The 144,179-nt window shown below is 38.9% G+C and overlaps 1 long non-coding RNA gene across 1 annotated transcript, besides 5 other annotated features; it reads right to left on the reverse strand.

Moving 5' to 3' along the window:
- Nucleotides 1-3,691: 3,691 nt before the first annotated feature.
- LOC101927394 (uncharacterized) lies at nt 3,692-67,194 on the reverse strand. The gene is made up of 4 exons (NR_110131.1): nt 66,764-67,194; nt 43,113-43,189; nt 6,197-6,353; nt 3,692-5,709 (listed from the first exon to the last, which is right to left on the reverse strand). It is a non-coding gene; the product is annotated as an uncharacterized LOC101927394 (long non-coding RNA).
- Nucleotides 71,075-71,576: an enhancer, noted in NCBI's record as "H3K4me1 hESC enhancer chr3:8061875-8062376 (GRCh37/hg19 assembly coordinates)". NCBI's record gives its function as "activates a minimal SCP1, AML or CMV promoter by ChIP-STARR-seq in naive H9 embryonic stem cells {active_cell/tissue: H9 hESC(naive)}" and the evidence as "EXISTENCE:reporter gene assay evidence [ECO:0000049][PMID:30033119]".
- Nucleotides 91,211-91,422: a silencer, noted in NCBI's record as "fragment chr3:8082011-8082222 (GRCh37/hg19 assembly coordinates)". NCBI's record gives its function as "represses an EF-1alpha promoter that drives an FKBP-Casp9 reporter gene in an ReSE screen in phorbol 12-myristate 13-acetate-treated (for megakaryocytic differentiation) K562 erythroleukemia cells {active_cell/tissue: K562(+PMA)}" and the evidence as "EXISTENCE:reporter gene assay evidence [ECO:0000049][PMID:32094911]".
- Nucleotides 91,211-92,687: a biological region, named in NCBI's record as "MED14-independent group 3 enhancer GRCh37_chr3:8082288-8083487".
- Nucleotides 91,353-91,939: an enhancer, noted in NCBI's record as "H3K27ac-H3K4me1 hESC enhancer chr3:8082153-8082739 (GRCh37/hg19 assembly coordinates)". NCBI's record gives its function as "activates a minimal SCP1, AML or CMV promoter by ChIP-STARR-seq in naive H9 embryonic stem cells {active_cell/tissue: H9 hESC(naive)}" and the evidence as "EXISTENCE:reporter gene assay evidence [ECO:0000049][PMID:30033119]".
- Nucleotides 91,488-92,687: an enhancer, noted in NCBI's record as "MED14-independent group 3 enhancer chr3:8082288-8083487 (GRCh37/hg19 assembly coordinates)". NCBI's record gives its function as "activates an origin of replication core promoter dependent on BRD2, BRD4, P300/CBP and CDK7 cofactors, and independent of MED14, by STARR-seq in HCT116 cells {active_cell/tissue: HCT116}" and the evidence as "EXISTENCE:reporter gene assay evidence [ECO:0000049][PMID:35650434]".

The raw sequence follows: 144,179 nt of genomic DNA on the forward strand, positions 1-144,179 counted from the left end.
CAAATCAATAGCTAGAAATATGTAGTGAAACTATAGAACACTAAAGAAAATGATCTTAAAAGCAGCTAAAACATATTCATTTATGAAAGGAGTAATAATTAGAAGATTTCTTTAAAGTAACAATGGAAATCAGAAAACGTTCATAATAATGAGACAGCCAGGTGGGAAGGGGGTCCCCAGAGAAACTCCAGCCGGCCTGCACACTTGGAGGAATACGCACCGAGCCACAGAAATTCCGGCCCTTTGCAACAGGAAGGAGCCTGACCCCTCCTCTTCCTGGGTGGAACTTGGGATTCAATCTTCAAGGAGTGAAGCATGTACTGGTACTAGCAGGGCTTTCACTCTGCTGAGAGTCCGTTTCCCCTTTTCTTCCTTTTCAACCCAATAAAAGCCTGCCTTACCCTTCAAGTTGTCTGCAAGCCTAATTTTTCATGGCTGTGTGATAAGGACCCTCATCTCTAGCCGAACTAAGGAAAAAGGCCCACAACAATAACAAATAAAATGTTCAAATAATATGCTCCAAGGTGAAAATAGCTGTCAATTAGAATAGAAATGTCTCTGGCAAACATCTCTTAAGGCCAAGTGATATTTCCAGTTAAACAAAAATAGAGTTCAGCACAAAAAATCTTCTTTAAACAATCTTCTAAAATATGTAATTGAAGGAATTTAGACATTCAGAATTTAAACATTCTAAGGTTTCAATATTGCTCAGGAGGAGAGTCAAGTTTTGATGGACTTCGGGCTTCAAAAAAATTAAGAATACATAGGGAAATGTCAAGTTTGAGACTAAATGGATTATGTAATTTTCAAAATAGTAGAGAAAGAAATGGAATTTTCAAAAATAAAAGATGAAGCAAGGAAGGAGCCAGAAAAGCTTCTAAAAACTAATACAAAAAGCAAAAACATTAAATGAGACAACAGAAATAAAGTTTAAAACAACAGTAATCACAACTAAGACTGATCAGTCATTTGAACGGCAGATAGATTTAAATTCTGCTTTATGCCATGAAGGAACACGCTAAAACTTAGGAAAATCAAAAGGCTGATAGGAAAAAGATGGAAAGCACGTACTAAAAACTAGCTAAAAAAACAATTGGGGAGTTTGTATTTATATCAGCCAAAATAGCATTTAGGTAAAAAATAATAGGGACAAGGAAGATCACATAATCACAGAGTTTCATTTAGCAAGATGATACATTAATTCTAAACTTGATTATAATTAAGAAGAAATCGACAATTTACCAACATACCCTTAGGCTTTCACGTAGCTCTCAGTAATTGAGAGATAAAGCTGACAAAAAGAATTAAAGATAAACAACTTATTTGCATTATGCAAATTTTGTGTAACTATTAATGAATTCATACTAATCTGAAGCCCACCAATAAAACATTTACTAAGATTAACTACGATAACGAGTTTTAACAAATAATCAAAATATAAATTGTATTCTTGAATCTCAGTATAATTAAATTCAAAATCTGTAAGAAAGCATCTAGAACTATCCTTATATGGGAAAGTCTAGAACAAGTAGGTAATGAGTAGTGGCCATTTACTTCATTTTAAAAATTATTTTCTCTCCCATTTTAAAATTGATGTAAAATTTAAATTTTGCAGGGGTAAGAAAGGAGACCGAAACTATGGGAAGATAATTGAGTCCCAGAATCTGACGGATGGGGTCAAAGGCAGGAGAGAAGGAAGGGACAGAGGAATTAGGAGATTTGATTGGTATGAAGATTCAAATCATTTTTGGGGGTGAGTTAAGTAGACACCTGAAGCGGGATGACCATAACCAGGTGGGTCTGTGGAGGTTAGGGGTGAGCGGGCAGGATGAACTGGAAGAGTCAGCAGGCACTGAATGAGGGTCATGGATATTAGCTGACAGGTTGGGCATTCTGCTGAGTGCTGTGGTTTCAGATGACAGGTGGAGACTCTAATGTTATTTGGTTTTGGAGGAGCAACACCTTGAGTTCTACAGAGAATGGGTGACTAATACCAGCCAAGAAGCATGACCTCATTCATCCCTTTTCCCTCTGGAAGGGCGTCTATGGTAGGATTGTGTTTGTTCTGCTCTAGTTCTTAAACTCCATAACCATCATTTCAACAGAGCCAGGCCCAAACCATGAAAATCAAGTTTTATTTAGAATATTAATAACAAAGGAGGAATTTCTGGTTCCTCCTCACCAAGTCCCCAGGCATAGTGATACACATTCACCCAGACTCTAGCGCATATTCACCCAGAGTACAATTAGAAAACAACTGTGAAACAATTCTTACTAGATATAATACACAAAAGACTTGGCTACCAAGATCTTTTAAAAACACTGATTAGGTATCAGCTTAGAATACTTCCCTACACAGTTCCCTAGATGCTCAATAATAGATTGGGGCTAGCAATAAAAGATAAAATATTTTTGCTCTCTCTGGTCTAATTATTATGCGAGTATTTTAAACCATTCTCCCTTACTCTGTCCACAGAAATCTGTCCTCCACTAACTTCTATATATCGCTACTAGTTTAGACCCTTAAGATACCTTTAATAAGCCTCACCCCTCTCTGAAATAACAGTCTTGCCAACATTAGAAAATTTGTGTGTGTAAAAACTGGGGGACGAAAAGGATTATAATTGACTTAAGTTGATACGGAAGGGTAGAGGATTACTAGGAAAGTTATATTTTTAGAACATGATTTCCCGTTATGTTTGTGCAGGTTATTTTTACCAAAAATAAATAAATAAATAAATAAATAAATAAATAAATAAATAAATAAACAAACAAGGCAGGTGTTACCAGTATGGTACAGACTAGAAGTTCCTTCACTGAAGTTCTCCATGCAGTTATGAGTCCATGTGGCTGTCTTGTCTCAAGCTTAGCCTGCACCAGTCTGAACACAAGTCCTGCTTCTTGCCTTCCTGAAGCCCAGGCACACTGTGGAGGAGCCACTGCCCAACTCTGCTGGGTGAGCTGGTCCTCCAAAGCTAGCCCAGTGGCACTGAGTACTCTAGGTCCACTCATGCAAATGTCTCTCGATGAAGTCTCTAATTCCCTGTTTGTGTCTCATTTACTATTTCTTCTCCTCTGACACTTCTCCATTAGTCTACACATATACCTGAGACTACTATTCACTACTTTTGATTTTGGACAAGTTCCATAACCTCACTAAGCTATTATCAGGAATTGCATAGATCAAAATGAGATAAGCCAGATCTTTAAAACTGAGTCTGTAAGGGGGAAAGCCTGGGAAATCAGTGCCTTTTAACTAGCAGGTGGTTCTAATGATGGAGCAAGTTTGGAAAACACTTTCATTAATGTCACAATGCTTTGTTAATATGTAGCTGAATCACCTGAATGCATTTTAAACAGGCAGCTTCCCCTGGTCTCTCCAGACCCACCTGAGACCCACTAACCAACTAAAGCAGACTCTCTTCATGTTTGCATATTCTGATGCAAGACACCTGCAGAAAGCACTTTGTGGAAGCCTGACTGAAAACTGATAGTGTGCTCCTTGTCCATCAGCATCAACATCACCTGGAAGTGTTTCAGAACTACAGAAAATCCTAGGCCCTACCTCTTCTGAATCAATGTGCATGTTAGCAAGACTCCATCCCCCTGCCCCAGGCAATTCTTATGCATGTTACCTTCAAGAATGGGTTTTAGTTAGGGTTCTCCCCAGAGACAGAACCTACAGATGTCTAGAGAGACATATGAAAAAGGATTTATTAGAGGCAATTTTCTTACTTACTCATGGAGGCTGAGAAATCCCACAACAGACCTTCTGTATGCTGGACAATCCGGAAAGCCTGTAGCGTGGCTCAGTCTGAGTTTGAAGGCCTCAGAACCAGGGCATTCTATGGTGTAATTCTCAGTCCAAAGCTGAAGGTCAGAGAGCCCGGTGGCGCATTGGTGTGAGTCCTGGAGCCCAAAGGCTGGAGAACCTGGAGTTCTGATGTCTGTCTACAGGCAGGTCTCTTCTCCAGGGAGACTGCCCTTTATCTGCCTTTTTGTTCTATCTGGGGCCCCCAGCCAATTGGAATAGTGCCTGCCCATATGGAGGGCAGATCTTCTTCATTTAGTCCCAGTTTCCCTCAGAGGCACCCTCACGGACACACCTGGGGCAGCCCAATTATTCTAATCAAACGCCAAGCCACCTGGGTTTCCCTTTCAGCAGAAAAGGGAAGGGCTCAGTATCTACTGAAGCATGGAGAGTAAATAATGCTTTCCCAGGTAAGTATCCCTTAATACAGTCAAGTTCACACCCAAAACTAACCATCACAGAAGCAGTGACTTAAGCCCAACAGTGAATCTCAGAATTAAGATTCTAAAAATGATTCTGTTCTCAAATGCTCTTGGGCTAATTTAAAATGTAACTTAACCTATTTATTATCTATCTCTAGATTTTAAAAAATAGTGCACAGGGAACTTTAACAGGTAAGTAGTCATCTGTCTTTAGAGCTGAGGTCTGTGTGGCCAGGTGATCTGTGTCTGTTCCACGTTTCCATTTGGAATGCCAAGAGCTCTGCCTACCAGCTGGTTTGGGATGTCTATGGCATGAATCATCAGCCATTTGGACCTTGACAATAAAAGGTTTTTAAAGGGAAATTGCTCCCCATCTTAGGCCTCAGTTTCTCTATTTGTAAAGGAAGATTACCATGCCCACTTCATAGGTTTGCAGAGAAGATCCAAATGATGTATGTAAAATGCAAGCTCAGCATGAAGCATGAGGCCATGTTTTATTTGTGAAAGGGAATGTGTAACCATGGAGGCAGGAAGTAGTGGTGAATGTCTCTGGAGCTATATTTTAAGCCCTCACTGGAAGGCTCACTCTACCTTGCTATTGTCAGAGAAGGAATAAACAACAATTGTATCACATTGGTATCACATCTGGAGAAATGCATGGGAGGACAAAAGGCAGGTAGGTATAAATGTGAAAATCATTTTCCCAGAGAAGCCAATTTTTATTTGCAGCTTCTTTGGCCTCTCAATTTATTGTTCTACTTCCAAACCCAGAAGGGTCCTCACATTTACCAACAACCTGGAATAATAAGGTTCTGACCCAAATTTTAACAATTGAGGATTTTTGAATCATAAATGAATATACCAGCAGGACTGTTTAGGATCCTTTTCTCTGTTTCCTTGCAATGTTATTCACTCCTATGTTAATTTATACCTGCATTCCTCAAGTATTTGCTATGTCTCAGGTACTATGCTAAGCTTTGGATATGCATGACTTTATTTAACCCTTATTATAACTCTATGAATGAGGAACTCATGCCTTTTCTGTAGAGAAGGAAACTGAACCACAATTAAGTTATAAATATGACGAGTCCACTCAGCTAGTAAGCGACAAAGACAGCCATTAAACCCAAGCAGCTTGATTCAGACTCGATGTCCTTTGCTTTTGGAGCAGCTACTGTGTGCCTGGCACTGGGGCTACAAAAATGAGATACATACAGTTTTTGCTCTCAAAGACTAATGGCCTAATAGAAGACTGCAAATTCTAATGCAAGGAGGGTAACCCCATCACAAGACTTGCCCATCGTAAACATTGCTAACGGATCCTCACAGTCTTTCCCACTGAATCTGGACTTGTCACGTAGGGTTCCAGGAAATCACTGCAATTGCTTGAAGTTGGCATTTCAGATGACGCTTTTTTCCCGTTCTTGCTACAGTGGAAATCTAAAATTATTAATCTTTATTGCCTCTTGCCTTGGCCTGTGATAGAAGCAAAGGAGAGTATTGATATGTTTTGCAATTAACAATATTAGGTATTAAGGATCTGTCGCAAACAAGCACAAGCCTAGGAAATGACAGTATCACGATAGTCAAATAGCCAAGAATATTGCTCTAATTTGTACAATTTGTCAAGAAAGATAAGCCTTTTACCTTACCCAAATCATGCCATGTCTCCTAAATCTCATAGCTCATATAAGTAATTTGCTTGAATTTTATCTTTTCAGGAATTAAAAAAAGGTTAAAAATGGAGTTTAAAAAAGATATAACTGCATTTACTATCAGATAGGGTGGGCTGACAATGCAGAAATCTACCTTAGCAAACCTAATATTATTCACGTTTCTCCAGTTAATTGAAAATGCACAGGTGGGCTAGGCTAAAATTAGCATAAGAGAAAAACATTATTTCTGTTTATATAATTTGCATTCCTTTGTATCAGTGAAATGACATATCAGACAAGAGGCTTACCTGCTGCAGTGCAATCTTTAATCCCCATCATGTATTAATCATTCCTCTGCAATATAATAAAGCTGCTTCTGTCATGATGGCATTGAATGTAAACAGTCCCAATTACTGGTAATTCTCAACTGTTTTGCAGAAAGAACAATGTGGTATGATCCATGGGCTTTGTAAGGAAACAAAATAATAAAGTTAACTGAGTTTTTCATCTTAGTTGAAACTTTTCTGCAGACTTCCCAGGTCCTGTGCTTACTTTCTTGAATTATTTCTAAAAACTGAAGCAACGTACAAGCAGACCCTTGGGAACAAAACATCTTTCCATTTATAAGTTTCAGGAAAATTTTAATAGGCTGAAAGCGAGGAAGCAAGTTGTGCTGCTAATTTCCCGCAGGCATTTCCCAAGTTTTTACCCATCACACCATAAGACCTTTGAGTAAAATGGTTCTGTTTGAACCAGAATATTGTTGTTACTCTTGTTCCACATAAGAGAGAAATAAAAATTTCCAGCAGTGAAAGCAAATTACAAGACAAGGAATGAATGTCACATCTGTCTAGCATTATGATGCACTTTCTTTAAGCTTTACCAGCATTTAAACCTTCTGACACTCTCAGAAAGTAAGTGATCACTAGTATTTCTAATGGTTTTGAGAGAAAGCTCTTCAAAGGAAGATGATTCCTCGGATGTTAGAGAAAGGCTATCATCCAGTTTGGAGGGCTGAGATGATGGTGACAAAACCAGTCACTCTTCACTACTTTCTCACCAGAGGCAGACATTACTAAATAATTTCAATGCTTTTTCACACTGAGCCCCATTTAACCTTCTCACCTTAATCCTTTGAGAAGCCACTAACAACGAATTGAAATTGAAGCACATAATGAAAGACGTTGTCATTTCTTCTTTCAGATTCAAACACCTAACTAGAGACTGTTTGAACCACTTCTTCATCAGGAAGGTACTCAGGAGATAAAAAGGAGCAGGAAATATTTGATGGGATTCCCTAAGCCTTCTCTTTCCTCTTCTACCTGTCCACCCACCCATCTTCTCTTTAAGAAATAATAAAAGTAGTTGTAGAAATTCAAGGTAGGGAGTCTCACATAGATGACTCCCTCATCCCTGGGGAACTAGAATGTCGTTTTATGCAGAATGGTTGCTCATATGCATAGAGAGCTTTGTAGGCCTTGGTAAAAAATAAAATGAGAAACCATTAAAGGATATCATCCAGAGAGAAGCTTAATCATCTCTAAGCTAAAAAAAAAAAAAATCACTGTGGCTCCTATGTGAATAAAAGTTGGAGAAGAGCAGAATAAATACTGGGGTAACCAGTTGGGGGTTGCTGTAGTCTGTGGAAAAGACGACTGTCCTTAATCAGGTTGGCCTGCCATAACAAAACACTATAGAATGGGTGTCTTTAAAAGCAGACATTTATTTCTCAGAGTTCTGGAGGCTGGAAGCCCAAGGGTGCCAGGCTGGTCAGGTTCTGGTGAGGGTTCCCTTCCTGACTTGCATTCGGCCACCTTCTTGCTGTGTCCTCACATAGAGGATGGAGAGCTCTGGTATATCTTTTTCTGTTTATTAGGACGTTAATCCAGTCATGGTGACTCCACCCTTGTGACCTCAAATAAATCTAATTATCTCCCAAAGGTCCCATTTCCCCCTGAAAAAACCCCATCTCTCCCTGTCAGATTGGAAGTTAGGGCTTCAACATAGAAATTTGGACTGGGAAGAAGGAACACGAAAATTTAGTACATAACAATGATGGTAGTGTGGAATAGGTGAGAACAGTGGGGTGGAAAATTATTCATAAAGCAGAATTCACAGGACCTGGTGAATTGATTGAATTAGGGAGGTAAGGAAAAAGGGGCATCAAGGATAATGCCAAAATTTCTAGCTTGAGTAAATGGGTAGGTGATGATGTCATTAACAGAAAAGAAGAAACAAATTTAGTGATTATGCAACTTATTCCAAAGAAAATTAATCTGATCTTATATATGAAATACTTTAAAAGATCTAGAGTGATGCTACTCAATGTAATAGTCTATCCTGAAGATAAATATTAATGCTAATAATAATAATCATAGTTAATTTTATTGTTTTGTGTCTACCAAGTATAATGCTAGGCTTTGTATATTTATTAGTTCATTTTCCATTTCATAAATAGCTCTATGACATGGATATTATCATCCTCATTTTACAGATGAGTTAACAGAAACACAGAACAATTAATTTTCTCTGTTTGGTAATACTAATGTTTGCCAACATTCATTTCTCTTCTAATCAGGGACAAAGAGGACTACAATCCCCTGCCCACTTGAAGTGGAGTGTAGCCTCATGATGTGCTTCGGCCAGTGGAATGTGAGTGGACGAGAACTATCGCTTTCAAGTGTAAGTATTTAAGAGCCTTTGTTTGATTTTCTGTGCCCCCTCTTCCTCTGCTGAGCTGTCCAAAGAAGCCAGGAGTTCAGGTAGTATAGCTGTATGTTAATAGAGCTCCTATAGGATCTGTCAGTGATGACAATTACATCGGGCATGGAACATGAGCAAGAAACAAAACATGGTTGCGTTAAGATGCTAGGATTTGGGAGGGATTCCCTATTACAGCATAACAGCTTCTTCTGTCTTACACGAATTCACTGTTAGTAAAAGACTGAGTCAGTCTTGGAAAACAGACCCTTTAACCACAACAGAGTGTTTATAAAAGACGGAAATTATCTCAAAAAGGTGGCAGCTTAATATCAGATCAGAGACTTGGCAAGTGGGGTGAAGGGAAGGCAGTGTTGAAAGTCTGTGGCCTGTACAGACCTTTCCCTATGGGAGGTGTCCTCTTTTGCACTTTTTTTTTCCACTTGCATTGGACCTCTTGCCCTATCGACAAAACAAATCTGCTTATTGGTATAAATTCAAGTGTTTCAAATAAGCCTGTGAAGAACATCAGTGGTTCCAGTCACCTCTCTAGGTCTTGCCCAAGGGAAGAAGCTTAGTCATTGAATGATCAATTGGCCGAATATACCAAATTTCCTCATTGTAATGTTGTAAAAATTTAAAAAGACTTAACCATCTTAACAGAAATGTTCATCTTTGGGTATCAAATATAATATTCAGAAAAATATACATTTTATTGCTTGGCACTAAATTCTCAGTATTAATATGGACATTTTTCTTTAATCTTGATTTATTTTATGTTATATTTTGGGTAATTCTGATTTCTTTTATTTACTTTTGAGTTTAAATTAAAGCTTACAATTGGCTTTTGACAAATTGGCTATCAGTGAACTAGCCTTAGGAAACGAACATTTGGAAAATTAATTTTCAGGAAGTTGTCCACTTCCACTGTCCCAAAGAAAGTTCCAGGTCTCAGAAATAAAGGCAATTTTATGAATTTAGCTGAAGCTGCAGTGACAAAGAGACATGTTGAAATGGGAAAGGTTCCCTTGTCCCCCTCTCAGGGCAACGCGACGGGAAGTGGCTCGCTTCTTACATGCCCCACTGCTCAAACCTCCAGGGAAGCATTCAGACAGGAAGGTTGTGGGGCTCCAACCCCACGGCAATGACTAGGGATGAATGTTTACAGCTGAAGCCCCAGTGGGCTGTGTTACAGGGTACTCTTTTAGTTTACCCTTCCATAGGCAGATTGCGCTAGTCAGCTCAATTAGACCTTCTGCCTTATCGCAAGGACAGAGGGCTGTCTGTATCCCGGGGTTTCTTGCCTTGGTGTACCAGAAGAATCGGATCACACGTGGGCTTGGAGAATGAGTGCAAGGTTTTATTGACTGTAAGTAGCTCTCAACAGATGTGGGAGCCAGAAGGGAAATGGAGTGGGAAGGTGGTTTTCCCCTGGAGTCAGACCACTCAGTGGCCCAGGCTCTCGTCTGACTGCCCCGGCCAAAGTCCACATCGTTCCGCCAGTCGATGGCCTGCTGGCATGCCGTCTTCTGTCCTGTGCTCTTCTGCCAGCGCGTTCCCCTTGACGTCCTCTCAATATTCAGCCACTTGTGTCTTCTTCCACCGATGTGTTCCTCTCGACGTCCAGCGACTTGTGGGTCTGCCTGCTAGGGACTCGGAGTTTTTATCGGCACAATAGGCTCAGGATGGGAGCATGGCAGGCCAGGGTAGTCTTGGGAAATGCAACATTTGGGCATGAAGGCAGGAGTGCCCATCCTCACCTGGGTCTGTGGGCACAGGCAGGGTGTGGAGCCCTCGCCAGGGATCACGCCCTTCCCTTCCCAGCACTTCCCTTCCCTGCTTTGGTATCAATGTCACATGGACAAAATAGATGTTTTGTTTTATTTGCTTTTGTCTCCTGAAATTCTCCATTTTCTGATAATGGAGTCTTCAGTGGTTTGGAAAGGAATAACTTTTCCCACCATGAGCCACAGGGGTTGACTTGAGACATCAAGTCAATCAACTATTACATTTCTCATTTCAAATCCTGTATTCACTATTTATTTGTAAATGACAAAATCTCCATTTAAAAGAGCTATAGCAGAAAGGATATTTGCTGACTTATAAACCTGGGAAGTCCAGAGGAGCTTCTGGGTTTAGATATGGCTGGATCAGAGAGCTCAGATGATCCTTTCTCTGCCTGTCCTCCTTCTGAAACATGAACCATGAATCTGGAAGTATCAATAACAAGCATAGTACCTGGGAACTCTCAGGTGCCACCATTCCTTCTACGTGGTTCTAGCCTGCCTGAGAGAGATGCTAACAAGGCTCACAAAAAAAAAAAAAAAAAAAAAAAAGATCAGAGAATTTAGAGAAGAAATACCACAAAAATGAGTATTCTAAGCCTCACACCCTCACTTGTAAACCTGGAGGAAAACACAACAAAACAACAACAAATCCTTAAATACGAGAGGACAGAGCTCTTTGCAAAACAAGTGACAAGCAAAATAAAAGCCTTGCTTATAAAAAAGAAAGGCAGTTTTTATAGGCGTGACTGGGATAAAATGCTTATCCTCCAGTAAATCTTCTAATGATGGGGACATCTCTGCCTCATTTGACCACTGGTCAAATTTCTCTCCACTTCTGATACCCTATGTTCCTTTCTTCATTTCTAGTTTATCTGTTTATTCAAACTCTTCAAGAAACAATAGAGCTTCCCCTGTATAGTTAGTGTGCTGTAAATAAGTAAGTTGGGATTATTTCAACAAACTTCAAGCAACTAGAAATAAACTAAAAATCAAGATATTTATGGAACACCTAGTGAGTACCAGGCAATATGCTAGGTGTGGAGGAAAAAATAGTGAACAAGATGGAGAAGATGGAAAAGTTCCATATTCTGAGGAATGTACAGCAATATTGAGAAAGAACTCCAAACGCAATGAGAGGGTATTGAAGAGCATAAGGTAGGAGCATCAAATGTTATTGGGGGGAATCAGAGAAGGCTTCCCAGAGGAAGTAACAGCTGGAAAGATGGCAGGGAGTTAGCCAGGGAAAACGAATTTCAGGAAGTTGGAGCAGAGTGATGCAGACAGAGGGTGCAGCATGCACCAGATTCAACGGCAAGAGAGCTTGGTGCTGTTGAAAAATTGAGCAATCGGAGCTTCAAAAGTGAGGAGGAGGAATGGTAAGAAATGTAGCTGGAGAGAAGTCTGATGCTAAACTCTGAGGGATTTTGAAAGTAACAAGAAAACTTTAGACTTTATTCCTGCCCTGCTGGAATGGTATTGAAGGATTTTAAGCAAGGGAGCAACATATTCAGAGGGTGCCTTTCAAAGATCACCATGTTACTGGGCGGGAAGTGGGTCAGACAAGGGCAAGGGCTGAGGGAGATCCAGTTATCACAAACATGGGTTTGCAGTGGCATGTTGAAAGCATGCAGCTCTTTCAAATATTGTTGTAAAATGTAATGCAAAGTTTGCATTTTGACATACTATGTATACTACCGTGTTGTAGTGCTTTAAAAATATTCCCAATTATTCACTGGTGCTAACCCCATTAATTGAGTAGCAAATAGACATTTTATTCTTGTTGAAAGAACCCTAATTTTGTTAAAGATGACAATGTGATATGAGCCCCAAATACAGGGTCATCAGTGTCCTAAGCCCATTGAGGCAATTTTGATTTCTTTCTTTTTTTTTTTTTTTTTTTTTTTGAAAATTCTGACTTCTGATGTGTAATGGTCCCTACAACTAAGAATGAAATATGATCTAATTCTGGAAACTGAAAGTAAAATGGAATTTTTATGGAGAGTATTCTGGAAAGTTTTGCTTTCCTTAAAAAGGGGATGGAGACAGCAAGCACTATTCAACAACCTGTTCTCTTCTTTCCACTTTGTACACAGACTTGGGCCCTGAAAGTATAAAAGTCATAGAATAAAAGGACAAAAAACAGGGCAAAAGCTGATATGCTAAGGATGTTAAAGGTTGGCTGCTGAGAATGAAAAGATGGAATCTAGGTCCCTAAAACCACCAATTACCTAATTCTGGAGATATCGTGTGGTCAAATTAAGCCCCTATTTGTTTAAACCATTGTTTTATTTACTTGCAGCCAAATGCATTTCTACTTGACATGCTAACCTTCGGGTGGAACAGATATTCCCCTGAAACAGATTTTATTTATCCTGAGATTTCACATATCACCAGGCACACCAGGCCAGACCCCCCCAGGGAGCATATGCACCTGAGTTGGAGAAATATCCACCATTTTCAAATAATTTCATTCTTGATTTACAATCCAAGATTCTTTTTCTTTGCTTAGTTTCAACCTAGGAGCAGTTTAAACTCTAAAGACCAAGAAGGACAAGTGAAAGTCCTTTCATCCTGTGTGTCTGGGTTTACCTTGGCCCTCTGGTAGGGAATGACAGTGACATTTTCTTAAACACAAAGCCCTTTTAAATTGCAGATGAAAGTAGTACATCAGTACAAAGAATATTTACTGTTCTTGGAGAGCTTTTCCATTTGTTTCCTTCTGGACTAATGTACTTTTTTTCAAGAGCCCCTGAGTGGTCTGATCCTTTCAGTTTTCAATGTAAGTTAGGCAGGGAAAGATGAAAAGAGGGATGGCTTTGCGATGTAGCTTCTCTCAAAAAGTTGACAGTGGAACAGTACACTTTCAATTGCTGGATGGGCCCCAAGCTCTAAGGAAGGCTGGGTCTTTTTCTGCACTTCTCTTGTTTGAACATCCTCCCACAGTCTAACAGTCCCATAGGCAAGTGCCAGTTGGACTGCACAAGCATTATTCTTTCCTAGCTGTTTATGAGCAAATGCAGGCTTTCCCCAGACTCTAGGCAGTGAATGTATTTCTCTGTATTTAAAGACAGAAGCACGGCCATCAGGAGAAAGGGACTATTTTTGTGATAAATGCAGAAATGCCGTGGCTTTGCATGATTTATTGTAGATGAGTGTGAGAGGGAATATAAAAACTATTCCATTAATTTCATTTCCATTTTAGTGGTTATGTGGGCTTAGCTGCTTTGAAAATTATCTTCTTCTTCTCTCTGGAGGGAGATTTGCAAAACTACAGAATGGCTGGCTGTGATTTGGCATAAGCAATGGAATCATCTTAGGAAGCTAGTTCTCCTGGCTCTCCCAGCCCCAACCTCCATTAATGATTTTTGGGCAATGAAAGAAAGTTGTCTGGAGCCTTCTTTAATTCTACATATCCCCAGTCTAATAACAGTGTCATTGTGTCTTCCCACTAATTATACCTAGGCTATCACTTCATTCATTCATATGTAAGTCCATCTGTTCCTTGAAAGGGCTCAGTAATGTCTATCCTTGGAAATACTAATATTCTGGTTATGCTTTTTTATCAAGAATGTTCTTTTTACTGCCTTCATTGCATTTTCAAAACCTAGATTTCTAAACTGGATATTTAGAAGGAATCATTTTAAATTCATATGGATTCTGCCAATTCCCAAAGATATCTTCAAGCTGGAAATTTCTTATCACAAGTTCTAGCTTCGTTTTAGCTTAACTGGCAGAAAAGCATTTTGTACTAAGCAAATAGGTGATGATATTAGCTTAAATGTATTGAGTTCTCAATACAAGCCCAGGACAGTTCCAGCTGAAATATCATCTCATTTCAGCATCTGCACAACCCACTGTGGTAGAGTATATAAGTAATTAGTAACTAAGAATTTAATTGTCTAAAATCGTACATCAGGTACATGGTAGTGCCTGGATGTGCACCCAAGCGTTCAGATCCAGAGTCCAGACTCTTAACTGCGCTACTTAGCTGCTACAAATTAATGTCTTCAAGGAAAGCTATGCATTGAGATTTATCAATTGTCAGTCCTATATTTTCTGTGGCTATTTTGAAGAACAGATGAATTTCATAGTAGTGTGAATATTTTTGGCGGTCAACCCAGCATCATGTTTCTTCCCTCCTTCCTTCCAAAACAATTATTTTTGTTCAAGTATTCATTCTGTTCTCATAATTAACTCCATCTTCACCTCCAGAAGTGGTCCTTCATTAGTCTAAGCCAGATGTGGTACCCCGATCTTTCTGGATGGTGATTGGATATCAAGCTTGAGCCGATCTACTCTAGAAATTCTCCTGGTCATTATCATTGGTTCCAGGATAAGCTCAATATGAGTCAGTTCAGTAGGACTGAAGGGAAAAATATTTATCCTAGAGTGAGGGAAATGGATTATCTCCCTCCCACTATAACCACGCAGTCACTTGCCCCACATGCTGCTGGCAGCCATCGTGCGACTACCAGGAGAGCCAAGCAGATACAAAGTTGATAGAGGAAAGAGTTAAGTGGACAGGAGAGAAACCTCCAAATCCCTGATCGCCAGAGCTTGATCACATACCTCTTTATGGGAAATACATTTTCTTTGTATTTGAGTTAATTTAAGCCACAGTTTATTTATCGCCAAATGCATCCTTAAGGAATGTGGGCATCCACTCACTTGGTATGAGTTCAGGGGCTCTGAGTGGAAGACTGCATCTGGGTATCTCACCTGGCTACAGAACCTCACATTCCCTATAACTACAGTCATTCCTTAAGGATCTTCTGATGCACTGACTGTTAACTAGGCCAACATAATACCTTATTGAGGGGAATATTTAAGAACATCAGATTCACAGACTAGTTCATATTAACCTGGCCCTGTTTGGTGTCCCACCTTCTGAAGTCTCCATTGTACATTTTCTTCCCCTAACTACTGCCACCCTTTTTTTCCTTCAGGTCTTCTAATTTACCATGTTCTCCTCTGCCTCAAGCTCTCAGCTGCTATCATCCCTCCCTGCCATAAACACACACACACACACACACACACACACACAGAGAGAGAGAGAGAGAGAGAGAGAGGAGAGAGCAAGAGACCTTTGGCTGGTCTCAGCTTTCTGAGCTCAGCTCTGTTAACATTTCTTCAGGGAAACCATCTCCAGTCTTTCTAAGCAAATCACATCCCCCCATGAAGCATTTCATGGACACCATCATGGCAGAGACTGAGAGATGTCTCTTTATTTCTATTCTTTCTTTCTTCTTTAGAAGCAGAACCCTAGATTTTTAGCCGGGCACAAAATTGGGCCAGAGTAAAGAAAGATTACATCTCTCACCTCCTTTTCAGCTAGGAGTGTCCACATTTCAAATATCATAACTCACGCTACTGGTGCCTGGTTCATTTCCCCTCAGCCATCACCATTCCAAGAAATTCCAATCCCATCCTACTGCAAGCACTGGATACTCCCTGCATCGAGGCTGCTCTCTGGGCTGGGACTGGCTGGAAATGCTGGAAAGTTAGGGAAGCCTTCACTCAATTATAGATTTGGTGCAGGAAAATAAATAGCACAGCTTTCTTACCTTTAGGGTGGAATTACTCTGAAGCATATGTTCTACACTGCCTCCTACAGTCCCCAGTGGGATTGAACCTCAGGTGTCCCTGCAGTAAGTTGTTCTAGAAATGTTCACGATTGCCTGCCTTCCCTTCTCACATCTCCATTTCTGCTGTAATATTCTAGGATCATCTACCAAATAAACTACATACACTTTATCTTTCATCTCAGGTTTTGCTTGTAACAAAACTCAACCTGAGACATAGTACTCTTTCCCATGGAAAGGTTTCCCTAATCTTCCCAAATTAAACATGATCATCTTTCTTTTCTGAAGCCATTTATACTTATTTTGCATCTTTCTTGTGGTATTTTTATTGTTTCCCTATCTTCTTGGCTTATATCCTCAATTAGAATCCTAATTCTTTGTGTGTCAAGTTGAAAGCTCAGGTTCTGGTGTCAGACAAATGTAAAATCCCAGCCACACCTGTATGTGACTAGCTGTGTAATTTCAAACTGTTGCCCTTCAGACATGTTTTCTCATCAATATAATAAAAATAATAAGAGCATCTACCTTTTAGCCTTTTTTGTGAGAATTAAATTAGGCAATCCATGAAAAGCATTTAGAAAAATGCCTGACCCAAGTTATTGCTTAATACATTTTGTTTCCTACCATATTATTATTATTAATAGTAGTAGTAGTAATTTTTACAACTTCCACAGTGTAGAGTACAATATCCTTTCAGTGTATAATTAGACATGAAATTGATATTTATTAATAATGAAGTGATGAGATAGATCAGCACATTTTGTCTTCATACTCAGCATTGAGACTTGATTTAACCAATGGACTTTTACAGCACACAAAACAGAAGTACTGGTAAACCAGTCAATCTTTAGGATTTCTCAGAGATGTGAATATAAACTGCCAAGTGCTCTTCCATCTGCTCTGGGAGCAATACACACTTGGCCATTTTCTGAGAAGTTCAAAGGCACAAAAACATGGGTTAGATATCTTTCTTCTCCTTTGATCTACTCAAGACATGCTTAAAGAGATGTACTTTAACTTTATACATTAAAGTATAAAGAGATAATACTTTAAGATGCACTTAGCAGTTCCATATGGAGAGTGGATATGGGAGCAAAGCAGAAGCATGATGTATCTTTCTCCCAGCCATCCTCTCTATCATACCAGAGTGAGCTTGATAAAACAAAACTGACCAGATTACCCCTCTGCTAAAATGTCCTTGAAAGCTTCCCATATCCTGCTGTAAAATATGGTTTATAAGGTCACTTACAGTTCGTGCCAACCCCTCCAGCCATGTCATCCCAGCAGGGTAAACTCAACCCAAGCCAAACTTCCTGTGATCCATCTGAAAACTGCCTACCACTTACATGCCATTGCAGATGCTGACTGCTCTGACAGGGATACCCTTCTCCATCCCTCTTTTGTGCGTAGTATCTCCTCACCTTCCGAGATTCAGCTTATCCTCCACCAAGAAGCCCTTTCTATATCCCAACCCCGTATCAGGTAAAACTGACCACTTCCTCTTATATCTGTCTTCCAAAAGCTCTAGCTTTGAACCTATGATGCTAAATAATACATGGAACTCATGTACCACAATATCCAGGTGATTCATACCAGAAAAATAATTATTTGTTCCAGCCAAGCTCAAACATACTTGACACCCAAGCCAAAACATTTCTCCACTCTTCTCGTGGGGTTCTTTTTTAGGCCACAGAGTGTCTACTTTAGATGAGCACCCTAAGTCCCCTCTCCCTTGATTTGCCTTCTTGAATCTACCCCTCTGCCACCTCCCAGTACCTGGCTCCATCAAACCAACCCCTCACTCTCTGTGAGGTTAAGGGCAGCAAGACCTCTGGCTTCAGGTGTCCAAGGCTGGCAATGGTCAAACTTCACATTTTATAAGACAAACTCTCTTGCATTATGGAGCAATTAACTTAATATTTCTGTGCCATAAGTTCCTGAACGGTAAAAAAAAAAAATAAAAGTACCTATTTCATAGAATAGTTAAAAGTATAAATGAGGTAATATACAAAAAGCATTTAGAACAATGCCTGGCATATACATGTTCAAAAATGAGAGTTATTATTTGTTACATTATTAATTATATCAGAAGTAGTAGAAATATTGATCACCTCTCACATTATAACTTTTAAGGATGATTATGCCAAAGACACTCCACCTCCACCAGGAGTAAGGATAGAGAGAAATGGAAGGGGCAGAAAGGGTTGAGACTCTATTGACCACACATGTATTTGTTCATGTATGTATCTTATTCCTCCTTCCCCCATGCAGCTAAGCTAATGGACTGTGAGTACGTTAAAAGAAGAGCCTATGTCTTGATCCTAGTTGTATCTCCAGTATTTGGCATGATATTAGGTCCCCAGTAGAGACTCAATGAATGTTTGTTCTGTATTAGAGGGACACTTGGATGATAGCCTGTTTCTGCCTAGCATTGGTACTTGTAGACAAATTCCAGAATACATAAAGGCAAAGGCCCTGGCCATGTATTGTTTATCTGTATGTGGGAGGCTCCTTCATGTCTCGCTTATCTTTTATTTCTACTCCCCATTTTCAGAGAAGCACGGAGAGTATGCAAACAATGTGTTAAGAACTTGGTTAATTAATAGAAAACAGATTTGGGATTTAATTATGTGTGTATAAAACTTCACCTCAACTCCTCCGTGGCCATTTTTTACTTTTGATTTTGGTACCTATAGAAGACTAGCTGGCACATAGTAGGTGCTCAAAATAGATATTTGCTGAATGAATCCATGGCAGATAGCGTCAACTCTGCAAGAGTTGCAAATTAGGGAATCAAGAAAGCAGGAGAGCTGGTACGTTCAAGGAACACATTGCTTTCAAGGTGATTATGCACACTTCCAACTGAGAGCAAAGGAGTGGGAACAAGCTGGGGGCCCTAAGTCTTTTTTCTTTCTTTCTTTCTCTCTTTCTTTCTTTCTTTTGTTCTTGTATTTCTTTTTTTTTGGAGACAGGGTCTCACTCTGTCACCCAGGCTGGAGTGCAGTAGCGCAATCATAGCTAACTGCAGCCTTTTCCTCCTGGATGGTCAAGTGATCCTCCCTTTTCAGGCTCCAGAGTAGCTGGGATTACAGGTACAAACCACCATGCCTGCCTAATTTTTTTTCTTTAATTTTTTTAGAGACAGGGTCTTGCTATGTTGCCCAGGCTGGTCTCAAACTCCTGGACTCAAGCAGTCGTCCCACCTTTGCCTTTCAAAGTGCTAGGATCACAGGCATGAGCCACTATACCTGGTCTTCCTAATTCCAAAGCAAACAGATTTTGTATTCCCCACCACAAGCTAGATGCCAGGGCAATCTCTGATGCTAATTCTTTTTTTACAATATATTAATGTATCTCTGTATATTTATCTTGCTTTAAAAAATCTTTAAATATACACATAGGACTATGTGAGAACAAACAAAGACATCAAAGTTTATCTTCTCTACAGTTGGAAGAATAATGAAATAACTGCAAAGCACCCCCTCCATAAAATATCTTTATGAGCAAATGTAAACTAACATTTATTATAGAACCAGAGATTTTAAGAGGAGAAGCAGAAAAGCTTTTAAATCAAATCTGACACTCTTGCCTGATTCATCCCATAATGGAGCAACATGATATATTATGGATAAGGAGGCAAAGCAGTGAGGAGGCTCATTCAGAAGCTACTGAGAAGCTCTGAAATTATTTTAGGGAGTAGTATGTTAACAAAGAAATATACTAGAAGCAACAGGAAGCAGGTAAAGACAGGTGGATTTCTTCTCATTTGGCTGCAGGAATTTAGCTTCATTGCCTGAGCCAGCCACATGCTTCCATACCAGACTTTGCCTCTTTATTCCATTCTCCTTTTTCAACTTTCTGTTCTCTTTGGCAAGGTAATAAGAGCTTCTCAATCAAACAGATGATTTGTATTCAGACTCTAGCTCTGCAGTGTGATATTTATGTGTCTGTGGGCAAGTTCCTCCTCATCTATAAACTGTGGATATTTCTTAGCAGATAATAGTTGATATAAAGATAAAATAATGTATGTGTATAGAATATAGTTCTTGCATAATTCTTATTAGTAATACATTTTCCCAGTGTTCGTGTTGCTATGTTATACTGTGAACAAATATCTAAGATCCTAGCTCTACTCCTTCAAAGAGGTTAGTGCATCTAGAGAAATGGCTATATACATGGATGGGGGAATGACAAAAGCGGGAAGAGAAGAGAAATAGTACCTGTTGCATATATACCTTATGGCAAATGCTGTACTATGTTTCTAGAAATGACAACATTTCAGGATAAATATCATTAGTATGCCCATTTTTTTTTCAAAAGCAGACATCAAGGCTCAGAGACAAAGTCATTTACTTAACTAGATAATAAAGGCAGAACTAGCTTTAAACTCCAGTCTGTTCTATGCGACTTCAAATTCCATGGCCTTTCTATTGCTTAAAAAGGAAAATATACAAATACAACAAATTTTTAAGAACCCAGTTTATTAGATACTTGCAAATGTATTGCCTTATTTAATCTTCCCAGCAGTCTTTTGAGGAAAGAATTCTTATCTCCACCTTCATTTTACAGAGGAGGACTGTGATAGTTTGCCTGAGACCATTATGTCCAATGGGAATCTCTGTTTTGTAAAAGACAAGCATCCTAACCTAGACCATTAGTTGGTTCATAGAACTGAAAGTGTCAGAGCTACCTGCTTTAGGCAGGATATGTGATCCAGCAGGCCAACCCATGACACCAACACTGTTTCTCTCTCTCTCTTTCTGCCTTTTGCAGTGTTGACCTCATCCTCAGGCTCCACAGAGTCTCCTACGCTGCTCCAGTCCTTCCCCCAATGGCTGAAGCATGGGAGACTCTCTGTGGAGCTTGAGGGTGAAGCCATCTTCCCTTTCCCAGAAGCCCCAGCAGTGCCTCTGTGCATTTATTTGGCTCTGATTGCTTCCAGAGCACATCCCTGACTGATCCATATGGCCAGGCAGCGGGGTGGGATATGATAATTGGCTCATGCCAAATGGGAACTATGCCTGGAGGCTGAGGATCAATGGACAGACATCCTTTCTACCCAGAGGCATAAAGACAAAATGTAGTGGAGAAGAAGCTGGAGGGAGATCAGGGCTCTGTCACCCAGGAGATGCAATGGATTCTGGGGAGATTGAAGGTATTAAACAACCTTGATAATCAATGCTGTCTGATTACCAGTGGAATTTTCTTTCCATTTCACAACGACTGCTTTATAAAAACAATTAAGTAGCAACATAAAGTGCTTTTCTAGGCCAAATGAATGGTTCACGTATTAAGAACCGTAGATCATCTACAGTGACTGTAGGAAAGGGTGGGAGTGGGAGTCTGCTAAGTAATTCCACAGTCCTAAGCTCTGGAATTGAAGGACTCAGAGAGTCAGAGGATGAGAGAAATTCTAGGTCAGAGTTGGGAGGATGCATTGCAGAAAGTTTCCAGGATGAAGCTACATGTAGGATGATCAGGGAACAGTAAGGTAAAGACCTCACTTAGTCAAAGACCTTACTATTAAAGAAGGATCATGGGAAATAGTTCCATTTAACAACTTCAGAAACTCTTAGAAGGTAATATGGCTTTTGAATATAAGTAATTCATACATACTCCAAATACTGAACTATGTGAGAAGTATAAAGAAATCTAAGAAAGTCTTAATTTTTTCCATAGTGACTTTGTTTGATGCTTTTAAAAATATAGCAGGCATAAAACTATTTCAAAAATGATTTCACTCATACTATTTGGCATCCTTGATTTCCTGCACATTTTCCTGAGTTATTCAGCAAGGGGGCTAGGAGTGGGGGACAGAAGGGAGTAAGGTTTGAGAGGCAGGAAGGTTCTGGCACACTCAGGTGGTCGAAGTGGACTTGATTCTGAAAATAATGGTGAACCTCTGCAAATCTGTTAGCAGAAAGGATAAACAAAGGCAAAGCTGTGCTTTAGGAATATTCGTGGAGCAGCAGTGTGCACAAAAGATCAAAAGAAAAAGATATTTTAAGAGATGGATTTGATAGACATCAAGAAAGAGAAACTGGCAAGACTTGGTGACTCTTTGATTTTGGTTGGAGAAGGAAGAGTTAATGGGTTTGTGCACTTGAATGAATGACAGCAATGACAGAGGTATAGATGTTATTTATAAAAATCATATCTCAGGGCTTATTGCAGGTCACCTTTGTTATTTAAGAAGTTATTGGCTCAGTATGAAGTCAACCTGAAAGGTAGAGAATTAAACACACTTTCTTCAAGGGGAAAGTAGAGGGCTAGAAAATGAGACGGTAATTTAACTTAGATATTGAGAGAAGAGAAGAACATTTTTTAATTAAAATAATCAAAGAATTAGAAATAGTTTTCATTGTTCAATATGATTTTAAAAACATTTAATTCATTGAAGCAAAAACCACTCGACACTATCAAATAGTTTTGTTTACTTCCAAGGAACTGTTTTAGTGTCAGATAGAAAAGTTTTTGCCTTTGTGAATATTGCCTTGAGGACTGTGTTAAATTCCTATAAATTAAAATTTGTGTGTAACTCACGTATTCATAGACAGCTTAAGGCCCTTAGAACATTACTTTTAAATTAGGAGAAGATTACAGGTCCATTCATCTTTTACAATTCTATTTCATTATCATTGATGTTGTTTCTTATCTCAACTTTTGGAATGTTGCTTCTTATTTCAACTTTTGGAATATCACAATAATTTGGTAGACATCTTTTGAGGTATCTTCCCAGCCACAACTATGTTTCCTGAGAACTACTCTCTCCTCCACTAAATAAGTAAGCACAGCCATAGGTATACCATATGGCACTGCCTCTTGGCCATAGCTGATTGGACCAGAAGTAGTCAGATGACCCATGTTGAGCCAATCAGATGTTTTATCCTGCTATTTGAGCACTTGTATTAGGAAAGATGGAGATATTTGCCTATGGAAAGAGACTTCTAATAAGACGTGAATTTGTTGGCCAAAAATGCTATTTTGAGGGGAGCTGTAGCAGTTCATATCCACCTGAAGAAGAAGGCTTTCCTCTTCTGAAAGTAAATGTGGAGAGTAGAAAGAGACAGATAACTTGTAGCTCTAGAGAAAGGTGGCAAGTAAAAATGCTTTGGCTCCTGGTAACACTCCTGTACTGCAGGAGACCGAGGTGCATACCGCTGAATTCTGTGAGAAATTTCTAAACCATAACCAACACCTGAATGTTAGACCTAGGAGATGGAACTTAGCAAATAAAGTTTTTGCAACCATATAAGGTAATTATGCTGGATTTTTAGGGTTGTGTTTGGGGCTATTCAAGTCTTGATAAGCAACCTTTCTCACTTTAGCGACTCTCCCCATCAGATTTTCTGTTGCCCTGCTCCTCTGAACACCTAGTATTCATATTCTGCACTACAACATCTGACATGTATTCTATAGAATTTATTCCTATTTACTGTTGATAAGACCCTGCTATGCATTAATTTGCTTGGTTCTTCCTAATAATTAGAGTAATCTAATGAACAAAGTACAGCCTGAAGTGATGCTTTCCCAGGGCAGGCCACAAACGTTCTGGTATAAGATCACTACAAACCTAGTCAAAGTAGCAAGTTGACAATGCTACTTATGTTTATTCCTTCTATATATTCACATTAATTGCTAACATATCACCCTAACAATATCATTAAATCACCCATTAAAGAGATAGTATCCTCTATTTTCATCTATTTATACATAAACTACCTCCTTCTGGCAATACCCTTAGCAATTTATGGGCCTTTGTTGAATCACAAAATTGGCTAATGATTCTGGGAGGCTCTGGCCAAAAGACATGTAATACTTCCACTTTCTTAAACCAAAATGACAAAGTCAATCCTTAGAACAGTGGGAGGTTATAAGTGTATGTTGTGTGTCCATGATTGTGTGTTTTTATTCTCCACAATTGAAAATTCTCCAAACAATATTCTTATTGTCCTTGACATTAAAACTGAGGGAAAGTCCTTGAAAGAGATGCTGCCATTATTTCTGGTCTCCTGGTTTTGATAGCCTGGTGGTTAAATAATCTCTCTAATATTCTGAAATGCATAATGCATTAAGCTCTTTGACTGCCAAAGAGGCATCACAGACAGATGGGATGTGTAATGAGTGTAAGGCAATGGTAGCAGATCCTGCTCAATGCTGGCTGGTGGGGATGGTGAATTTACATCAGCATGATCTGAGCTCTGCAAAGAACACCAGGCATTGAGAATTGGGGAATCTGACAAACAATCCTTAAGCCTAGAAGAACTGCTCATCTGAAACGCTGGAGCCTTGGAGGGTCAGGGGCCAATAGAACTGAGCCTATGCTAAAGGAGGCTGGCCAGAGCTCTGTGAGAGGAAGGCCGGAGCCCTGCTGAGTTACCTCCCCTCCCCTCACATTCTCCATGTCTTCGCCTGAATTATCAAACATAAGCATTTAGATCATCTGGTTGCATCTTATTTGCCAAATTAAATATAAAAAATCCTGTCCCTTTTGTTGAACCTCTGGGTCAAACTGGAGCCTGAGGAGACGCTGTGAATATAGAAGTTATCCTGGATACCCGGGAATAGACGTGCTGGGAAAACCAAAGCAGGGGAGAGGGGAGGAGAGAGGAGGATGTGAAGCAAGGAAGAGAAAGGATGAGCAGAAGAAAGGGGAGTGAAGAGGGAGGGAGCAGAAGGGGGAACTTAACATACAAAATGGGAGGAGAAAAGGGAAAGAGGTAGAGGTGGAAAATAAGGAAGGAAGAAGAGAGGAGAAAAAAGAAAGAGACGGCAAGAATAAAGGAGAGAGGTAATTTACAAAATAAATTAATTTATTTAAGGGAGGAGGAAGGAAACAAGCAAAGAGAAGGGAGAAGAAGAAAAGGAAAGACTAAAAGAAGGAAGGGAGGGAAAAAGGAAAATGATCAGCCTATTAAAAGCACCACATCTACTGTTCTAGATGCCCTCAATACTAACCAGAGGAATAGCAGACAGGGGACTTACCCCAAGTCTCTTTGACCTCCAGCTGCAGACTGATCAAAGAGAGATACCTGTGAATCCTAGGTGACTTTAAAAAAGAAAAATAAAGGACTACTTAGTGATAGGATAATGGACAAAGAAAAAAAAATGGCACCCAATCCTTGCACCCATGTTGCCAGGCAGGATATTTCCACCATCTAGGTTCTCCTTCAGGTGGCTGTGGCTGATGGCAGATGCCAGCCTTAGTTACCCCCCTAGGATCAGAGCTTTAAAGGCTCTGGCACCTACCTAGGTAATGTCTGAGAAACGTAGGAGGAGTTCCCCTGTTATGGAAGACTTCCATCCAGCAAGGAAGGGGTAGGCTCACCACAATGACCCAGGATTCATCTACTTACTACAAATGTCTCCCCTCATTCTGTCATCTGATGTGTGAGCCTGTTTCTCCCTAGTCAACTTCCCCCAAAGGTGTAATAGCCATTAACATATTTTAAGCTGAGACCAGCATCAACAAGTATGGGCCCATCATTGGATTAATTCTTAACTTACTTATAAAGGAAAAGGTTAGTAATAAACAGGAATCAAAATGTTCTTGTAACCAAGACTTGTTTGTCAGTACCATGTCATTATTTGTGCTATTTTATTATAGCACTTGGTTCATAAACCAGCCTGTCATTTGTTCTTCTTTCCTAGGTTAGAATAGCAGATGATATTGGTGTTGCACTCAGATTTTTTTTACTGGGCTATTGCACTCATCCCCCAGCTTCTGTTTCTTTTGGACTTTAGCTGTCCCCTTCTTCTGAGAATTGTCCTGGGTCAAAGTGGGGCCATCTCCCGGGTGCAGTGGCTCATGCCTGTAATCTCAGCACTTTTGGAGGCCAAGGCAGGCAGATCACTTGATGTCAGGAGTTTGAGACCAGCCTGGCAACATGGCAAAATCCTGTCTCTGTTAAAAAAAAAAAAATACCAACATTAGTTGGGCATGGTGGTGGGTGTCTGTAATCCCAGCTACTCAGGAGTCTGAAGCAGGAGAATAGCTTGAACTCTGGAGGCAGAGGTTGTAGTGAGCCGAGATTGCACCATCGCACTCCAGCCTGGGAGACAGAGCAAAACTTCACCTCGAAAAAAAAAAAAAAAAAAGTAGGGCCATCTCATCTTGGAGATTGTCCACCTCTCTCCACAGCCTGCAGTCACTCATGAATTCCACTAGTTTGACGATACAAAGGCTAAATCCCTGGACTCAAGGTGGGCCAGCTCTGTAGGGTAATTCACATTCACAGCTCTCTGGGGGACTCAGCTAAGACTAGACTTATTTTGAAGTCATATTTTTGCCTAATTTTTTCATTCATTCCCTTTCTCTTAAGCACATCATCAAAAATCCACTTGCACAAAATTCTCTATTTCAGAATCTGCCTCTGGGAATCTGAACTAAGACAGCACGATCACCCCTCCCTACCCCATCCAATCAAATTCCACACAGAGGCAGGAGATTGTAGAAATACCCAACATCACCATGCTAACAATATCTCCCTGCCAAACCATTCTCATGTCTATAAAATGATGTTTTAGGAATTGTTGCTGCCTCAATATTATTTGAATGAAAATATTTGAACTAGGGGCACCATACAGACCCAGGCAACACTTCACATATTTAAAAGTGCATTTGCATACTGTTAGAGAAAAGGCATTCTCAAATAATACTTTCATGAGGCTTGTTTTACTTAATTCCTTATTTGCTCAGGTTGGAAATACTGCACTCACATTGTAATAATATGAATGCATAACCTCTGGGTTGAGCAGGAAAGCAAAGTACCCTAAATTACTTCATATAACTCTTGTGGTGATAACTAAACACTTTCTTCGGCACTGTACTATTTACTGACTGCATTTTATTTCTGCTTCAATAAAAAACTGTCAAGTGCTCTGAGAATTTCACAAATTCACTTTACCCTACTGACTATAGTGTGCCATAAATTAATTACTGCAAGTGCATAATATTTATTTATGCCCAAAGCAGTCTGTACTGGTAGGCCTTATTAGCATTCATTGAAGAATATAAAAATAAAGAGTATAGTTAACATGAAAAAATCATTTATGCCTTCACATCTCCAATGACTAAGCTTAAAAATAATTTTCTACCTTATTTTTTGTTGTTAAGTTTGTGTCATACACAGCCTCTTCACATTTTTAAGTTGGTTTTACAAGACAAATGCAACTTGTAGGTAATTCAAGCTATGTCACCTATCGACCACATACAAAGTGAAACATCACAGATGTTTGATAAATTTGAAACCAGTTCTCCAGCCATTTCTATAAGCAAACACTCTAGGTTGTGATACAGGATGGGGACAGGGAAGTGCTGGGTAGAGAATGGCAGGGTCCCTGGCAAGGGCTCCACCCTCAGGTCTGTGCCCATGGACCTAAATGAGGACAGGCATTTCTTTTTTTGTGCCCAAAATGTTGCCTTTTGGCCCATCAAGTCCCCCCATCCTGCACCCATAATAACCTAGGACCATAGTGGGCACAGACGCAAGTAGCTGGATGTTAAGAGGAGCAGAAGATCACACTGACAGACACAAGCAGACACTGGCGGGCCATTGATGGTGGAATGACACCGGTGCCTAAGGGAATTTGACCAGAGGCAGCTGGAGGAGAGTCTGGCCACTGGGCAGCCTGACACCAGGGAAAGACCACCTTCCCACTCCATCCCCCTTCTGGCTCCACATCCATCTCACTGAAAGCTACTTCCACCACTCAATAAAACCTTGCACTCAGTCTCCAAGCCCACAGGTGATCTGATTTTTCTGAAACACTAAGGCAAGAACCCTAGGATACAGAAAGCCTTCTGTCTTTGTAATAAGGCAGAAGGTCTAAATGAACTGATGAACACGAGCTGCCTGCAGACGGCAAAGCTGAAAGAGCGCACTATAACACACACCCACTGGGGCTTCGGGAGCTGTAAACACTCAGCCCTAGACACCGCCGTGGGGTTGGAGCCCAGAAATGCTCCCCATGACCTGCCCATCTGCCTGCTCCCCATGGGGATTTGAGCAGTGGGGCACTGAAGAAAGGAGCCACACCCCTGTCACATGCCCTGTGAGGGGGATAAGGGAACCTCTCCTGTTTCAGTTGTAATATCATGGAGGGCAAGAGCCATGTCTATTTTTTTAATATAATTTACTTTCGTATCCCCAACAAAACCGTCTATAGTGGCTTGCAATGAACAAAGTATCACTAAATGGTTGTTGAAGTGACAAATGAACTTGAATTCAAAGCATGATAGAGAAAATTAATCATTGAGTATCTAGACTACAGACTTATTTGGCACTATGCATGCTTAAATAATGTTAAGAATTTTTCTGATCTTAGTTTACCTTCTGAGAAGAACTGAAGGCTCTAAAACCTCGCTTGCAAATGTAAAGTGCTCTGACTAAATATCTGACCTCACTGATAAAATATTTGGGGAAAACCCATGGTGAAACAGAGTGTCCCTCAAAGAAAGTGGTTCTAGTTCAAACTTTTCAGTAAACCATGTTTGCCTGAAAACTAACTTGAACAAGCCAAATAAAGCTGGGTCTTCCCGTGCAAAATAATTGAAGGTATGTTGCTGTACTTTGCTCCTCAAAATGTGATTCACAGGCAGCATCAAAGGCATCACCTGGGAGCTTGTTAGACATGCAGAATCTTAGGCACAGCTCCAGACCTGCTGACATGTGTATTCCCAGGTGAGTGCATGCTTGTTAAAGGTTTGGAGGCACTGTAGCAGCAGGGCCGTCGGTGAGGGGCTTATAGGTCCAGGATTCTTTTTCCATATTTGTGTGCTCTCACCTTCAACAGCTAGCATCTGTCTCTTTGTCATAGGCCTTCCCCCCCACTGCTGGAACTTGCTTTATCATTGCACACAGAAACAGGAAGTGTTTGAGAATATGTGTTCCCATGGGACAGTCCTATGACTGACAGGGGAGAGTACAAACCAGATCCCTAGTCCCTGATTGGATAACTGTGTTTTCAGAGTTTCTCCGTGGCATTGAGCCAAAGTAAAACTCCATGGAACTTTGCTTGATATTGAAATGGAGAGTTCCCTTATTTCCCTTGCAGGGTGTGTGACAAGGGTATGGCTCCCTCCTTCCTTGCCCCACTGCTCAAACCCCTAGGGGGAGCGGGTGCAGAGGCCAAGGGGAGTGCTTTTGTGCTCCAGCCCCAGGGCAGCGTCTAGGACTCCGGAAGCCCAAGTGGGTGTGTGTCACAGTGCGCTCTTTCAGCTAAGCTGTCTGCAGATGGCTTGCGTTAATCAGCTCAATAGACCCTCTGTCTTATCACAAGGACAGGGAGCCAGTGTGACAGCCTCAGTTCTTGCCCAGTGTACTGGAAGAACCAAATTACACGTGGGCTGGAAGGATGAATATAAGGTTTTATTGAGTGGTGAAGATGGCTCTCAGCAAGATGGACAGGGAGCCAGAAGCGGGGGACGGAGTGGGAAGGTGGTCTTCCCTTGGAGTTGGGCCGCCCAGTAGCCAGACTCTTCTCTGACCCGACTGAATTCCCCTTGGTGCCCAGGTGTCCTTCTTCTTCCCTCCTTCTCTGTGGTGCCGCCCCAACACTGTCTGTCACTCTGTTCCTCTGCTCCTCTCTATGTCCAGCCGCTTGTGTCTGTGCCCGCTAAGGTCTCGGGTTTTTATGGGCACAGGATGAGGGTTGTGGCAGGCCAAAAGCAACTTTTTGGGTGCCTAAACAGATATGCCTGTCCTCACTTAGGGCTGCGGGTCTTCAGGCTTGAGGGTGGAGCCCTTGCCAAGGACCTCACCCTTCTCTACCCATCGCTTCCCTGCCCCACTCCCATATCAATACCGCACTCCTGCTTGATCTTTCCTTACTGATCCCACTTCCTCACTTTCTCTATTGGCCCCTCACCCCTGGATTACTTTCTAGTAAATAACTTTCTCATGAAATCTCACGTAAGGGACTCTTTCTGAAAATCACAAACTAAGAAACTTATTTGTCAATGACATGTTGGGAAATGTTTAACAACTCGCTGTCTGGGCTAGGGGGTTGGCGAACAGTGTCCAGGGGAGGTCGGGGGTGGAATGTCTGTTTTTTACCTTTGACAATTCCATGGTGTAAATATTCCCACCATTACAGATCTCAAAATATAAATATGCGGTTTCAGAATTAGAACAAGATACTTATAATCTGCTTCTGCAAGTGACTATGAGATGGTTCTATCATACCACTGCCTATATTTATATCCCATCTCATTTAAAACCAATAAGTTTTTACAAAAATTTCTTGAAGATTAATTATGGCATAATTATATTACACAACACAAAGTGAAAGTTTCTAAAAATCAATCTATCTGTCTAAAGAATCATGTGGCAGAATAGATGTTTCAATTCATTAATTAAATGAACATTTATTGTGCAATTTCTATATGCTCATTACTGTTGCAGAGGCAGGGGAACAAAAAAAAATAGTGAATAAGACATATGAGATCCCAGTCTACGAGGAGTTTACAATGTAGTGAAGGAAACAAAATATCAATAATTTCAAATTTTGATAAATACTGTGCATAAAGCAAGGAGTCAAGATGGAGTACTGGATGCATTTGGGGAACCTGCTTTTGATAGAATTGCCTATAAGAGCAAAAGGAGTTGCTGACCATGTAAGAGTGTTAACAAAAACATCCCAGGCAGAGTTAATAGCGTGGGCAAATGTCTGGAGACAAGAAAGAGGCTGAGATGCTTGAGGAAATTTTTAAAAAGTTGAAGAAGGCTGGGTGCGGTGGCTCAGGCCTGTAATCCCAGCACTTTGGGAGGCCAAGGTGGGCGGATCACCTGAGGTCAGGATTTCTAGACCAGCCTGGCCAACATGGTGAAAACCCTGTTTCTACCAAAAATATAAAAATTAGCCAGGCATGGTGGCACACACCTGTAATCCCAGCTACTTGGGAGGCTGAGTCTGGAGAATAGCTTCAATCTGGGAAGCAGAGGTTGCAGTGAGCTAGAATCACACCATCGCACTGCAGCCTGGGCAATGAGAGTGAAACTCTGTCTCAAAACAAACAAACAAACAAAAAAAAAAAACAGTTAAAGAAAATGTTGGAGCAGATTGTGCAAGGGAAGAGGTGAGACAGTGAAAGATGAGATTGAGTGACTAATGTCCACTATAGGCCATGCCTCACAGGCCATCATTAGGAAGTATGGATTTTATTCTAAATGCAAAGCACAGCATTGGAGAGTTGTGAGTAAGGGAGTGACTGATTTTAATTATGTTTTAAGATGATTCAGAATCTGTGGAAAGTAGATTGGCAAGAGCAGAAGGTGAAGGATCTGTTAGGAGGCAAGATGTGGCTCAGGAGAGAGATGATACTGCCTTTGATAGCAGTGGCATTAAATACTTGGAGAAGTGAAGGAGTTGAGCATATATTTTGGAGTTGGAATTAAGAGAATGTGCTAATGAATTGAATGTGACCATGGGAAAAAAGAAAACTGAGTCAAAAGTGACTCTGGGTTTATGACTTAAACAACTTGCTGCATCTTATTTTGTCTCTCTCTTTTTTTTTTTTTTTTTTTTTTTTGGTTGTTGTTGTTGTTGTTTTGGTCTTTTCCTAAAAAAACGGGTTCATTTCACTGTCTTGGTCATACCTCCTCTTCTTGCCCCCACTTATATCTTCCAGAATTTTTCTTTTAAATCAAAGGTGACAGCATGCCCTTTTAAAATGTTATATTACTTTAGATTTTCATAGTTTCACTTAATTTTCTCCACTCATGACACTTACTAACTCAACAAAGTACGACAAAGTTGAGCATTTTCAACAAAGAACCCTCAGTCAATACCTGGGGAAGGGAATAACTACAGCAGTCCCCTCTCAATCAAAGCTTATCTTTCTGAGAGTTGGGCTTTCTACAGTGTCAGTAACCCACAGTCAACCGTGGTTGGAAACTAGATGATTACTCTATAATAAGATACTTTGAGAGAGAAAGAGAAGGGGAATACCACATTTACATAACTTTTATTACAATAGGTTGTTATAATTGCTGTATTTTATTATTAGTTATTGTTGTTAATCTCTTACTGTGCCTAACTTGGAAGTTATTTGATTTTATTATTTTATTTATTTTAAGTTCTGAGATACTTGTGCAAGACGTGCAGGTTTCTTATGTAGGTAATCATGTGCCAGGATTGTTTGCTGCACCTATCAACCCATAACCTAGGTATTAAGCCTCACATGCATTAGTTATTTATCCTGATGCTCTCCCTCTCCCGCCCCCTGACAGACGCTGGTGTGTGTTGTTTCTCACCCTGTGTCCATGTGTTCTCACTGTTCAGCTGCCACCTATAAGTGAGAACACATGATGTTCGCTTTTCTTTTCCTGTGTTAGTTTGCTGAGGATAATGGCTTCCAGCTCTATCCATGTCCCCGCAAAAGACATGATCTCATTCCTTTTTATGGCTGAATAGTATCCCATGGTATATATGCACCACATTTTCTTTATCCAGTCTATCGTTGATGGGCATTTGGGTTGATTCCATGTCTTTGCTATTGTGAATAGTGCTTCAGTGAACATATGCATGTATATATCTTTATAATAGAATGATTTATATTCCTCTGGGTATATACCCAGTAATGGGATTGCTGGGTCAAATGGTATTTCTGGTTCTACGTCTTTGAGGAATCGCCACACGGTCATCCACAATGGTTGAACTAATTTACATTCCCAATAACAGTGTAAAAGTGTTCCTATTTCTCCACAGCCTCAACAGCATCTGTTGTTTCTTGACTTTTTAATAATCACCATTTTAACTGGCATGAGATGGTATCTCATTGTGGTTTTGATTTGCATTTCTCTAATGATCAGTGATGTTGAACTTTTTTTCATATGCTTGTGGGCCACATAAATGTCTTCTTTCGAGAAGTGTCTGTTCATGTCTTTGCCCAATTTTTAACGGGGTTGATTGTTTTCTATCTTGTAAATTTATTTAAATTAAATTCTTTGTAGATTCTGAGACATACTCTCAAGTATCTTGAGGAGTGCCCAAAATATACAAGAATGGAGATAGCATCATGAATGTGTGCAGTTTTTTTAAATAAAATGTTTTAACTCCCACTGTCATTTCTTTCCCCAGCCCCTAGGTAATAAATTCCTCAATTGTAAACCTCATTGCCTGCCTGCCACTGTATAAAATGCAGCCCTTCAGAGAAGCACAGCTCTCTGGGCACAGGGGTAACTTCTCATTATGAGAGATGAAACAGATGAGTTAATCAGGAAGTCCCTTCATCTCCTCAGAGGCTCATCATTCCTATTTCAGGAGTTCAGACAAGCAGTTAATCTGCTGGAAAGATGGAAAATGAAGTGGCTGTAGCAATCTATTCATGCCAGAGGGGGCCTTATATTAAAAAGAGGATGCTCATGTATTATCATTAAGGACATCTAGGTTGTTCATTCAAGGATTTATATTTTAATACTCTGTTTATTGAGCCTGCTGGCTCTTTTTCTTCTAGGTAGGGCAAAGCCACTACGAAATCATCATATGACTGTATACTACTTTTTATTTTGTGAGGGCTTTAATGGATAATGTCTTTTCTTAAACCTCAGAGTAATCTGGTTAAACAGGAAGTGTTCTCCCATTTTGCAGATAAAGAAAGCGAAGTTCACAGAGATGACAGGCTTTCAGGAGTTCACACAGTAAGGTGGTGACTTCTCTGGAACCTAAATTCAGGACTTTCAACTATTCATTCCATGACCTGACTCCACGAGAAGTTGGAGACTTCAGGCTTCCATGACTCCATGGGTTGATGGAGTTGACTTCCAACTCATGATTCCATGAGTTGATAGAAAAAAAGCCTCAATCCAGAGTGTTAATATCCATACACAGCCATTAAACTAAACTCATCCTATGAAGCACTTCATTAAAGTCTGTGCTGTACTGCAAGGGTTCATGGGTCTGAGTTTCTGCTCACCAGACTTCCAGGTACATTTGTTCTGACCAACTAAGTCCATTGAGACTTTCAGTCCATTTTTTTAAGTATGGGGTGTAAGTCTTTTTTAATAAAAAGTCGCATCCTGTATAAAGGCCACAATGAAGCATATGCACTTACCCATTTTTGAACATTTTTAACCTCCCATTTCATATAATTCAGCCTAACAAAATTTTATAAATTTTATCAGTCTTTTCCATGAAGGAGACAGCCAGATGTTCTGAAAAGAAAAATGGCCTTGAGTTCAGAAGCTCTGGGTTCAAGTCAGACTCTGAATGTAGCACTTAATATCTGTGAGCCTTAATTTCCACATTGGTAAGAGGGAAATGGTTATAATAATGCCTGGATAATAGCATATTTGAGAGGATGGTTTGAGAGCATCTCATTTAGCTAAGATTTATAAAATATCTATCTTGTTCCAGGCACTCTACAAAGTGCTGAAGAGACAATGAGGAATAGACAGAGTCCTTGCCTCCAGGAAGCACGATTCAGCAAAAGAGGCAGAGGAATAAATCAGCTATTGCCAAACAGCCTGGAAAGTCATACCAATAGTACAATGAAAACAGAGAGAGGCTGGGCGTGGTGGCTCACTCCTGTAATCCTAGCACTTTGGGAGGCCGAGGCAGGTGGATTGCCTGAGCTCAGGAGTTCGAGACCAGCCTGGGCAACACGGTGAAACCTCATCTCTACTAAAACAAAAAATTAGCTGGGCATGGCGGTGTGTGCCTGTAGTCCTAGCTACTCGGGAGGCTGAGGCAGGAGAATTGCTTGAACCCGGGAGGTGGAGGTTGCAGTGAGTCGAGATCACACTACTGTACTCCAGCCTGGGCGACAGAGGAAGACTCCGTCTCCAAAAAAAAAAAAAAAATGAAGGTGGCAGCTACCTCTGTGATTAGGGTGGGGCTGAGAAGGATTCAGAAGTGTCAAGCAGGAAAACTGTCTGAATCAATGGTTTCCAGAATCATGAAGAGCTCTGGAAAGTCCCTACACCCTGGCTGTCCGGTGAAAAAGATGCTGGAGTAGGTGGAGAGAGATGAGGTAGCTCAGGTTTACTTCTGAGTAGATCAATTTGTGAATTGGAAGGGCTGCAGTATCCTGGGACATCATCATTTCAAGTGAATAAAGAGCAAGGGGACAGGAAATTGTGGCTTTGTTTCCACTGAAAGTATTTATGAATGAAAGCATTAACTAAATGACTTAATGACGAAAAAGAAGATAAACTTTTAAAATGAGCGTATTTGTCTATCCATGATAAATAATTACATTTTCTCAACCAAAGCTATTACATTAATAACCTGGGGTTGGTTTGTTTGGCAGAAGAGAGAGAGTGGATAGTGCCAACCATATCTCCTTGCTAGGTATTAGTCATGGTATGATCTATTGCTATAAGGCATTATTATTAGAAAATTAGAAATTATAGCATAGATATTGGTACAGTTTTATTGAAGAAACTCTTGGGGCGAGCTCACATTGCACAGTGCTCTGAGCTTGAAATGTCTGTACAAGGATTCAGAATTGAGAGACTATGTAGGCACTCAGAAGCCACCAAATGTTCCTTCCTCACTGGGCCAGTCATTGGATCAGAACAGAAACTACCAGGCAGAAATCTGGAAGGACCAGGCCAATGGATTATCTCCCTCTCTTAATTCTCTGCCATCATATAGAACCCACTGGCTAGGGTAGTGGATACATCTTAACTACCAACTAACATTTATTCACCCTTAATCTGGAGGGAAACAAATTAATCCTGGGAAACTAGCTCTACCCCTCATAATCATCTCATATAATTTTGGTTGGGCTCACTTCAGTTCCAGCCACAGGAAAGCACTCCTTATCTGGGTCAAGCCAGTTATCAAATTTCACCTCCTGGCCAGAATATTCGAGAATGTGAAACAATACATAATGGTCCCTTTACACTCAATGCTGGGACTTTGGCTGGACTTATTCCACTCAGTTGGGATAGCTGGGCACCTACTAAGCTTGAGACTCCTGAGTGTCTGAGACAAAAGCAAGGTTGAGAGATGAAGGTGGAAAAATTAGTTTTGATGACATAACTTGCCTCCTGAGATCCATCTGTGCATAATGCTAGTTAGCCTTTAACCTTCCAATTACTAGCTGAAATTCTACTATTTCACTCTAGATTGTTTGATTTGGATTTCAATTATGTTACTGAGAGAGTTCTGACTAGAACATGATGATGGGGTTTGGCTCTGTATCCCTACCCAAATCTCATCTGCAACTGTAATCTGCACGTGTTGATGAAGGGACCTGGTGGGAGGTGATTGGATCATGGCGGCAGTTTCCCCCATGCTGTTCTCATGATAATGAGTGTGTTCTCATGAAATCTGATGGTTTAAAAGTGGCACTTCCTGCTTTGCACTCTCTCTCTCTCTCTCCTTGCTGCCTTGTGAAGAAGGTGCTTGCTTCTCCTTTGCCTTCTGCCATAATTGTAAGTTTCCTGGGGCCTCCATAGCCTTGAGGAACTGTGAGTTAATTAAACCTCTTTTCTTTATAAATTACCCAGTCTTGGGTAGTATCTTTATAAGAGTGTGAAAATGGACAAATATACATAAAATACTGTATATTGAAGAATGCAGTGAGTCCACTTAGCAAATCCAAGAATCAGGACATTTGCCCAGGCCTGGAACCAGATAGGGCAATAATATGCACACTTTTTCTGTAAAGGGCTAGATGGTAAATAGTTTTGGCTTCGCTGGACATACTTCCCTATGGCACCAACTCAGCTCTGCCTTTGGAGGGTTTGGCCTATGGACCCTGAGATCTGCTGCATCTGGTATCCCTTTCCTATTTCTGTGCTGAAGTTGTCTTTCAAAATTTCAGAGCTTTCTTTGCCCTCTACTAGCTGTGTGTACAGTCAACTAAAGACAAGAGGCTGTGCCCAGAGCCAAGCCCAGGTATCGTTACACAAGGAGCCTCCATAGCCTGAGTGGCCAGAGAGATGGTATGATGCAACCAATAGCAGAAGAGACAGGGATCCATAGCCTGACAGTGGGCAGGAAAACCAGTGGGATGAATTTGTAGGATATGTAAGCATTCGCTGGGGATGACCAGAGAGACCTAAGGAATAAAATCTCAAGACAGGGTTCTTTGCAGCCAAATGTGTTGGGGACTCGTGTCTTAATTTTGATACTTAAAAAAATAGATTTTAACCTTATTCTCCAGCAGAGGCTGATGGGGTCTGGGGCACTTGGGATATACTTATATTTGTCTTTATCAAATGTTGATAAGACAAGCAAACAAATACACATGTTTAGACAAGTGAGATCCCACGATCTTCCTCCTTTCTCTCTTTTGACTCTGACAACACGTTTCCAAACAGCACAATAGCTAACAGGAGAAACAGCCTCAAGAGTCCACAGTGTAGAAAACTAGCCCAGTGCATTGGGAAAAATCCAGGGGGACAGGAAGGTAACAAAAGTCCAGGGTTAAGTGTTTTCTTCCCAACTGTTCAAGAAACTTGGGATGAGAAAATTCAATGGCACTTAATGACATTTTCTAAATACCTTAATTACTTAGACTTTGGTTATTAGTTAATGAGCTGGAAAGATGAAATAAGACAATATTAACTCATGAGCAATCAGAATAATTCAATTAACATGAGTATGCATGATGTTGTCTGGAACCCTGTTGTGATAAATAAAAATGAAAACTCTTTGGTAAAAATTCAAAGGAAAAATAAGTGTCTTCATGTTCCTCCAAATCACAGGGAGGTAATTCAAAATGTTTACTTTTTAATCCTGGTCTTTCTTTACTTGACTATAATCTACGAAATAAGAAAATTCAATGATAAACATATGAAATAGGCATCTCTATCTTTGATTAACCCAAAATCTCCTCACTCCCACAGACATGCACAGGGCCCAGTCAAAAGTGTACAAAAACAGAATATATAGTGTTTCTTCTTCTCAATTATTCAGTTAAATTCAATGTCTGAGATGATAAAGACCTGGCTTAAATGCCTGTTAAAAGATGAAAGTGGTCAAATAAATCATATACTGTAGAAGAAAATTCTAAACTCTCAAAAAACTCACTGTCTTCTAGGGCATATGATTTATTGACAACAAATATAGCAAAGTGTGCAATAATAGAAGTACATTATAAATCTATAAAAAGCATGGGATGGGCAGACAAAGGTTGCAGAGATGAGCATGCTCAAGCTAGGTCTGGAGTCTGCACAGGAATTACTAAATGGACAAAGGGAGTTTAAAAGGCTCTAGGTAAAGAGGACTCATGGAGAAAGGTAAAGACAGTCAAATAATGAGGGAGAAAGCACATTTCAGTTGATTTTACTGCTGGAATGGAGAGTCCAAGATGGAGGGCCTAGAATGGTCAGTGAGCAGGCAACAGTAAAAATTTTTAAGCAGAGAAATATTTTGAATACATTTTTTTCTACAACAGGAGACTGTTGTCTGTAGCTTTGTAACCAAAACACCAGGGGTTCAGTCTAGGTCCTGCTGTTTGCTGCACAGAAAGCCAATGACTGAGACGACGTGTCCTGCCAAGGAAGAAGGCTTTAATCGTGCTCTGCAATTGGGTAGATAGGAGCTCAGTCTCAAACCTGTCTCCCTGATTGACTAAAACTAGGGGTTTATATAGTAGGGAAGAAATGTAACAATGTGTAAGAAAACAGGAACCAGGGATGGGGCAAGGAAGCAATCATGATGAATGAGTGGTCCCACATCTCATTGTCTAGATGTGGTGATCTGGTGAGTTTCAGTTCTTTGATACCTTTTTTAAGAGGCCTGAAAGTCATTTCCTGAGGAAGGAACTCAAATAAAACAAATGAAATTTCAAGTTTTAAGACCAGAAGAGTCAATTTCTATGTTTATCCAAAAACAACTGTCTATGAGACTATTGGGTTGGTTTCAGCTTGTTACTCAGTGGGTTAGCAGGCAGTGTTTACGGGGAAGGCATCATAGCATCCAGTCTATTCAGGTTCATAGCAACCTCAAGGCTGTGACTACTGACAGTATTCTCAACTTCCCCCAGCCATTCCCATAAGAGGCAGGTGTTTTATTGTCAGAAAGCATATTAGGAGCAGCAGCTGGGTGTCTGAAAGTGCTTGTAAATGCAGTGACCATTGAGATGGCCCAGGGAACTTACAGACAACTTTTTATTAGCAGGAGCCAAATTTGTAATGCGGAAGTTGGATATGTACAGGCAAGAGATGCCAGGTATTATTAGCATCAGTGCTTTCTGGCCTGCACCCGGCCTCTTCTTTGACATTTTTCCTAATTTCATTCAAGCATAATAGAAAGGGGGGAAGAGAGCGTTGGACCCAAGAATGCCAGTACCTGTGTGTCAGAACTCTCTGTTGCTAAACTAGGGAAACCTCACTAATTAATTGTGAGGCACTTTCTATTGGTCCTCAGTATCCTTTTGATTTGTCCAGGCTGCCACAAAGAAGCTATTAACATTGGCACAGGAAATGAAGCCTAGCTGCCATTTCTGTTTTAGGACAGTCCTGTAGAATGGTTTGTTAACAGCGGCTTCCAATGAACATAATTCCAGTGGAAAGTCGTTTAAGGTGGTGGCCTCAGTGCTTGATGGTGGGCTACCAGAAGGCTAAAAGCCCGCCTGTGCAGACTCAAGGCAAAAGTCAGAAGTAAGGGTAAGAAGAATAGGGGAATAAGTGTCCAGAAGTCAAAACTCAAGAGTCAGAGACATACACTAACCCTTCTGCTAGGAATATTCTTCCACCCGCTATTCCTTTGATAAATTCATATTTATTCTTCAGGTCTTAGCTTAGAAATTGCTTTTCTTACTCAACTCCCACTTGTCAATTTTGTCATACCTTTTATTGCACTAACAGAATCCCAGACTTTTCTATCATGGCACCCTTTACCATCTATGCAACTCTTATAGGCACTGAATATTTCCTTAAAAAATGCAAAATATTAGTCTGGCTCTATTTATGACTAGCACAGCAGATTCCCCATTTATTTATTTTCGATTTTTTTCCTAAACTTGTTTTGATAAGCAAGCCTCATTTACATTTTTCAAATTGAATTGACATCAGAATACAGAAAATAATATGATTTGGCCACCCAACCAGGTTAGTTAAGTCAAAGGGTATGTATATTATCAGGACCCAAAGAGGCTTTGTGCCTTGAGCAGAAAAACTTTTTTTTTTTTTTGCTATAGCAGGGTCTGCTTCTTTTTCCAGGACATAGCCAGCCCAAAGTCTTGGCTTGAAGCCCTAATTCCCCATCTCTGGAAGTTCTCCATAGTTGCTGAGTGAATTCAACCAGTGAAGTAAAATGCGATTAGAACCAAGTTTGTTATTACATAAACCTGTATATATTATGTAGCCAATTGAAACCTGAGTTTGAAAGAGACAGTGTACTTTGGAAAGAAAAAGGGCAGTTGTTCAAGTCAGAAAGGCCTGGGCTTTCTTTTTGTTGTTTATTGAGGGAGGGGAGTGTATTTCAGTTCTGCATAAGCTTAGTCAAGTTACTTAGCCTCTCCAAGTTTCTGATTTATTAATTGTAGATACTTTGAAAGCTTGCTGTGTTGCCAGCTTTCAAATATCATTTGTTGAGGCTGGCACAATGTTTGACCATAATTAAAAGAAATAAAATTACAAGTACACATTTTGAAAATTATTAATCAGGTTACAACTTGTATATATATGCTCTTTCAGTCCTTACCACTGCCCTAAGTAGGCTCTCTTACTATCTTCATTTGACCTGATAAAATTAAGCCTCAGAGAAGTTAACCTGACTTGCTCAAGGACATCCAGATAGTAAAGGTCAGAGGGAACCAGGATTCAAACACAGATTGTTCTGATTTCTTAGCTCACGTGGTGCAGTTTGCCCACAACTATGGTCAGCTTACGGAGTGGTGTGGATATACCTCCACATTGTGAATGGCTTTTTGACAAACTCTAGATAAAACCTATATTTCCTGTCTTCCCTGGGGATAGTAGGCAAAAGTTGCAGAAGTGTGGGGCTTCTTAAAAAGCACTTTAAAGGGGGCTCACTCAGTGTGAAACCACACTGTTTGCCCCTTACTCCTTTCAATTGAACATGATGGCTGAAGCTACAATAGGCATCTCATGACCATAAGGTGACCTCTAGGATGAGGGTCATACTAAGGGTAGAGGAGCAGAAACAGAGAATACTCCTGGGTCCTTGATAATTGTGGTGCTACCATACCATCCCTAGAATGCCCACAACTAGACATCTTGTATATGAGAGAAAATACAATTTTTTGTCTTATTTAACCCATTGCTATTTGATGTTTTTAAAAAATATATATGGCTGAACTGAATCCTAGCTAATATAGGCTTCCACTAGATTTTTCATGTTTATGTTTCTTGGACTGAGGAATATGACAGTATGGAGACTTCAATCACATTTTAAAATTTATAAGGCATAACTGAATCAGGCAAGATACACAAAATAATAGCCAGAGAATGCCAAAATGACCATATAATTTGTTACTTCTTCTGGCTCAGGACAATCACAAAAAAAGAAAGGAAAAGCAAATATTTGTTATTCTGCTTTGTAGTATTCCAAATATCCATCATTTAGCTCCCAAGGGAAAGACTCCCAAAGACTGAAGCTTCTGGAGTAAAACCTCATATCTGTCCCCTAAGAAATCATCCTACTAGTTGGTCTAATCTTTTTGAATACTGCTATAAGAATAGTCTACTGATCTCCATGTTCTTAAAAGAACATGATACAAGAAGGTCCACAAACAACGGGGACTACATATTGAGTACTTGCTCCATCCGAGGCAGCACTCTAACTCCTTTACATCAATTTACCTCCTTGAATTTCAAAGTAACCTCATGATCATTAATTTCTTTTACAAATCATCAGGCTCACATACAGAGAGATTCTAAACTAGGTATGCACAGGAAAGAATGATTTCAAAGAAATAATGATACAGCAAATGATTTGAAACCCATCTAATACTTTCAATTACAAAAAAAAGTTATAGATGCCCTCCTTAAGGGAAAAATATTAAATCAGAAATACCTCTCTTTTTAATATAGGAATTGACTTTAATTAAAGCAAGTTATGAAGTAAATCTCTAGAGCCTTAAAGTTTTTTGCTTATTCTGGTTTTAAATTTCTTAGCTGTACTGATAGAGAACCTTGATTTGATGGCAAACTAGCTAAGGCAGAAAGCTCAACAACACACTCAAGTCATACATTATCCTTGAGGTAACAGCAAGCTAAAGGGTGTTTGTGTTTATTTGTTTTTGTAGAGGGTTATAGTCTTTAAGAGGGCAAATTAGTAAAGATCAAATGCCAGTTAGGAACAAGATAACAAAAAATTTTCAGAAGCAATTAAAAATGCATAAGGAAATATCAACATACTTTCCCCAAAATTATTTTGGAGTGAAGTCATTGGAGGCATGCCTCCCATGCACAGGCACCATTATCTTTGCATTTATTCTGGGGGCTGTACAGTGTATCTTCCACTTCCCCTTCCAGATCCTATTTCCACTGCTTTTCACCCTTCTCAGTTCCCCAAGAGGCTGGCCAGTGGGGCCACTTCCAGTGGGGTTGGCCATTGGAGCACATTAGCAGGAGACCAGAGGGGTGGAGGAAAGCATGTTTAGGCCATGCATTCCCTAGAGTCTCCACAGGTTTTAACAAAGCACATGCTTCTTCCACCCTGGCATCCCTCTTCACAGCTCTCATTCTTTCTCTCCATTTATTTTTCTTTAGGTTTTAGTAACTATTCCTTTTCCTTCCCCATTCAGACCCAGCCTATTTCTAGCCCCAAGGTAGTACCCAAACTCTTTTGGGGTTCCCATATTCTGACCATAACATGGTAAAGGATCTCTTTCTAAAGTGCTCTTGAAACTACACAGCTTGTGTGTCATCTGCTTCCTGCCAGAACCCTTATTAAGGCAAAATGCCTTAGAAATCTTGGCTATGAAGACTTGGATATGAGAAATCAGCTCCCTTTACAGCTCTCTACCTTAGAAAACAGCCCCATGTATAATGTCCTTTTTGAGGATTATGCAGGGGAGTTCTAAGGTTATTACAGTCATAAATAAAGATGTTAACAGCTACAGGGATCCAAGAGTACCAGCAAGAAAACTTCCTTGTGCCAACCTGAGATGAAGAATAGTTCATATCAAAATGAAAGGGGAGAGGCAGCAGTTGAGTTATAATAAACAGAGCAATAAGCCACAGGCAAAGCCCAATAAGCAGGGAGAAGCAGGCAGGCATGCCTACCTTGGGATGTGAGATCAGGGCCAATTGGATGAAAATGGGAAGTCACTTCACGAACCAGACACAATTGCTCAGGCAGCCTGTAGGGCAGAGAACAGAAAATAGGGAAAAGGCAACTTAATTCAAATAAACTTTTCCGAACATGACTTGAGACAGGCTTATCATAAAATCCCTCACAGCGGTACGTATTGGAGTTATTCCATTACATTTACACATATTAGAGTCCTCAATACAGCCATGATTATAGATCATATTCTTATTGAAGCCTGATTGATTTTCTAATTCATTCATTAGTTCATTTACTTCTTCATCATCCATCCACCCATCCACTCAACAAACAATGTCAGGGCATCTACAGAGTACAAAGCATGATATTATGCATGTGAGATACAAACAAAAGCAAAGGACAGTCCCTAACTATAATCTGGTTGGGCACATTAACAGAGAGATGAACAAGCTAATGATTTCATGATAAGTGATGGACACCATGATAAGTGCCAACAAGAAGTGGACAAATTCCTAGACACATACAGCCTACCAAGGTTGAGCTATGAATAAATCTAAAACCTGACCAGACCAATAACAGGTAATGAGATTGAAGCCATAATAAAAAGGTCTCTCAGTAAAGAAAAGCCCGGGACCCAATGGCTTCACTGCTGAATTCTACCAAACATTTAAAGAAGTGCAAAGGTAGTGAAATGCAGAGGGCAAGGGAGCACAGAGGAAGCAGACATGGTTCGGAGTCTGAGGGTCCTTGGGGATAGCCAGGGAAAGCTTCATGGAAGAGGAGGCAACTGAGCTGAATTTTAATGTTGAATCTGACTTAAAAAGAGGAAGAGTATCCTAGCATGTGGTATGGATCATAGGCATCTTTAAATAGACAATTTCAAAAGAGCACAAAATTTTCTTCACATCTTTCAAGGAAATTCAATGCCTGAAGTGATACCCAGTGTCTGAACTACCCCCATCCTTTTCCTAACACATACCTTTGTTGCTAGGCAACAACCCCTGGGCTAGATCCAGCCTTATTCTCAATTAATTTGGGGGAGATATTTTGTTGTTTAAATTAATACCCTTGGAGCTTCATTTTACAAAGAACAGGGAATTGCTTTGGGCCTTTCTATTTGGTTTAACTGTGAATTTTCTAACTTCTCTTCAATCATACTTCCACCTCAATTTAGATCCAAAAAAGTCACACCTATCACAATGAAGAAGAACTGGTGTAATTGTTTCGAAACAACCTTTCTCAGATCCACTTGCTTAGAAGCTATTAAACTTTTTGAACTCTCTTGGGAAATAGAAAAATGATTAAGATGAGTTTTGAGTATCTTTTTATAACAAGGAAATCTTGCAATATAGAAAAAGGTGTATTGTAATTAAGTACATTAAACTTTGACTGCCTCCAGCTATGTAACCAATGCAATGCCAGGGGTTAGGTGACGGAAAGCAATGTGCTTCGGGGTTTTCATTCCTGAAAATTTTTAAGGCTGATAGAAAAGTGTCCTGGTGCTGCACTATGAAGAAATATTCGTTTTTGATTTATATGAAATGCTATTGAATCATTTTATGGAAAGAGGCAGACTTAATTAGAATTATCTCCAAGAAAAATGAAGGCCCTAGAATAATTCATAAAATATGAGCTTACTGTGCAGAAGAGATGTGTTCATTGCTTTACAGGTGTATAGAAGGAGACAAAAGGATACGATCAAAAACCGTTTGCAGTAATACCTGTAGTTGGGTTGAGAAACAGTAATGGAGTTTCAAATGCTGTAATGAATCATGTAAAGGAGTATGTAATTGAGCGTGTACAGGCATACCTCATTTTATTGCATGTCACTTTACTGATCTTCTCAGATACTGCACTTTTTACAAATGGAAGGTTTGTGGTAACCTTGTATTGAGCAAGTCTATTGGCACTATTTTTCAAACAACATGTGCTTACTTCATGTCTCTGTGTAATTGTCGTTTTGGTAATTGTCACATTATTTCAACCTTTTTCTTATTATTATATCTATTATGGTTATCTGTGATCAGTGTTCTTTGATGTTACTGTTATAATTGTTTTTGGAAACGATGAACCATGTCCATATAAGATGGCAAATTTAATCAATAAATATTATGTCTGTTCTGACTCTGCCAACAACTATCCATTCTCCTTTCTCTCTCCATCTCCTTGGGTTTCCCTATTCTCTGAGACACAATGAACAATAGTGAAATTAAGCCAGTTAATAACCCTATGATGGCTTCTAAGTGTTCAAGTGAAAGGCAGAGTCTCAAATCTCTCATTTTAAATCAAAAGCTAGAAATGATTAAACTTATCAAGGAAGACATGTCAAAAGCTGAGGCAGGCATAAAGTTAAACCTTCTGCACCAAACAGCCAAATGGTGAATAAAAGGAAAAGTTCTTCTAGGAAATTAAAACTGCTACTCCAGTGAGCACACAAATTATAAAAAAGCAAAGCACACATTGCTGATACAGAGAAAGTTTGAGTGGTCTGGATAGAAGATCAAACCAGCCACAACATTCCCTTAAGCCAAAATCTCATCCAGAGCAAGGCCCTAACTCTCTTCAATTTCAATTCTATGAAGGCTGAGAGAGGTGAGGAAGCTGTAGAAGAAAAGTTGGAAGCTAGCAGAGGTTGGTTCACAAGATTTAAGGAAAGAATCTGTCTCCACAACATAAAAGTGCAAGGTGAAGCAGCAAGTGCTAACTTGGAAGCCATAGAAAGTTTTTCAGAGAAGATCTAGTGAAGATAATTGATGAAAGTGGCTACCTGAAATAACAGATTTTCAGTGTAGATAAAACAGCCTTATATTAGAAGATGCCATCTAGGACTGTCATAGCAAGAGAGGAAAAGTCAACACCTGGCTTTGATGATTCTCGTGTTAGGGGTTAATGCAGCTGCTTATTTTTAGTTGAAGTCATTATTCATTTACCACCCTAAGAATCCAAAATCTACTCTGCCTGTGCTCTAGAAATGGGACAACAAAACCTGGATGAAAGCACATCTGTTTACAACATAGCTTGCTAAATACTTTATACCCACTGTTGAGACTTACTTCTCAGAAAAAGAGATTTCTTGCAAAATGGTACTGCTCATTGACCATATATCTGGTCACCCAAGAACTCAGATGGAGATGTACAAGGATATTAATGTTTTTATGCCTGCTAACACAAAATTACTCTTTGATCCATTTTGCAGCCCATGGACCAAAGAGTAATTTTGACTCTGAAGTTATTATCTAGGAAATACATCTCATAAGGCTACATAGATAGTAATTCCTGTGATAAATCCAGAAAAAAGTAAATTGAAAACCTCCTGGAATGTATTCAACATTGTAGTTGCCATTAAGAGCATTCATGATTCACGGGAGGGGATCAAACTATCCACATAAACAGGAGTTTAAAATATGTTGATTCCAACTTTTATGGGTGACTTTGAGGAGTTCAAGACTTCAGTGGAGGGGATAGGTGTTCCAAATAATGACAGAACTAGAATTAGAAAGGGAGCATGAAGATGTGACTGAATTGCTGCAATATCATGATTAAACTCAAATGAATAAAAAGTTGCTTCTTGTGGATAAGCAAAGAAAGTGGTTTCTTGAGATAGAATTTACTCCTCGTGAAGATGCTATGAACATTGTTGAAATGACAACAAAGGATTTAGAATGGTACATAAACCTAGTTGATAAAGCAGTGGCAGGTTTTGCGAGCATTGACTCCAGTTTTGAAAGTAGTTCTACTGTGGGTAAAACGTTATCAAATAGCACTGCATGAGAAATCTTTTGTGAAAGAAAGAGTCAGTCAATGTGGCAGACTTCATTGTCTTATTTTAAGAAAGCGCCACAGTCACCGCACCTTTTAGCAACCACTGCCCTGATCAGTCAGCAGCCATCAACATCGAGGCAAGATCTTCCACTAGCAAAATCATTATTACTCACTGAATACTCAGGTGATCATTAGCATTTTTTTTAGCCATAAAGTATTTTTTTAATTTTATGCCATAAAGTATTTTTTAAAGGATTTTAGACATAATGCCATTGCTCACTTATTAGACCACAGTATAGTGTAAGTATAAGTTTTATATCTACTAGGAAGCCAAAAAAATTGTGTCACATGCAAGTATTGAATATTTGCTTTACTGCATTAGTTGGAACCAAACTCGCAGTATTTCCAAGGTGTGCCTGGATTTAGAATACAGAGCATTAAGTATAGAAAACAAACATAATGCTTTTTTTTTTTTTTTTTTTTGAGACAGAGTCTTGCTCTGTCACCCAGGCTGGAGTGCAGTGACACGATCTTGACTCACTGCAACCTCTGCCTCCCGGGTTCAAGTGATTCTCCTGCCTCAGCCTCCCAAGTAGCTGGGACTACAGGCATGCACCACCATGCCAGGCTAATGTTTGCATTTTTAGTAGAGGCAAGGTTTCATCATGTTGTCCAATCTGGTCTCGACCTCCTGACCTCAAATGATCCACCCACCTCGGCCTCCCAAAGTACTGTGATTACAGGTGTGAGCCACCACGCCCAGCCAGAATGTCTTAATGGAATCTTGCTGTCTATTAATGTGATGCCTGTTCCCCCTGTTACCCTGTGTTCCATAGAGGAACAAAACTCTTTGCCAAAGACTTTGGAAATCCTCCTACTTAAGGGTTTTCTCTAAAATGCAGAGACTCTAAATGACTTACTCAAACCTGCCTGTCTTCACTTTGGGTTTCAATATATGTGATATGCATAAATATATATATATAAATATATATGAAACATACAACAAATATAGAAAATGACACAAGACTCCCAAGTATGCAAAGGCCAAATATAGCCGATATTAGCATTCCATTGTATTTTTTTCAAAACTCTTTTTTATTTTTTGTTACAAATTGGAGCTATGTCTTTCTTCCCACTCTTTCTTGCCCTGCTCCCTCCCATGTATAGGTACCAGAGCTCTAAAGTTGGTGATTATCATTATTGTCCATATTTTTGTACTTTTTCTAAGTTTACATGTATCTATAAATAAGATACAGTATTGATTACTGCTTCTCTATAATGTACATAAATGATGTCACAGCATATATATTCTTTGTACCTAAACTGGACTTTTGGCACCTTTTCACACCATGTGTTGATTTAAAGTGCACAATTAAATCAACATTACCCAGAAACATCTTGATAGAATCAAGTAAAGAGATCTCATGGTATATTAACAAAAATGTGAGGATTGCTATCAGAATCACTCTTAGAATTCATACCTCTGTATGGCAGTGGTCAGTAAACTATTTCTATAAAAAGAGCCAGATAGTAAAAATGTTCTGCTCTGAAGGATATATGGTTTCCATGGAAACTACTTGATCTATTTCAAATAAAAAAAGCAGGCATAGATAATATGTAAGTGAATGGGCATGGCTGTGTTCCAATAAAACTTTATTTATAAGAACAGACTATGGGCTGTTTTTGAAGTTTGCCAACCTCTGGTACGTGGCAGTGAGAGAGGAAGGAGGGACCTGGCTGTGCCATCTTGCTGTCTATAGAACTCTGGGGTTGGTAGGGCTGATCTAAGGGGTCAACTTCCTCCTTGATGCTCCAAATGCATCCCTTATGAAGTGCTTCTCAGAGAAAGATAAACCCTCATTAGTGAGGAACACTGTTTGGTCCAATTTATAAGGGGAATGTAAAATTAAATAATTTAAACCTGAAGGTGTTGGAACTTTAAACTATTGTGAGCCCTGAGAGGAATGTGGCTATGTGGCCTGAGTCACATAGCAGTTAGCTGCAACTTTTGCTTTTTCTTGTAAATAATTAGGAAAGACCAAATAGTGCCAAGGATAAGATCCCTGGAGATCATGAACCCCCTCTTATAGAATGTCACAGCAATCTTCCTTAAGCTACAGCAAGCTGTAACCAATTAAATCACTATAATATATGTACTGACCTTGCATGGAGAATGTTTTAACCCTTATAAACTCTGCTTCTGCCTATATAAATGAAACCTTAACTTATCTGCTTTGGAGCACTGACTCTATTCCTTTGGAGTCTGTGTTTCCTGAGTGGCTATTCTCAGCTTTTTGCTCAAATAAACCCTATATGTAATCATAGTTTCTAAATTTAAGGTTGACAGAAACTCTGTACGTGGCTAGCACCTAGTACCAAGAGGCAGGTGGAGCAATGATGTGTTACCATGGAAAGAACACTTAGCTGGCAGTCAGGGGACCTGGGTTTGGTTCTCAGTTTACCACTGTCATCTTTGTCATCTATCTGGTCTCAGGCAAGACACTGTCTCTCTGGGCCTCAGTTTCCCTCCTGAAAAATTACTGTGTTGGGCTACATTATTTCTGAGTTTCCTTACGGTGTCCAGATCTGATGATATTTGGCATGGTATAAATAAATAGAATATAGTGAAAATCCTCAAGGAGGACAGATGATTTATTTAAATTTCATTAGCTTCCTTTCCCTACCTACTAGTCAGTATGAATATGGCTATAAAAGCAGACATCAGGAAGTGACTAGAAAGATGGAGCAGGAATTAAAGGAATCAAGGAGAGAAGAGGTGCTTAGTGTTAAGAGTACCACTATGGATGAAAAGTCCGACTTTAGATATAAAAGCAGCTTATATAAAATTATAAGCTACAGCAAAATTGTTCCATATTGGCCAAGAAAGGAGAAACGAATGCTGTAAGAAGGACTTAGTTTCAGCTCAAGCAAAAGAGATTCTTTCAAGAAATTCTAGATTTCTAAAAATGCAGCAGCTGTTACAGGAGCATCTTATTCATAGATGTGTGCACAAAAAAAAAAAAAGACTGACCACTTGAAGTAATATAAAAGGGTTGAATGAGAAGTTGGACAAGAATCCTGAGACTGAATCTCCTTCTAGACCCAATATTTTATAACTATATCAACATAAACTGGACTTGACATACTTAGAGCTTCCTTCTGAAAATGCCCATTGAATTTTTAGAAATATGTTAGATATTAGATATTAGATATAAAATATATTAGATAAATTTTACAAATTATCTCAGACAAGGAAGATTTTTAAAATATTTATGTTTTTCTTCAGTACCTAGTACAATGCCACATTGTACTAACGGCACATAGTAGGTGCTTATTAAATATTTGTCAAGTAAATGAAAATTTATATAATACTGCAAAGGGAAGCGTTAAATGGTTTACGTGTTCCTGGTCAAACTTGAGCTAGCTTCCCTGCTTTTCTCTTCTAAACATCTCCACAGGGTCATCCAATTAGTGTTTGAATTGAGTGGCCATGTGAGCCTAAGAGCAAACGCTTGCATTCCAAGACATGGGGAGGGCTAGGAAAAGGCAGACCATCCAGTAAGGTTTGGTTGGCCACAGCCGCATGTGGTCCATTGTTAACTTGGCAGCATTCCCATGTGCTGCAGGCTGAGGTGAACCCTGGCAATTAACGCAATCACCTTCTCTGTAGCAGCAGCAGGATTCTCTGGAAGTTATAGCAGTTAAGAGGAGAGCACAGCTTGAGGCTCAGATCTGGGATGCCAGGGTAGAGGTGTAGGGGAGTCTGTTCTGCCTCCAGCTTCAATAAACTCTGGCTTTGGAAACAAGATTCATAGCAGAGAACGACCAAAGGGGAAAGAAACCCATTCTTTTCCCACTCAGAGTAGAATGGGGATGTGTCTATGTGTTGCGGGGCAGCGGGGCGGAGGGGGGTCAAAAATATAAAACAGTCAGTGATGCTGCTGCTTCTTCCAAGTGCATTCAGCTACATGATTCATTTGATCCTGCTGTAAGGTGAACCAACAGAATGACCTGGAGCTTCAGACTCCTAATTTCAGACCCCTAACCCATGCCAATAATAAATCTGAGATTCATTTCATTTTCTCATGTTTCATGTCATTTTGTCTCATGTTTCCACAGCCAGATAAAATAAATCCCCTCTCAGAAGCACCTGGACCTGAGAGGCCATCACCCAGGTGTGCAGCTTTGGAAACTAGAAAAGAGTATGATGATTATCATTCTGTTTTCTATAGAGGAAAAAGATGAGCAAATGAGGATCAGAATCCTGCCAAGTCTAAAGCCAGTGCCTCCATGGAAACCTAATTTCTACTTAATAGCACTAAATGATTAAATGAGACCCTTTGACACTGCTTCTTAACAAGGCATGATAGCTGGGTGCTTTGTTTTATGATTCTAGTTGTTGAATATGATTAAGAGAAGATTCTCTGAGCTCTCTTTCAACCTTAGAGAACCCTAAAATGTTTTTTTAATTACACCAGCAAAGCTGGAAGATAACATACACTACATTTATTGATCAATTTCTCCAAGTGCTGGGGTTATACTTGGCACTTGCTAGATGATTACATTATATTTGCTGTTAATAATTGCACCCCGGGAACTAATTTAACTCCTCATTCCCCCCCAGAGTAGTATTTTACCTTACCCTTTAGTTCAAGGGAAAGTTGGTGAATCTTAGTCGCCATAAATGAGATAAAAGGTAATTTGTCAGATTAAATCCCTGAGCTGAAAATTAAACAGTGAGAACACTGTACGAGGTTTTTATGATTCTCAATCCTTGAGGTGATCACGGAGACATAAATTTAGGTTTCAAAATTGGAGTCATTCCCCAAGGAAGGGACTGGGTTTGGCCTGAGAGGGAGGATCTTGAGGTGTGGGAAGTGATGACATCAGGCTCAGTTTTTCAAAGGAAACTTTAGAAATGAGGAGGATTTTTAGAAAGTGAGAGAAAGTGCACGTGGCCTGCATGGGGTCCTGAGAAGATACAGGTTAGGTCACATTCATCTGGGAGGAGGGGGAGCTGTAGAGGTGGAAGCACTGGGCTGCTCACATCCCTTCAAGGAGAAACCCTAGAAAACATTACAATAATGACTCAGCCCTACCTGATCTGGACACCCTACCCTCACCCCCTCCCTATCACTCTGCCCTTTGCCTGCCCCACCCACCCATGCTGCCCAGGGTCTTCCTTGACTTTCCCTGCATGTTCCTGCCCCAGGACAGTTGTATTTGCTGTTCCTTCTGCCTGGAATGCTGCCCCCTCACTCCCCAGGCGATCACCTGGCTCACCCCTCACTCCTTCAGGCCTTTCCTCAAAGGTCTCCACTTGATGAGAATTTCCCAGACCACCCTGTTTAAAATAGGAATCCCCTGCCTCCTGACCTGCCCACTCTCCTTGAAGGCTCTTTTTTCCCACAGCACTGATCACTTTTAACATATCATATACTTTACCCTTTTATTCTCTGTCTCCCTGTCACTCCTGAATACAAGCTCCCTGTGAGTGGTGATTGTTGCCTGTTTTGGTCACTGCTGTCTTCCCAGTGCCAAGAACAGTCCCAGGGTACATAGTTGAATGAATGAAAGAGAGAAAACAAAAGTCCAACTCAGGGAAAGAAAAATAAGAGAAACCCCAAGCAGGATGGAAGAGATGAGTTGCAAGGATAAAAAGAGAACTCCAAAAGCTGAGATTTTGGGAGACGTACATAAAGAATAGAGCAAGATAAATTGCCCCTGCCATCCCTGCTGTGTGGCTTGGCATGGGGGCTCATCACCTGACGTCCGCCCTTTAAAATGATCTGCTCACACCTCATAGGTTCTGTTCTGCCTGAAATAGTTACAGCGACTCAGCACAGAGGGGTGGGAGTAAATTATTCTCTAGGCTGTATCAGCTGTGGCCAGAGCTGTGTTATCTGGCGGGGTCTTGGCAGTGGCTGACTGAGGCTGGAGCAGGCCCGGGCGGGCAATCTTGGCATGCTGTACTCTCCACAGTGCTGCCACATGTCTGGTAGGAATAGAAGGAAACATGTCACCAGAGCTCATCCCTCCTTATACCAAACCACAGAATGATCTAAAATTTCCATTCAATTAAACAGTAGAGAAAGAAGAATAACCACATGCATAAAACTCTACTATCCCCTGAGATTCCTCTAAAATGAGAAAAAAATATAGACTTTCTGAAAAAGAGAAGAATCTGAAAGGGCAACAAAGATGAAATAAGAGATAATAGTAAATAAGGGATGTTAATTTATTTTGGCAAGAGTGGGAGACAATGGAGGAATTGGCGTATTTCATCAGTTCTAAAACATGCATCTTTTTAACATTTTAATGTTTCTGAAATCAGAATGGCTCTTACAATTGGTGGTATCTTACAGTTGTAATTGGCAGCATTTTTCCTTCTAAATTATTTATTAGATAATGAATAATGTATTCTATAATCGATTGCATCTTAGATGAAATAAAACATGATAACAGCACAGAGAAATCTGAATGCTGAAAGTTCACAGAGGGCCATGCCAATGAGAGGAAGCCAAGCTCCCTTGCAGAATTCCAGAAGGGGCAGAAGATTTGCCTGCACCGTGTGCTATGAGGGTTGGGGTGAAAAGCTGGGCCAACGAGGGATTGGTTGAAAGTTGGTAGAAGGAACCACAGACTCCTCCAGATCCCTGACACTTTCCGCACCGATGCAGCCAGCTAACTACCCTTCTCTTCCCCTCATTCCCTGGATCCAGATAAAATACAGGAGGTTCAATTAAATTTGAATTTCATATTATAAATAATTGCATGGGACATATTTATGCTAAAAATATTCTTTGGCCATCTGACATTCAGATTTCAATGGGCAGCCTCTATTTTGTTTCTGTTTGGATGTGGAGGAATTGAATCAGACATGTTCTAAACTGTGACATGCAAGCTCCGTGGAAACCTAGGAAGAGGCACAGTACTGAGCACAAACAGTTTAAGTAAAGACCTATTGAATGATGACAGACTCAGCCACATTTTATTTGTTGTTGTTGTTTGTTTGCTTTTTTGAGACGGAGTCTCACTCTGTCACCCAGGCTGGAGTGCAGGGGCGTGATGTAGGCTCACTGCAACCTCTGCCTCCAGGGCTCAAGCAATTCTCCTGCCTCAGCACCCTGAGTAGCTAGGATTACAGGCGTCCACCACTGCGCATGGTTAATTTTTATATTTTTAGTAGAGATGGGGTTTCGCCATGTTGGCCAGTCTGGTCTTGAACTCCTGACTTTAGGTGATCTGCCAGCCTTGGCCTCCCAAAGTGATGGGATTACAGGCATGAGCCACCACACTCGACCACTCAGCCACACTTTGTAGTTCAGCTTTGAGAGCACTGAGGGTCAGATTCACTCCCTCACTCCCATCACCACCATCCAAGACAAGAAGGTTGGGAGCTCTTGTGTGGGGACCCTGACTTTGGAAGATCCCCTAATGAAGCAGCTAGTCCCCTGCCTACCTAATCATCCGACAGAGAAGCCCACCATTCAATGAGTTCTCTCTCCCTGCTCCCCGTGAATATATGGGACTCTCATGCAGATTTCTGCCCCACTCTGAAAATGGGCAGACAACAAAACACCGCTAGACATTCAAAGGAAGCCTGCAATTTGGGAAACAGTAACAGACAATAAAACAGAAAAAGAACTGGCCGGGCGCAGTGGCTCAAGCCTGTAATCCCAGCACTTTGGGAGGCCGAGGTGGGCAGATCACGAGGTCAGGAGATCGAGACCATCCTGGCTAACACGGTGAAAACCCGTCTCTACTAAAAAAATACAAAAAATTAGCCAGGCGTGATGGCAGGCGCCCGTAGTCCCAGCTACTGGGGAGGCTGAGGCAGGAGACAGGCGTGAACCCAGGAGGCAGAGCTTGCAGTGAGCCGAGATAGCGCCACTACACTCCAGCCTGGGTGACAGAGCGAGACTTCGTCTCAAAAAAAAAAAAAAAAAAGAGAACTTACAAGACAGAAAGGTAATATGAGAACGGGGTGGTAGGGAAGCCTAAAAGATAACTAGCATGTTAGAGGGAAGAAATGGTATTGGATTTATGAAAGAGTATCATCCTGTCTTTAAGAGGGAACAACAAAATAAGAAATTCTTTAAAAATATAATCATCAGAATTAAAAAAAAAACAATTAGGCCCAGCGCGGTGGCTCACGCCTGTAATCCCAGCACTTCGGGAGGCCCAGGCGGGTGAATCACCTGAGGTCAGGAGTTCGAGACCAGACTGACGGATATGGTGAAACCCCGTCTCTACGAAAAATACAAAAATTAGCTGGGCATGGTGGGCGGCACCTGTAGTCCCAGCTGCTTGGGAGGCTGAGACAGGAGAATTGCTTGAACCCAGGAGGCAGAGGTTGTAGTGAGCCGAGATTGCGCCACTGTACTCCACCCTGGGCAACAAAGCGAGACTCTGTCTCAAAAAAAAAAAAAAAATGGAAGGGTAAAGGTAAAGATTGTGAAATCTCTCAGAAAATAAAATAAATAGGCATACAGATGAAAATTTGGAATAAAAAATATATAATATTGAGAGGATCCATCCAAGAAGTGTTCAACTAACAGGAGGCCTAGAAAGAGAAGAAAAATCAGGAAGAAACAAAATTATCAAAGAATGTAAGAATATTATCTGGAACCAATAAATATGTGTTCCTGGACTGATAGGGCCCACAAAATGCGCAAGACCAAGAATGGAAATAGTGCAAAGTCAGACCCATTGGCATAACCACCAGAACCCTAGTGATGAAGATTCTTAAAGAATTGGGGGTTGAGGCTACATGCACATCCAAGTTATGGTTTGGGAGCAGGTGAGCACCACATTTCAGGAATGACATCACCTTCTGAGATGGGAATCTCAGTAAAAGTCCAAGATCCCAAGGGGGTGGGAAAGGATGTTTGAGGGGTGCATGGAATAAGTTAGGCTGGAATCACTTCTGAGCAGCTATCCACACAGCCTTCACTCAAGTGAACAATGCACTTCACTTGGCTCTCATGATGTGCAGTTAGCCTCTTCTAAAAGAACTCACTGCCACCATGCACGCTGGAAATTCTGGACTCAACATCTGATTATACTAAATGACAGAGAAAATGAGCAAGATTTCATGACTCAGAAGCATTCAAAGTACTCAAGATATTTACAAATAAGCACACTGTAATTAACCATAATTAATTGAAAGCAATAATTGAAATTGGGAAATCTCATGCAAAAATCTAGATTTCTGGCTGATTTCAAAGCACATGTAGATTTGAAAACATAAGGCTCATCTTCTTGAGACAATTGGCTGGAGCTTAATAGTTGCCTGCTTCAGATTAGGCTTGCTGTTCCAATTAGCCAGAGTCTCTATCACTCCCTATTTTCCCTGAGTCTTGATGTCAGTTGTCCATTGCTATTTGTCATTGAATGGACGTTCTCTTTTTTTATTGTAATAGAGTTAAGTGGAAAATGAACCTTTACCTTAACATGGTCAGCATCACTCAGACTCATCCCCAGCCTAATTCTTGTGGGCATTTGAATTGCTATCCTGCTTCAGCAAGCCACAGCATGACATCCCACTAGCATTGTGTCTAGCTACCACTTAAAAACTGCACCATGAAGACAATTTTGTTTTCTTTTTTCTTTTTTTTTTTTTTTTAGATGGAGTCTTGCTCTTGTCCTCCAGGCTGGAGTGCAATGGCGCGATTTCAGCTCACTGCAACCTCTGCCTCCTGGGTTCAAGTGATTCTCCTGCCTCAGCCTCCCAAGTAGCTGGGATTACAGGCACCTGCCACCACATCCAGCTAATTTTTGTAATTTTAGTAGAGATGGGGTTTTACCCTGTTGGCCAGGCTGGTCTTGAACTCCTGACCTCAGGTGATCCACCCGCCTCAGCATCCCAAAGTGCTGGGATTACAGGAGTGAGCCACCATGCCCGGCCAAAAATTTCATTTAAAGAGAAGCCCTTGGTAGGAACCAGGGATGGAAATGCTTTTGATAACTAACCACTTAATTATTCTGGATCTCAGTTTCCTTCTGCAAGAGAAATCTTAAATCTTGTGATGCTTAGTTGCCAAGGTGCTGCTAATGTAGTAAGAAAAAATATGGCCAATGGAGAAAGTAATATTTCCATTATCAAAACTAAAGTCCCATTTAATGACTTTTCTCTTATTTACCCCAGCTCAAACATGAAAGCCCCCATTGTGTACACTGTATTTCACAATATTTCCCTGGTTTATCCTTTCTATATATTTTCAATTTAGAAACATTAAAAAAGAGAGAAAAAATAAGTTATGATTTGGCATTTTAGAGAGATTAAAGATTGTAGACAATTCTAACACTTTAATACAGAGACTTTTCACAAGCTTAATTGAGGATGGCTCTAAAAATTAAGGAGAAAAAGATAAAAGTAACGTGTTGTTATCAGTAAAAGCTGCCAAGAATTTATCAAGAGTTTGATGTGGCTGTGTTTCAGTTGGCCTTGACTAGAAGTGGAGATGCTCTGAAACTCTCCTATTAGTTTAGTGCAAAAGTAATTGTGGTTTTTGCCATTGAAAGCAATGGCACACCCCACAATTACTTTTGCACCAACCTAATATAATTGGTATGTCCTTAATTGTGGGGTGAAATAAAGGCCAAAATCATTTTATATATTGCCTCAGCTTACCTCATGTGGGCTATTTCAGGCAGGGGAATCCAAAGCCCCAGGGGAATGAAACGGTATGGCTGCCTGACAAACTTTGCTTTGTTCAAGGTGTTAGAGCAGGTATGAACCTTGAGGAGGGAGGTGGCACAGATGAAGGGTTGTGGCATAAATTTTGCTGAACTATTCATGTAGATGGTATAGCATATTATACTAGATGTGTTCACACTCCAGAAATATGCGGTTGTTTAGAAGAAATGCTTCCGGTCTTCTTTGTTACATGCCTCTTTATTAATGTCAGTAATGATAAGCACCTTTTATTTGAGTGCTACAAGTGCATTTCACTGCATTAGGTATTTTTATGCATCATCTCTGATCTTCAGAACTACGTTGCTAAGTGGATAATTACCCACTATTAACCCAATCATCCATCCAACCTACACATGTGTTTTGAGCTCTGCCTTCATGCCAGGGCCTTTGTACCCAGCACAGGAAATGCAGTTGTGAATAAAACAGTCAAGGTCCCTACATTCATAAAACATATATTCTGGTAAAGAGTAACCTACAATTAACTGCAATATAAAATGTAACAAATTAATAAGCACCATGAAAAAAATGAAGACAAGGAGAAAGGAAGATATGATAAAGAATGTGGGTGACTACTATATATGTATATTTGTTTACAAACTGTAATGAGTGCCACCACCATATAATACAAGGAACCTATTGATGAATACGCAATGAGAGTAAACTTAATTTTGGCTTGGGTGAGGTGTCAAAAAAGACCTGTGTAGGTAAGTGGCATTTAAGCTGAGACTTCAGTTAGGTGGGGTGTTAGGTGAGGTGGGGGTGGTGGGAGGCGGGTTGTAAGTAAGAGGAATAACATGGACAAATGTCTTGATGTAGAAAAGAACTTGACTTATTGGAGGTGCTAAACTAAAGCCACAGCAAGGAGAGTAACTCACGGAGTGGGACAAGGTGAGGTAGAGAGGAGAATGGCACAGGTCAAACGCTCATGAAGATCAGTGTCATATCTAAGGAAATAGGTTGTTACAGGTTAATAGAGCCCTAAGAACCCAAAGATAAGTGATCAATATTTGATTAGAATCCAGATATATCAAACTATGTGTCCCATCTATTCAAGTAGCTCTTTCTAGTACGCATGCTGTCTCTGTACCAAGAGGCAGTTGGGAACACACACACACACACACACACACACACACACACACACACACTCCTAAACTGGGAATACCAGTTCAGAAGCAGATCCCTGCAGTTTGGCTGCATATATTTTTGGATAAAGATGACCTGGCAGTGCCTGGCCCATGTTCCTTCAGTACTAAAGCTCAGACCAACAGCTGTGCATCTCAGTAAGGAGCTGGACCATGCAAGTCAAAACTAGGCTGGAAGCACTTAACACCTGAACTCCTGGGCTGCTGGCAAGCCAGATGATAAAGGAATAAACAGTCATCGTACCTCATTCTTGGCCTTTAAATCATCCGAGAGCCTTCATCATTTTTGTCGAGTTATTTTAATTGCTCTCATTTGCAGAAGCAAATTAGGTGCAGCATTGTTCTCAGGATGCTGTTCAGATTGATGCCAGGAAGGAACAAAATGAGCAAAAAAAAAAAAGAAAAAAAGAAAAGAAAGAAAACCTCTTTCCACACAAAAGCCCAACCAATCTCTGTGAGGGAAATTGATTTGTAAACCTTGTCAAAGTAGTTTCAAAAGCAAATCTATTTGGGGCATCGTGGGGTTTGTAATCAAGGTCAGAAGAAATAGTTCAATTAGTACATGTGTCTAACACCAATAAAAGATTTTCCTGCATTAGAACTGTCAAAGAGAATGACCTTACCACTGTATAGTCTCCATGAACTCAGAATCAAAGACAGGATTGTTTCTTATAAAAATGCTATTGAAAGTTTGTTAGATTAAGCCTTATCTAACACATGCTAAATAAAATGGTGATTGGGGAAGTAATTTTGAGAATGCAGGCAACCCACACACTTCTCTCAGGTTATCTGAATAATTTATTTATGTTTTCTCCTCACGAATTTGGGTTGTTCTGATTAATTTACTGCTTAATGACCTGACCACAGGAAGGAGAACAGGGAAAGGAAGATTTGGTCGAATTCAACACATTTTTAATGAATGCATATTCAGACCAACTACAGAACAAAGCACTGGAGATATATTCTATAGCAGGGGTAAGGAAGAGACAGACACTTTCTGAGATCCCAGAATGTACCGTTGAGCTACAAACTTGCTCAGACCCTCAATGCCATTCTCAAGGACTCACACAGGCATATGAGGCATCCCTTGGGAGCATATATGATGGATTCCCAAAGAAGTTTCAATTGGTAAGATTTTGTGCTGTCATCTAGGGACCATTAACATAATTCCAAAATTTCAACACTTGAAAATACAATCTAGGTTCTTATTGATCTGGAAGCTCAGTAAAATCACAGTCCTTTGTGTCTAGGTTTTAAACTATTTTCTACATTTTGGGTATATTTTACAAACTATTTTCTTAAGCTACTTGTAAGCCATTATTTATGTGGGTCCTGCCTCTGAGGATTCCTCTGCATGTCAGCAATGATGTTTTTTCAGAATTTGGTACCAGGACCTCCTACATCACAGCCATTTGGCAAGCTTGTTAGAATGTATATTCTAAGACTTCCCAAAAACCCACTGAATCATAGTACTTGAGGAAGAGACCTAGGCACCTGCATTTTACTCATCTGAACATGGTGATGTGCCTACAAGTTTGAGGACAAATTGTCTAGAGTTAAAACATTACACAAATGCTGAACTTGAATAATATGGCTTATTATCTTCATGAAACTTAAAAAAAAAAGACTTTAAGCAAAACTTCTTAGGAAGTTACAATGCAATTATGAAAGGTGAGTAAAAAGCTGAAGCTAAATACATCAGGGAAGAAAGAAAGCTTATCTTGCCAAAACTCCTGGCAAAGTCCAACAGTTTTCTAAGGTCTTAGAAATAATATTGGCTTCTGAAGATAAATGAGTTTATGAAATAAGAAATTTTGTCATTCCATTATTATGTGCAAGTAGATCGGGTTTGGGTTGAGGAGCAGCTCCTTTCCCTATGCATGTCATTTTTACTCTATTTTTTCCCAAGGCCTTGGGTTGGCTGGCTGTCTTTACAAGGTTAGATAATAAAAGTAAGAAAAATCTACTGGATTCCCTAGACCAATATATCCAATAGAAATTTGTGCAAAGATGGAAATACCATCCATCCTCATTATTTATGGATTCCAAATTTGCAAATTTGCCCAATCGCTAAAATTTATTTCTCCAAAGTCAATACTCACAGGGCTTTTGTGATCATTCATGGATGAATTTGAGTGAAAAATGTGAGTTACCAGATATGTACATTCCAAGCTGAGATCGAACAAGACCTCATCCTGTCTTCTTGTTTTCAGCTCTCATACTCTATCTGATTTTAGGTCTCTTTAGTGCCATGTTGTTCATATTTTTGCACTCTTTTTTGGTGATTTCACTATTTAAATAGTGCCCAAGTGTAGTGATAAAGTACTGTCTAATGTTCCTAAGCACAAGAAAGCTGTGTTGTGCCTTATGGAGAAAATAAGTGGATTAGATCAGATTCATCCAGGCATGAGTTATAGGGCTGTTGGCCATGAGTTCAATGTCAATGAATCAATTATATATATATATATGTATATATATATATGTATATATATATATGTATATATATACATATATATATGTATATATATACATATATATATGTATATATATACACATATATATATAAAATAAGGTGTTTTAAACAGAAATACATAACACAAGGTTATATAATGAATGCTTGATGAAAACGTTATGACCATAGGCTCACAGGAACCTAACTCAGTATTTCTGCTAGGAGGGAATGTTCAGTATTCACTAATGCAGTGCTCATGGAGACTATAGAATATAACTATCATGAATAATGAGAATTGACTGTATTCCATTCTGAGGATGCTAGCCACTCATGACTATTGAGCACTTAAAATGTAGCTAGCACAAGGAAGACGGTAAATTTTTATTTACATGTTAGTAAAATTTAAGTAAATTGAAATAAAATACAATTTTGCAATTACAGTAGCCACATGTGGCCAGTGGTTATTTTATGTGCAATGCAGCTGTAGACTCTGGAAGCCCTGGTTCTCATGAGGCGCATGTATTAGTTTAGTGTTGTTGAATAACTAACTACCATGTGTCAACGAAGAGTGAAACTGTAAAATATTTGAAAAAATTTATTCTGAGCCAAATATCAGTGACCATGGTCCATGACTCAGCCCTCGGGAGGTCCAGAGAACATGTGCCCAAGGTGTTGGTGTGCAGCTTGGTTTTACATATCTTAGGGAGACATGAGACATAAATCAATCAATTTGAGAAATACATTGGTTTGGTCCAGAAAGCCGGGACAACCCAAAGTGGGGTGGTGGGCGGGGTGGGGGTTTCCAGGCTAAAGGTAAATTTAAGCATTTTCTGGTTGACGGCTGAATTTCTCTAAAGATCTGGTATCAAACAGAAAGGAATGTCTAGGTTAAGATAAGAGGCTGTGGAGACCAAAGTTTAATCATGCAAACAAAGCTTTTAGCTAGCAGGCTTCAGGGAGAATAGGTTGCAAAATGTTTCTTATCAGACTTAAAGTCTGTGTTGATGTTAATGCTGAAGAGGTATAATGAGGCATGTTCAGCCCCCACTTTCCATCATGGCCTGAAACAGACTCTCAGGTTAAATTTTAAGAGGACTGGCTGAGGAGGAAGTCCATTCAGAGGGCTGGGGGGCCTTAGAATTTTATTTTTGGTTTCTACATGTGCTTAATGGCTTAAAATAACACAGATTTATTTTCTCAGTCTCTCTGGATCAGGAGTCTGGGCATGGATTAGCTGAGTTCTCCGCTTTAAGGTCTCAGACTGCAAGCCATGTATTAGCCAGGGCTATAGCCTCATCTCAAGACTCAACTGGGAAAGGATCCACTTCCAGCCTCATGTGGAGGTTTGCTGAATTCAGTTCCTTGTGGTTATAGTGAAACCGCCTTTGCAAACATGATAACTAAGAAATTATAACAGTGAAAGATATCAGACCTAACCAACTTCACCTTGCTTCTAACCTCTAAACTGTCCTTGTCCATTCCTGGATGTAGGCCGAACTAGGCTTGGGAAGGAATTTAGTTTATAGTTTAAATAATAGCCCTTCCCAAAAGCTAAACTGTTAATTGTAAAATTAATGAAAGGCCTCCAGCCACCAAGTTAGAATGAGAGGAGCTGGAATTCTAAATATTACCAGCCGTTATTCCGGAGGTCATAACATTTGCAACTTTGCCAATTATTCTTAAAGGTAACATCACTGTTGTGGACCTAAAGTGGGCCTTTTGAGATGTCTTTTCAAATTTTTGCATTTCTAACAACTGGATGGCCTCACCTGGACCTGCCAACCAGTTGTGTGGCCCCCACCCAGGAACTGACTCAGCATAAAAGAACAGCTTCAACTCCCTATGATTTCATCCCAGAGCCAACCAATCAGCACTCCCAATTCACTGGCCCCGCTACCCACCAAATTATCCTTGAAAACTCTGATCCCTGAGTTTTCAGGGAGACTGATTTGAGTAATAATAAAACTCCTGTCTCCTGCACAGCCAGCTCTTCATAAATTATTCTTTCTCTATTGCAATTTCCCTGTCTTGATAAATCAGCTCTGTCTAGGCAGTGGGCAAGGTGAACCCATTGGGTATTTACAGTAGGACTGAGGGGCTTTTTCTTTCTTTCTTTCTTTTTTTTTTTTTTTTTTTTTTTTTTGGCTAACTGTTGGCTGGAGACTGCCTCCCTAAGTTCCTTTCCTAAGTTTTTTGCCATGTGAACCTACCCAACATTGCCACTTGCTACATCATAGCCATCAAGGAAAAGAATCAGCTCCCAAGAAGAGTATGTTATCCAAAAGATCACCAGGATGGCTGAATAGTAGAAGTGTTACCAGGGGTCCTTGCTCCCAGAGCTCCCAAGATAGTGGCAGGCCGCTTCTAAGATGGTGGCAAGCCTCCTTTTCTCTAACCTGGGGTTCTTGGCCTCATGGATTCCAAGGAATGGAATCTTGGGCCATGCAGTGAGTGTTATAGCTCTATTAGAAGCCTTGGGTCACAGAAGAGAACCGTGGAACCCAGTGACTAGTGTTCATCTCGATTAGGATGAACCCGGGTACTTAGCCATGCAGGAACAATGGCAAGCCTTTAGCCCTATTGGGAGCAGCAGTGGGTGCCTTGCTGGCTCAGAAGCACAGCGGACACCCTTCAGGTGTCACTTCCATCCAGAGGGATGGAAGTCAGCCGCGGGTCTACGACGGCAGCAAACAGCAGTGGTGGATGGCGAGCGAAAGCTCAACTCAAGCCATAACAAACACAGACCAGAAAAGAGTGCAGTTGCAAGATTTAATAGAGTGAAATAGAGTGAAAACAGAGCTGCCATACAAAGGGAGGGGACCAAAGAGGGTAACCATTGCTGGCTCCAATGCCTGGGTTTATATCCCGATCATTGTCCCTCCCGCTGTGCTCTCAGGGGATAGATGATTGGCTATTTTTTTACCTCCTGTTTTTGCCTAATTAGCATTTTAGTGAGCTCTCTTTACTACCTGATTAGTCGGGTGTGAGCTAAGTTGCAAGCCCCGTGTTTAAAGGTGGATGCAGCTACCTTCTCAGCTAGGCTTAGGGATTCTTAGTTGGCCTAGGAAATCCAGCTAATCCTGTCTCTCAGAAGGGAGAGCTTCATCTGTGATATCAGTTTACAAACCTGAAAGAGACAGTCTCTGGAGTTTACCAGAGACTGACGTTATTATGCCTTACAGGGTCTGTATTACATAATAGAGTCATATGTATTTAGCAGGTTTGAGGAAAAGTTATACGTATTTATGAGAGGGATCGAACACATGCATGATGGTAAACATACATGTAACGTACATTCCCATGTTCACACTGGGGCAGGGTTTTAGCATTAAGATGAGACAGAATTTGGCTCTTTACATCAAAAGGTAAAGTCTACGATACAAAGACAGTTTCTGCAGTCTCTGCTGAAACTGGCTTGAGGTCTACAGTTGCGTATCAGGAAAGAGTGTTTGTAAGGCCAGTCCTCCTTCTAATCAGAGTTTTAGTGATCTGGGTTGTAAACCAGAGTTAGAAGAGTCTGATAGCTCCATTGTTAGGAAGTTTAGCAAGTGTGATTCTTTTGCAGCTCTAGGAATTTAGGAAGTTGCCATTCATGCCAACCAAGCCCTAAACCCTCTATCTGTAGGTAATTTTTGATTCTGTAACCTTAGGGTCTATCCTAGTTGATAAAGGGGTGTGTATTTTGGTCTCTCAGATCATAAGCATTATAATCTTACATAAAATCATCATGGAATTTACATTTCATCACCTTCTCAGCATTCTGTTGCTTAGAAGCAAGTCACAGGTCTGTACACACTTCTGGAGAGGAGATTACATGGGGTGTGAATACCAGGAGGTAGGTAACATGGGGCTTCCTGACAGACTGTCCTCCCCAGACATCCCCATGATCTTCTCTTGGGCAAGTCTTTCTACCTCATTGTGCCCGAGTTTCTGAATGTGTAAAACAAGGATAATACATATTTTATAGGATTATCATGAAACCACCTCCAAAGGGTTGACAAGAATTGCATACTGGGTTTTGAACAGAAATATCGTTATAATTAAGCATTAATAAGGCTGCACTTTGGCCTCATCCCTTCCTTGTTGCTAAAGGTCACTTAGCACTAGATTCTGAACATGTGCATACGCATCATTCCTACAGATAGGATTTTTGACATTGGGGTCAAAAACTATTTAAGAGTTGATTTGCATCTCCATTGTTTCTATACACAGGATCTCTCACACTAGAAAGGCTTTTGCTTAAGGATCCCTTAAGATGTTTTGCAGATCTTTTATTCCAGCAACCAATTTGAAGACCTTCCACAGAGGAACAGGATCAGCATGAGAATATGGCTTTTTCATCTCCAGGTTCCATGACCCTGTACTCTTTGACCAATCAATAATGTCCATGTTTTGGCCCATTCTAAACCTTAAAAACCCGAAGTCCAAATTCCTTAGAGAGATAGATTTAAAGTTTGTTCTCATCTCCTTGTTAGGTGACCCTACAATTAAATCTTTCTCTGCTGCAACCTGGTGTCTTGGCATATTGAATTGCTGTGTGCACTGTGCAATTAAACAATTATGGTTACAACCATATGAATTAATCACGGATTAAATGGCGTTGTCTAGTCTATGACAGAATATGAATAATTGCTATACTACTGGTATTATTATTTAACGTAACAGTGATCTTCATTCCAACCTAGTGGTTGCAAATGGAACAATCTTCATTTTACCACAGAGAAACTGAAGCCCCCACTAGTCTTATATTTTTCTGACCCTGTGGTTTCAGGGCATGCAAGGCAACTCTCAGTTTTCTTGGTTCAGTTGGGCCCACAAAGATTAGGATTTCACAGCAAACAAGGCAGGCACAACATAACATATTTATTTTAACACTATAGTCTCCAATGAAATAGGACTCTGAGGTCATCCCAAACTTGTTTTACTTTATTATATAGATGTACGTGTGTGTGTGTGTGTGTGCATGTGTTTGTATATATATATACACACACACGTATATATACACACACATACACATATACATATATATGATTTATCATATATAATAGTTATATAGAGAAAACACACACATATATCATCAAATATGTATCTATATTTAGTGAGATATAATTTACATACTATAAAATGCATCTACAGTGTACAATTCAATGACTTTTAGTATATTCATTCAATTGTTGTAGGACTTTCTCCTTAGTTCAGCTAAAAATGGGGTCCTTGTCACACAACCATGAAATATTAGGCTCGCAGATACTTTGAAGGGTGAAAAAAATGGAATTTGTTGGGCAAAAAGGAAAAAAAATGGGAAACAGGGACTCTCAGCAGAGCAAGAGTTTTACTAGTATAGGCTTCCTGCTTTACAGATTGAATCCCAGATACCAACCAGGAAGAGGAGGAGCCAGGCTCCTCCCCTCTGCAAATGGGGTGGACTTCTGTGGCTCCACCACAGTGTGCATTCCTCCCACTGTGCATGTTGGTTGAAGTTTCTCTGGGGACCCCATCCACCTGGCTGTCTCATTCCCTCCTATAAAGAAGTACATCTAACTGCCATTAGAATAAGTATAAGAATAAGGATGAAGACTGATCCTTAACTGTTTCCTGCTGATAGTGGGGGCTGTTTTGGGGAAATGGCAGTCAGAGCTCCCTCGGAGGCCTATCTCAGGGTCCCTGGCAAAAGGGACCATCGCCGGAGGCTCCAGTTGCATGACCGTTTGGAGTTTGATGGCTTGAAGGCAAGAAAAGACACACTGGGTTATTAGAAAACGTATCAAAATGAAACACTGGGAGGGGTGAGGAAAATTTAAAAATACTGAGACCTTTTACTGTTTTTCACAGAGAGAGGGAGGCCAAAAATCCGACTGGTAAAAAACTTCACCCTTTTGTCAGCATGTTGAGTTTCTGGGTTCTCTTCCCCTGAGCCCAATCCTAAGCCAACCAGTTTAAGCTTTGGGAAATTAACTCTTTCCAGTTTAGAGGATGCATCTGAGGGAAGTGTCCCATAGTATGAAGACATAATTACCTATCTGTGAAGAGAAGACAGAGAAGGAGAGAAGGAAAAAAGAAGGAATTTTTTTCAAAGGAGTCCCAGGGCTTCAGGATGCATTTGAAAGGGGTACAGACTGAAGATGAATGGCTACCCTTCTAGAAAGAGGAGAGCAGGCATCTCTGATTCCCTTCCTCTTCTAGCAGATACCCAGGGTACCTGAGGGAGAGAAGGAAGAGCATCTGTTTCCCTCTTCTGTCCTTACATCCCCAAGTCCTGGCAACCTTGGCAAGTGCCACCATGGGTGTTAAAATGGCTTTCACCCATGTTAACAGGGCAGGGAGGGAGGTGGGAATTATTCACTCTTACCCACATACACCCTGTCTACCCTGCTGTCAGTAGCCTTGAATTACCTATACCTCATTTATGCCCATGGATACTAGCATGGCCTTTATCCGTGAAATGGGAAGCTTGGCTTAATTGGCAGGAATAGCCATACTCACCTGGGCTGTGCCTTTTAACGTTCATCATTGTCTGCCTCTGGATCCTTCAGATCCAGTTTTCTTTCCTAGGGCTTTGACTGGAAGCTTGGAATTGAGTTTGGGACAAAAATATGTCTCAAGGGGTGGGGTTGTATGAACTCCTTATCATAGCCAAATGCTAAGGTGAAACTGTGGAACTGAGTCCTCCTCCAACAAGGGAGAGAAAAGGATGTCTTGTGACACATAAAGATAACTGGTAGCTATAGTTATGCTTGCTAGGATTTAGGTGCATTGTGTTTGGCTTTTGTTAGCTCCCTTGGTCTTACTTTTCCAAAAGGATTCCTCCAAGTGATGGGCATCTTATTTATTCCCATCGCCTGGCAGGATTTGCAGGATAATTGCTCAGAACTAGAATATTGATCCAGATTTTCACATTACCCATTCTTCTTTTTCTTTCTGAGCTGTAGTGAGAGATTGCTGGTTGGGTCACAGGAACAAACAGGGTTAGTATAAAAATGTAGGCAAAAATGTAAAAAACTAATGAGTTTAGAATTTAATGACAAACTTATGTTGAGATTTGAAACATAATTTCAATCTCTCCAGTCCTCATTTTTATAAAAAAAAAAGTCATGATAAGACTGAGTTGTTTGAAAAATAGATTTTATTCTTATACTTGGCCTGATTATTTGCGGAAAATGCAGCCAGAATAACTATTTCTACATAAGCCTTTTGGATTGGCTTTGATGGAACTTTGTGCTGTAAGGAATCACAGATAAAACCTCTTTTTTTTTTTTTTTTTTTTGAGACCGAGTCTCGCTCTGTCACCCAGGCTGGAGTACAGTGGCGCAATCTTGGCTCACTGCAAGCTCCACCTCCTGGGTTCATGCCATTCTCCTGCCTCAGCCTCCCAAGTAGCTGGGACTACAGGTGCCCACCACCATGCCTGGCTAATTTTTTGTATTTTTTAGTAGAGACAGGGTTTCACTGTGTTAGCCAAGATGGTCTTGATCTCCTGACCTCGCGATCCACCACCTTGGACTCCCAAAGTGCTGGGATTACAGGTGTGAGCCACTGCGCCCAGCCTGATGAAACCTTTTAAAGCTGAGCCCAGTGATGTGTTTTTATCCTCAAATACCTGTGAGTTGGGTGAGCCTCTCCTCTTAATGTCCCAAGATGAACTTGGAGCACCTAGGTCTGTTAGAAAGTGATATTCTGTATTTACCACAGGTCAGGAACCCTGTACAAGGACTGCATAGGCAAGAGTATGAGGCCAATTTGTTTTTCCCCAAGGGCCTTTTATTGGCTCTGCAATTTGAGCTTGACTCCTTAAAGGGAAGCATACCCTTCCAGTCAAAGCCTTGGTAAAATAACCAGTTTCTCCAATTGTGTCCTGTTGCAAAACAAAAATGGATTCTTATTGCACTGATGCAAAGAACTATATGGTCATAAGTTAAGAATACTCACAGATAGTTTCCAAATTCTAGAGGAACCAGGCAGAGAGAAATAAACATGCTCCAAATTTTGTTCATAGGAGTATAACTTACTTAGTTATTAAAGGCTGTAAATAGTTCAAAATATGTTTCCATGACTCTGAGAACAAAACAAGGATCAGCAATATTCCAAGAAAAAGTTAGAAAGATTATTTCAGTTTTCTGAGTTCAATACATTTAGTTTTTGTTTTGCTTGATATTCATGAACATATCAGCTCTTCTTGAGTCCTGTACATTTTTCCTTTATTCTAATGTTACAATCTCCAAAGTTATCAGAAACTTGTATTTGAGAACACCTGTCAAAGTTCTGTAGCTTATCATAAACCATCCTTTAAAAAGGATTAAAACAAGGAATAAAATGTCTGTGAATAGCAAAATGTCCAGGGTAGACACAGTTAGAAACACAATTGATAAAGAAGTTTGGTTATCTCCGTGGTTTTCAATAACTTAACAACCTAAACTATGATTGATAGCACATTATTAGACATTAGAATTTTTTAAATGCTATACAATTTTGAAACACATATTAGTATTATTCACCAAAATATAACCTAAAGAGGATTGAACACCATTTTGGCAATCCCATGTACCTAAACATGTCAACTAATACTGTTTACCTCTCTTTTCTGGACAATCCAGGGGCTCTTCTGGAGCCTCTGAAAATCCAGGTGTCAAGAAAGAAAATTTTGAAACTGAAGATTGATTTGGGGAAGCCTGTTACATATGTTAGAGGATTAAAACACTTGATGTTATGAAATAGAATTCCACAGTGCCATAAATTATTTATTTTGCCAAATGATGATTCAGAATTTCAAAGAAGCAAAAATCTTTACTCATTAAGAGAGAAGACTTAGCTTTCCAAACAATTCATCTCCTATCTTCTCTTCCTTTGCCTTGGCAGTCTATTCTTAAGGCAAATGAAAATCTTTCACTATCCTTTACTATTACATGAAAATCTTGTATAAAGGAGAGAAATCCAAAATTTCACCCTTACTACTATTGTCAAACCCAATTGTTAAATGAAACCTTATAGACAATTCTATGTAACCTTAACCAATTTGACCATGAGGCAAGATTCTTATAAACCTTTTATAACCCTTTACAAATTTTGCTAAAGAGCAGATTAGTGCCGTAAGAAAACCTTGTCGTGTTTTTATTTCAATACTCAATTTACAAAAAAACTATGTAATAACCTTTTGATTTCCACTCAATGTTCACACACAGAATTTCTTTTGCAAGCTTAATTTTTAGAAACCTTTCACCACTTGTTTGAACCTTCAGCTTTATCTTATCTAATTTAAAACAATTTAAAACCCTAGGCAAATATTTACATTTCCATGCCTTCTTATAACCTTTTACTAAAAAATACATTTTACTGTTCTCACAGACCTCGCATGTAAATCTATTTCCAGTAGTTTCAATTACATGTTATAACGGTAAATTTTAGCAATTTTTAACTTTAATGTAAAACCTGGTAAGTTGTTTTAATTGAGTGTTAAATGCAGCAAGGTTTGACTCCTTCCAGCATAATTAAGGGTGTAATTAGTTCCATATGGTCCCCAGGCCTTATCAATTGTGGGACAGGCAAGTTAAATAGTTCTCAAAACTTAAAAGGCAGAATATAACTTTAACACACTTGCCAAACCTTGCATCTGACCTGCATAATTTAGTCCACTTATTTACATTTTGATGGTATCTGCATTTTACCAATAATTTTTAAGGCTGTTTTTATATCTCAAAGATTAAAGTCATGTGAACTGAAAGGTACCACAACTTTTGTCTTCCTTTTAAAATATATTTGATCCAAGTGCTTATCTCCCATTAGGCCAAATTAATTAGAGCTCTTTTTACAGACATCATACACATAACACATATATACATACACAGACGGGAAAACCCAGTCCCTAGGTGGAGGCCGTTAAGAGACAGGGCTAGGAAAACATGCAGATATTAAATGAGAAAGGACTCATTCCCTAAGGCAGAATTGCTAAACAAAGCCTTGCCACGGGGTCACAGGCCACACCACTGAGAGGTAAAACAAGACGGAGGCCTGCAATGAAGTCTGCTACAAACCATACAGATATGCAAAGCACATAAGATTGGCTACAGCTTAAGACCAGCCCTGTAAATGCTTTTTCACAATTAAAAATTTACAGAGAATATAAACAGTAATCCTTATCATTCCTAGCCTAGTATAACTTCTTCCAAAAGGAACAAAAACGTTTAAAAGTTAACTGCTGATGGGGTGGAGATGAAAAAAGGATGCCTGGGGTAAAAACCTCTTATGCAACTAGTTCCTCCACCAGAGAGAAAAGCTTAATTGCTGTGGGACAGAGCAGGCCTCCCTGGCTGGGGGATGGGGAAACTCCACGGGTATGTGGCAGGGAATGCCAGCCAGCTGTATGGGGTGCCTTGAGGCCAGGCAGCTGCTGTGGCTCATTCCTGCCCTGTGTGGCCATTGTACACTGTGCACACATGTGACAGACACGGCCATGCACCCCAGCCAGTAGGGAAGAAGGAGGAGGGAACAGGGAGCTGCCCCACCCAACCATCCCTTGCACATGCCTGTGGCTGTTGGGGTGGGTGTGAACCTCCTCCAGTATTGTAAAAGAAAAAATAAGTGTCATTACTGTCCCGAAAAAAGAAAAGAAGAATGCCTTAAGACCAAAATGCTTAGAGGCAACAGTGAGAGGTTTTGAGTCCTCATTTCATTCACCCCTTCTCAATCCCCACATTGGGCACCAAAGTTGTTGTTGGACATTCTCCTTAGTTCAGCTAAAAACAGGGTCCTTGTCACATGACGATGAAATATTAGGCTCGCAGACACTTTGAAGGTAAGAAAAATGGAATTTATTGGGCAAAAAGGAAAAAAAGCAAAACAGGGACTTTCAGGAGAGCGAGAGTCCTGCTATTATAGGCCCCCCACCTCACAGACTGAATCCCAGGTACCATCCAGGAAGAGGAGGGGCCAGGTTCCTCACCCCTGCAAATGACATGAACTTCCTGAGGCCCTACCCCAGCGTGCACTCCTCCCAGTGTGCAGGCTGGTCGAAGGTTCTCTGGTGACCCCTTTATACTTTGCTGTCTTACAATTATGCAATTATTACCACTTTCTAATTTCAGAATGTTTTCTTCACCCATAGAAAACACTCCATAACCAATAGCAGTCACTCTCAGACCCTGGCAAACACTAATCTATTTATGGTCTCTATGAAATTGCATATTTTGTATATTTTATATGAATGGAGTTATATAATATGTAGCCTCTTGTGTTTTACTTATTTTACTTAAAATAGTTTTTTCACAGTCCATCCATGTTATAGCCTGTGTCAGTACCTCAATATATTTTGTGACTGAATCATTTTATTGTATGGCTATACCACCACATTTTTAAAATCAGTTCCTCAATTGATGGACATTTGGATTGTTTCCATGTTTTACTACTATAAATAATGCTGCTGTGAACATTTATGTATACATTTTTTTGTGTGCATATGTTTTCAATTCTCTTGGATACATACCTAAGAATGGAATTGATGAATTGTTTGGTAACTCTATGTTTTAACTTTTGGAAGAACTGTCAAACTGTCTTCGAAGTGGGTGTACCACTTATATTTCCACCAGCAATCTGTGAGGGCCCCAATTTCTCCACATCCTCACCAACACTTCCTCTTATCTATGTTTTTAATATAGCCATCTCAAAGGGTGTGAAGAGATACTTTATTGTGGTCTTGATTTGCATTTACCAAATAATTAATGATGTTGAGCGTGTTTTCATGTGCATATCAGCAATTTATATATATATATATAAATAATATAAATAAAGAATATATATATATATATATATATAAAGAATATATATATATATATTCTTTGGAGAAATGTTTATTCAAGTCCTTTGCTCATTTCTAAATTGGCTTATTAAGTTTCCCAAATTGTTGAATTACAAGGGCACTTCATGTATTCCTGATATTAGTCCCTTATCAGATGGATGACCTGCAAATATTTTCTCCCATTCTGTGGATTGTATTTTCACTCTCTTGATAGCATACTTTGCAGCACAAAGGTTTTTAATTTGGATAAAGCATAATTTATCATTGTTTTCTTTTTTTGATTATGCTTTTGGTTTCATATCTATAAAGCCATTCCCTAATACAGCTTTATACAGCTTCACATCTAGGTTTTATTATAGAAGATAATTTTCTTATAGAAGATAATTTTAGCTTTTGCATTTAGTTCTTTGATTTATTTTCAGTTAATACATGTGAATGGTATGAGGCAGAGGGTCCAACTTCATTATTTTTCATGTGGATATTCAGTTGTTTTAGCACTATTTTTCGAAAGACTATTCTTTCCTCTATTGAATTATCTTTCTACTCTTGTAAAAAAAAAGTAATTGGACAAAAAATTATGAATTGATTTCTGGACTCTCAATTTTATCCCATTGATCTATATATCTATCCTTATGTCAATGCCTCACAGTCTTGGTTGTTTAATTTTATAGTAAGTTTTAAAATTGCAAGGTGTGAGCCATCCAACTTGGTTTGTATTTTTAAAGATTGTGTTGGCTATTCTGGATCCCTTGCATTTCCATGTGAATTTTAGAACAGTTGGTTGATATTAGCAAAAAAGCAAATGTGATTTTCATAGAAATATTTATTTTTATAAGGAATTCTAATTATATATTTCTTCTTCTATTCCTGGTTTTTGTGACTTCACTCTCCTCCCTCTTTTATTTGTTCAGTCTCAGGGGTATCCAATCTTTTGGTTTCCCTGGACCACATTGGAAGAATTGTCTTGGGCCATACATAAAATACATTAACACTAACAAGAGCTGATGAGCTTAAAAAAAAATGACACACACAAAAAAATCTCATAGTGTTTTAAGAAAGTTTACCAATTGGTGTTGGGTCACATCAAAGCCATCATAGGCCACATGTGGCCTGTGGGCCATGTGTTGGACAAGCTTGGTCTAAATAAATGTTTATCAAATTTGTTGATTTACAAAAGAACTGGGTTTTATTAATTTACTATTTCTCTATTCTCTCTTTTTAAAAACTTTCTACTTGTTTTGGGTATAGTTTGTTCTTTTCTAATTTTTAATGTGGAAGATCAGGTTACTGATTGGAGATCACGTTTTCATGAGATAGGCTCATACGTCTATAAATTTCTAAGCATTTCTTTTGCCACATTCCATATGTTTGATATGTTTCATTTTCATTTTTATTCAGTTCAAAGTATTTTCTAATTTATCTTGTGATTTCACCCATTAGCTACATAGGAAAGTGTTTAATGTCCACACATTTTTGAATTATCAAGATATTTTCCTGTTAATGATTTCAGATTTTATTTCATTGTGGTCAGCAAACATACTTTGTGTGATTACAAAGTATGTTTCATTGTATTAAGATTTGTATTATGGCCTAATATATACTTTATTCTGAAAATGATTTCATGTGCACTCGAGAAAAATGTGTATTATTCTGTTGTCAGAATGTTTTATATGTATTTGTTAGGTTTCATTGATCTACAGTGTTGTCCAAGTATTCTATTTCCTTGATAATTTTCCTTCTTATTTGTTTTGCCATTATCTAAAGTAAGGTATTGAGTCTTCAACTGTTATTGTTCACTTTCTCTTTTTTCCTTTAATTCTGTCAGCTTTCCTTCCTGTATTTGGGGACTCTAATTTTAAGTGCACATATGTTTATAGTTGTGATGTCTTCATAATGGATTATCCTGTTTATTATTATAAAAAGTCCTTCTTTGTCTCTAAGTTAATTTCAACTTAGATCTATTTTGTTTGATGCTACTATAGGCACTCCATTTCTCTTTCAGTTACCATTTATACGGCACATCTCTTTTCATTCTTGAACTTTTAACTTATATGTGTCTTTGAACCTAAAGTGGGTCTCTTGCAGATAAAATATAGTTGTATTATGTTACTAAAAAATTCATTCTATTAATCTCTGCTTTTTTATTGAAATGCCTAATCCATTCATAGATAATGCAATTACTGATAAGGTAAGATTTACATCTCACATTGTGCTATTTGTTTTCTATACGTCTTTTGTCTTTTCTTCCCTCTTTTCCTACACTATTGCCTTCCTTTGTGTTAAGTAGATATTTTCTAACATGCCATTTTAATGCCCTTGTCATTTCTTTTAGACATTTATTTAGTTATTTTTTCTTAGTGATTGCCATGGGTATTACAATTAACATCTCAGTTTATAACAATCTAGTTTGTATTAATAACCAACTTAAATTCAAAACTGCAAAAAACTTTGCTTCTATATAGCTCAGTTCCTTCCTTATTCCCTTGCACTCTTATTCTCATATAAATTAAACCATACATTGCATAACCATTAACACAGTTTTATAATCAATGTTTTATGAAATTGCCTTTAAATCAGATAGAAGGGAGAAAAGAAGTTACTTGCAAAAATATATTTATACATTTATATTTACCTAAGTGGTTACCTTTACTAGAGCTCTTCTTTATGTGGATTTGAGCTACTTTCTAGTGTTTTTTCATTTTATCCTGAAAACTTCCTTTAGTATGCTTGTAGAGTGAATATGCTAGCAACAAATTTTCTCTTATTTTTCTGAGAATATCTTAATTGCTTCCTTATTTTTGAAGGAATGTTTTGCTAGATATAGAATTATCAGGCCGGGCATGGTGGCTGACGCCTGTAATCCTAGCACTTTGGGAGGCTGAGGCTTGCAGATCACGAGGTCAGGAGATCGACACCATCCTGGCTAACACAGTGAAACCCTGTCTCTACCAAAAATACCAAAAAAAACAAAAAAAAAAATCACCAGGTGTGGTGGCAGGTGGCTGTAGTCCCAGCTACTCGGGAGGCTGAGGAAGGAGAATGGCATGAACCTGGAAGGCGGAGCTTGCAGTGAGGCCGAGATCTGCACCACTGCACTCCAGCCTGGGTGACGGAGCGAGACTCCGTGTCAAAAAGAACAAAAAAAAGGATTATCAATTGACACTGACCCCCTGGCCCCTTGCCCAGCACTTTGAGTATGTTATCCTACTGCGTTTTGTTCTCCATGGTTTCTGATGTGAAATAAGTTGCTAATCTTAATGCAGATAATTGTATATGATGTCACCTCTCTCTTTGTCTTTGTTTGATTTTCATGTATGCAGATATGGATTTCCTTGAGTTTATCCTACTTGGATTTGTTGACTTCCTGGAAGGGTAGGTAAATTTTTTTTTTTTTTTGTCAAATTTGGCAAGTTTTTTACCACTATTCTAAAAAGTATTTTCCCCCTTTCTGTCTTTCTTCTCTTTCTTGAGCTCACATTATCCATATGTTGGTACGTTTGAAAGTGTCCCATAGGTCTCTGAGGCTCTTGTCATTTTTCTTCTTTTTGATTTTCCTATTCCTCATCCTGGATAACCTCAGTTGACCTTTTTTCTTTGTCCTGCTTAAAAAAATCCACTGTTGAAATGCTCTGGTGAATTTTTCATTTCCATTATCATACTTTTAGGTATAGACTTTCTATTTTATTCTCTTTAAATGTAATTTCTATCTCTTATTAATATTCTGTATTTGGTGAGCCATTATTCTCATAACTTTCTTTAGTTTTTTAGATATAGCTTATTTTAGTTCTTTTAACATTTTGAAACAGTTGACTTGAAGTCTTTTCTAGTAAGTATAACATTTGGTCTTCCCCCAGGACCATGCTGCATTTTAGATGTTTCTTATTTCTTTGCATATCTAGTAATTTTTTTTGAAGGTTGAACATTTGAAGTAATGTAATGTGGGAGCTCTGGAAATCAGATTCTTCCCCTTTCCGAGATATTATTGTTGTTGCTGGCTGTTTGTTTAGTGACTTTTTAAAACGAATTCTATAAAGTCTGTGTTCTCTGTTGTGTGTGGCCACAAAGTCTCTGCTCAGTTAGCTTGGTGGTCTGCTAATGTTTGGACAAACATTTCCTTAAATGCCTGAAACCAGTATATCTCTTGCTGTTTGCTGTGGAGCTTTACATCTCTGTGTGTGTGTGTGTGTGTGTGTGTGTGTGTGTGTGTGTGTGTGCCTTCAACACTCAGTCAGGCAGTTTACAACTCTGCCTAAGCCTTTAGTTTCTATTTGCACAGAGTCTCATGTCTTTCCAAGCTAAAATCTCAGGGCCTTCTCAGGTCCTTTCTGAGGTTGTACACAACTCCGGGCATGTGCATAGTAGCCCTACACATATATGTAACAATCTAGATTCTCAGGATTATATTGACATTTTTAAAAACCCCTATGAACATCTCATTCCCCAGCTTTTCCTTTTAAATTATTTTAAGTAGCCTATTATTTTCCCTATATGTTGTCTACTGCCTCAGGCAGCTGCAATGTTAAACATTTGCTGCTAATTGTTTTTGAAAAACCTACCCAAGGAAAAAAGTGTTTGTATTTGATGTTTTCCACATCAGGCAAAGACAATCCTTGCAAGTGAGTTCTTCTAGGGAACCACCAGACAGTTCAAATAATGACAATTCTTTGGGGAGGATGCTTTGAAGCAGTTCAGTTCCAATTATGCCTTCTCTAGTGGCTGCCAGGGTGCTGATTTTAACATAACTGGGGGCTGTTGTTTTGCAAGGTTATCATGAATCTTGGGAAAAGCTAAGAGCAGAACAAGTTGAAATGTGACAAAGGTTGCTTTTGTCAAGATATTCAGCCATTTTCCTCAATAAAGGCCCTTTAAATTGCTTTAAGACTTTAGTTAATTCATGTGGTTACAAAAAAAGTTAATTTTGCCAGAATTTTCATTACTTTTATAAAGGAGATTACTTTTGGACGTTTTTACCCTGCCTTTCATCTCATATGTCCCCTTTTACTTTTAGTCAATAAAAGCACTGCTTTATTTAGATTTAATGTAAATTCTACACTTCTCCAAAAATCCACAGAAAAACATTCTTTGCTTAGCAAGGATTTGCAGCTCTTGATTTCTCTCTTGTTTGAAAAAGAAATAAATTAAGCTTTTGTGTTTCAAATTTGAGTGGATTGTAATGTCCATTAGCTGGTATTACTATAACTGTCACACCACTACCACCACTAATTGTGTCATGATTATTGATTTCCTGCAGATTAAATGAATTTATCGATGGAGTATAGAGCCTGGATCCAACTTTCTCAAGCAATGAGATAGAATTTATTTTCTGGTAAAATGTATCATTAGAGGTAAGAGGTCAGATTATATTAATCTAATGATGATAATAATTATAATAATAATAAATAAGTTCCACTTGTCTGTGAGAGGCCCACCATGGAGAGTCGATACCTACAGAGACATTCTGACAAGTAGAATACATTCTTGTATCAAGAGCAAAACTAGATTAAGTTAGGGGTTGGTGAACATTAGGAAGGGTTCTGAAGCAGAAATCAAAGTATAATCTAAATCCCTGGACAGCTCTTAGAATTGAGCTTTAACACAGTGCTGCCAAACTATTTAAATAGAACTGCATCCTGTTACCATTTTTGTAAAATAAAAATGGTCAAATATTGGCAATTGTATATGGTTTACATTCACATATTTAGACCAACCCTAAATCTAGAAAACACTCCTCAACAAATAAAAATAAACAGGGGTGGTGTGGGTGAAGATTTTGATCAAATATTTTTGGCAAGTACTTGTAAATTTAGCTTCCATATTAGCATATTAAAGTCCCTGAGAAGTTATGAAATAAATAAAGTAACCCATATATCCCAATGTCTTTGATTTTGGAACTATTTTTCCCCCACAGAAAACCTTAAGGACACTTTGGGAAATACTGCTTTATGGAATTCACATATGTCAACAAGAACAGTTGTAGGTGACATAATGTCATTTAGGAATAACAGAGTGTTTTTATATTGAAAAATATAGCCTTGGGGTCTCCGGTTGTTTCAACACAGCATCTGCAGATATATTTCCCAAGATAATCAGAGGAGCTATGCTTGGATTATAAATGAGTTGTCCTCATGAGCAAGATATCTTGAGAAACATAAAATCCACTCTCATAAATGTAATATGACAGCCTGAGAGCAATAAATCCTTCCATTTTTCAGCTGAAATATCCTTTAATTCTCATCCACACATATTCTCAAGTGACTAGAGCACATGAGTAGGTGTGACAGTTTTCTTTCCTCATATTTACTGTATTTACTTTCTGAGTTACTGCCTGAGTAACTGATATTATTTGCATATGATCTGGTGCGTAAAATGTTAATCAAAAAGCACTCAACAATATGGAAACCTTGAAAAACTGGAAAGTTTGTGCATAAAGCCCTTGGATAAAGGGGAAGAAACTGAAATGTGATTTTATTAGAAGAACAGCCACCACTTTGCAGAGAACGGACTAAGGTTGCCTCACTACACCCCTGGGAGAAACAAGATTTTGTTTTAAACAGGGTTCTTTCACAATATTTGAACACATTAGTGAGCTATTGCTAGACTTGATTTTCCTCATCTGTAAGATAAGGGGGAACATATTAAACTCCTCCAGGTGCTCCCACTGAACTTCTTCCTGGCCTCATACATTTTACTGTCTCTATTATCAGATCTATTGATGTGCTTATCCCTCTCTCTAGGGCTTAAGTTTTAAAAAAGTGATTAACTAACTTTGATTTATCTTTGTTTTCCACTTAGCAATTCATGGTGGTTAAGGGTACAGTTCTGGAATTAGACTGCCTGAGATAGTTTTGATTCTATCCTACACTGGGTGTATGACCTTGGGTTTATTGATTAACTTCTTACTTCAATTCCCTCATACATCATATTGGGATTATAATCATACCTACAATGTGATTGTTCAATCCATGCATGTACTTAAGACAGTGAGTGACCCATGTTCAACTATCAATAAATGCTAACTCTTTCATACTTTTAGTACTCAGGCACTATTTATTAATTCCATAAATGAGTGGGTGATAATAACAGGCTGATGCTCCTTCTTCATCATTTCTTTTTTTTTTTTTTTTTAGTTAACTCTTTTAATTTCTCCCCCGCTCCTTCTGAATATCAGAAATAATATTGTTTCATCCTAGCAGTCTCAAAAAGACATCTTGGAACATCAGCATATCTTCTTATACTCAAATTTTCTTTTACATTTTTTATTTTATTTTCCACCCCCTGAGAATGGGACTTTTTTCACATTTTGCTATACATAAGATCTTTGATGAAGAGTACAACTATGTACTTAAAACCTTGAATTATATTTCTGCTAAATTTGGGGAAGGAATTTCTCTGAATAAATGAAATTTATGTTTCCACTAATTATCTGTCTAGCATACTAGCTGGGAGACTCTCAACTTTCAGACCAAGAGCATTTAGGAGAGAAAGTGAGCTCTCTCAAGGTGTTTCCTCTCACTGACTTCATCCTAGTCCAGCCTTCTGTAGATTTCCTGTGACATTTTAGCTTCTATAATTCTCAATTTTTATGGAAGGCTAACCATGGATTGGCGATATAACCCAAGGTTTGCTCTAGAACTGTGTTGTCAATATGGCAGCCACCAGCCACATGTTGTTACTGAGCAGTTGAAGCATGGCACATGCAAAATGACATGAGCACCAAGTGCTGAGATATGCACCAGTTTTTGAAGACTTTGTATACCCCCAAAAAGTAAAATTGTCATTAATAATTTTTTGAATTGACCACATGTTGAAATAATATTTTGAATATGTTGGGTAAAATAAAATATATTATTAAAATTAATTTCAACAGTAGTTTGCTTTTTTATATGTGGCCACTAGAAAATTTAAACCACATAGGTGGTTCACATTTGTGGTTTGTTTCAAATTTTTATTACAGAGCAATGAAAATATGCTATAGTTCATAATTTAAATCTAGAATAGTCTCTGGAACAAGTCCTGTCTTAAATTCTTTACATGTGTTTTTTCATTGAATAAAGAAGTTCGGTGAGGAATTATTATTGTTATTTGAGATTTAATAAAATTGTGAAATTCTGGAGGTGAAAAAACTTTATCAAGTGCAAGTAGAACATTAATTTTTTTTCTTTTTTTTATTATACTTTAAGTTCTATGGTACATGTGCACAACGTGCAGGTTTGTTACATATGTATACATGTGCCATGTTGGTGTGCTGCACCCATTAACTCGTCATTTACATTAGGTAAATTTTAGTTTTTTTCTGACTCTGAATTCAAGTTCTCTTTGTGGCACTAGACTACATTCTAGTGGCAAACTGACCCAATATTAAACATCAAAACCAGCCTGGCCAACATGATGAAACCCCACCTCTCCTAAAAATACATAAATTAGCTGGGCATGGTGGTGGGTGCCTGTAGTCCCAGCTACTCGGGAGGCTGAGGCAGGAGAATCACTTGAACCCAGGAGGTGGAGGTTGCAGTGAGCCAAGATGGCACCACTGCACTCCAGCCTTGGTGACAGAGGGAGACTCCACTCCATCTCAAAAAAAAATAAATAAATAAATGAAAATCTTTATCCCAGGCTGGATTCTACAGAAGCAGATGCTGAGGTGGAGTTTGGGGTAGAGATATTTATTAGAGATCTACATCTGTGGAAGAAAGAGAAAGAAATTGGGATTGAGCAGAGGAAGAAGTCAAACCATGATGTTGGCCTAACGAAGGCTCAACCAGCCCTGCAGGAAGCTCCAGCGCAAGTTTTGCCTGTCAGAGTAATCTCTCATTGGGCCAAACCAGCCAGGCCTTATACCCTTGACTCACTCAGTCACTGGATGTGTACTGCTCTGGGAAGGACTTGAACTAGGATAGGGTGGCTCTCCACAGCTGAGATGGCACTGAAGGAGACCGCAGCTGGAAGCCATCTACTGACTGCACACCCTGCAGCTCTACATCCCATAAATCCTTGAAGGAGGATCTGGGTTGTGCATCCCTAAGTGGAAAGGTATTTTAAAAAATTTTCTTGTCGTTTTTCTTCATTCCCTTTTTATTCTTCTGAATACTTCAAGGAGAAATGTCTTTTTTTTTTTCTCCCCACAGGGAAATAGTAGGCTTCAGACCCTGGGACTTGGCAGGCAGTGGAATCTAGCTATAATTTAATAATATTATTTATGTAATAGCATTTATTTTTCTACTTATATTCTATTTATAAAAATATGTATTTGTTTTCTATGTATGATTATATAAAGTTTCCTTTAAAAACATATTTATTAAAAGAAGCAATTACAGCCATACCTCGGAGATATTGCAGGCCCAGTTCCAGCAAAAGCCAAGGCAGCAAATATTGCAATAAAGACTCACAAAGTTTTTTGGTTTCTCAGTGCATACAAAAGTTATGTTTACACTATATTGTAGTTTATTAAATATGCAGTAGCATTGTCTAAAAAAACTGCATACATATTCAATGATCTTGAAGCAAAAAATTAAAGATCAACAACATACACATCGATTTAAAATACTTATTGTTAAAAAAAAGCTAATGAACATCTGAACCTTCAATGAGCCATAATCTTTTTGCTGGTGAAGGGTCTTGACTTTATGTTCAAGGTTGCTGACTGATCAAGGTAGTGGTTGCTGATCAAGATGGCTGTAGAAATTCTTAAAATAAGACAACGACTTGCCTCATTGATTGACACTTCATTTAACAAAAGATTTCTGAGTAGTATGCAATGCCATTTGATAATATTTTGCCCACAGTAGAACTTCTTTTCAAACTGGAGTGAATCCTCCCAAACCTTGCCACTGCCTTATTAGCTAGGTTGATGCAATATTGTAAATCTTTTGTTGTCCTTTCAACAATATTTATAACATCTTCACCAGGAGTAAATTCCATCTCAAAAACCACTTTCTTCGTTGATCCATAAGAAGCAACTCCTCATTTTTTCCAAGTTTTAACATGAGATTAAAACAATTCAGTTACATCTTCAGGCTCTGCTTTTAATTCTAGCTCTCTCGCTATTTTCACATCTGCAGTTACTCCCTCCACTGAAGCCATGAACTCCTCAAAGTCATCCATGAGGGTTGAAATTAACTTTTTCCAAACTCCTGTTCATGTCAATATTTTGACTTCCTCTCATGAATCACAAATGTTCTTAATAACATTAAGAATGATAAATCCTTTCCAGAAGGTTTTCAATTTACTTTGTCCAAATCTATCAGAGGAATTACTATCCATGTAGCTTTATGAAATGTATTTCTTAAAAGATAAGACTTAGGGCCGGGCGCTGTGGCTCACGCCTATAATCCCAGCGCTTTGGGAGGCCGAGGCGGGCGGATCACGAGGTTAGGAGATGGAGACCATCCTGGCTAACACGGTGAAACCCCGTCTCTACTAAAAATACAAAAAAATTAGCCGGGCATGGTGGCGGGCGCCTGTAGTCCCAGCTACTCGGGAGGCTGAGGCAGGAGAATGGCGTAAACCCGGGAGGCGCAGCTTGCAGTGAGCAGAGATCGCGCCACTGCACTCCAGCCTGGGCGACAGAGCGAGACTCCGCCTCAAAAAAAAAAAAAAAAAAAGAGTTGAGGTTCAAAATTTCTCTTTATTCTATGGGCTGTCAAATAGTTACTGTGTTAGCAGACATGAAAACAATATTTATCCCGTTGTACATCTCCATCCAAGTTCTTGGGTGACTAGGTTTATCAATAGGTTATCATTGCATTATCAATGAACAGCAATATTTTGAAAGAAATCTCTTTTCCTAAGCAGTAGATTTCAACCATAGGCTTGAAATATTTAGTACACCGTGTTATAAATAGAGGTGCTATCATCTAGGCTTTGTTGTTTCATTTCTAGAGCACAGGCAGAGTAGATTTAGCATAATTCTTGAGAGGCCTAGGATTTTCAGAATGTTAGATAAGCGCTGGTTTCAACTTAAAGTCACCAGCTGCATCGGCCCCTAACAAGAGAGTCAGCCTGTCCTTTGAAGCTTTGAAACCAGACATCGACTTCATATCTCTCGGGTTTTTTGTTTGTTTGTTTTTTGTTTTGCGATGGAGTTTTGCTCTTGTTGCCCAGGCTGAAGTACAGTGGTGTGAGCTCGGCTCACTGCGACCTCCATCTCCCGGTTTCAAGCGATTCTCCTGCCTCAGCCTCCCGAGTAGCTGGGATTACAGGTGCCTGATACCACGCCCAGCTAATTTTTTGTTTTTAGTAGAGATAGGGTTTTACCATGTTGACCAGGCTGGTCTGGAACTCCTGACCTCAGGTGATCCGCCCACCTTGGCCTCCCAAAGCGCTGGGATTACAAGTGTGAGCCACTTCACCCGGCTGGCTTCATATCTCTTTAGCTGTGAAAGTCCCAAATGATATCTTCTAATATGAGGCTTCATTGACATTGCAAATCCATTGTCAAGTATAGCCACCTTTGTCAATGATCTTAGCTAGATCTTCTGGATAACGTACTGCAGCTTCTCCATCAGCACTTCTTGCTTCACCTTGGACTTTTATGTTCTAGAGATGGCTTCTTTCCGTAAACCTCCTGAGCCAAACTCTGCTAGCTTGCAACTTTTCTTCTGCAGCTTCCTCACCTCTCTCAGCCTTCATAGAATTAAAGAGTTAGGACATTGCTCTGAATTAGGCTTTGGCTTAAGGAAATGTTATGATTGGCTGGTCTTTTATCCGGACCAATAAAACTTTCTCCGTATCGGCAATAAGGCTATTTCACATTCTTATCATTCATATGTTCAGTGTAATTGCACTTTTAATCTCCTTCAAGAACTTTTGCTTTGCAGTTGCAACTTGTCTAACTGTTTAGCATAAGAGGCCTAGCTTATGGCCTATCTTAGCTTTCATTATGTCTCCCCCAGTAAGCTTGATCACGTCTAGCTTTTGTTTTAAACTGAGAGATGCATTATTCTTTTCCTTTGAACACTTAGAAACCATTGTAACATTATTAATTGCTCTAATTTCAATATTGTTGAGGGACTCAGGGAATAGGGAGGCCTGAGGAGAGAGAGAGAGAGAGAGATGAGAAATGGCTGGTTGTTGGGGGAGTTAGAATACATGCAACATTTATTCATTAAATTTTCTGCTTTATATGGGCATGGTTTGTGGCACCTAAAAACAATTATAATAGTAACATCAAAGATCACTGATCACAGATCACCATAATATATCTTTGATAATTTAAAAGTTATTGTGAAATATTGTGAGAATTGTCAAAATGTGACACAGGAACATGAAGTGAGCTCATGCTATTTGAAAAATGGTGCTGATAATTGCTTGATTCAGGGTTGCCAAAAACATTCAATTTATAAAAAACAATGTCTGCAAAACACAATAAAGTGAAGTGCAATAAAACAAGTATACCTGTTACTGAAATATGCAAAGTTAGCCTGTTTAATTCATTGCAAATTAGAAGCCTTAGAGGCCTGTGATTAAAAAAAAAAGTAAAGGACAAAATCTAGAAGAACAGAGCTCAGTCTTTTTAAAGGAAATCAAGAATATGGGTAGTCATACAGATAGTCATTCAAACTCAGGAGATGACCATCAGTGGAGGTTTTGGGAGAACTGGAAGTACAAAGCAAATCTTTGCTCTTATTGTTTTTATTGTACTGATGTCACAGTGCCTTCTAGAGTTGGACCAAGACAGAGTCAATTTTGCCACATACAAGGCTACACATTCTTGTCAATTCTTTCTCTTAAACATCTTGGGTTTGTTGGCAAAGTCTATTACTTCAAATTGCATAGGTGTTATGTGGGGCCCTTATTAGTATACGCTTTGCTCTTCTAGCCTGATGACCTACAGGGATACCCAGAGAACTTCTTGAGCCATTGAGGTAAAAACATAGTGAAATTATGTCCTTGATAAGACATTTCAATATTGTAAAAATGGGGATTAGGTCTCTACCTCTTATATATGTGAAAAAATACAAAAGAAACTGTTAAAAGTAGTTCCTGGCCAGGCACAGTGGCTCAGGCCTGTAATCTCAACACTTTGGGAGGCTGAGGCAGAAGGATTGCTTGAGGCTGGGGGTTCAAGACCACCTGGGCAACATAGCAAGAACCAGTGTCTACAAAAAATTAAAAATAAAAAAATTAGCAAGGCATGGCGGCTTGTGCCTGTAGTCTCAGCTACTTGGGAGCCAGAGGTAAGAGGATCTTCTGAACCCAGGAATTTAAGATTGCAGTGGGCCTTCATTGTGCCACTGCACTCCAGCCTGAGTGATGGAAGAAGACCCTGTGTCTAAAAGAAAAAAAATGTAGTTTCTTCTAGGGAATAGGTTGAATGTGGGGAAAGCGTGATGGAAAGAAACTTGTTTTTTAAATATTCTTCTGTATTATTTCAATGTTTCCCCATTGTTAAATATTATAGTTACAATTTTTAAAACTAGTTTAAAACATAAGTAAATACTAAAAGCCAAAAAGCTCTTAATCCAAAGATCTGCAGCTAGAGGATGCCATTATAAGCCCAGCGCAAGCTGTCCTTTGTGGGATGTTTAAAGATGAAGAACTGTCCAGCAGCTGAGTGGCAGCAGAGTTGCTCTAGAGATGAAAGAAACTGAGAAGACACAGCAGAACTTCTGTAAGATTCTAGGGTCTACCAGCTGCTGAACATGAGAGTCAACATGGAAGAGTAACAGGGGAGACAGCATGGATGAGAGAAGCTTCTGCTGAGAGCAATTGCTCAGCTGTGTGACTTCAATCACAGGGAATTCCCACTGGAACTCCCATTAGCTGACATCTCCACTGATAGAGCAGATAGGGTGTGGGGCCCAGGAGGCTTTTGTTCTTAAATGCAAGGATTTCACCTCTATCCCTTATTCTGCCCTACTCCTTCAAAGCAGCTATCACCATCTGACATTTTATTTATTGATTGATCGTTTCTCTCCTCTGACATTATACAAATATAACCCTATGAGAGTAGAGATAGTGACTATTTTTTACTGCTTTAGTCTCAGAGTCTACAGCAGCTTTTAGAACTTCAATAAACACTTGCTAAATAAATTAATTTAGTGAGAAATGAAACAGTACTTAACCAGCATTCCTATCCAACTATGAAATGTGTATAAATATAACTTAACAAACATGTCTGGCTCAGTGCCCATAGGTCAACTATAAAACTGAGATGAGTGTTCTTTCTAGTTTTAACCCAAACTTAATTACAATCTACAATGTAGGAATTATTATCTAAAAGTTTTCTCTTATTAAAAAAACACCACCTTAATAAGTATGATAATGAGATCTTCATGTGAGAAGTGAATAAAGCTCTCAGAAAATGATGATGTTTTTCTGTCTGAACCTTTCAACCAATTTCTGCATTCTTCTGAAATAATTACTAGCCTCAATACAATTAGATTTCATTATTTGCCATTAGCGTAAAGTAGATGTTCAATGAAAATTCAATAGAGGCTATAAATATAAGTTTGCAAAACCTAATATCTAATAAAACATATTCATTATAAGAACCAACTTAGATTATTCTTTATTGGGGCTTTTGCTTTTGTAGTTGTGGAAGAAAATAATTTCCTCTGGGCTTCCCTCAGAATTGCCTTCTGACCTTCTGAACACGTCATCTAGTTTGCTTTACTGGCTTCTCCTCTGCTCATCCAAGTGGATGTGGACAGGCACCATGTTTATCCTTGGAACTTCTCTCACCTACCTGTGATTCCTCAAACCCATAATTTTATCAACTATCAGGATACATATTACATAGTTATTCCAAACCCCTATCTTCCTCCCTGACATCTCTGCTAACCTGTAACCCTATACTTCTTCTTCTTTCTTCCATCCTTGCCATAAATTCCTATAGCACTCTCATAGTCAACATGTTCTTTTTCCAGACTCCTTATTCACCTTCTTACCCCATTCTTCCTCCATGTTCTCCATCTCAGTGAATAACGCTAACATTTGCCATGCCTCTCTAGCCTTCAACATCTCTAAGCTGAACTCTCACAAACATCCTAGCTCCAAAGACTGAAATAGTCCTACCCTACCATCTATTCACCGTAGACCTCCAGAGAGTGCTTCATATAAAACATGGAAATATATAGACCACTTCTTCCTTTCTTAAAAACCTGTAAGAGCCATTGAGCACCAGAACAAAAAAGAACATTTCTCTTGCTTATCCCAGTTTCAATTCCCACTGTATCAGCTCACACACTATGTTTCTTCAAGCAAATGAATCTACTTGCTTTTACCCAGACAGTCTTTACAGTTGCTGTTCTCTCTTCCTAACATGCCTTGTCTACCTGCTCCACATGGTGAATGATGTAAGTTTCATTCTTAAGACCAATATGTAAAATCTCTTATATATGACACTTTCTTCCATCCCTTTATCACTCACCTAACATATTCTCAGATTCATGTTCTGATAATTCCAGGAACTTCTATCACAGAACCGACCACAGTGTATTTTAATAACTTATGCTGATGTCCATTCTTCCCTTTCATAGACCATAGCTGCTCAAGAGGCAAGATCCATGCCTTAGCTTTTTAAGTTTTTTGCATTCCTATTGTAGCAAATGTCTGTATATATAGGAGCTCTGGGAATTGTTTTGGATGAACAAATAAATAAATAAACATTTAAAATGCATAAATGAAGTAAATAACTGTGGGTCCTAAAGAAAATAGTAGTCACCACTTGGGAACTTGTCTATAGTATGAATAGACACCATTCCTCAATCTAATAATGCTGCTTTTCCTCTTTTCTTTCCCTCCGAACCCCATCCCATTCCTCCACCCAGGAATAGTAACCCTCCAGACAAAACTTCTATCCAATGTCAGTACTACAGGAGTCAGAGAGAATGACTGTATCTCCTAAGAAGGGGATTTTGCACATTAGTAGTTGTTTGCAGCACCTGCTCAAGAAATTTGGGCTGAGCTTTTTCACCCCCTTACAAAGCTTTCCTGAAAGTCAAGTTTCTGATACTTTTACAGCTCAAGTATTAATGTTTAATACTCCTCCCCTGGGCTAGGTAATGACTGCAGCATAGCAGTCTCTCTTTGTTACCTCTTGATATTCCTGAGTTACCCAACAACAAATAACTGGCATCTATTCTGTGGCTGACATTTGAATCTGTATTCTTTATAATGATTACCATTTATCAATGATCATCCTATTGATTACTGCCATCTGGGTCCACAACATGAATGAAGGTGAGGTAGATACATCTGCAATTCACCTAGACCTGGTGCACAGAATCCCAGCCTGAGCTGGGTAAATAAGGTGGCCAGAAACAAAATGAATAGCACCAATCCAAATTATATTAACGTTTAATGAGCCAAGATTAAAACAGCTCCAGGGACTCGGAGATCTTGAGCAGGAATAAAAATCCAGGCTGATGAAATACCACTTCAACTGGCTGTTGCAGAGGTTTGGATTCTGTATTCTCAGAAATCTGCACATTTCCCACGCAGCTGAAATACCTATTAAAACCCATATTTCACCATGATTGTTTGCATCTCAGTACCTCTTTAATGGGGGGCACAGAGAGATGGGATTTGAATCAGAGGGGAAAAGATGCCTCAGGAAACTTCCTTAATAATTAAACTCAGTACTGAGACCAGCTCAATGCCACCAAAATGAGGTGCAGATTTGGGGAAATTGGAGAACTAATTGTAGGATTTTAAAAACTTGGCAGATTATCGTGTTTGAATAGAATTCTGAACCATTTGAATTTGGACCACCCCCCATCCCCCGCACCCAGCCATCTGCCATTCTTAAAAGTTGGCAATTTTGTTAGTTCATTTGCATTGCTATAAAGAAATACCTGAGGGTGGGTAATTTATAAAGAAAAGAGGTTTATTTGGCTGTACAAGCAGCATGGTACCAGCACCTGCCTCTGGTGAGGCCTCAGGAAGATGACGATCATGGCAGAAGGTGAAGGGGAGATGGTGTGTCACATGGAGAGAGTGAGCAAAAGAGAGAGGGAGGAGGCACCAGGCTCTTTTCACCTGAGATCAGATCTCAGGTGAACTCATAGAGTAAGAACTCACACATTGCCACAAGGACAGCACCAAGCTGTTCATGAGAGATCTGACCCCATGACCCAAACACCTCCCACTAGGTCCCCCTCCAACATTGGTGGTCACATTTCAACATGAAATTCAGAGGGGACAAAACATCCAAACCATATCAGCAATAAATATAAAGCATCATAGCCGACAGCACAAATGTATAACAGTCAGAGCTCAAATTCAAGTTTAATCATTTAAAAAATCAAGGGGCAAATTACTTAACCTCCCTACAACTGTCTACTAATCTCAATAACAGGAAGAATAATAATCTCCACTGAGGAATTGTTGGTGGAGTTGCTTGACATCCGTATATGGATTATGCTTAACAAGTTACCTGGCATCTAGAAATAGTGCAATAAAAACGGTATTGTTGTTATTGTTATTCTTTTTATTACTTCATTTATTCAACAAATATTTATTTAATGCTCACAATGTGCTAAGCTCCATGTTGAGGTGCACAACGGTGAGGGGAAAAAATAAGCAAGCTTCCTACCATTATGTCAACAGACAAATAACTAAAGTAATTCCAGTTTTAAGTAAGTGCCATGTAGACATTAAACAGGGTTTTCAGTGAAATAAAAACAGGTGTACCTATTTTAGGTAGGTGGTTCAGGGAAGGCATTTCTGAAGAGGTAGCTTCTGAGATAAAAATTAAAGAGGAGAGAGAAAAACCACTACGGGAGTGGAGAAAAAACAGTCTAAGAAGGAGGAAGAATATGTTCAAAAGTCCTGAGTAGGAAAACATGCAGGTTACAGGAGGGACTGAAGAAGAATCACTATGGTTAGACGGCTTTGAGCAAGGGAGATTGCACAGATACGAAGAGGCAAAACTGTGCATACACTTTTTGGCCATGGTAAGAAGTTTAGATTTTATACTAAGATTAATGGGAAGCCATTTATGAAATTTTCTGGCAGAAGAGTGTGTTCAAACATGTGTGATAATTCAATATTCTCCCCCCCAAACCCTTGATTATCCTTAAAGGTCTAAGGCAGCACACAGAAAGAAGTTTGGACTCCTGTCTCAGTCTCCAACACAGACTCCCCAGTGGGAGTTCATTCGTATTCCCTAGATGTTTCCACTCACAAGACGAATGAGAAGGCCAAAATACTACCTTAGAGCAAAACATAACCAATATATATAGTAGCAGACCAATTAATAGTTTGCTTGGGGGAGGCAGGGTTAGATTGTAGCTCCAGACGGCAGCAAGTGAAGGCTTGCTTTGTGAATTTTAGCTCCAGATTGACTGCAAGAATAAACCAGCAGAGGACCCAGAGGCCGTCTGAAGGAACCAGACTGCTCCTGCAGGACCCAGCTGACGCCCCAAATAATGTCAGTGCACCGAATGTGGAAGTGGGAAAGGGAGACCCTCCTCTCCCGAACACACACCCCTGCTGGAGAAGCTGAAGGTCTGTTTGCGGGAGAAGTTTCTGACTTTACCTGCAGCTGAGTCAATTTAGAGAGCTGAGCAAAATACAGGGGTAGAGGAAGCAGTAGAAAGGCCCTGGGAGCTTGCTGAGTCCCCGAGCAGCCCATTCCTGCCTGGCACCACAGGGATCCACCGAGAGGGTGGCCAGAGGAGCAGCGGGTAAAACTCCACAAAGAAAAGGAAATCTCTAGCTAAACTTTGTAACGATTCAAATGGGGTGAGAGGCCTCCTTGCCAGAACTCAGGGGAGGGCCCAAATCCAGTGAGCAGACTCCACAGGCAGGGGAACAACCAAGTCCTTTTCTTTCACAGCTGAGAGGTGGGTAGCCTGGGGCAGGTTTTCAAGCCAGTCTTGCCTTCCACCTGGAAACAAACCCAGAGCTGTTGGTGTGGGGGCATGGTGGGTGTGGGGGCACGGTGGAATTGAGACCAGCCCTTTGGTTTGCATGGGAGCTGGGTGAGGCCTGTGACTTCTGGCTTTCCCCCACTTCCCTGACAACCTGCATGACTCAGCAGAGGCAGCCATAACCCTCCTAGGTACACAATTCTAGTGACCTGGCACTCTCACCCCCACCCCCACAGCAGCCACAGCCAGTCTTCTCCAAGGAGAGTCTAAGCTCAGACATGCCTAGCCCCGCCCCCCACCTGATGGCCCTTCTCTACCCAACCTGGTAGCGGAAGACAAAGGGCATACAATCTTGGGAGTTCTACAGCCCTGCCCACCGCCAGTCCCTCTCCATACTACCACAGCTGATGCTCTTTAGAAAGCACCACCTCCTGGTAGGAGGCCAACCAGCACAAAAATAGAATATTAAACCACCAAAACTAAGAACCCTCACAGAGTCCACTGCAACCCCACCGCCACCTCCACCAGAACAGGCACTGGTATCCAAGGCTGAGAGACCCATAGATGGTTCACATCACAGGACTCTGTGCAGACAACCTCCAGTACCAGCCCAGAGCTGGGTAGACTCACCGGGTGACTAGACCCTGAAGAGAGACAACAATCACTGCAGTTCAGTTCACAGAGAGCCACATCCATTGGAAAAGGGGGAGACTACTACATCAAGGGAACATCCTGTGGGACAACATAATGTAAACAACAGCCTTCAGCCCTAGACCTTCCCTCTGACAGAGCCAAATGAGAAGGAACCAGAAAATCAACCCTGGTAATATGATGAAACAAGGTTCTTCAGCATCCCCCAGAAATCACACTAGTTCACCAGCAATGGATCCAAACTGAGAGGAAATCCCTGATTTACCTGAAAAAGAATTCAGGAGGTTAGTTATTAAGCTAATCAGGGAAAGACCAGAGAAATGTGAAGCCCAATGCAAGGACATCCAAAATGATACAAGAAGTGAAGGGAGAAATATTCAAGGAAATATATAGCTTAAAGGAAAAACAATAAAAAATTCAGAAAACTTTGGACACACTTTTAGAAATGCAAAATGCTCTGGACAGTCTCAGCAACAGAATTGAACAAGTAGAAGAAAGAATTTCAGAGTTTAAAGACAAGGTCTTCAAATTAATCCTATTCAATAAAGACAAAGACAAAAGAATGAGAAAATATGAACAAAGCTTCCAAGAAGTCTGGGATTATGTCAAGCAACCAAACCTAAGAATAATTGGTGTTGCCAAGGAAGAAGAGAAATCTAAAAGCTTGGAAAACATATTTGGGGGAATAATCGAGGAAAACTTCCCCGGCCTTTCTAGAGACCTAGACATCCAAATACAAGAAGCACAAAGAACACCCGGGAAATTCATTGCAAAAAGATCTTCACCTAGGCACATTGTCATCAGGTTTTCCAAAGTTAAGACGACGGAAAGAATCTTAAGAGCTGTGAGACAGAAGCACCAGGTAACCTACAAAGGAAAACTTAACAGATTAACAGTCGATTTCTCAGAAGAAACCCTACAAGCTAGAAGGGGTCAGGGACCTATCTTCAGCCTCTTCAAACAAAACAATTATCAGCCAAGAATTTTGTATGCAGTGAAACTAAGCATCATATATGGAGAAAAGACACAGTCTTTTTCAAATAAATAAATGCTAAGAGAATTGACCATTACCACCACCACTACAAGAACTGCTAAAAGGAGCTCTAAACCTTGAAACAAATCCTGGAAACACATCGAAACAGAACTTCTTTAAAGCATAAATCACACAGGACCTATAAAACAAAAATACAAGTTAAAAAGCAAAAGCAAAAAACAAAAAAAAAAACAAAGTACACCGGCAACAAAGAACATGGTGAATGCAATGGTGCCTCACATTTCAATACTAACATTGAGTGTAAATGGCCTAAGTGCTCCACTTAAAAGATACAGAACCACAGAATGAATAAGAACTCACCAACCATCTGCTGCCTTCAGGAGACTCATCTAACACATAAAGACTAATGTAAACTCAAAGTAAAGGGGTAGAAAAAGTCATTTCAGACAAATGGATACCAAAAGCAGGCAGGGGTAGCTATTCTTATATCAGACAAAACGAACTTAAAGCAATAGCAGTTAAAGAGACAAAAAGGGACATTGTATAATGGTAAAAGACCTGTCCAAGAGGAAAATGTCACAATTTTAAACACATATGCACCTAAAACTGGAGCTCCCAAATTTATAAAACAATTACTAATAGACATAAGAAAACAGATAGACAGCAACATAGCAATAGTGAGGGACTTCAATACTGACAGCAACAGACAGGCCATGAAGACAGAAAGTCAACACAGAAACAATGAATTTAAACTATACCTTGGAACAAATGGACTTAACAGATATATACAGACTATTTCATCCAACAACTTCAGAATACACATTCTATTCAACAGCACATGGAACTTTCCCCAAGATAGATGATATGATAGGCCCTAAAACAAGCCTCAATTCATGGAAATTTAAAAACCTGTTCCTGAATGAGCCTTAGGTCAAAAACAAAATCAAAATGGAAATTAAAAAATTCTTCAATAACAATAATAATATAACCTATCAAAACTTCTGTGATACAGCAAAGGCAGTGCTAAGAGGAAAGTTCGTAGCCCTAAATGCCTACATCAAAAATACTGAAAGAGCGCAAACTGACATTCTAAGGTCACACCTCAAGAAACTAGAGAAACAAGAACAAAGCAAACCCAAACCCAGCAGAAGAAAGGAAATAACCAAGATCAGGGTAGAACTAAATAAAATTGAAACAAAAAAATACAAAAGATAAATAAAACAAAAAGTTCTTTGAAAAGCTAAATAAAATTGATAGGCCATTAGCAAGATTAACCAAGAAAAGAAGAGAGAAAATCCAAATAACTTCACTAAGAAATGAAACAGGAGATGTTACAACTGACACCACTGAAATACAAAAGATCATTCAAGGCTGCTATGAACACATTTACGCACATAGACTAGAAACCCTAGAAAAGATGGATAAACTCCTGGAAAAATACAACCCTCCTAGCTTAAATCAGGAAGAATTAGATACCCTGAACAGACCAATAACAAGCAGCGAGATTGAAATCGTAATTTAAAAATTACCAACAACAACAAAAAAGTCCAGGACCAGACGGATTCACAGCAGAATTCTACCAGACATTCAAAGAAGAATTGGTACCAATCCTTTTGGCATTATTCCACAAGATAGAGAAAGAAGGAACCCCCTGCCCCCGCACCTCAATTCTTTCTATAAATCTAGCATCACCTTAATATGAAAACCAGGAAAGGACATAACTAAAAAAGAAAACTACAGATTAATATCCTTGATGAACATAGATGCTAAAACCCCTAACAAAATACTAGCTAACCGAATCCAACAGCATATCAAAAAGATAATCCACCATAATCAAGTGGGTTTCATACCAGGGATGCAGGGATGGTTAAACATACAAGTCAATAAATATGATACACCACATAAACAGAAATAAAAACAAAAATCATACGATCATCTCAATAGATGCAGGAAAAGCATTTGACAAAATTCAGCATTCCTTTATGATTAAAACTCTCAGCAAAATTGGCATATAAGGGACACACCTTAATGTAATAAAAGCCACCTATGACAAACCCACACCCAACATAATACTGAGGGGAAAAGCTGAAAGCATTCCCCCTGAGAACTGGAACAACACAAGGATGCCCATTCTCACCACTCCTCTTCAACACAGTACTGGAAGTCCTAGCCAGAGCAATCAGAAAAGAGAAAGAAATAAAGGGCATCAAAATCAGTAAAGAGAAAGTCATACTGTTACTGTTTGCTGATGATATGATTGTTTACCTTGAAAACCCTAAGGACTCCTCCAGAAAGCTCCTAGAACTGACAAAAGAACTCAGCAGAATTTCTGGATACAAGATTAATGTACACAAATCAGTAGTTCTTCTATACACCAACAGCAACCAAGTGGAGAATCAAATCAAGAACTCAACCCCTTTTACAATAGCTGCAAAAAAAAAAAATACTTAGGATTATACCTAAGGAGTTGAAAGACCTCTACAAGGAAAACTACAAAACACTGCTGAAAGAAATCATAGATGACACGAACAAATGGAAACACATCCCATGTTCATGGATAGGTAGAATCAATATTGTGAAAATGACCATACTGGCAAAATCCCTCTACAAATCTAAGGCAATTCCCATCAAAATACCACCATCATTCTTCACATAATTAAAAAAAGTTCTAAAATTCATATGGAACCAAAAAAGAGCCCCCATAGCCAAAGCAAGACTAAACAAAAAGAACAAATCTGGAGGCATCACACTACTTGATTTCAAACTATATATAAGGCCATAGTCACTGAAACAGAATGGCACTGGTATAAAAATAGATACATAGACCAATGGGACAGAATAGAGAACCTAGAAATAAAGCCAAATACTTACAGCCAACTGATCTTTGACAAAATAAACAAAAACATAAAGTGGGGAAAGGACACCCTTTTCAACAAATGGTGCTGGGATAATTGGCTAGCTACATGTAGGAGAATGAAACTGGATCCTCATCTCTCACCTTATACAAAAATCAACTCAAGATGGATTAAGGACTTAAACCTAAGACCTTAAACTATAAAAATTCTAGAAGATAACATTGGAAAAAAAACCCTTCTAGATATTGGCTTAGGCAAGGATTTCATGACCAAGAACCCAAAAGGAAATCCAATAAAAACAAAGGTAAACAGCTGGGACCTAATTAAACTAAAGAGCTGTTGGCAAAAGGAACAGAGTAAACAGACAACCCACAGAGTGGAGAAAATCTTCACAATCTACACATCTGACAAAGCACCAATATCCAGAATCTACAATGAACCCAAGCAAATCAGTAAGAAAAAAACAAACAATCCTATCAAAAAGTGGGCTAAGGACATGAACAGACAATTGTCAAAAGAAGATATATAAATGGCCAACAAATATATGAGAAAATGCTCAACATCATTAATATCAGGGAAATTCAAACCAAAACCACAATGTGATACCACCTTACTCCTGCAAGAATGGCCATGATGAAAAAATTAAAAAAATAGATGTTGGCGTGGATGTGGTGATCAGGGAACACTTCTACACTGCTGGTGGGAATGTAAACTAGTACAGCCACTATGGAAAACATTGTGGAGATTCCTTAAAGAACAAAAAGTAGAACTACAATTTGATCCAGCAACGCCACCAGTGGGTATCTACCCAGAGGAAAAGAAGTCATTATTCGAAAAAGATACTTGCATATGCATGTTTGTAGCACAATTCACAATTGCAAATCTTGGAACCCAAATTCCCATCAATCAATGAGTGGATAAAGAAGCTGTGATATATATATCTATCTCTCTCTCTATATATATATCTACATATATATCTATCTATATATATATCTATCTATATATATATCTATCTATATATATATCTATCTATATATCTATCTATATATATATCTACATATCTATCTATCTATATATATCTACATATCTATCTATATATATATCTACATGTATATCTATATATACATCTACATATATATATCACAGTTTATATATATATACATATATATATATATAGAGAGAGAGAGGCATACTATAAGCCATAAAAAGGAATTATTTAACAGCATTTGCAGTGACCTGGATGAGATTAGAGACTATTATTCTAAGTGAAGTAACTCAGAAATGGAAAACCAAACATCGTATGTTCTCACTGATATGTGGGAGCTAAGCTATGAGGACATAAAGGCATAAGAATGATACAATGGACTTTGAGGACTTCAGGGGAAGAGTGGGAAGGTTTGAGGGGTGAAAGACTGCAAATACGGTGCAGCGTATACTGCTCTGATGATGGGTGCACCAAAATCTCACAAATCACCACTAAAGAATTTCCTCATGTAACCAAATACCACCTGTACCCCAATAACTTATGAAAAAATTAAATAGTTTATTGGGCTCATTCTCAGAGTGATGAGTTAATCACTGCAAGGCTTTGAGTTTATACCCTAAGAAAGCAAATTTGACTTTCTAAAACAATCATAGTTCATAGTTTTATGTAAACAAATGTGTCCTCCAATAACATTTATGTTTTAAAAAGTTTTGTGAAGAGGAGCCTTGTGGTAAAAGGTTATATTCCTTGGAGATTGCACAAAACCATTATAATTAAATAGTAAATATTAATGAGAAATTCAGAGTATGTATACAGTCAAAGATTAGTAAAACTTTTACCCTTCCTGGATAGTCTGTTGATACTACTTCTTGTTCTCTTGCCAAAAGGGGCAAGCTCAACAGCACTGAGTATTTTACTAGTAACATCATTCTCTTCTCAAGTCTTCCTACCAAATATTATGTTTCTTTAGTGAGTCGGCCAAAAAATTAATTCTAGATTAATGGATTTTAGAACCCTTGGTTTCCATAAATTACCTGACTCATTCACATTAAGACATGATAGTCTAACTCCACCCAGGCATGTCTGACTTTGAAGAACAAGATATGCATAGGTAAATTTGCCTCCCTGACACCTTCCAAGTTACATAGGTAAATCCCTCCTTTGGCCATGCTTAAGATGTCAAGCTGGAATATTTTGCCTGCAAGAATTTGTAGATATTATTCCAATGTTAAGAAGAAATGAAGAGGAAAAATAAAGATATGATCCCTCCAGAGCTATCAAAAATTAAATTATAAGATTATTGACAATAGAGATTATTCTCTTCTCATAAAGACTCTATGCCATCTTAAAGGGCTCTAGCCCTGAGGCAGGCAGATAACCTGAAGTCAGGAGTTCGAGACCAGCCTGACCAACATGGAGAAACCCCATCTCTACTAAAAATACAAAATTAGCCAGGCGTGGTGGTGCATGCTTGTATTCCCAGCTACTTGGGAGGCTGAGGCAGGAGATTCACTTGAACCCGGGAGGCAGAGGTTGCAGTGAGTCAAGATCAGGCCATTGCACTCCAGCCTGGGCAACAAGAGTGAAACTCCATCTAAAAAAAAAAAAAAGGCTCTAGTCATTCCAATGGTCACTATAGACACTATCCAATGAATAAATCCTGTCACCTCCACTGGTCCAGAATGCTCTGCGGTATTACTTTTCAGGATTGGTTGTTTTTGATCACCTCGCATTCACTGCCAATTTCCTGTTGCCCTGGTATGTAATCCCCTCTACATGTCCTAGCTCTTCTTTTTCCCCTGCCTGTCTGGTCCCCACTAATAGCCATTTCAGTGATAATTTTTTGGAGATCCCCCATTCCTTTATCCTATGGCCCTTTTGCCATATGCTTCCTGCCAACCTGAAATTAGCAATCCTGAATCCATCCTACATATACATTTTCTTGGCAACTGCTCCCAGGCTTCCCACAAGGGCTGGAGAAAATCATTATTGTGCCCTCTTTGCTACATTATGTTTTCTGCTTTGAGTAGAGCTCTTACTGATGCTTTCAGGTCTTCTCCTCACCTGTTTTTTTCACCTTCTTCCTCATTGTCCATGGGTGCTGCCGAAATTTACTAATGTATAAATGCTCCATCTCCACCTCCTTACACTGAAAAGACAACTTTACCTATTCTACAGAGAAAATATAGGCTAGTGTGCCACCCCCCTCCAATTTTAACTATTTTTCTACGCTTTTTTTTTTTTCTTTGAGACAGAGTTGTCCAGGCTGGAGTGAGGTGGCACCATCTCGGCTCACTGCAACCTCAGCCTCCCAGGTTCAAGCAATTCTTCCACCTCAGCCCTCCGAGTAGCTGGGATTACAGGTGCCCATCATCACAGCCAGGCTAATTTTTTTTGTATTTTTAGTAGAAACGGCTTCGTCATGTTGGCCAGGGTGGTATCCAACTCCTGGCCTCAGATGATCCACCCACCTCGGCCTCCCAAAGTGCAGGGGTTACAGGCGTGAGCCACTGCACCTGGCCTATGCAATCTTATTGTATTCCCTCCTGCCCCAGGGGAAGACAGTCCCCACTCCCAATGGAGACAAATTCCTCCAATTGTAGTTTGATCTTCTCTTCTTTGGGCTCTGCAGTCATCTCTTCTCTCTGTTTTTAAAACTTCCTGTTTCTTAACCAAACCTTCCACTTTAAAAATGTTAGAATATTCCAATTTTTTGCTTTATGTTATTTAACCTCCAATTTCTTCTTCCCCAGCCTTAGGTTATTAACTTTTTCTCTTTGTTCTTTGCCTTCCAATTCCTTGAAGGGTTGGTTACACTCACTGCTTTCCTTACCCTCTCTTTTTTAGCTGCAACGAAAACCCCACTCAAACTGATCTAATTAGACCATCAGTGAACCACTAATTGCTTCAACTCTTGACTTTTTTTCAAGTCTCAGCCTTCTTGGCATCTCAGTGGTATTTGACATTGCTAGCCCACTCCATCCTCCCAGAGCCATCATTTTTTCCTTGTCTTTATGAAGCCAGCCTGTCTCTCTCTCCCTAGTCTCTTCTTTGCTCCCCAGCTGTCTCCTGCATTCGCATCAGCGCTTATTTCTCTGTTCATCCCTAAGATGTAGGATTCCCTAAGCCTTTTCCTTTGAATCTCTTCCTCCTACATTTGTTGTGGGGATCTTTCTCCACTCACATGGTGTCAACTACTGCCCAGCACCAATGGCTTCCTAATATATGTCACTGCACAAAAGTCCTCTAACAGGTCTCTCTGCCTCAAAACTCTTCCCCCATCCAATTCATTGTGCCACTTTGAACAAACTCGCTAATACACAATTCTGTCCTCTGCCTTAAAAATGCCTGTGGATGTCCTTTGCCTTCAGGTTGAGGTCATTCTTTTTATCAGGTCTATCAGTCCTTTCCAAGCTTGCTCCAGTCATCTTTCTCCCACTCATTCAATACAAATTAGATCAGTTTTGTCTATTAAATGTTACCCAAGCATGCCTGCTCTTTCATACCTTCATGTCTTTGTCACTCTGTCCCCAATGCCTTTCTTATCCCCACTTCTACCCATAACACCCCCATTTATCTTACTCCAAATGCTACTCCCAGGAAAACAACCAATAAGAGCTGATATTTATTGAGTGCTTACTATATGTCAGGACTGTATTAAATGCTTTCCATGGATTAACTCATTAATCATCAAAACAACCTGATATTTAGGTATGCTAGTTATGATCCCATTTTACATATAGGAACACTGAAACTCAAAGGAATTAAGTACCTTATTTAAGGCTATATGGCTAGCAAAAAAACTTGATCTGACTCCAGAGCCTACTTTTCTAACCACATGTCCAAAAGCCCTGTGTTTCTCCTACATACTTCTGTTTTCATCCATATTATATTTGCTCCCCGATTATTCATTTATACCTGACTTTTGGTGCCATACTGAGAGCTCCTGGAGAAAAGGAAATAGGTTTCCTTTACCCATTTCCCCTCCCTAATCTATCAACATGCCTGGCAAATACTGATGGTTCAACAAATGCTTTCTGCATGTAAATTTGAACTGAATGCATTATGCATATTGACTAAGGGTGGAGAGAAACTTCAAGGCAAAAGATATAATTAGTCTGGCTATGTGGGTGACTGCCAGCACTCTAAAATAATCCATTTTCCATTGAGTCCCATAAGAGAGCAAACATTTGTGCTTCGTGCGGTCTCTAAATCTCTAAATCTCTTGAAATAAGCTTTCTATGTAGAACTATCCAAATTGTAGTGACTACTTGAAAGAACTTTATGTTTGTAGAAACCTATGTTTTTCAATTTTCCATTGGACAAACACTCAGACTAGTGACTTAGCAGCCCTGTAATACTGAGACATTAAGGCCGTTGAAAATATCACAAAGGTAGAAATACAGTTCTCACAGCTTACAATCACAATAGCAGTTTTCTATTCTCCTTGGGATATTCTGCAACATCCTAAGTTTAGCTTGAGATGGAAAGCCTGTGTGTGTACTGTAAATGGTGAAGGAGGGTGGGGATGGTCAAGTGAGCAGAAGAGCATAAAATAGAGATGTCACCATACTCTCATTGCATCCATTTGTCTTTTTCAAATACAGAAGTTGTGAGTCTCTCTACACCTAACCAACACATTGTAACTGGGTGCTTTATCTTCAGCTGTTTTTTAACGCTAAGTACTAGCTTTCCAAAATCCACTGGTGCTTGACTTTTGAAACTGGTGAGATGTGGTTGTATTTTACTTAGGGAGAAAACAGGTGGATTCCTTCAGTTGGATATCAGTAGTGGCGTATTTTGAATGTACTGGGACATATTTCTGAGAAAGGAAAACAGAGAGCTGATGTGCTCTAACTACCTATTGGTCTGAGCACTTTACTAGATCTACTTGGGATTTAGTCCTCCATCTCATACTTAACCCATCACCCCAGTACCCGAATCCAGTGGGAGGACAAAATAATGAAAGACATCATATATAGGCTCATAGAGTATCAGAGCTAATAGAGCTAATAGAGAGCTCTAAACCAGAAGATGAGGAGATTTAAAATCAGAGAGGAGATTGATTTTCTCTAGACAAAAAAAAAAAAAAACCTGAGAAAGTGGCACTAGAGCTGGCAAAAGCCAACACTGGGCATGTCTTTCCAACTCTGCATTCTGTGATATCACACTGGGAGCTTAAAATTGGTTGTAGTGGGAGCATTCACACAATGGAAACTGGCAAATGCTACAAATCAGGGTGCTTTATTTCCCCCAAATAACTGGTTTATCAGCACATCACTGTTATATATTTGCAAATATAAAAACTAATCATCTTTCCATATCCCCAAGAGCTCTGTCTTCTTTCTTTCACTTTCTTTTTCTTGCCTATTTGTTTCCCTTTATTAATTCATTAAACAAGTATTTGTTGACCACTTTTTATACACCAGGCATCATGCAAAGGGTTGTGGATAAAGTAGTGAAGAAAACAACAAAGCCCTGCCTTCATTAAGCTTAGTACAATGGGAGATGCATGCATTAAGCATATGACAGTTATGGTTACATTAAAAAATGCCTAATGTGGGCTATAAGAGCAGCCACAAGAGGAGCATAATTAGGCTGGGGAAGTGACATTTAAGTAAGATTTTCCTACCAAGTTATCGCAGAATAATCTGTGTGGTTCCAAAGCTTTCCAGCCAGACAGATCTGAGTTTGAATTCCAGCTGTAAATAAACTTTTTGAGTGAACTCAGGGAACCAACCTGTTAAATCCTCAGTTTTCTCTTCTGTAAAAAGGGCATAATCTTATTATTATTATTATTTTTTTTCACAAGGTCTCACTCCATCACCAAGACTGGAGTGCAGTGGTGCAATCTCAGCTCACTCCAAACTCTGCCTCTCAGGCTCAAGGGATCCTCCCAACTCAGCCTTCTGAGTACCCAGGACTGCAGGCGCATGCCACTACACCCAGCTAATTTTTGTATTTTTTGTAGAAATGGAATTTTTTCCTGTTGCCCAGGTTATTCTTGAGCTCAAGCGATCCTCCTGCCTTGGCCTTCTAAAGTGCTGGAATTACAGGCATGAGCCACTGTACCTAGCCATGGGCATAATCTTATCACCTACTCCACAGGGTTAATGTTAGGGTTGAGTTGATAATCTGTAAAATGTCTAGCACCGAGCCTGGCATGTAATTCCTGTTCCATAGATGGCACCGGTGTTTATGATTAATATCACTGGTATTATCTTTTCTTCCCCTTGCATGTCTAGAATGTTCATTCTATCTGTGCTTTTACAGGACATAAGCTTAGCCTCTATGTGTAATTTCTCTGAGAACACGGAGAACTTGCAGAGGCCATCTGGTAATGGTGGACACTGGCCAAATCATTGCTAATTGCCTAAGCATGCTGGCTCTCTTTGGTAGTGGGCTTGGCAGTTCTAATTAGTGCAGACCACATGATGTCTTTGAGTTGCTGCTCTTGGGAGCTTGAGTCCAAGCCAGCAGTTCCAGATTCCTTCTGAGGTTAGAGAGGCACCTTCAGAGAGTTGCGTTTAACAAAGATCTGGCAGGAGTAGGTCCCGCCTGCCCCCATGCCTTCCATGTGGGAGCTTGCTGGGATTAACAGGAGTACAGGGGTTTGTGATTAGAGCGACAGATGGAGAGTGAGAACATTCACTTAGCAGCTTTCGGCGACCTCCGAGGGTCAATCTTTAAGCAGCTTCAAGCCCTTGGCCTGGGTTTTGATTTGCAAAGCTAAGGCCAAGGCCCCCCAGCCTAGGGTAAGAAGCATATGCTAATTCCAGGATTTACCTACCATTTAGCCTCCCAGCTGCCTCTCTTTGCATTGCCATATGTGGTCATGCCTCAGTCTCGATAACAAACACCAAGATATATGTTTACCCAGCAGAATGCCTGGCACAGAGGAGGGACTGCATAAATGGTAGCTGAACAAATGAGTGCAGAGAAGTTCTGCATTGCTCTTCTTCACCATGGTCTGCTTCCTGATTGTTTCTCCTTCCATGCACCTTCCCCTTTGCTTGCACTGATAGGTGAAGCAGGAGCCAACTCTTTATAGGGAATCCAAGGGAGGTAATGCTCTCCCCATTCGTCAACTTCAATACAACCGCATCAGACGTTTGTGTTGTCAGTTCATTGATCTTGTTTGGAGGACGGCCTGGTGGGGGTTTTAGTTTGGACTTCTGGTGGGGAATTAGTTCAGCAGACCTTAGTTTTAATGCTCTGCCTTTCAGTCACAAACTGCATCCTTAAGGAAGTCAGCTAATTTATTCAAGACTCACTTTCCATATCTGCAAAATGGGACTAATGAAATGCTTGCCTTAAAACTAAGGAGACAAACAAAAAATCAGTGGTTCCCAGGGTCTGGAGGGAGGGAGGGATAGATAGGTGAAGCACAGAAAACTTTTAGGGCAGTGAAACTACCTGTGTGACACTATAAGATATACATGTCATTATACATTTGTCAAAACTCATGGAATGTACAGGACAGAAGACAGAAATTGAAGACTAAGAGAGGAAGAGGAGGGAAGAAGAAGAGAAAATTTCATTTTCTGAGAATTAAAGTAAAATTCTGGAGAATTACCCTCTAGATTCTCTGGTGCTTGGTTGCTCAATAGTAAGATATGTTTTCTGTACTGTATTCTTTGCTCTCTTAGTCATCCAGGGCAGAGCTAAGGATTTGTATTATATACGGTGACAAATTTGCAAGGGATCTGTCCTCAAGTACCCTTAGTAGTGTCTCTTTATTCTTATTAGCTTGCTTCTTCTTCACAATTCTCACTATTGCTCTTCATACCAGAGGTGACTGGAGCAAATGGCCTCCTTTCAGCTGGGGATGGGAGGGAAGTACCTCTGAACTACCTTTACCATTGTTGGTATCTTGCCTTAGCATTTTCTCACTTAGTTTCCTATTTTTGCCATGAAAAGGAGAAACCCATCAGGTACAGGCCAGCTTTTCCTAACATCATGACTGCCAGAACAATTTTTAAGCCCCATGTTTTCAGTAGTGCAAGAGTTGCAACAGTTGGCATAAAATAGGTGCTTAATATAATGCTCTGCAAGTAGTAGGTACTTGATAGATGTTCCAATTATAATACCATTTGCCTTGCTTAAAACACAAACCAACAAGCAATGCAGATGTTTCTAGGTGAAGGTGATTCTTTATGGATCAGCCTTTTTACTCCTGGGTAGATAAGCATTAAGATCCTGGTGGTATAAAATTATAAAGAACCCTCGCCCTTGCTTCTGGTAGAACATGAGGGCTAGGTGCCTTTAAGGGCAAGATGGGTAACAAGATTATTAGAAGAAACTGGGACATAGGGCAAGACAGTGGGTCTGTGAAGAACTAGAGGGGGTACGCTCCATTTTTACACCATGGCTGGCCACAAGACTACCATGGTGGTTCTGAAGTTTAGGACTCCTGGACTAGCCTTTCCCTCTGATTCTAACCACTGAGTGCCTCATATTTCATATTTTCTAACTGTACAATGATATGAAAATATTTTTCCAAGAAGTATCCCCTCAGGTCCTCAAGAAAGCCTCACGAGGCAGCTAGGAAATTTATTAGTCCCATTTTTCAGACCCTGACATAAGAGTTTGAGTGTAACCAGTTGCTTTGGGAAGAAAGGAAGCCCCCGCAGAAAAAAATATATAAAAGACAGTTAGGTAAAGAAAGATACATAGGACAGAGCATATTAATGAGCAGGCTGCTAATGTGGACAACAGGATCTTAGTCCTGCTGGAGTGCACAGATCACCCCTCAGAGCTGCCCCACAGAAGTTGAGGAAGCTGGATGTTTAGCCACCAGCTCTTTTCCTTGTGGTTTAAGGGTAGCTCCTGAGAATATACTTCCCAAGCACTTCCAGTCCGCTCTACCTGTAGACTAATCAGGCCCTACAGTCAGAGATGTCCTAGACAGAAAATTGCAAATGCTTATAATAAATAAGAAACTAATGACATACACCAATGCTGAATACTAAGAAGATATGGGCAAGGTCCCTCCAGCATCTGCTACTGGAGAATCAGAGAACTCTACTTTCCTGTGGAAAGCAATTGCTAGAGCTGCCAGAATTCTACCTGAGGTCCCTGGTATCTGGTCCAATATTTCATCCACTGATGAACATGCATTGGATTCCTCCTTGTCTTAAAACAATCCTTAGGCTAGATTGAATTTTTGGACATCCCTAGAAAGAATTAGAGCTGGAATACAAAACAAGAAGGCAAGAATAATTTTCAAGAGTTACTTTATTAAGGCATCTGTGCTCTTCCTCTTGAGTTTCAAGTATGTCTAAGTGACATTGGCAGCACTTGGAGGACACCTAACCTCTCGGTTCTACAGTAAGTCATCTTTATAGAACTGAGTGTCTTTCTCAGAAATGCAAGAAATTTTGATCAAATTTCTCTCCTTGGGGTGTCACAAGACAGCAAGATCTTGGCAGGCTATAGCAGCAGTGCTGAAAAGGACATATTTGGAAATTAATGAACAGTAGTGTTTGGTGGAACGCAGCCTGTGTTCTCTTAGCCTCTTGCTTTTTGCCAGAAATGAAGCCACAGAGGAAAGTTTTCTTTGTCACAAAAAGAGACAAGACGAGAACTCCAGGTAAAATACAAATATTGAACTGTGAAATTCTATTTCATGTACGTTTCTTAGACTACAAGAGGGAAAGCAAAAGGTGGGGATCAAAATATATGAGTGACTAAAAAATATTGACTTGCATGCTTGTCCTCCTGCCAGCTCCCATACTACCCAGCTGGGGTGGACCACAGCCTAGAAATGGACAGAAGCTGTCTAGAAGGCTCACCTGCCCCCAGATATCCCCCCACTTGCTGGGCTCTCATGTCACCACTCTTAGGCATTCCTTTGCAGCTAAAATCAGCATTTCCCAAATGCCTGTCATTTTTGCACATCGTTTGTGAATCTTGCCACACCTTCTGCACTATTATGTATTTTATATATGTATATATTTGAGACGAAGTCTCACTCTGTCGCCTAGGCTGGAGTGCAGTGGCATAATCTTGGCTTACTGCAACCTCTGCCTCCTGGGTTCAAGTAATTCTCCTGCCTCAGCCTCCTGAGTAGCTGGGCTTATAGGCACACACCACCATTCCCAGCTAATTTTTAAAATATTTTTAGTAGAGACGGGGTTTCACCATGTTGGTCAGGCTGGTCTCAAACTACTGACCTCGTGATCCACCCACCTTGGCCTCCCAAAGTGCTGGGATTACAGGCGTGATTCACTGCGCCTGGCCACGTATTCAATATATTTTTTAGTTCCTTCATGTTATTTCAAAAGGAAGTCTTAAATTACTAGTTAGTGGAGAACTGGAATCTATTGCCAAACACAGAGGTTGTAAAAGTAAACAAAATTAAAATAAAGTTGATTTGTTAAAATTCCAGCTAAATATTCTTACTAAACAAAGGCTGTCAGTCTGAGATCTGGTCTTTTTTGTAAAGTAAAAAAAGACAGGGGGTAGGGGGGCATCAGCAAAAGTTAAAGAGGTGTTAACCCAAGCTGTGTGTGGCTTGCTCCTCAATAACACCTGCAAATTATCTATCAAGTCTATATTATACCAGGCACTGTTTTAGACACCTACCTAGAGTACAGAATGAGCAAAACAAATAAAGACTTTTACTCCCATGGAGCTTATTTTCCAGGCAGGTGGGTAATAGATAAGAAATAATACAGATAAGGAAAAAGTAAACTTTACTTTAGAAGCTGTTAAATGCCATGGGCGGGGGAGAAAGAAGAGTTGAGTGAGAGGCAACAAGAATGCAGGAAGGAAAATTCTCAAGGAAAAGGCAAGATTTGAGCAAGGGCTTCATGGATGGGGAGGAGTTTGCCCAGCAGATAACTGGAGGAAGAGCATTTCAAGAAGAGCTATAGGGTGGAGAAGGGGTTCTCAAACTCTAACATACATCACAACCATCCAGTGGGCTTCGTTTAAAATACGTATTGCTGGATCTGACATCAAGAATATTCTCTTCAGCAGGTCAGGGACAGTGCCTAAGAATTCACATTACTCAGCATTCCCAAGTGATGCTGATGTTTCTAGTCCATGGACCATATTCTGAGAACTACTGGGTTCAAGCAAAATGCATTGTTGGTAGCCTTCCTTCATAGAATATGGAAGGAGACTGGCAGAGAATTAATAGAGAGTTAATATTGTCTCACTCTGACTACTTTGTGCAAAATAGACTATAGAGTTTGTGGTGGGAGACAAGGGTGGAAGCAGGAAATCCAGTGAAGGTGCTATTGTAGTAATCCAGCCAAGAAAGCATAGTGGCTCAGACCAGGGTGGCTTAGTGGAGATGTGGCATGTGGTCAGAATCTAAATATGTTTTGAAGGTAGAGCCAGGCTCCTAATAAGAGTAAGGGTGGAGTATAAGAAAGGAAAGAGTTAAGGATAACTCCAGGTTTTGTTTGTTTGTTCTTAATTACAAATTATAACAATGTGGCTTCCATATAGTTAATGTTATTGAATATTCTGTCCATTTTGCAAGAAAAAATTACACTGGACCCTTGTTAAAATGGCAAGGAAGACTTTATTCAAGACCATTGCAATAGGGGTCTAGACTGTTGCAATAGTTGAACTGGACTTCACTGAAACAAAAGGATTTTTAAACACTAGAGTGAGCTAATGGAAAAGTAATGAAGGATGTTAGGGAGGAGGTTGTTCAATGTGATTAGGACATTATTGGTGGTTGTTAATTGTCACTTATGGGAATTAGATTTCCACTCTCCCACAGAGACTAGGAGATAGGGTCCCTATCTTTCTTGATGATGACCTTTCAAAGTGATGGCTCCCAAGTTCTTGAGAAAGACATTCCTGAACAAAACTGACAAAAGGCTGGGAGAAAATTTATATCTTTAAAAGACAAAGAAAGAATTTACATTTGCAAGTTTCTAAAGAAAATGCTTTAAGAAATGGAAGATTAGGGGCCTAGATTCAGGAAGAAGTCTATTTAAAGTTTCTCCAAGCTGATGGGAACATTAGGCCTTCTTGGTCACCATGCAAATATTACAAGAAAAATAGAATTCTGTGTGCCTTCAAACAAAGTACAATTCCAGTGATAAATGAGCAATTTATGTTGGTTTCTTTATCCTCAAGGGAGTCAGTCTGACAGAGGATGAGAAAAAAATTTTTTTGAATTTCTTCTTTAAGATTTATTGCATTAATTTAATTCTATTCCTGGAAATAATGGGAAATGACTTAGGGCAATTTTTTTCTTTCCAGAAAATTCTGACAGATTATGCTTTTGATTGGTAAAAGGAAAGTGGGAATAACATAAAAATCACCATGAAAGATTTATAAATTATAAAAGCTATAAAGTAGACTTTTTCTGAAGAGATAGAAATTTAAGATCTTTGAAAAAAGCTATGTTCTCCAGGAAGTTCTACGAGATTAATAGAGAAAACGTTTAAATTTTTTTGACAAAAAACTTAAGGTCCACATGAAAAATGGAAATTTGCTGAGGAAGGTACCAGATGATAAATAAGACTACGACAAAAAATTGTATCACCTTGAAAGAATTTAATGTGCGCATATCTTGCAGTTCCTTATGGAATTGCGAGGTAAGGGCAGGTTTCTGAAGCAAATGGTGTTAATGTGAGTGTGTGGTAGAAAGATACAGGATTGTGCCTGTCTTTAAAATACACAGAGCTCCTTTAAAAAAATACACATAGCTCCTATATTTTCAAAGGAACTCTTATGCGATATGATGAACTAAGGGAGTTAGCTAATTTTTTGGAAAAGCCTTGTGCAGTACAGAGCAATCTATAAGCAAAATATTTTAACCTGACTGTATTTCAGTAAGATTCCATTTTTTGGTCCTGAATATATTACATTCAGAATTTCTTCTTCATATAGGCATGTCACATGTCCTACAATCAAGTTAAAACAAAAAAGATGAATGAAATATTTTCTACAGACAAAAGAAAAACAGACGTTGTGCATTTCCTACTACCAATACAAATACACAGCCAACAGACACATGAAAAAATGCTCATCATCACTGGCCATCAGAGAAATGCAAATCAAAACCACAGCGAGATACCATCTCACACAAGTTAGAATGGAGATAAAAAGTCAGGAAAGAACAGGTGCTGGAGAGGATGTAGAGAAATAGGAACGCTTTTGAGGAGTGTCTGTTCATATCCTTTGCCCACTTTTGATAGGGTTGTTTGATTTTTTTCCTGTAAGTTTGTTTAAGTTCTTTGTATATTCTGGATATTAGCCCTTTGTCAGATGGGTAGAGTGTAATAATTTTCTCCCATTCTGTAGGTTGCCTGTTCACTCTGATGGTAGTTTCTTCTGCTGTGCAGAAGCTCTTTAGTTTAAATTGATCCCATTTGTCAATTTTAGCTTTTGTTGCCATTGTTTTTGGTGTTTTAGTCATGAAGTCCTTGCCCATGCCTATGGCCTGAATGGTATTGCCTAGGTTTCTTCTAGGGTTTTTATGGTTTTTGGTCTAACATTTAAGTCTTTAATCCATCTTGAATTGATTTTTGTATAAGGTGTAAGGAAGGAATCCAGTTTCAGCTTTCTACATATGGCTAGCCAGTTTTCCCAGCACCCTTTATTAAATAGGGAAGCCTTTCCCCATTTCTTGTTTCTGTCAGGTTTGTCAAAGATCAGATGGTTGTAGTTGTGTGGTATTATTTCCAAGGGCTCTATTCTGTTCCATTGGTCTATATCTCTGTTTTGGTACCAGTACCATGCTGTTTTGGTTACTGTAGCCTTGTAGTATAGTTTGAAGTCAGGTAGCGTGATGCCTCCAACTTTGTTCTTTTGGCTTAGGATTGTCTTGGCAATGTGGGCTCTTTTTTGGTTCCATATGAACTTTAAAGTAGTTTTTTCCAATTCTGTGAAAAAAGTCATTGGCTTGATGGGGATGGCATTGAATCTATAAATTACCTCGGGCAGTATGGCCATTTTCACACTATTGATTCTTCCTACCCATGAACATGAAATTTTCTTCCATTTGTGCCCTCTTCTATTTCACTGAGCAGTGGTTTGTAGTTCTTCTTGAAGAGGTCCTTCTCACCCTTGTAAGTTGGATTCCTAGGCATTTTATTCACTTTGGAGCAATTGTGAATGGGAGTTCACTCATGATTTGGCTCTCTGTCTGTTATTGGTATATAGGAATGCTTGTGATTTTTGCACATTGATTTTGAATCCTGAGAGTTTGCTGTAGTTGCTTATCAGCTTAAGGAGATTTTGTGCTGATATGATGGGGTTTTCTAAATATGCAATCATGTCATCTGCAAACAGGGACAATTTGACTTCCTCTTTTCCTAATTGCATACCCTTTATTTCTTTCTCTTACCTGTTTGCCCTGGCCAGAACTTCCAATACTATGTTGAATACGAGTGGTGAGAGAGGGTATCCCTCTCTTGTGCCAGTTTTCAAAGGGAATGCTTCCAGTTTTTGCCCATTCAGTATGATATTGGCTGTGGATCTGTCATAAATATCTCTTATTCCTGGTTTAGTCTTGGGAGAGTGTATGTGTCGAGGAATTTATCCATTTCTTCTAGATTTTCTAGTTTATTTGCGTAGAGGTGTTTTTAGTATTCTCTGATGGCAGTTTGTATTTCTGTGGGATCGGTGGTGATATCTCCTTTATCATTTTTTATTGGGTCAATTTGATTCTTCTCTCTTTTTTTCTTTATTAATCTTGCTAGCAGTCTATCAATTTTGTTGATTCTTTCAAAAAAACCAACTCCTGGATTCATTAATTTTTTGAAGGGTTTTTTTTGTCTCTATTTCCTTCAGTTCTGCTCTGATTTTAGTTATTTCTTGCCTTCTGCTAGCTTTTGAATGTGTTTGCTCTTGCTTTTCTAGTTCTTTTAATTGTGATGTTAGGGTGTCCATTTTGGATCTTTCCTGCTTTCTCTTGTGGGCATTTAGTGCTATAAATTTCCCTCTACACACTGCTTTGAATGCGTCCCAGAGATTCTGGTATGTTGCGTCTTTGTTCTCATTGGTGTCAAAGAACATCTTTATTTCTGCCTTCATTTTGTTATGTACCCAGTAGTCATTCAGGAGCAGGTTGTTCAGTTTCCATGTAGTTGAGTGGTTTTGAGTGAGTTTCTTAATCCTGAGTTCTAGTTTGATTGCACTGTGGTCTGAGAGACCATTTGTTAAAATTTCTGATCTTTTACATTTGCTGAGGAGAGCTTTACTTCCAACTATGTGGACGATTTTGGAATAAGTGAGGTGTGGTGCTGAAAAAAATGTATATTCTGTTGATTTGGGGTGGAGAGTTCTGTAGATGTCTATTAGGTCCGCTTGGTGCAGACCTGAGTTCAATTCCTGGGTATCCTTGTTATCTTTCTGTCTCGTTGATCTGTCTAATGTTGACAGTGGGGTGTTAAAGTCTTCCATTATTATTGTGTGGGAGTCTAAGTCTCTTTGTAAGTATCTAAGGACTTGCTTTATGAATCTGGGTGCTCCTGTATTGGGTGCATATATATTTAGGATAGTTAGCTCTTCTTGTTGAATTGATCCCTTTACCATTATGTAATGGCCTTCTTTGTCTCTTTTGATCTTTGTTGATTTGAAGTCTGTTTTATCAGAGACTAGGATTGCAACCCCTGCCTTTTTGTGTTTTCCATTTGCTTGGTAGATCTTCCTCCATCCTTTTATTTTGAGCCTATGTGTGTCTTTGCAAGGAATCTCTGAATAGACCAATAACAGGCTCTGAAATTGTGGCAATAATCAATAGCTTACCAACCAAAAAGAGTCCACAACCAGATGGATTCACAGCCGAATTCTACCAGAGGTACAAGGAGGAACTGGTACCATTCCTTCTAAAACTATTCCAATCAATATAAAAAGAGGGAATCCTCCCTAACTCATTTTATGAGGCCAGCATCATCCTGATACCAAAGCCAGACAGAGACACAACCATAAAAGATAATTTTAGACCAATATCCTTGATGAACATTGATGCAAAAATCCTCAATAAAATACTGGCAAAACGAATCCAGCAGCACATCAAAAAGCTTATCCACCATGATCAAGTGGGCTTCATCCTTGGGATGCAAGGCTGGTTCAATATACGCAAATCTATTAATGTAATCCAGCATATAAACAGAACCAAAGACAAAAACCACATGATTATCTCAATAGATACAGAAAAGGCCTTTGACAAAATTCAACAACACTTCATGCTAAAAACTCTCAATAAATTAGGTATTGATGGGACGTATCTCAAAATAATAAGAGCTATCTATGACAAACCCACAGCCAATATCATACTGAATGGGCAAAAACTGGAAGCATTCCCTTTGAAAACTGGCACAAGACAGGGAAGCCCTCTCTCACCACTCCTATTCAACATAGTGTTGGAAGTTCTGGCCAGGGCAATCAGGCAGGAGAAGGAAATAAATGGTATTCTATTAGGAAAAGAGGAAGTCAAATTGTCCCTGTTTGCAGATGACATGATTGTATATCTAGAAAACCCCATTGTCTCAGCCCAAAATCTCCTTAAGCTGATAAGCAACTTCAGCAAAGTCTCAGGATACAAAATCAATGTACAAAAATCACAAGCATTCTTATACACCAATAACAGACAAACAGAGAGCCAAATCATGAGTGAACTCCCATTCACAATTGCTTCAAAGAGAATAAAATACTTAGGAATCCAACTTACAAGGGACGTGAAGGATCTCTTCAAGAAGAACTACGAACTACTGTTCAATGAAATAAAAGAGGATACAAACAAATGGAAGAACATTCCATGCTCATGGGTAGGAAGAATCAATATCGTGAAAATGGCCATACTGCCCAAGGTAAGTTATAGATTCAATGCCATCCCCATCAAGCTGCCAATGACTTTCTTCACAGAATTGGAAAAAACTACTGTAAAGTTCATATGGAACCAAAAAAGAGCCCGCATCGCCAAGTCAATCCTAAGCCAAAAGAACAAAGTTGGAGGCATCACGTTACCTGACTTCAAACTATACTACAAGGCTACAGTAACCAAAACAGCATGGTACTGGTACCAAAACAAAGATATAGATCAATGGAACAGAACAGAGCCCTCAGAAATAATGCTGCATATCTACAACTATCTGATCTTTGACAAACCTGAGAAAAACAAGCAATGGGGAAAGGATTCCCTATTTAATAAATGGTGCTGGGAAAACTGGCTAGTCATATGTAGAAAGCTGAAACTGGATCCCTTCCTTACACCTTATACAAAAATTAATTCAAGATGGATTAAAGACTTAAACTTTAGACCTAAAACCATAAAAACCCTAGAAGAAAACCTAGGCATTACCATTCAGGACATAGGCATGGGCAAGGACTTCATGTCTAAAACACCAAAAGCAATGGCAACAAAAGCCAAAATTGACAAATGGGATCTAATTAAACTAAAGATCTTCTGCACAGCAGAAGAAACTACCATCAGCATGAATAGGCAACCTACAAAATGGGAGAAAATTTTCTCAACCTACTCATCTGACAAAGGGCTAATACCCAGAATCTACAATGAACTCAAACAAATTTACAAGAAAAAAACAAACAACCCCATCAAAAAGTGGGCAAAGGACATGAACAGACACTTCTCAAAAGAAGACATTTATGCAGCCAAAAAACACATGAAAAAATGCTCATCATCACTGGCCTTCAGAGAAATGCAAATCAAAACCACAATGAGATACCAACTCACACCAGTTAGAACGGCGATCATTAAAAAGTCAGGAAACAACAGGTGCTGGAGAGGATGTGGAGAAATAGGAACACTTTTACACTGTTGGTGGGACTGTAAACTAGTTCAACCATTGTGGAAGTCAGTGTGGCAATTCCTGAGGGATCTAGAACTAGAAATACCATTTGACCCGCCATCCCATTACTGGGTATATACCCAAAGGATTATAAATCATGCTGCTATAAAGACACATGCACATGTATGTTTATTGAGGCACTATTCACAATAGTAAAGACTTGGAACCAACCCAAATGTCCAACAATGATAGACTGGATTAAGAAAATGTGGCACATATACACCATGGAATACTATGCAGCCATAAAAAATGATGAGTTCATGTCCTTTGTAGGGACATGGATGAAGCTGGAAACCATCATTCTCAGCAAACTATCGCAAGGACAACAAACCAAACACCGCATGTTCTCACTCATAGATGGGAATTGAACAATGAGAACACATGGACACAGGAGGGGGAACATCACACACCGGGGCCTGTTGTGGGGTGGGGGGAGGGGGGAGGGATAGCATTAGGAGATATACCTAATGTTAAATGACGAGTTAATGGGTGCAGCACACCAACATGGCACATGTATACATATGTAACTAACCTGTACATTGTGCACATGTACCCTAAAACTTAAAGTATAATAATAATAATAAAAAGAAAAAAATAAATAAATAACTCATTATTTTGAGATACATTCCATCAGTACCGAGTTTATCGAGAGTTTTTAGCATGAAGGGTTGTCGAATTTTGTCAAAGACCTTTTCTGCATCTATTGAGATAATCATGTGGTTTTTGTCTTTGGTTCTGTTTATATGATGGATTATGTTTATTGATTTGCGCATGTTGAACAAGCCTTGCATCCCAGGTATGAAGCCCACTTGATCGTGGTGGATAAGCTTTTTGATATGCTGCTGGATTCTGTTTGCCAGTATTTTATTGATGATTTTTGCATCAATGTTCATCAGGGATATTTGTCTAAAATTCTCTTTTTTTGTTGTGTCTCTGCCAGGCTTTGGTATCAGGATGATGTTGGCCTCATAAAATGAATTAGGGAGGATTCCCTCTTTTTCTATTGATTGGAATAGTTTCAGAAGGAATGGTACCAGCTCCTCTTTGTACCTCTGGTAGAATTCGACTGTGAGTCCATCTGTTCCTGGACTTTTTTTGGTTAGTAGGCTATTAATTATTGCCTGAATTTCAGAATCTGTTATTGGTCTATTCAGGGGTTCAAATTCTTCCTGGTTTAGTCTCAGGAGGGTGAGTGTGTCCAGGAATTTATCTATTTCTTCTAGATTTTCTGGTTTACTGGCGTAGAGGTGTTTATTGTATTCTCTGATGGTAGTTTGTATTTCTGTGGGATCGGTGGTGATATCCCCTTTATCATTTTTTATTGTGTCTATTTGATTCTTCTTTCTTTTCTTCTTTATTAGTCTTGCTAGCAGTCTATCAGTTTCGTTGATCTTTTCAAAAAACCAGCTCCTGGATTCACTGATTTTTTTGATGAGATTTATGTGTCTCTATCTCCTTCAGTTCTGCTCTGATCTTAGTTATTTCTTGCTTTCTGCTAGCTTTTGAATGTGTTTGCTCTTGCTTCTCTAGGTCTTTTAATTGTGATGTTAGGGTGTCAATTTTGGATCTTTCCTGCTTTCTCTTGTGGGCATTTAGTGCTATAAATTTCCCTCTACACACTGCTTTAAATGTGTCCCAGATATTCTGGTATGTTGTGTCTTCGTTCTCATTGGTTTCAAAGAACATCTTTATTTCTGCCTTCATTTCATTATGTACCCAGTAGTCATTCAGGAGCAGGTTGTTCAGTTTCCATGTAGTTGAGTGGTTTTGAGTGAGTTTTTTAATTCTGAGGTCTAGTTTGATTGCACTGTGGTCTGAGAGATAGTTTGTTATAATTTCTGTTCTTTTACATTTGCTGAGGAGTGCTTTACTTCCAACTATGTGGTCAATTTTGGAATAAGTGTGATGTGGTGCTGAGAAGAATGTATATTCTGTTGATTTGGGGTGGAGAGTTCTGTAGATGTCTACTAGGTCTGCTTGGTGCAGAGCTGAGTTCCATTCCTGGATATCCTTTTTAACTTTCTGTCTTGTTGATCTGTCTAATGTTGACAGTGGGGTGTTAAAGTCTCCCATTATTATTGTGTGGGAGTCTAAGTCTCTTTGTAAGTATCTAAGGACTTGCTTTATGAATCTGGGTGCTCCTGTATTGGGTGCACATATATTTAGGATAGTTACCTCTTCTTATTGAATTGATCACTTTACCATTATGTAATGGCCTTCTTTGTCTCTTTTGATCTTTGTTGGTTTAAAGTCTGTTTTATCAGAGACTAGGATTGCAACCCCTTCTCTTTTTTTTTGTTTTCCATTTGCTTGGTAGATCTTCCTCCATCCCTTTATTTTGAACCTATATGTGTCTGTGCACGTGAGATGGGTCTCCTGAATACAGTACACTGATGGGTCTTGATTCTTTATGCAATTTGCCAGTCTGTGTCTTTTAATTGGGGCGTTTAGGCCATTTACATTTAAGGTTAATATTGTTATGTGTGAATTTGATCCCGTCATTATGATGTTAGCTGGTTATTTTGCTCGTTATTTGATGCAGTTTCTTCCTAGCATCAATGGTCTTTACAATTTGGCATGTTTTTGCCGTGGCTGGAACCAGTTGTTCCTTTCCATGTTTAGTGCTTCCTTCAGGACCTCTTGTAAGGCAGGCCTGGTGGTGACAAGATCTCTCAGCATTTGTTTGTCTGTAAAGGATTTTATTTCTCCTTTACTTATGAAGCTTAGTTTGGCTGGATATGAAAATCTGGGTTGAAAATTCTTTTCTTTAAGTATGTTGAATATTGGCCCCCACCCTCTTCTGGCTTGTAGAGTTTCTGCTGAGAGATCTGCTGTTAGTCTGATGGGCTTCCCTTTGTGGGTAACCCAGCCTTTCTCTCTGACTGCCCTTAACATTTTTTCCTTCATTTCAACTTTGGTGAATCTGACAATTATGTGTCTTGGCGTTGCTCTTCTCAAGGTGTATCTTTGTCACATTCTCTGTATTTCCTGAATTTGAATGTTGGCCTGCCTTGCTAGGTTGGGGAAGTTCTCCTGGATAATATTCTGAAGAGTGTTTTCCAAACTGGTTCCCTTCTCCCCATCACTTTCAGGTGCACGAATCAGACATAGATTTGGTCTTTTCACATAGTCCCATATTTCGTGGAGGCTTTGTTAGTTTCTTTTTACTCTTTTTTCTCTCAACTTCTGTTCTCATTTCATTTCATTCCTTTGATCTTCAATCACTGATACCCTTTCTTCCACTTGATCAAGTCAGCTACTGAAGCTTGTGCATGCATCACGTAATACTCATGCCATGGTTTTCAGCTCCATCAGGTCATTTAAGGACTTCTCTACACTGTTTATTCTAGTTAGCCATTCGTCTAATCATTTTTCAAGGTCTTTAGCTTCTTTGCGATGGGTTTGAACATCCTCCTTTCGCTCAGAGAAGTTTGTTATTACTGATCATCTGAAGCCTTCTCTCCACTCCTCAAAGTCATTTTCCATCCAGCTTTGTTCTGTTGCTGGCGATGAGCTGTGTTCTTTTGGAGGAGAAGAGGCACTCTGATTTTTAGAATTTTCAGCTTTTCTGCTCTTGTTTCTCCCTATCTTTGTGGTTTTATCTACCTTTGGTCTTTGACGATGGTGACGTACAGATGGGGTTTTGGTGTGGATGTCCTTTCTGTTTGTTAGTTTTCCTTGTAATAGTCAGGACCCTCAGCTGTAGGTCTGTTGGAGTTTGCTGGAGGTCCACTCCAGACCCTGTTTTCCTGGGTATCACCAGCGGAGGCTGCAGAACAGCAAATATTGAAGAACGGCAGATGTTGCTGCCTGATCCTTCCTCTGGAAGCTTCGTCTCAGAGGGGCACCCAGTTGTATGAGGTGTCAGTCGGCCCCTTTTGGGAGGCATCTCCCAGTTAGGCTACTCGGGGGTCAGGGACCCACTTGAGGGGGCAGTCTGTTCGTTCTCAGATCTCAAACTCTGTGCTGGGAGAACCACTACTGTCTTCAAAGCTGTCAGACAGGGACGTTTAAGTCTGCAGAAGTTTCTGCTGCATTTTGTTCAGCTATGCCCTGCCCCAGAGGTGGCGTCTACAGAGGCAGGCAGGCCTCCTTGAGCTGCGGTGGGCTCCACCCAGTTCGAGCTTCCCTGGCACTTTGTTCACCTACTCGAGCCTCAGTAATGGCAGACGCCCCTCCCCTAGCCTCGCTGCCGCCTTGCAGTTCAATCTCAGACTGCTGTGCTAGCAGTGAGTGAGGCTCCGTGGGCATGGGACCCTCTGAGCCAGGTGTGGAATATAATCTCCTGGTGTGCCATTGGCTAAGGCTGTTGGAAAAGTGCAGTATTAGGGTGGGAGTGTCCTGAATTTCCAGGTACCATCTGTCACAGCTTCCCTTAGCTAGGAAAGAGAATTCCCTGAGCCCTTGTGCTTCCCAGGTGAGGCGATGCCCTGCCCTCCTCCATGGGCTGCACTCACTGTCTGACAAGCCCCAATGAGATGAAGCTGGTACCTCAGCTGGAAATGCAGAAATAACCTGTCCTGCATCATTCAGGCTGGGAGCTGCAGACTGGAGCTGTTCCTATTTGGCCATCTTGGAACCTCCAAAATTTTTGAAGATTTTCTTGAACTAGATGTGAACTCAAGAGGGCTGACCACAAGGAAAATAAAATAAAAACAGAAGCCTTCACTCAGAGAATAGATCAGGCCTCTCAAACTCTAAAGCAGATGGTCAACTCTTGCTGCTACTTGCCCTTCTTAATCCAAGGCTTGTGAAAGATGTTCAGTCAACAAGAACAATGATTTATATTGCAGTCACCATCAGGCTCATAATGCCTGTTCCTCTCATTTTACTCTTTCATTCATTCATCCACTCATTCATTCCTTTATTCTCACAATATCATATTTACTGGTCACCTAACCTGTGCTGAGGAAAACACAGTGAATGAGACTCAGTCTATGATAATGTCCAGAGGGAGGTTATCCTAGGCAAAAGAGGAAAGGTGACAAGGATTTGAAGAGAGGAAAGTGCCAGCAAGTTTCCCAGAGCCTCTGGGGTGGACAGGGTGCGACCTTGAACCGTCAGATTCTGACCAAAGCCTTGTGATGACTGGGCAGCCTGGCAGAGTGGTTGATAGGGTGGGTTTTAGAGTCTGGGGTCAAACTCTAGTGCTGCTACTTATAGCTGTGCGATGATGGGCATATGGCTAAAGCCTTTGATGCCTCTATTTCCTCATGTGGGAAATGGGGCAAATGACAGAACTTACCTCCTGGAGCTGCTATGAGATTTACATGAGGAACTTATAGAAAGTGCTTAGCATAGAATCTGGGATATGGCAAACAACCACATGATTTTATAATCATGGGATCTTTCCCAGAGACAAGCAAGGAAACACTGTTTCTCTCCTTTCCTCCAGGTTTAGCCTTGGATAATGTTAGCACATACCTGGATGACATCAGCCTAGCTCACTGCATTGTGGCCTTGGCTGAGTTCAAAAGGAAATTCACACCCTCAGCCTTTCTTTACTGAGGCTCAGAGAGAAAGATGTTAGCATCTGCTGAATCTCAAGTAACACAGTGCTTAATTGTTTGCAAAGTAATTCCCAATGCATTCTTCTTACTCTGCCTGCCCCAGCCCCATTGAGGGAGGTAAGGAGTCCCTACTCCTTCTAACATGCCAGAGTCTCGGCAACCTGCCCAAGGTCAGAAAGCCTGTATAAGAAATGTGATCATTAAATTCTGCAAACTCTTCCTGCCATGACCCAGCAAGGTGGCACTTTTCTTCTTCCAGACAAATTCTAAAGTCAGTAATCTTTACTTACACCAAGCAGCAGTGAGAGGCACTCACAAATGTTGCTTGATTTCTTATTGTCAAAGTAACCTGGCTGAAGGTAACCACAGGAGGCTTTCCCACTAGGGCATGAAAAGGATTTTTAGGCTTAAAAATATTTTCAGAGAAGAAGATAAATCACAAGTAAGGGAACATATGTTTATACAATCAGCCTCAAATGTACACCACAGAAATGAATCATCAGGCTTAAATGTTTCCCCTGGCCTAACCTATAAGTCCCCAGAGATCAGTGATTAAGTGTCCAATGGTTCTCTAAGAACCCCCCCCTTCAATCCCAGCTCTACTGCATGCAAACTAGGAACAATAATTTGTAAAGCTGGTGACAGTAGGGACCAAGCTGCTTTCAAATTTTGCTTTCACTAAGAATTACTAAGTTGTTGGAGTGATTTTGTGTAAGGCAATACCTCCCCCTTTCCAAATAGCCCCATACCCGCTTTTACAATACATTCTGGCTTTGAAGGAAAACAGGAGAAATGTTACCGCTGGTTCAGCAAAGGTCAAGTGAGGGGGTAGGGTGGGGGTGCCTGTGGGGTTCTAAGATCACCCAACACTAATGACATTAAACACACTGTCAATCATTTCTTGCCTCAGCTGAGCCACTGATATCATAACGTGTTTTCTACTGGGGATTTTTGTTCTTTGTGTTAAATAAATCCAGCTATTGTAGCTATTCTCTTTGGCACTTAAATTCCACCCTAAGCAATGGCTCAAGGTTAGTGTCACAAATACAAAGCAATATAGCAAGTAAAATGTAAGTACTTGGAGTGATGGCTAAAGAGTCCGATTGTGTAGGTTAGATATCTGAATCTCCTATTGAATTGACTGTGTGATCTTGGGCAACAGAATTCAACCCCATCTGAGCCTCAGTTTTCCCATCTATAAAATAGATTCATTTAGATAATTTATATAACATGAGTAAAGTATACCAATGCCAATTCTCTCAGCCTCACCTTTTGTTTTAGCTACTGCTGCATTAAACAGGTCCATACAGGCTCTGGCCAGCTTTGTGAAGATGTGACCTGATGTGCACACCATGTTCCTCTAGCTTCCTGCTCCCAGGCTTTCCTGCCTTGGTGGTGGGGGCCATCTGCAGGTTAGTGGCTCATACTCAGGCATGCCCAACCTGGAGTTGCGGGGCATCCTTGACCAAGGGAGGATGACAATTATGAGCATTTCCTTACAGCTCTGTGTGGGAAAATGTATGCTTTCATGTAAAACTATGCATTGTGTAGACCCTGCAGATATCCCCCCACGTTGTCTGCTCTATGGAAGCTATCTTACAATTCTCTAAATTATAAATGACTGATAGCAAGGCAAAATGATTTTTGGCTGTAGACAACCCAATTCTGTCCTCCACAAAGACTTCCTTTCCCACTGGAGTAAAAAGTGGTTTTGCCTCCATTTATGTCTTCATTTTAATATCCCCAATCTATACATGTATCTGTTCTTTGGATTCTCTTCTGAAGTGCGTAAAATATCTGTGTAGTTCCCTCGTTGATTATGAGTTAAATATGTAACATGTGCCCAGATTCATATCTTTATGAAAATTATGACTATATTCTGCTTGTGAAATTACCTTTTAACAGCTCCTTGTAATGTTCCAAGGGATTAATGCCAGCAGACTTTCTGCATAACACATACTTGCATTTGTTTCCTCCTTCTCTGTTAGACTCTTCCTTGTCCCTCACTATTGGCTCCTTATGTCACATTATCAAATAAATTACTTATATGCAAGATTTTGTCTTGATCTCCGCTTGCAGGAAAAGGGTAGGCCTAAGTTATTGAAGCATGAAAATTATTCTATCAATGTTAGTTATTATTTGGGTATGTTGTCAATATAAATTAAAATCTTGAAACTAATAATGGAAGCCATATATTGAGGATGGCAGAGAAACAAGGAGTCTGGGTTTCCAACAATCACAGAAACATTATATCAACCCTGGACTGTATATGTTTACATGAAAGAGAAACAAACATCTCATTTTATATGCCACCATCATTTTGAGTTTTCTGTCACTCTTGACTGACCTTCATCCCAACTGATGCATCCCTTCTTTTCCTAAGTTCATTCTTGATATGAAAAGGCATCTGCATCTACATGAAAAAGGCAGAGCTGAGAAGAAGGAAACATCCATGGATGATCAAGTACAGGGTATCCCAGCTCTGGTTGACTACCAATGATGTGGAACTTCACAGTTGGCTAGAATTCTGCAAGAAGTTTTCCTGGTTAAGATGTGACTTGAGTAGATTCAAAAGGAGTAGTTGGAATTCAAAGTATCAAAATGGACAAGGCAGGAAATTCAAGGAAGAGAGCTTGAGAAGTAATATGAAGGGGGCAAGGAGTATGGAGTGGGCTGTGGTGGGCAAGAGTGAGACGACCTCCCTGAATAGAGCAGTAGAGTTCCAGAGAAGATATAAACAGTCCTCAGAGCACCCCTTCTCCTCTGCCCACCTTGAAGTACAGCTGTAGGGGAGCCCTGAGTATCCCTCATTTCATAGGACCACGTGGCATTTCCATTCACATCTCTGAATACTCTTTACTCCTTGCTTCCATAAACCTCAAATGGAATTGTTTTGTAGATTCAATGAGATGAAATAGCAAAAGGACCTAATGGGATGCTCGTTAATTCTCCCTTTTTTCCTTCCTTTCTCTGATGACACCCACCTTGACACAAAGTTCAGCCCTTGCCAATTCATATTGCAGTTTCAAAAACCAGTTTCTAACAGTGGATAATTAAGCCATTTAGCTAGTCTACAAAAACCAACTGGCATATTAAGTCTTTTCTTCCTATATCTTTTTAAAAAATAGTGATCTTTTCATACCAAATGCTCATTACAATAGCAGTTCCCAAGCCTGGTGTTAATTGTGTCTCTTGTTATACAATTGTAGATCACACTGGCTCTGGACTGCACCATATAATTATTTTTATTCATTAATAGCCAGCACTTAGAAATAAATAGATCCCACCTAGTTATCATTGAAGGGGGCCCTTTTACACCCTCAACAAGCACATTATCAGTATGAGTTATGATAGACTGGCTGGAGTTTAAAAATTATGGAAGTTTATATCCACTAACCTAAAAATGTTTGCATATGCTTTTGAGGGAGTTTATTACAAGGAGTTCAGAACAGGAGTAGTATAACTCTATAGCCTAAATTTTTAAAAGAGACCTCCCCATGGACGAAATCTAGAAAGTTCCAGCTAGGTGATTAAGAAAAAGGAGAAACCAAACACCATATGTTTTCACATATGACATAACAAATAAATCACCTGGGTATGCGTTAAAGGGTAAGGGAAAGAGTGCAGAATATAATATGCATATTCCAAGGTTCAAGTCACAGAGATTCTGAGTGAATAAAGCTGTGGCAGCACCAAGGAATATGCAGGAATACACATTTTAATAACTTCACTTCCCTAACACTGGGATTTGGATGTAGTGGCCTCTGGACCACATTTTGAAAAACAATATTTAAAGATGTTCATGTGATCACACAGGGCTTCTCAATGAGCTCAGAACCCATGCATGGATGGGACCTAACACTGGACAGAGGGATAAAAAATCAGGATGTGTCTTGGTTTATTTTGTGCTACTATAACAGCATATCACAGACGAGGTCATTTATAAAGAACTCACCGTCTCTTTCTAATATGTATATCACATATATTATAAATCTATGTATATATGAATATATGTATACATATAAATATATGTATTTATATGTATACATATATAAATATATGTATTTATATGTATAAATATATGTGTTTACATATGCATAAATCTTTATATATGTGTAAATATATTTATTTATAAATATAAATGTATATATAAATATGTATATATGTATATGTATATATAACTATACATAAATGTATATATAAATATGTGTATATGTTTATGTATATATACATATATACATATATTTGTATATGTATATACATTTTGAATACACTTATGTATATTATATAGTATATACATTATATGTATATACATTATAACAAATGTATATTATAAATATATGTATATTAAAAATATAGTTATATATACATACTATATGTACATATGTATATATACATATACATATGTACATGTACACATGTATATATGTATATATACATATTATATGTACACATGTATATATGTATATATACATATTATATGTACACATGTATATATGTATATATACATATTATATGTACACATGTATATATACATATATACATATTATATGTACACATGTATATATACATATATACATATTATATGTACATATGTATATATACATATATACATATTATATGTATACATATAATATACTATATACATATTATATGTATATATGTATATGTATATTATAAATATATACATGTCTACATTTATTATACTATAGTATATATTATAATATATAATATATACTACGTTATATATATTATATATAATATATAAATATAAACTATATACTATATATTATAATATATAATATATTATAAATATATACATATGTATATTATAAATATCTACATATATCTATATATATTTATATACATAATATATTTATGTTTATAATATATTTACATATTGAGTACATGTTTAGAAATACATATATTTATAATACACATATATTTATATACGTATATGTAAATCACATATATTATAAATACTATATATGAATATATATAAGTTATATATACAATTACAAATATATATAGAAATTACAAATATGAATATATAATATATAAATATATTATGTATATAAGTATATAAATATATAAATATATAATATATTTGTAGATTTAAATAAAATAATATAAATTAATTATATATTAAATATATTTCAATAGCATATTTAAATATATAATAAATTTATATTCAATATTTAAATAAATAATATATTAACTATGATATATTATTTATTTAGATATATTTATATATATTTTTTTTTTTGAGATGGAGTTTCACTCTTGTTGCCCAGGCTGGAGTGCAGTGGTGCGATCTCAGCTCACCACAACCTCCACCTCCTGGGTTCAAGAGATTCTCCTGCCTCAGTTTCCCAAGTAGCTGGGATTACAGGCATGCACCACCACGCCAGGCTAATTTTTTGTATTTTTAGTAGAGATGGGGTTTCTCCATGTTGGTCAGGCTGGTCTCGAACTCCTGACCTCAGGTGATCCACCCGCCTTGGCCTCCCTAATTGCTGGGATAACAGGCGTGAGCCACCATGCCTGGCCAATTCAGATATATTTTTTAATTTATATATATAAATGTATTTGTGGTGGGGGGCAGTATGTAGAGAGAGAGAGAGAGAGAATTATGAGAATTGGCTCACACACTTATGGAGGCCAAGAAGTACACTCTGCTGTCTGTAACCTGGAAAACCAGGAAAGCTAGTAGAGTAATTCAGTCCAAGTGCAAAAGCCAGAGAACTACAGAAGCTAATGTTATAATCCCAGTCCAAGGTTGAAGGCCAGAAAATAAGGTCAGGGTGGGAGACAGCTGGCGTAAGTTCTGGAGTCCAAAGGCCTGAGAACCAGGAACTCTGATGTCCAAGAGCAGAAGAAGATGAACGCCTTGAACTTGAAGATAAATTTATTCTTCCTCTGCCATTTTGTTCTATTTGGGGCCTCAACAAATTGAATGATGTCTCCCCACCACACACACTGGTGAGAACAACCTTCTTTACTCAATCTACTAATTCTAATGCTAATTTCTTTCAGAAACAGCCTCATAGACACACCCAGAAATAATGTTTTACCAACTATCTGATATCTGCTATCAACTTAGCCCACTCACATTGACACATAAATTAACCATCACAGGGAGTTATGAGACGAAACAGGTAGAACATGCCTAAAGATTCTACTTTTCCCCAGTTTTACTTTGGTTTCTCTTTTGGAGAGTTATAGGCCTTGAGATTTGTTTTTCATTTATTTTTTTTTTGAGCTTTCTCTTTTGTAGGAGACAGATTAATACATATTTTTCATTACCAAGGAAATAATACAACACACATATAGAAAAACTGTAGACACCAACTACATTTTATGTTTTTTATTCTTTACCTCCTAAGTTAACTAACACTAGTGAGCATCCTTCCTGTGGCCTTCTCTATGTACTAAACAAACATACACACACACGAAGATTTTTAACATTTGATTTTTTTGATACATCATACTATTTGCACTTTGCTGCAACTTGTTTTTAAAGGGAATAATATATTTTGGATACTCTTCAAAATTATTAGAGGATGAGTTTCTAAATATAGCATCTACATAATGGTCTGTAATATGGCTATGAAAATTCAGTGGCTATTCCTGCCCTCACCACTTGATAAGGTTTTCTTCTGTGGATCTTACCTTCCTCCTTTTGGCTCTTGATATACAGGTAGAAACCAAGGCATGTGTGATTATTTGAGTTCAAGGATGCTGCTTAAAGTCACACAAGCTCTCCTGAGTTTTGAACATCAATTGCTGAAACAACCATCACATTTGAATACACTGGTGAAGAGAACAAATAGGGTTCTTGCTCTTGAGAACATTTTATTGTGCATTATGCAACAATGGTTACACACAAGAAAAGGAAAGGCTCAAGATAAAAGAGAATTTGGGGTGTAATCAAAAATATAAATTATATCAGTAAGGCAGGTTTGGGGCATTCAGTACAGATCCCCCCTAGACCTGGCATCCCTGTTGAATTTCAATGCCCTTTTAAATCTTCTTACAGACGATAAAGAAGATGACTGAAAATTGATGGGTAATAGAAAAAAGGAGCATCACTCGATTTCTGTTTTGCTTCCACTTTTTCTGTCAGAAGATAGATACTGGTATATATTGAACTGTCAATTTTTAGATCTCTATTATTTATCTATATCAATAGATATTGATATGAAAGAAGTGAAACTCAAGCAGGGTGAGGCCTCTAAAATAGTTTTGTGTTTAGGTCTTTGATAAGCAGAATTTGAGGACACTAAGAGGACTCACAAGTGAGATATGTTAATATGAAGTAGATGAGTATTTGTGAGGGATGCCAGAGAAAAAAATAGCTCTTTCATTGATTCATTCGGTCAATACATTTATTAAGTATGTTCTGTTTGCCAGACATGTATAGGATAAAATGGAAAACAGAAAGACAAGAACAATGATATCAATGAAATGACATTCTACTGAAAGCCTGAGACAATAAACAAGAAAAATAAGTTAATTTGAGATTATAGGTTGTATGAAAGAAAATACTGTGAAGTGAAGGAAATGAAGTCATATGTGCTCCTAAGCTACAGTTGAAGTATATCACTCATATCTGGCTGCTGTCCCCTTATTTGAAGCCTGACAAACTGGAATCTGTCTAAGGAGACAGATCCTGATGATAAATAATCTGGGAATCTTGACATTCAAGAAACCATAAAAAGAAATAATGACATGTGGGATAGAAGATTCAAAGGTAATGCGACCCTTGTCTTTAAATCCTTCAACAGCTGTCATGTGGAAAAGAAATTATTAGACATATATTTGTGTGAATTCAAAATAGATGGGCAGGCCTTTCAATGAGGAAAATATCCAGTCAATATATAAGAGAAGGTTCCGACAATTAGAACTATCTGAAAATGGACTTCTTTGCTTTGGGAGATAGTGAGCACTTTATCATTAAAGGAAATGAAACTGAAGGAACTGGACCACTGACTGGGAAAGTTATAGAAGAGATGTGCACGTAAACAACAAAAACAGAAGCCCATCTACCCTTTACTTTCCCTCATAAATAGACTATGAGAAAAATAACCGGTATTAGTCTGTTTTCACACTGCTATGAAGAATGCCTGAGCCTGGGTAATTTATTGATATGATTTGGCTGTGTCCCCACCCAAATCTCATCTTGAATTATAGCTCTGATAACCCCCACATGTTGTGGGAGGGAACTGGTGGGAGGTAATTGAATCATGGGGGTGGATTTTTCCCCTGCTGTTCTCATGATAGTAAATAAGTCTCATGAGATCTGATGATTTTATAAAGGGCAGTTTCCCTGCACATGCTCTCTTTCCTGCCACCATGTAAGATGTGCCTTTACGCTTCCTTTGCCTTCTGCAATGATTGAGAGGCATCCCCAGCCATGTGGAACTGTGAGTCCATTAAACCTCTTTTCTTTATAAATTTCCCAGTCTCAGGTATTTCTTCATAGCAGTACGAGAACAGACTAATACATTTATGAAGGAAAGAGGTTTAATTGAGTTACAATTCTGCTTGCCTGAGGAGGCCTCAGGAAACTTACAATCATTGGGGAAGAGGAAGCAAGCACATCTTATATGGCAGCAGGCAATAGAGAGAGAGAGAGTGAAGGAGGAAGAGCCCCTTATAAAACCATCAGATCTTGTGAGAACTCACTCACTATCATGAGAACAGCATGGGGGAAACCACCCTCATAATCCAGTCACCTCCCACCCTCCCTCAATACCTGAGAATTACAATTCAAGATGAAATTTGGGTGGGAACTCAAAGCCTAACCGTATCAGAACTCCAGTTCAATAACTCACACAGGCCCCTGAAGTGGCAATGTTCCTTGCACTGAATTTGGAAGAACTGCAGATGACTAAGTTCCTCTGCCTAAGAACAGAAAAAGAATTTGGTTTTGTTTCTGATTGGGAAGCAACCTAGAAGAGAGGGAAAGGGAGAAAGTGAAGTTGAAGAAGAGACAAAAGATGGAAAGAGAAGGTCTGTTCTGGAACCTAAGTTGAAGAAGTGGTCTATGGACTGCTTGAAGAGCTGTCTAACATCTGATTTCAATTTGTGAGGAGAGCTTACTTCCGAAAATCTTATGTGTGTGTCTGTATGTGTGTGTGTGTTTGTGTGTGTGCAGGCACAAACAAGCACTTACGTATGGAGGTTCATGTATATCTGTGTTTAAGTTAGGAAACAGGACTGACTGAATTGCATATCACAGTTGACGCGGTCAAACAGAAAAAACAAACTTTCATTTATTTATACATTTGGCAAATACAAATGAGGCATCTATTATGTTCCACGAGACTCAGGTCTGCAGGTTTTTAGAGCTTATATTTACTAAATATTAATTCACAATGCCATATTTTATCAAATCAAAGATTATGTTGTTTGTAAGATGCATCATTATTTTATGTAACATTAAAAAAGTTATGGGTGCAGCACACCAACACGGCCCATGTATACATATGTAACTAACCTGCATGTTGTGCACATGTACCCTAAAACTTAAAGTATAATAAAAAAATTACCAATTAAACTGTAACTTCATTTTATAAGGTGGATCCCACTTTCAGAGACGTCACAATGTGAAAAATGTCCATCTTAGAATCTAGGAAATAGGGTGTTCTATTTCTTCGCTTCTATGCTTGAAATAACACACATTAGGTACAGCTGTCACTGTGTAAGTGGGATGTTGACAAAGGAAGTTTTTCAGAGAATGATGATGGTTGAATGGAATTAAAAGCTAAGAAAGTAAAACAAAACCAAACAAAGCTATAGCAAGAATTTTGAACTGGAGATGATGATGAGAATATAAGCTTCCAGGTATTCTCAGAAATCTTATTTTATGGGCCTAGAACTTTCTTATAATTTTTTACTGATACCTAAAAGATGTACATGTTTTCAGAGTACTTGTGATATTTTTATACATTTATGTAATATGTAAAGATCAAATTAGACTAGAAACATTTGAATTATTCTCTTCAAGCTATTTTGAAATGTACAATGGCTTGTTGTTAGTAATAGTCACCGTACTGCTCTATTGAGTACTTGGTCTTATTTTCTCTATCTAACTGCATATTTGTACCCATTAATCAACCTCTTTTTATCCCCTCTCCTCCTTTATTCTTCCTCCTCTCTGGTAACCACCACTCTACTCTCTGTCTTCATAAGATCCACTTCTGTAGCTCCCACATGAGAGAGCACATGCTATATTTGTCTTTCTGAACTTGGCTTATTTCACTTAAAATAATAACCCCCAGTTTCATCCATGCTGCTGCAAATGACAGGATTCCATTATTTTTATAGCAAAATAATATTTCATTGTGTATAATATACCACATATTCTTTATCCATTAATCCATTGATGGATTAATGGACAGGTTGATTTCATGTCAACTTAGTTTGATATGGTTGATTCCATATATTGGCCATTACATATGGTTGAGATATATATATATATACACACACACACGTATATATATACACATATATATATATGTATATATATATATCTTAGGTTGATTCCATATATTGGCTGTCTTAAGTTGATTCAATATATTTGTTGATTGGTTGATTCCATAAATTGCCTGTTATGAATAGTGTTGCAATAAACATGGGAGTGCAGATATCTCTTTGATATATTGATTTCCTTTCTTTTGCATATATGTTCAGCAGTGTAAATGCTAGATCATATGGTAGTTATATTTTTAGTTTTTTGAGGAACTTCCATACTCTTTTCCATAGTGTCTGTTCTAATTCACATTCCTACCAACAGTTTATGAGGATTACCCTTTCTCTACATCTTCATCAGAATCCATTATTCTCTGTCATTTTGATAAAAGTCATTTTGACTTGGGTAAGATGATATCTCATTGTGGTTTTGATTTGTGTTTCTCTGATTATTAGTGATGCTGAACATTTTTTAAATATGCCTGTTGGCCATTTGTGTATCTTCTTTTGAAAAATGTCTATTCAGCTATTTCCAATTTTAAGTTGGATTATTATTATTATTATTATTGCTGTTGAGTTATTTGAGCCCCTTATATGTTCTTATTGTTATTTCTTTGTCAGATGGATAATTTGCATTTGCATGGATTATTTCATCCTATTTTGTGGGTTGTCTCTTTGCTTTGCTGATTGTTTCCTTTTCTGTGTAGAAGCTTTTTAGCTTGATGTAATCCTATTTGTCTATTTTTGCTTTCGTTGCCTCTGCTTTTGAGGCTTTATACAAGAAATCTTTGCCCAGACCAATGTCATGGAGCGTTTCCCCAATATTTTCTTCTAGTAGTTTTATAGTTTCAGGTCTCAGATTTAAGTTTTTAATTCATTTTGATTTTATATTTGTATATGGTGAGAGACAGGAATCCAGTTTCATTCTTCTGCAAATGGTTATCCAGTTTTCTCAGCACTGTTTACTGATACTGAAAGTATCCTTTCCCCCAATTGAATGTTCTCATTACTTTGCCAAAAATAAGTTAGCTGTAAATGCATGGATTTTTTGAGCTTGCTATTCTGTTCCATCTGTCCACATGTCTGTTTTTAATGCCAATATCATTTTGATTCTGATTTAGTTACTATAGCTTTGCAGTATATTTTGAAGTTAGTGTGATTCCTCCAGATTTATTCTTTTTGCTCAGGATTTTTTTGGCTATTCTGGCTCTTGTGGTTCTATATAAATTTTAGAAGTTTTTTTCTATTTCTGTAAAGAATGTCATTGCTATTTTGATAAGGATTGCACTGAATCCATAAATTGTTCTGGGTAGTATTGATATGTTAACAATATTAATTCTTCCAATCTATAAGCATGAAATATCTTCATATTTTGTATCCTCTTCATTTTCTTTCATCAGTATTTTTATAGTTTTTCTCATACAGATCTTTTACTTCTTTCGTTAAATTGATTTCTAGGTATTTTATATTCCTTGTAGCTATTGAAATAATATTGATTTCTTGACTTTTTTTCACATTGTTTGCTGTTCACATATAGATATGCTACTGATTTTTGTATGCTGATCTTGTATCCTGCAACTATACTGCATTTGTTTATCAGTTTGAACCGTTTTTTAGAGCAGTGTGTATTTAGGATTTTCTAAATATAAGACCATGCTGTTTACAAACAAGACTAATTTGGCTTCTTCCTTTCCAATCTGGATGCCCTTTATTTATTTCTCTTGCCTATTTGCTCTGGGTCAGTACTTCCAGTACTGCATATAATAAAAGTGGTGAAAGTGAGCATCTTTGCTTCTCTCATTCTAGACCTTAAAAGAAAGGTTTTCAATTTTTCCTTATCACTATGATGTTAGCTGTGGGTTTATCATATATGGCCTTTATTAGTTAAGGTATGTTCCTTCTATACCCAGTTTGTTGAAGATTTTTATCATAAAGGGATACTGAATTTTATCAGATGCTTGTTCAGCATCTATTGAAATGATCATATGGTTTTTGTTCTCAATTCTGTAAATGTGATGTATCATGTTTATTGATTTGCATATGTGGAATCTTCCTTGCAGCTCTGAAATAAAACTAGTAGTTCAATTTATTATGAGAAATGGTCCTTTTTAATATGATGATGAATTCAGTTTGCTAGTATTTTATTGAGAATTTTGCATCTATGTTCATCAGTGATATTGGCCTGTTGTTTTTTCTACTGGTTGTGTCCCTGTCTGGTTTTGGTATAAGGTTAATGCTAATCTTGCAGATAAGCTTGAAAATATTCTCTCCTCTTCAATTATTTGAAATCGTTTGAGAGAATTAGTATAGTTCTTTATATGTTTGGAAGAATTTAGCAATGAAACAATCAGGTTCTGGGCTTTTTATTGAAATTTTAAAATATTCTTATATTTGTATTTTCCAAAGTTCCTTTTGTTATTGATTTCTAGTTTTATTCCTGCATGGTCAGAAAAGATACTTGATTATAATTTCTACTTTTTAAAGTTTTTTGAGACTTGTTTTGTGGCCTAAGATATGGTTTACTTTGAAGAATGTTTCATGTGCTGATGAAAATAATGTATACTCTGCAGTAGTTGGGTGAAATGTTCTATGACTGTCAATTAGGCCTATTTGATCTATTGTGTAGTTTAACTCCAATGTTTATTTGTTGATTTTCTGGCTGGTAATCTGTCTATTACTGACAGTGGGATGTTGAAATCCCCTACTATTATTGTATTGCAGGCTACCTCTCCCCTTAGACCTATTAATGTTTGCTTTATATACTTGGCTCTGGTGTTGGGTGCATAGATAATTAAAATTGTTATATTCTCTTGCTGAATTGAGCCTTTTATCATTATATAGTAACCTTCTTTGTCTATTTTTGCAGTCTTTGTCATATACTCTATTTTGGAGGATATAAGCACAACTACTCTTGTACTTTTTTGGTTTCCAAGTGCATGAAATATTTTTTTCCATTCCTTCACTTTCAGTCTGTGTGAGTCTGTCCAGGTGAAATGGGTTTCTTGGAGGCAGTATATAGTTGGGTCTTCTTCCTTTATCCAGTCAGTCAATTTTTCAAATTGGAGAATTGAGTCTATTTACACCCAATGTTACTGTTTATTAGTAAGGACTTACTACTGCCATTCCTTTTGCTTGTTTTCAGCCTGTCTTGTAATTCCTCTCTTTCTTAGTGTCTTCCTTTGTGGTTATCTTCTCTGATAGTATTTTTTTAATCCGTTGCTTTCTGTTTTTAGTGTACCTATTATAGTTTTTTGCACCATGGTTACCACAGGGCTTAAAGAAAATGTCTTATAGATATCACAAGCTATTTTAAAGTGATGACAACTTATCTTTGATCAAAAGCAAATAATAGAAACAAATAAACAAATATGAAAAGAAAAAAACCTCTACACTTTAACTCCACCACCTCCCCATTTTTACTTTTTATTGTCTCAATTTACATATTTTTCTATTTCCTGTCTCTTAACAGGGTTCTGAAGTTATCACTGTTTTTGACAGACTTGTCGTTTAGACTTTATACCAGAGTTATGAGTGAATTGCACATCACAGTTACCACGTTAGAGTTTTCTGCGTTTGTCCGTGCACTTACCTCATCAGTGGCATTATACCTTGATGTGTTTCCTTTTTGCATGTTAGTGTTTTGTTTTTTTTTTTCTTTCAGATTGAAGAACTCCCTAGAGCCTTTCTTTTAAGACAAATCTTGTGGTGGTGAATACTTTCAGTGTTTGTCTGGAAAAGACTTTATCTCTCTTTCATATTTGAAGTACAGCTTTGTCTTACGCAGTATTTTTGGATGGAAGTTTTTTTTTTTTTTTTTCAGCATTTGAAAATGTCATCCCAACATTTCTTGGCCTATATGGTTTCCATGGAGAAGTTTGTTGCCAGATGAATTGTAGCTCTTTTATATGTTATGGCTTCTTTTCTCTTGCTGCTTTTTAGGGTCCTCTCTTTATCCTAGACCTTTGAGAGTTTTGATCATTATATGCCTCAGGGTAGTCTTATTTGCGTTAAATCTGTTTGGTGTTCTGTGACATTCCTGAGCTATTTATATCTTTTTCAAGTTTTGGATAGTTTTCTGGTATTATTTGAAAAAGCTTTCTACCCCTCGTTCTTGCTTAATTTCCTCTTGAACATCAATATTTCTTAGATGTGGTCTTTTGAGATAGTTTTCTATATCTTGTAGGCAATCTTTGGGGATTTCTTAAATTCTTTTTTCTTTTCTGACTGTATTTTCAAATAGCTTGTCTTCGAGCTAACTGATTCTCTTTGAAGTATTCTGCTCTTGAAAGCCTCATGAATTTTTCAGTTCAGCAAATCTATCATTGTCTTTTTAGGGTCAGTCACCGGTTCCTTGCTTTGTGTGTTTGGGGAGATCATGGTTCCATGTTTGCTATTGTTTTTTGTGGATGTATTAATGCATGTATCTTTGCATTGAATTATTAGTAATTTATTCCAGTCTTTTCTGTCTGTATTGTTTTATTTTTATTGAATATGTTTGCTTAGGGATTCATTGTAGTTTACCTTTTGGGTTTCTTTTTTCTCCCACTACGATACTGTTTCCTCTTCAGCACTAGAAGACAGCTTAAGCCAGGGTTTGCCTTCACTGTAGTAAATGACTAGACTGCTACATATCCTGGATGAAGGACATCCAAAAAGGAATATCCCAGCCGTGTGGGAAGGCTGGTCAGGGATTTGTGCCCAGAGGACCTATGGCACATACCTGCTACAGCCTGGTGCTACTGAACAACCACTCTAATTTGGTGCCTCCTTTGGATGAGTTACAGAGCACAGTTTCCAGGCTGGAGAGAGTAGTCCCACCTCCCATCTTTGTCTCTGACTGTCTTCAGGGATATTTCTTCCTTTAGTATTTGAGATTTTCTATAATCTTTAGAATAGAAGTTTTGGCCAAGACTCAAAATTACTCTAGGAAATATTGAGAAAATGTGTCCCAAAACAGTAATATATGGAATCTTGCTCTAGAGAATATTTAAAGAGATAAACACTTATAAATAAACTAAATATTAACATATTTTGGAAATTTTATTCTGGGAAACACCAAACTGGCAAACATGGACCTAAGGGTTAACTAACTAGCTTTGTGTAAATAATGTCTTATCCAGACACCCAGTGTGTAAATCAGTTTAAAGTAGAACTTCTCTGATTTATGAAGTGTTGGAGAAATAAGGGATAGTAGCTTGAGATTTGCTCTTTAGGTCTTCTCATTGCTCCCAAGGAAGCCCTTGAAGCCTCTCTATGGTATGGTTAAATGCTACAAATCAAAGTTTGGAATAAGGCAGCTTCTAAGATGTCTTACAATGGTGTGCTCAGGTTGTCTCCTGTTGATTATCAAGAGCCTGTTCTGTTCATATCTTCCCAACCTCATGTTCAATGACATCAAGTTAGTAGCATAAAAATCAGTTACCATGGGAATACTTACACCACAGAAATTGGCAAATACTACAAATCAGGGCTTTTTTTTTTTTTCCTCTCCAGTGAGTCAGTTTTCCAGCACACCACTGCTCGAAACCATGAGTCTAACTTAGCCTAAGTCTTGAGATGAGAAAGGAAAGCATAGATGGGGGAAGCTGCCACTGGTTTGCAAGTATTCTTCTGACTTTCACTTTCTATTGCATCTGGAGTAGAGGGTCCCAGACAACGGGCTATAAACTCTTTAGAGTTTTTGGAGTTATACCAAGAGATACCTAATTCACACACACATAAGTATTTTCTCAATAAAAAATGAAAAATATAAATAAGATAATGTATACACAGGGAAAGTGTATGAGTATATGAGATGACATATAAAGACATACACATACATATAAATGTGTGTGTGTATTTTATATATATATATATATAGAGAGAGAGAGAGAGAGAGACAGAGAGAGAGACAGAGAGAGAGAGAAGGAGGGAGGGATATCCTTAAATGTAAAACAGCTATGAATCATTGATTTAGGGCTTTACCATAGCTATTCAATCTTGTATGGTTTATATGCCATTCAGATTTTCTCTTATACTGCAACCTCTTTGTGGAGAAGAAGCATACCTTAGCTATTTTTTATTTCTACAAACCCACCTACAATATGTTCTGAGTGGATTAATACTTGATGATTAAGCAAAGAAGGACCCTTTCCTCATTTCTTTCTCTCTTTGCCTAATGCTGTTTTCTAGGATTTAGATAGATGTTGAGGGTAAGAGGCATGAAGAAAAGAAGCCTAGAAAATAAAGTTATTTGGCCTAAAAAAAACAGTGTCTAGCACAAAGTAGGAGCTCAATAAATATTGTTAGCTGATAGACTGAAGGTTCCAGATTGACAGTGAGTAGTGTTGACAGGAGTTCCTTGGAGCAGTAGTTATGTTTTATTTATTTCTGTTTCCATGGTAATCAACATGTTTATCAGACCAATGTCTCAACATGCTTTAATTAATTAGTTATTGTGACAATGAAGAAGTTCCTTATACCCTCTTTGGCACAGTGAAATTATCTGTAAAATGGGGATAATAATGCCCTAAAAGGAGAAGATTTTATTAACGGATCACTTGTAGCCCAGTTTAGCTGGGAGCTTTCTAACTCTCATCATTAACAGAAGAGAAGGTGATGCAATTTAAGGAGGAAGCTCAAAGAAAGACAAGTTTCCTTCTTTTTCCTGCGTATCTCCAAGCCTTCCTGTTCCAGGTCTTTATACCTTGTTTCTGTTCATTGCACTCTCAGAAGGTATTAATGTGGTTATAAACCTACAATAGAATGGTACAACTTAAGATTAAGATGATTTTATGTGAAGCTGAAAATAAAGTATATGTCTTCCTTGGCTCCTTGCAGCTTGGATGATAAGGTTCTCAGCTATGATCTTGCACAGTCTCTATGGCTGTGCATCAGTCCATCTGGATGAAAAAAAAAAACTAAGTTCCTTTGAATCACTGCAGCCTTTTGTTATGGCTCAGTTAGGCTGTAGAGACCTAAAACCATGCTTGCTGCTTACACAGTATTGTGACACTCAGCAAACCAACCTGACCCAATTTGTAATCTCCATACCCTCTCATCTGCAATGGTAGGAAATACTTTTTTTCTCTATTTCTACCTTTTCTCCCTTGAGCAAAACCTTTGGATTCCATTTGACTTAAAACTTACAGATTGCTTCATGGGGTCCTTCAAGAAATAATAAAATATAACACAGACTAGCAAAGCTTGTTTAGAAGAGGGGCCTATTTTCTTCTCATTCCACACTTTGAGGGTCTTGGCCAATTGAGAATCAAGAAAGCCTGTCAAATTTACTTAATTAAAATGAAAAGAAAGAAAATCCACTTTAACATTTCTAATCAACAGGAGTCTAATGAGTCATGTTGGTTCCTGGAGTTGAGACACGGTAGGGCATTTTTGGAGCTAATTTGCTTCATTAATATTCAAAGGATGTAGATCATCCAGCATTTTCTAGGATACTTAAGAGCCAGAAACATCAGAGGGAAAGTTTTATTTTGCAAGTCATATTAAACAGATGTCCCACATCGAAACAACTGTAGCATTTAATCTAAAGTGTTGTCAGTTTGAATAATTATCTTATTTCCTGCCTCAGTCTCACTGTCAAAGTGGACCTGCAACTCTCACCCCTAAGATTACTCCTCTTCTCCAATTTTTAGACTTGACACTGATGCTACTAAGGCCACCACGGCCAGTTCTGGGCTGATGGAAATAATTTGAGTTTTGGAGCCCATCAATCCATGTTCAAATTCAGGTCTGTTATCTCCTAGGGGACATTTTAAGATGTCAATTTAGTCAATTTGTCTTTTACTTAGTATTTAACCAATATTTATTGAGCCTCTCTTTCCCAAGTCTTATGCTGGGAACTAGAGAAATGGGAGAATCGAGGCACTCTGAACCTCAGTTTTCTTAAATGTAAACGGGATATCATAAATTCTACTTAGCAGTGCTAATAAAATGAGATAGGCTACAGAAGACACATGGGGCATAGTGGACATTCAATAAATTGTAGTTTTATCTCCCCCAGTGCAGGATTATCTGTATAGCTACAACTACACTCAGGCATTTGATTGCAAAGTTGTGATTTTTGGCATGTAATCGCAAGGTTGAAATGTGGGTTTAAAAGGCCAATCTGTGAAGCACAGTTAAGCCAAAACTCTCAGTAAGAACATAATTCAGATCTCATTGTCATTTATAATGTCATCTAACAAGCAACTTGTAAGTCAATAACTTTGAATGCACGTTAACTCTTTAAGCAACAAGTCATTAACAGAGACTTACATATACTATGCATTTAGCAAATGTTTCCTGCATTATAGGAATGAATCAGCTAGAGAGAGAGTGAACTATGTCTTTATCTAACCATATTAATAATATTCTAGACAATTTACAAAGTTATTTCAAGTTTATTCATTTCACTCCTGTATGTATACATATATATGTGTGTACATACACATATACAGAATCTACTATGTTTAGACAAGATTCTAGACACTGTAAATAATTAGTAAAGTGTGAACACTTTACTAAGTATTAAGTACTAAGTTAACACTTTTTTTTTACTAAATACTAAGTAAACACTTTACTAAGTAAATACCTTAGTAAATTACTCATATTTACTAGTAATACTAGTATTACTAGTATTTACTAAAGTATTACTAATACTAGTATTAATAAATACTAAGTTCCTGACCTCGAGGGGATTATATTCTAGTGGGAAAGACAGACAATAAGCAAAAAAGAAATAGAATGGTACATAGTAATTGAAAAGGAAAAACAAACAAGCTAGTTTTTAGTTATCTCACACATTCTCATTCACAGAGTATGTTTTTAAGAAACTGAAATAAAATGAAGAAAAATAAAGAAAATAAAAATAATATGATAGAAGAGAGACAGATGTGCATGACACTTTCCGATGAGATGGTAATGGAAAAATCTCTCTGAGAAGGTGTTGTTTGAGTACCGACCTGAATTAAGTTAGAGAACCAGCCTAAAATCTAGGGTAAAAACATTTCAGGAAAAGAAAACAGCAAGTCCTGGGACCCAAAGTGAGAGTAAGAATTGCCTATTTGAGGAAGGACAAGATGGTTGGTGTGCTTAGAGAGGAGGAAAAGGACGGATGAGGGTGGAGTTGGTGGGAGATGAGGACCCACCTGATACAGTTTGGCTGTGTCCCCACCCAAATCTCATCTTGAATTGTAGCTCATGTAATTCCCACGTGCTGTAGGAGGGACCTGGTGGAAGGTAAGTGAATCCTGGGAGCAGTTCCTCCCAAACTGTTCTCATGGTAGTGAATACGTCTCATGAGATCTGATGGTTTTATAAGGGAAAACCCTCTTTACTTGGGTCTCATTTTCTCTTTGCCAGCCACCATGTAAGAGGTGCTTTTCACCTTCTGCCATGATTGTGAGGCCTCCCTAGCCACATGGAACTGTGAGTCCATTAAACTTCTTTTACTTTACAAATTACCCAGTCTCGGGTATGTCTTTATCGGTAGCGTAAAAACAGACTAATATACATCATAGCAGACTTTGGTAAGGATTTCAGATGTTATTCTCTATGTAATGAAGTGACAATTAATGCCCATGAGTGGCCCCAACAATTCCCTCTCTCATTGTTCACGTATATAAGTCCTTGCATTAAAAAGTGCATCTAGTTTCTATCCTCTTGTATCCGGGCTGCCTGAGTGAGAGAGTTGACAATAGTCTATGGTAAAGTGGTGTTCTGGGACTCAAGTTCCAGGCCTCGGGAAGACTGATAGCATTTGCTTCCTTTCTCTTTGAGCACTAAGAACACCCTCTCTCAGAAGCCAGCTGCCATGTCCCAAGGAGAAGTCACATGAAGAATGGAGGTGGTCTGTTCAACAGACCCCCAGAGCTTCAAGCTGACAGCAGCATCAACTCTAGGAATGCAAGGGGACTATCCAGAACATTCCAAACCATTCGAGCCCCCAGATGATCTCAGTCAACATAACATAGAGTAGGAAAACCAACCAGTCAATCCCAGTCAACAACAGAATCATGAAAGATAATAAAGTGGTAGGTTTTTAAAAAATTTATGGAGTTGTGAAGGCTGTTTTTTTAAACTTGTATTTTAAGTTCATGGGTACAAATGCAAGTTTGTTAACATAGGTAAACTTGTGTCATGGGGGTTTGTTGTACAGATTAATTCATCACCCAGGTATTAAGCCTAGTATCCATTAGTTAGTTTTCCTGAACATCTCCCTTCTCCCAACCTCCACCCTCCGAAAGGCCCCAGTGTGTTTTGTTTCCCTCTATGTGTCCATGTGTTCTCATAATTTAGCTCCCACTTACACGTGATAATATGCGGTATTTAGGTTTCTACAAACAGTGGATAATCAAGAAACATGAGAAACCATTGAATATTACCTTCATTACAATACTGAATTTTTATACTGTCCCTAAAGGTAGGTTTCATTACAATCTACTTTTCACAGTTAAAAAGACCGAAGTTAAATATAACTTTCCAAAAATCACACAGCACATAAAATACAGAGCCTGACTTTAGGTGTGGGTGTTCTTCCAAAATTTTTCCCCTCACGTAGAGCTAAGCATTGATTCAACCAAACAGACTAACCTGAATTGTATAGACATGAGTAATTCCAGACACTCCATTAATCACATTGCTATATACCTGGGCCATGTCTATTAAAACACTTAAGTTGCTTTTAAAGCCAGAATTGTTTTTACCATCTGCATCAGGCTATTTAATATCCAGATTGAAAGTACTCTGGGCATGTGTGTGTGAGATACTAAAGACTTAATGTCTACTGAATGCTTTGAGCTTGAGAAAAAAAGTGAACAAATGCATGAATTAGCTTCTGCTTATTTTGAAATTCAAAAGACTCAATATCAGTCTTCTATATTTGGAACTTCCATCTTGATCAGAGATAGTCTTATCTAAAAATGTGAGTAAAGTTATTCCTGAGAAGAGATGCAATACTTGTGACAGTCAAATATTGTGAAAAGTAACTGCATTTAGGTTATGTTAAAAAATCAACATTCAGTTTTTTTCCTGAGTCGATAAGCTGAAAATAAATTCATGAGTGCATTTTTCTTCTTTTTGTTGCAGGAGAAAACATAGAAATGTAAATGCACTTTCTACATGTGAACTGTGCTAAGGACCTTTGAAGCTGTGCTCCTTCTTCCCAATATGACATCTGGGTTAAGGAGAAGCTTACTTTATATGGCAAATTGACTAGTACATAGTAGACCTCAATGAATAATAATTTGTTGAAAGTTTTCCTCTTCCAAGGCTCAGTTTCTTCATCTGTGAATTAAGGATGTTGCTCAAGAAGGTGAGCTTGTGCCTTCATTACCTTCATGGGTGGTGAACATTTCCCACGACGGTCCGTTCCCACACTCCACCTTGCACCCTTCTCAAAACAGTGTCCTCAAAGCTTCTACCAGTCATGCACAATTGGCTCTTGAAAAGAAACAATTTATCCTCTATTATGTAAGTATATTTTGCCCTCCAAGCTCTGAAGTTCATGACTCCATGATTCCCAAACTATTGAAATATTTAGAATAATCCCGATTCCTCTTAAAGTATTGTCATTGCAACAAACGGAAAATGCTTGCAACATCAACAACTGCACTAAACTACCCACTACAGACCTAGGTGATTAATTACTTAATTATTAATGATCACTTCACTTTTTGCTGCAGCATTTATAGTATCTTTTTATATTTAGGATGTAAAAAACACTTTAGCTCTTTTGAATGACAAGGTGAGCAGAGGTATCTCTCCATTAAAATTTTCTCTATAATTTGTGAGTCATAACAAACTATATTTTTATCTATACTTTTGAATCATCAAACAAGAAACTTAAGATGAAAGAACTGGTGCCAACAGAGATCGAGGCAGGGAGAGGAGAATGCTAGTAAATAAAAGCAGAGCCTCGGAGACTTAAAAACAGTATCGACTGTGTCCAAAGCATTGTATCAGGCCTTTAGGGATCTCAAAGCAGATAATGACAAAGTGTATTCTCAAGGACCTCATTGTCTAGATAGAGATGTAGTGGAATCCTAGCAAGATAAATACAAATACTGAGACTCATGCTAAATCTTAGATATGTGGGAGGATATATTTTAAAAATTCAGAGAAAGGTCATGTGGACTGGGACTCAGACAAGATCTTAAAGATAGCCCCTTGGAGGATACAGGACCCCTTTCTGTAGCCTGTAGCACCTAGTCAAGTGTCTGATATACAGCTGACACTAAATAAATGTTTGGAGAACTCTGCTGACATAAGGTGCACTTAGTCAAGTAAAGAAGAGAACATCAAAATTGGGGTGGATAGCAGAAGTAAGGCAGGGGTCTGCTCCTGCTGGGCTCTGGAACATAGAATGCTGGCCTGGAGCAAAGGGTTCAAAAGGGGAGAAGAGGGTGATTCTTTCTGCACTCTGTCCCTGAGCAATCTCACTCCCATCTGTGGCTCAACTATGCTTTCTGCTCCAAAGACTCCCATGTGTCACTTAAATGCTAGTCTAACAAACTTTCACACACTTCCCCCACACAACCACTGGACATTCCTCTTGGAATATCTCACAGAGATGTCAAAATCAAGTGGTCTAAAGCTCCTTTCCTAAACCTCCTCTTGAATTTCCTTTTTCTGATATTGGGAGCATCTTCACGCAGACTGGAAATTGTGCTGGCATCTTTAACCCCCTCCTCCTCTTAGGCATCTCTGTTGATTCCCCATCAGAAAATGATTCTACATGCATAGTTGCCCACATGCCATCTTCACTGGCAGCACATGATGGCACCTGTGGTTCAGACCTCCTTGCATCTCCTTTGAGTAATTTTCTTTCCTTACCTCTGCCCAGAACCCACTGCAATCACTTCTGTCATATTAACCTCTTGGGAGAAGAGCTCAGACCTTGCCTTCTTTCATGCAAGCATCCATTACACTGAGTTAGTTCTTACTGTGTGCTCAGCACTGAGTTCTGTGATCGTCACCCCCACACACAACCAGAGACAATATTTCCTTCTCCTTCTTTGGATCATATTTATTCAATTCAGCTTTTGTCTCCCCTTATAAATTTGTGAGCTACTTGAAACCATGTTCATGTTTGTCACTGTATCCATATCACACAGTCTTGCATACCACTGGCACTTAACCAATGTATGTAGAAAAAAAGAAATTAATGA

The sequence above is a fragment of the Homo sapiens genome, chromosome 3 (genome assembly GCF_000001405.40).
Source record: "Homo sapiens chromosome 3, GRCh38.p14 Primary Assembly".
Taxonomy (NCBI): Eukaryota; Metazoa; Chordata; class Mammalia; order Primates; family Hominidae; genus Homo; species Homo sapiens.